Source organism: Arachis ipaensis, chromosome B6 (assembly GCF_059453495.1).
Source record: "Arachis ipaensis isolate K30076 ecotype BB chromosome B6, ASM5945349v1, whole genome shotgun sequence".
Taxonomy (NCBI): Eukaryota; Viridiplantae; Streptophyta; class Magnoliopsida; order Fabales; family Fabaceae; genus Arachis; species Arachis ipaensis.
Window position 1 is genome coordinate 7,010,581 of NC_142441.1, and position 123,717 is coordinate 7,134,297.

At 31.9% G+C, this 123,717-nt stretch overlaps 6 protein-coding genes and 2 pseudogenes across 6 annotated transcripts; all 8 read right to left on the reverse strand.

Annotated features, from left to right (window-relative positions):
- LOC148554502 (uncharacterized) overlaps positions 1 to 5,826 on the reverse strand; it is a 16,270-nt pseudogene extending 10,444 nt beyond the window's left edge.
- A 31,610-nt stretch (positions 5,827 to 37,436) lies between these two features.
- On the reverse strand, positions 37,437 to 38,738 carry LOC107646328 (putative F-box protein At1g60370). The gene is made up of 2 exons (XM_016350519.1): positions 38,686 to 38,738; positions 37,437 to 38,589 (listed from the first exon to the last, which is right to left on the reverse strand). The coding sequence occupies exons 1-2, from the start codon at positions 38,736 to 38,738 to the stop codon at positions 37,437 to 37,439; spliced, it is 1,206 nt and encodes a 401-aa protein (XP_016206005.1).
- A 20,936-nt stretch (positions 38,739 to 59,674) lies between these two features.
- On the reverse strand, positions 59,675 to 60,999 carry LOC148554503 (F-box protein At2g23160-like). Its single transcript, XM_088490350.1, has 2 exons — positions 60,947 to 60,999; positions 59,675 to 60,851 (listed from the first exon to the last, which is right to left on the reverse strand). Exons 1-2 carry the CDS (start codon positions 60,997 to 60,999, stop codon positions 59,675 to 59,677), a joined length of 1,230 nt encoding a protein of 409 aa, XP_088346476.1.
- Positions 61,000 to 66,919: 5,920 nt separating this feature from the next.
- LOC148554504 (uncharacterized) lies at positions 66,920 to 68,116 on the reverse strand. The gene has a single exon (XM_088490351.1). The coding sequence runs from the start codon at positions 68,114 to 68,116 to the stop codon at positions 66,920 to 66,922; it is 1,197 nt and encodes a 398-aa protein (XP_088346477.1).
- A 117-nt stretch (positions 68,117 to 68,233) lies between these two features.
- On the reverse strand, positions 68,234 to 68,926 carry LOC107646330 (uncharacterized). The gene is made up of 2 exons (XM_088490352.1): positions 68,614 to 68,926; positions 68,234 to 68,241 (listed from the first exon to the last, which is right to left on the reverse strand). Exons 1-2 carry the CDS (start codon positions 68,924 to 68,926, stop codon positions 68,234 to 68,236), a joined length of 321 nt encoding a protein of 106 aa, XP_088346478.1.
- A 6,705-nt stretch (positions 68,927 to 75,631) lies between these two features.
- LOC148554505 (large ribosomal subunit protein eL21z/eL21y-like) lies at positions 75,632 to 84,547 on the reverse strand. The gene is made up of 2 exons (XM_088491960.1): positions 84,442 to 84,547; positions 75,632 to 75,916 (listed from the first exon to the last, which is right to left on the reverse strand). The coding sequence occupies exons 1-2, from the start codon at positions 84,511 to 84,513 to the stop codon at positions 75,662 to 75,664; spliced, it is 327 nt and encodes a 108-aa protein (XP_088348086.1). The 5' UTR covers positions 84,514 to 84,547; the 3' UTR covers positions 75,632 to 75,661.
- Positions 77,886 to 79,182, reverse strand: LOC148554506 (putative F-box protein At1g60370). The gene is made up of 2 exons (XM_088491646.1): positions 79,130 to 79,182; positions 77,886 to 79,020 (listed from the first exon to the last, which is right to left on the reverse strand). The coding sequence occupies exons 1-2, from the start codon at positions 79,180 to 79,182 to the stop codon at positions 77,886 to 77,888; spliced, it is 1,188 nt and encodes a 395-aa protein (XP_088347772.1).
- Positions 84,548 to 97,197: 12,650 nt separating the features above from the next.
- LOC110263888 (F-box protein At2g23160-like) lies at positions 97,198 to 104,315 on the reverse strand (annotated as a pseudogene).
- Between the last annotated feature and the right edge of the window lie 19,402 nt (positions 104,316 to 123,717).

Here is a 123,717-nt window from a genome sequence, read left to right on the forward strand (position 1 = left end):
AATGATAAACAAGATAAGCAAATAATTAGAAAAATAGAATGTTAGTAATTACTTAAAATAGATAACAAAATAAGTTATAGGGTATTACTTTATTTAAATTATTAATAATTTAAAGAATAAAAGGTTAGTAATTATTTTTAAAATAGACATTAAATTTAGTTTTATGATACTAATTTATTTGAGTTGTTAATAAAATTTTATAATTTTTAGATTTATATCTACTCAATTTATGTATTTTATTTTATTCTACTTTAACAAAAATTGAGACGTGCATTTTTAATTATTTATTTAGATAGTATAGCGAAATGAGTTATATCAATTATAGTTAATTATCGATAATTGATATCAATTAATTGATTGTATTAATTTATAAGATGAATAACGTATAATAAATGTTGTGAAATTAATTATAATAAATTAATAATTCATAAATAAAAAACTAAAAGAGACTTTTTTATTACTTTTTAATGGCTATATATTTTTATAATTTCACTCTTCCTTTATCTCTTCCTTTCACATTTATTTCTTTTAATTTATTGAACTAAATCAATTATACTAATTATTTGTATTAACTAATTAAGTACTTTTTAATGGGTTATTATAATTGTGCCTTTAGACCATAGGTTAAAAATATTATAAAAAAATATTTTATAAAATTTATTGAAAAATAAATATTTTTACAATATGTCCTTAAGACACAAATTAACTAAATTATTTTTTAATTTAATGTGTTTAATTCATTCAATTGTATTAATTATAACTAATCAATTATGTAATTTGATTTGATTAGGATAAATATTTTATCATTTAATATTTTATTTGATTCATTAAATTACATTAATCATAACTTCAAATATTTAATTTACTTAGAGTACATATCAAATTATTTTAAATTTTTTTATTCATTAAATTAAATTAATTATAACTAATTTATTATTTAATTTAATCAAGATAAATATTAAATTATTTAATAAATAATATATAAAGTAATGAAATAAATGAACACAATTAATTCAATTTATTATCTTATTATTTTATATTAATTCTTTTTTTATTTGTTTTGATTAATAATTTTGAAGGGTATTATTATTTTATTTAAAGATAATTTATATTTTTTGTAATATTTTTATAAAAGTTGATTAATACGTTTTTTTTTATTATTGTTTTTGAAATTTTTTTAATAAGATCGTATTTTAATTTTTCTCTTTCATTCTTTGTAATAATTAATTATATTAATCTTCTATTACAATACATTTTTTATCTACTCTTCATACTATCTTTCTATCTTCTTTTACTTTTTTTAATTGCTCTTTTTATTTTACTTTTAATTATTTATTTATTTATTTTACTTTTACTTTGCATATATAGATTTATTATAATTCATCAAGGTTCTTTTTGAATTTAAGTGATTTTTTAGGTTATATTGTACCATTGATGCTTTTATTTTGTTTAGTATATTTTTTTTAGTCTGTGTTTAATATAATAATCTGTAAATATCTATTCTATTATATAAAAATTAAATTTTTGCGCTTAATGATAAAACTGTCGTGGCATGATTCTGATGGTGCTTTTTGATCTATTTCTTTTAACTCATTAAATTCAATTTATTATAATTTCTATCAATCAATTAATTATAATTCAAATTGAATTATTATTTTATTACGAAATTATTATTTTTTAATCTATTTATAGGAAATACATATATTAATTATAATCGTAAATTAAGCTATTTTACATTAAATAACTTATATAATGGTCATCTCATTTATTATTATAAATGCTGAATTAAATAAGTCATTATTATTTTTTATTTAAAATTAAATGAGAATAAAATCAGAGATACTATTTTATTTGACATTTCGGGGTTTAATGGGTGTCACACTCAAATATAAATAGTAACTTCCAGATTTTGGTCTCCAACACATCAAAGCCACCTCCATAACTCTTTTCCCATAAGAGAAATTATGATTCAACTCTATCAGGGATACAGAAGGTTTTCAAAGAATAAGGGAATGGTCTGAATTTACACGAATTCTAAATATTCGAACTTACGATGTTGTTTCAGTTGGTTGTCGTTACGAGAATGGCTCTAATCTATACGTGTCTAAGGACTAGAATGTAACACCCTAACTTTCAGCATGTCATGATCGTACAAAAAATGAGGCGTTATTGACCTGTCTTCCATATTTACTATTTAAATCTGAGCCTTTAGTTCGATTTCGCATTTCAATTTTTAAGAAAATGCCGAAAAATTTTGTTTCTATTAACTAAAATCATACATCAAAGATCTCCAAACAATACTAGTCACATAGTTAGTAAGAATAATAAATATCATACAAAAGAATTCAAATGAAACTCAGATACAACTCCTATCCCTCTGTATAAAATAAAATCTAAACTAACAAAGGCGAGGGAATTCTAGAAAAACGACTCAACACATAAACTTAACTCAAATAAGACTAATAATCGCCCGCAGTTTCAAACTGAGTCTTCGAACCTGTCACTGCAAGGGTGGAAGATTTTAGGGTGAGAACAAACCACGCGTTCTCAGTAGGGAATGGGAATGCTGTAAGAGTATTTCAAATGCAAATAATTAATTTTACTCAATAAAACTATATTTTTATCAAACATTTTGAAAATACTTTTTACTATTACTTTATATAATTAATTACCTTCTTTAAATTTTCGAACTTAAGACAAATCTCAATCACAACCTCAGTTCTCAGTCACCTAAATACACAAACTAATAGCACAGGAACAAGATCAACACACAAACAAATAGCAATAAGACAAACAGCACAATCACAGAGAGACAAGATAAGTAAATACAATCAAATGCAAATGTGCAAACAATGATGATGCATGTCTAGTCCTATCGCAGGTAATAAGCCCATTTGTCGGTTTCGACTCGCACTCGACGCAATCCGACTCGCAAGTCAGATAAGACATTCCAGCGGCATAATCTTTGTAAATTTCTACTTCTTGCAGGCGCTAATTCTCCAGTTGAAGTATACCGAACATGACTTCTGCAAGTACTTGTAGGCGCTGATTCTCTAGTTGAAGCATGTACCACTTTCTCCTGAAAGCCATTTCATATACACGGGCATCCCCGCACAATCATTTATACATAAAGTCCATGGCCTCTCGTGAGCATTATGTATTGCCGTCTCTATTGTGTCAAATGAGCATTTCGTATCGCTGTCTTCACTAAATACTTAGTATTAAGGTCCAACAACACTCAATATCTTTTTAGTCACTGTTGTCTCTCCTCTTCGATGGGGGTTACAGTCTCTCTTTCTCTCTCGGTCACTATTTCTCTCTATTGCTCACCGAATGAGCTTAGCTAGATGATGATGATGTTTAATGTGATGAAAATGGTCAGGTGGCATGCTTTAGTATGTTCCACGGTTTATGCTTTAAATATGCTTTTGTTTCCTTATGGCATTTGTGTATATATATATATATATATATATATATATATATATATATATATATATATATATATATATATATATATATATATATATATATATATCATTGCAAGTACAATCTCATAATATTTTTCTTGCTTTTCTTTGTTCCTTTAATGTACCGCCGGATGGACTAGGAATAATAATGATGATATAACAATGATAGTAATACTAATAGTAATAACACTAGCGATAATAATAACGTATTATTGATAATAATAATAATAATAATAATAATAATAATAATAATAATAATAATAATAATAATAATCAATTTAATTTTTGTTTTATCAAAATATTTTCTCTTGAATAATTTAAATTTAATAGAATAAATTATAATTAAATAAAACTTCAATATTCATAAAATTTTATTTAAATTATCTTTTATTAAAAATAGTTTTTTTTTAAAACTAATTCTCAATATAACATATTAGCTCATAAGTAGTTAATTATTTAATTTTTAAAAATTTGGGTCTTACATAAAATATATTAAATATTGATAAAATTGTGAAAGAATAGAAAAAGAATAGATAAATAAATTTTATTGATTGTTGATTGATTGAATTGAATTGAAGTGTGTTGTAAATTATGAGGATAAAACTAAATATATATAGAGCATTGTCTTATGAAAGATAAAAGCAAATAAAGATAAGATAAGAACAACTAAAGATAAGATAAAGATAAGATAATAAAGACTAAAATTGTAATTGAATTTATGTATTCTGTTGGGCTAAATTTGTGAGTTACGAGACTTTTTTATTGTTGTTATAGGTTAAGGTGGAAGAGTAGTTTAATAATATTATTTAAATAATTTATTTCTAATATTGGTGTTTGATTAAATTAGTTTTAGAGAAATTTAAATTGTTGACTCAATTTATATATTACGACTATTCTTTTTGAATATATTATTTTTACATTTTTTAATATAAATTTTTTTTTATTTTTAAGTTTCTTTTCTTTCTTGGATATATGTGTCACTTTTTTTTTTCTTTTTATATTTCATATTAGTAATGTAATTATTAAAAAAAATGTATTTAAAAAAATATTAAAACATCACTATTTAAAAAAAAAAGAAAGATACGTAAAAAAAGAAAAACACAAAATTAAAACATCACTATTAGAAAAAAACTGTTAATATGCGTATGAATGGGGCCGGAATTGAGGAATATATATGAATATAAAAAATAAAAAATTATTGCACGATTGTAGAATAAAAAATAATTATATATATAAAACGAAATAATTATAACAAAAAATTAATAATGTAATTTAAATATTTTTAATAACCAGTAACATAAAGTTTAACAAAATACAATTTATATATTTTTTTATTTATGTATATGTATTGAATTATTTATGTATATATATATATATATATTAAGAAAAACTAGCGTAATATATATATATATATATATATATATATATATATATATATATATATATATATATATATATAGAATTATTTAACAAAATTAATATATAAGATTATGAAAAATTCTATCCAAATTTGACAAGAACAAGATGACTTACATAGAAATGGTTCTCATGGATAATAAGGTAAGTTGATTATTTTTTATGATTCTTTCAAGTGATGCTAGATCCATTTTATAAATATTTTTCGTCATATTTTAAGTTTATTTGATAAGTAAACCTTTGCACGAATCAAAGACAGTGCGATTTTATAGATTTATAAGTGCTAATAGTCTTTATATTTAATTTGTTTTATAGTGTGATAATAGCCAATATATTTGGTGGTGGATTTAACTATTACTATATTATTTATGATCACATTTAGTATATATGTCTGATTTATTGAAGAAAGTAGATTATTAAAACCGATTAATAACTATTTTAGAGTTAATCCAATTAACACTAGATTAAAAAAAACAAACAATGCATAATATGTTACTTTTTTATTAATCAAATTATTATAATTTAAAATAATTTTTAAAAAATAATTTAAAATTATAATTTCAATCTTATCACGTGCATGGTACGGGTAATTACACTTGTTCATCCACACTACATATGATCCCTACACCCAAACCCTAGCAAAGCGTAACCCTCCATCTGCTGTCTACACCCATTCTGCGCCTCATAATCCCTCTCTCTCCTCATAGTCGGTGGCAACCATCTAGCGACCAGGTAACCCAAACCTCAGCATTGCCGTCCCCCTCCCGAAGCAGCGCCATCCTCCTTTCGCTGTCAGCGACGTTCCACCCTCCCGGAGCAGCGCCGCGCCGCCCCACTTTGCCGTCGGAGCCTCACCACGAATATAACTCCTTTCCTTCCCCTCACGTAACCGTGCCGCTGACGCTGCCGCAGACTCAGCCGATGCCGCCACGGGTTCTCGCATACGCCATCAAAAGCTCAACGACGCCGCTGTTCGAATTAACTATGTGAGTATGGTAGATATAGCGTACGCGTGTTTGAAAACAATATCAAATCAAACAATCAATTGCTTATTTTTTATTCTCATTCATGTCTCCTCATCTGTTCAAGTTTTTTTTTTTTAATTTTTGTTTCTCCACTTTTATGGTTAGATAAAATCATTGACTCATGTGTCAAATTATACATTTTTATTAATAAAAATTAAATTATTGGATGATTATAGTTGTTTCTTCTGTTTATTCATCTTTTTCTTCTATTTTAACAATCAATTTAGGATGGTCATTTTAGTAGGTATGCGAATGGTTATTTTAATTTTTATGTAGATGATTATTTTGATTGAATTGGGTTTAGTTATATATAATTAAAATATGTTAGATGTTCAATTCATTAGGTATGTAGATGATTATTTTTATCCTTAAGAGGATGGTCATTTTTACTAAGGGTGAGCGGCGTGTGGCAAGCCAAACAGCGACGGTGAAATGAAATGATTATTGATGAAGGTGGGGTGGCCGTCAGTTGAAAAAGAAGAGAGTATTAGAGTGAAATACTTTAGTAAATTAGGATTTCAGATGGTTATTTTTTTTAAATAAGTAACTGAATTTTTTTAAAATTTGAAACTTAAAATTGGGGATTTAAAATTTAAAATTTGATGTGAAATAAGTGAACAAGAGTTTTTGAATTTATGTAATCTGTGAAGTGATTTTTATTATTTATTTCTATTGAACTAAATAACCAAACCATTATACACATGGTTAAGATTCTTTTTGACTCCTTAGCAGAATAAATATAAAATATATATTAAAAATAAATTATATATATATATATATATAATAAATATATAATAACTGAGTAAAATATCATTTTTGTCCCCAACGTTTAGGGTAAGTCCCAAAGTTGTCCATAACGTTTCAAAAGTGACTCAATGTTGTCTTGCCGTTAGGAATCCGTTAACAAAATTAACGGCGGGACAAAATTGAGATGATTTTAAAACGTTAAGGACTTAAATAGGACGAAAACGTTAGGGACAAAAATGATACATAGAAATAAATTTTAATTTTATCTTTCAATAATATCAATTTTTTACTATACATAGTATTCAATTATTTTTTAATCACATCTAAGTAAATTACACTTAATCATATTACTTTCATTTAAAATAAATTTATTTTTTTTTATAATTTTACTCTTAAAGATTTTTAGTTATCATGAAATGTTTGTAGAATGACTAGTATATAAACTTGCAGAAAAGAAAAAAAATAATATATATACAATAAAATATAAATTATACCTTTTGTCTCTAATGTATCAAAATTCTTTAAAATTATAAAAAAAATAAATTTATTTAAAATGAAAGTAATGTGATTAAGTGTAATTTATTTAGATGTAAATAAAAAATAATTGAATACTATGTACAGTAAAAAATTAATATTATTGAAAGATAAAATTAAATTAAAATTTATTTTTATATATTGTTTTTGTCCCTAACGTTTTCGTCTTATTTAAGTCCCTAACATTTCAAAATTGTCTCAATTTTGTCCCGCCGTCAATTCTGTTAACGGATCCCTAACGGCAGGACAACATTGAGTCAATTTTGAAATGTTAGGGACTTAAATAGGACGATTGAAACGTTAGGGACAATTTTGGGACTTACCCCAAACGTTAGGAACAAAAATGATACTTTACTCATATAAATATATAATAACTTATTTTTTATATACAAATAATATTTTTTATTCTATAATATTATATACAGTTATTCTATTTTTATATTATTACGAAATAAAAAAATAAAACACATCAAAAATTGCAATATGAGAAAAAAACGGATTCTACCAAACAAAAATATCTGAATGTGATTTATATAATTTGTAAATAAACTTTTTAAAAAAACAAACAATAGCATCGTCCACGACATTATTTTCTATTTTCAATAATTAAATCTCATATTGAGAATAAGATTGGACTAACCTTAAGTTTAGAATATATACAATTCAAAATATCAAATAAAAAAATTAATTAAATCAAAATAATAATAAAATAAATTCGGATAAAAAAATCACTTTACCTCATTAAAAAATGACTCATTTAATTTTATTTATGCATTTTATACTCTGTCACAAATACTACAATAGTTTAATAAGTAGTATTTGTAGATTTCATTTTAGGTCGAAAAAAAATCTAATCATAAACTCATAATATAAAATCTAATCCTTTAACAAAACTAAAAATATATTAAATTAAATTAAATATCATAACAATTAAAATCATAAACTAACTTAAACTAAAATTAAATATTATAACAGGTAAAAATATAAACTAACCTAAACTGAGGCTGGCCGAAAAACATGTTGAATAGAAAGTATCACTTCAATTCAAACTTCAAATTACTTGATTTTAATTTGTTTGATTTTATTTTTAAATTTAATTTAAATTATATAAACCTTTTAAATTTTCAAATTTTCCTTAAAAAATTTATAAAACTAACATAAGTTAATACAAGACTAAATAAAAGTAAAAGAATCAAGTTTACTTATTTTATGTTCATATATATATATATATATATATATATATATATATATATAGTTTGTTTAGGTGAATTTTTAAGAAAAAATATTTTTTTGAGTTTTTTTTTTATAAGATTTTTTAAAAAGGTAAAAGTAATTTTATATTTAAATACTTCATATAAAAAGATCTTTTTATTTATTAATTATATTTGGATATAACAGTATAAAAATTTTTGTTTATTTATTATATAAAAAATATTTAAAAAAAGATTTTTAAAAAAATATAAATTATAATTTTTTTAAAAAGATATTTTTTAAATATTTTTATTTTTACTATTAAAAATTTATTAAATATATTAAAAAGATTATTTTTTATTAATTTTTTTTTATTAACTTAATGGGACTCAAACAAACATGTAAGGTATGAAATAAATGAAACAACATAACGATGACAACTTAGATATGTTATAAAGTAATAAGGGTATAATAGGTACTGCAAAATAGAAAAAAAAAAAAGATTAAGCGCTGTACCGATTGTTACCAGGCAGATATGAAGCTAGGGAGAGTTTCCTTATATTGCTGCATAGTTGGTTAATTATGCTCCTTCTCGGCCATGTATATCTTAATATCTACTATATGTATCATCAAGTGTAATAATCCTTCACGCAGTTCAGTTTATAATTGCTTTCACAATATTATAACAAAATTTATAGTATTATACGATTTAAATTAGATTGGATCATGGTGTTTTTTGGAAGACAAAAAAATAACAAGAGACTGCTCAAGAAGGATGTTAAGGAGGAAATTTACTTTATACCGTTATATCCATGTAAAATAAGATTACTGTGATAAAATTATGCACATTCTAAAGTTTTCAAATGATCCAAATCTTAAAAAAACACCCATAAAATAAAATTTGGTTAAATTTGTTCATTTGCAAAGCCAACTATAATATTGTTGAAATACGAGATAAATAAATATGAAGAATTTTTTTCTATGTTGAGTAATAATGAAAAAAAATTTATATTAATAGTATATATATATATATATATATAAGGTCATACAAAAAATTTATTTAATTCAACCTATTTTATCATGCATATCACGATATATAAATAACAAATATATAAAATATTTATAATATAGATACGGTGAGCTAACACATATTATAAAAATATTAATTTAACTCTGGTAAAAAACAAAAAAAAAAATCTCAAAATATGAATTGGATAACAAACTAAATATTTTTATTAGTTGTTATTTTTATTAGCTTTTATTTTATTGTAAAGTGTACAATAAATACATTTTGAGTTCTTTAATCTCTATTGTACTTTTTATTTCCTAATATTTAATTATATCTTTGGGAAAAGCTCAGTATACAAGCGATTAGGGCTTGTAACTATTACAAGTTCATTAACGCCTAATCCACTAAAACGCGTTGCAACTCCTATGTAAACCCCGGTTAAATTAGTAGATAATTAGTCAATAAATTAGTTTTTAATAAGGAGGATTAGAAATGTGAATGCTATATTAAATTAGGGTAGAGCTTATCGAAACGAGAATTTTGACACTAATTTCGAAGAAAACGGTCCAAAATTGGACCGAAAGGATCGAACCGGTTGAACCGAATCCGAACCGGGCTATCGGTCCAACCGGACCAGCCCAGGAAAAAGAGCCACCCTCATTTCCTCAAGGACGCAGCTGAGCTCCAGGGAGAGGAAAGGAACACCGAACCTTTACGACAAAGTTCCAAATCCCGTAATTCCTCCGTTCGAGCTCCAATCGTCGCACCGTTTGCGGCCACGCGTTCACCGCGTCGAGCTCTACGTTTCTACCGGAACAATTTCATAGGTAACTTGATATTCCACTTCAGCCTCTCATTTCCCCCAATTTTCGAATTTTAAGTGGGAATGTTGAATTTCTTTGATTTTTGATGTTTTAGGATCCAATTAGCTTGAGAAAAACGTTCACTCTTGCTTATGTGAAGCTTGGGTAAGGTGAGGATACGATAATTCTATTTTATTTTCATTAAATTTGAGCTTTGAGTATTAAATTGGGTATATATGTATTATGAATGTGTATTAGGTTGAAAATAAATAATTGGAGCTTAAAAATTGTGAATACTGGAACTTGGAGGAAGCGGATTAGTTGAGTTTTGAGAGGCTGTCTTGGTTTTGAATAAATAGCTTTGGTCGTTACGTGAAAATCGGCTAAGGTATGGTTTAGGTTTCTTGCATTTAATATATAATGTTCTGTGAAAACTTAGGCTAGATGACCATAGGATAAGCTGGAATGCAGGTGTATGTTTAATATTTAGTAATTTGTCGATGAATATAGTTGTTTGAAGTTTATTGGATAATTAGTTATTAATTTTGGATGGTGAATGTTGTTATGTTAATTTGGAACGAGTTATAGTTGAATGTTATTGTTGATGAACATAGTTGGTTTGGTGCTTGTTGATTAATTAATGATTCGGTGAATTATTGATTTGAGGTATTTTGTGTTAAAAGCCTAGGAATTGTGAACTATGATTCTTAGTTGAATTTTGGTTGTTGGATTTGAATATTGTATGAGTTTAATTGTTGATCTGAGGTAGATTTTTGTGGAGATTGTTATGATAATGAGGAAGAGAATGTTGGATTGAAAAGAATGCAGGTTTGGACCCAAAAAGGGTGGCAAAGTCCGAGTTTTAGAGGAAATGCTGCCGAAATTTTATAAAAATTAGAGATTTTGTTTATATGATTATTTAAAAAGATTTAGATTTAAAGCTTATGGTTTGATTTTGAGTTATTAAGAAAATGAGCATGTTTTAAGTTTGATTCATTTAGAAAAGAATGAATTATGTTTTGAATTAGAACTATTGATAGACGGAGTGTGAGGTGTGATAATGAAGGATAAGGATTGAATATGATTGATGTATGATGATGAATGAAATGTGATTGAGAATGATGTGGATATTGATGAATTATAATTAAATTATTTAAATGGCTTATGAATTTGAATAATCTGAGATACGAGATTCCCTGGATTAAGTGCCGTGGCTTGCCACCACGTGTACCAGGTTGAAAACTCGATACTCTGTTGACCCTACGACGTAAGTGTGACCGGGCACTATATAAATTCCCGGGAATGTTACCCCCATTGAGCAATATTGATTATTTGAGAAAAATCTATGCATAGACTCTTGGGGATGCACGTCGGGGGACTGTCTAAGGACAATTCAGACTTGTCGGGTTGGCTGGATAACCGACAGATGAGCCTCATCAGCCATAGGACAGGCATGCATCATATGCATATTACTTGCTTGTGCTCTAATTGGGTGTGCCTATCTGTATTTGCCATGTTAAATGTATATTTGTTATCTGCAGTACTTGTAACCTTCTTGTGTTTGCCTTTGTCTGTTTAGTTGTCTGTGAAAATGCATGATGGAGTTGGAGGTATGGAGGAATGGCAGTATGGGATTTAGATTTAAGGTTAAGTTAAGTTAGGATTAAATATTTTTAGAGAACCACCTTTTATGGCTTCTGTTTAATACTTTAAGCTCTATAATCTGAGTGTCGGTGTTCTAGGATTGCCTCTGGCATTCCCAGGACCTTATATATTATGTGTGTGGCACCTTTACCATACTGAGAACCTCCGGTTCTCATTCCATACTATGTTGTTGTTTTTCAGATGCAGGTCGAGAGGCATCTCGTTAGGCGTCTGGACTCTTGAAGCGGAGTGGTTACTGGGATATTTTGTTATGCTATGATGTATATATATGTACTTAGATTTCTCTCTGCATGACTTATTCTTTTTGATCCTCTTAGAGGTTTATGGAGAGGCAGGATTGTGTATATGTACTTTTGGGTTTGGATATGTATGTATATATGTGTAAATATTCTCCGGCCAGTCTTGACTTCGCAGGCTGAGTTAGGAGCTTGATATTTTGTATCTTTGACACTCTATTCCCACTTCTGTTATCTTGTGTTTAATAGTTATGGTTTTCTTAGCACGTAAGTTAACTCGTTCCTTGAGCGTTGCGCCTTTATTGTGCGATTTTTATTTCCCCCTTTTCTTCAAGGCTCCTAGCATATTATAATTCTTCTGCTATTATATGTACTTATTTTATTTTAGAGGTCGTAATACCACACCACCTTCGTTTAACGACTTAAGCGTAAAGCTTAGTGTGGTAGGGTGTTACATTATGGTATCAGAGCAGTTCGTTCCTATAGAGCCTGAAAGACGGACTGGTTGTGCTTCTGTGCATTCTCTGTATATGTGTTTATGTGCTATTAGGATATCTGACTGATATATATGGCATAAACGTTTGTGAGCATGCATTTGGAACTTAAAGCATTAGACCTGCGATATTGAGACTGATCAACTTAATATCACTTGTTTGGTGTGTATAGGGACCAGATGTCGACTCGCGGACGCGGTCGCGGGCGAGGTAGAGGTAGGACAGGCACCGTTACTCCTGCTCCCATAGGGACTGATCCAGTAGACTTTATGGCTGCCCTGGGAAATATGGCTGCAGCTATGCAGGCAACAGCTGAGGCATTGGGTAATCAGATAAATCAGGGTAATCATGGGAACAATAATGATGAGGACGGTCCTATGACGCTTGCTACATTTCTGAAAGTTCACCCTCCAACCTTTAGGGGAACCTCAAATCCCACTGATGCAGATAATTGGATTCAGGTTATGGAAAGGGCATTACAGGCACAACAGGTTCCTGAAGAGCAATGGGTTGAATTTGGAACTTATCAGTTGCAAGGTGAAGCTCAGTATTGGTGGCAGGGAACACGACGTATCCTGCAGCCTGATGGTGCTGCGATTCCTTGGGAGGTTTTTCGGACAGAGTTCTATAAGAAATACTTTTCTAATTCAGCCAGAAATACCAAGGAACTTGAATTAATGCAGTTAAAGCAGGGATAGATGACTGTTGCTGAGTATACCAGCAAATTTGAGGAGTTATGTCGCTTTTCTCGTATCTGTCAAGGTGCGCCTGAAGATTTTACCGAATGGAAATGTATGAAATATGAGGGAGGTCTTTGGAATGATATTCTGAGCTTCGTTGCCCCAATGGAGATCAGGGTATTTTCTGAATTGGTGAATAAGAGTAGGGTGGCTGAGGATTGTGTGAGGAAGGCGGCAGCAGAGAAAGGGAGTTTGAGGGTTCCTTTTCAAAGGCCTTCAGGGAGGAACTTTGCTCCGAGAGGTAGAAATTTCAAGCGTGGAGGCTTTGTTCCACAGCAGACTCAGGGTCAAGGTAATTACAGAAGGCCGAAAACTAATGCTGGTCAAGGAAAAAGGTTTGGGAAGCAGCCACAGCAGGATCTGAATTGTCAGAAGTGTGGAAAGTATCATCCTGGAGTTCCGTGCCGACTAGGACTTGGGGTGTGCTATTCCTGTGGACAGCCCGGGCATATAGCCAGTAATTGCCCTGAGAAGAAGAAGTATGAGACTGGTAGGGTGCAGCAGTCGGGGAGAGTATACACCACTTCTACCATAGGTGCTGAGGGATCTGAGACACTGATTAGAGGTAATTGTGAAATGGCTGGTAAAATCTTAAATGCTTTATTTGATTCAGGTGCAAGTCATTCATTTATTGCATTTGAAAAGGCCCATGAATTAGGATTGAGAATGGTGGTTTTAGGTTATGATTTGAAAGTATATAATGCTACTCATGAAGCTATGGTGACTAGGATAGGATGTCCACAAGTTCCCTTTCGAGTACAACAGCGTGAATTTGTGCATGATTTGATTTGTTTGCCTATGACTGGTCTTGATCTCATTTTGGGATTGGATTGGTTATCAAAGAATCATGTTTTACTTGATTGTTCTGAAAAGTCAGTACAGTTTATGCCGGAAGGGTCAGAAGCACCGGTTGTGGTGAATAGTTATTATTTGAATTCTATGATAGTAAACTGTTCTGGAACCGAATGTCAGGGTATTATGTTATTAACTGCGGGAGTATCAGGTGATGATCAGAGTTTAGAGCAAATTCCGGTTGTATGTGAATTTCCAGATGTGTTTCTGGATGATATTAATGAATTCCCACCTAACCGAGAGGTTGAATTTGCAATTGAGTTGGTACCTGGATCCGGTCCAATTTCAATTACTCCTTATAGGATGTCGCCTTTAGAAATGGCTGAACTGAAGGCTCAGCTGGAAGATCTGTTGGGTAAGCATTTTATCCGACCAAGTGTTTCTCCGTGGGGAGCGCCAGTGTTACTGGTAAAGAAGAAGGATGGGAGTATGCGGCTGTGTGTCGATTATCGGCAATTGAATAAGATCACTGTGAAGAATAAATATCCGTTGCCTAGAATCGATGATCTAATGGATCAGTTACAGGGTGCCGGTGTGTTTTCTAAGATTGACCTGCGATCAGGGTATCATCAGATAAGGGTTAGAGACGAGGATATTCCGAAAACTGCTTTCAGAACGCGTTATGGTCATTATGAGTATACAGTGATGTCTTTTGGGTTAACTAATGCCCCGGCAGTATTTATGGATTATATGAACAGAATTTTTCGACCGTATCTGGACAAGTTTCTTATTGTCTTCATTGATGACATTCTTGTTTATTCTAAGACTGAAGAGGAGCATGCTGATCACTTGCGAACTGTGCTGCAAATTCTGAGAGATAGGAAGTTATATGCTAAGTTATCTAAATGTGAGTTCTGGAAGAGTGAAGTGAAGTTTCTCGGCCACGTGGTGAGTAAGCAGGGGATAGCTGTGGATCCTGTTAAGGTGGAAGCAGTGATGAATTGGGAGCGACCAACTTCAGTGACAGAGATCAGGAGTTTCCTAGGTTTGGCGGGGTATTATCGCAGATTCATTAAGGGATTTTCACAGCTCGCCTTACCTTTAACTAAGTTGACTAGGAAGGATACGCCTTTTATCTGGACTCCGGAATGTGAAGAGAGTTTCCAGGCATTGAAGCACAAGTTGACTACTGCACCTGTATTGGTATTACCTGAACCAAGTGAACCGTTTGAAGTGTATTGTGATGCATCTCTGAAAGGTTTGGGGTGCGTCCTGATGCAGCACCAGAATGTTGTAGCATACGCCTCACGGCAATTAAGGCCGCATGAGATGAACTACCCGACACACGATTTAGAACTTGCTGCTGTTGTGTTTGCTTTAAAGATTTGGAGACACTACCTCTATGGTGTTAAGTTTCTTGTTTTCTCAGACCATAAGAGTTTGAAGTATCTTTTTGAGCAGAAAGAGTTGAATATGCGTCAGAGGAGGTGGATGGAGCTTCTGAAAGATTATGATTTTGAATTGAATTATCATCCAGGAAAAGCGAACGTTGTGGCGGACGCTTTGAGTCGGAAGTCTTTATATGCAGCTTGGATGATGCTACGGGAGGAAGAGTTACTGAAGGCATTCCAAGGTTTGAATTTGGGAGTTAGAGAAGAATCTGAAATCCTGTGTTTGAGTCAGTTTCAGATTTCAAGTGATTTTAAATCAGAACTTCTGAAGGCTCATCAAGATAGTGAAGTGTTACGTAAGGTATTACCAGCAGTTGAACAGGGAAAACAGTGGAGAGTGTCAGAAGGTCAGGATGGTTTATGGAGGTTCAAGAACCGGATTATTGTGCCTGATGTTGGAGACCTACGACAAAATATTTTGAAGGAAGCTCATAAGAGCGGGTTTTCAATTCACCCAGGGAGCACTAAAATGTATCAGGATCTGAAAGCGATGTTCTGGTGGCCAGGTATGAAGAATGATGTGGCATTGCATGTATCTAAATGTTTAACGTGTCAGAAGGTTAAGATTGAGCATCAGAGACCATCAGGGACCCTTCAGCCTTTGGAGATTCCACAATGGAAATGGGAGAGTATCGCAATGGATTTTGTGATAGGTTTGCCTAAAACCCGATCTGGTTATGACGCTATTTGGGTGGTTGTGGATCGACTGACAAAATCAGCTCACTTTCTTCCTATCCGAATAAGTTGCACAATGGAGGAATTGGCTCGAATGTGTATCAAAGAGATTGTCAGATTACATGGTGTGCCCTCTACTATTATATCTGATAGAGATCCCCGTTTTACATCAAGGTTCTGGGGAGCTTTTCAGCATGCATTTGGGACTCAGTTAAGCTTGAGTACTACGTATCACCCTCAGACAGATGGTCAGTCAGAAAGAACTATTCAGACCTTGGAGGATATGCTAAGGGCTTGTGTTTTGGACCAGCCTGCGAGCTGGGATCGGTATATGCCATTAATAGAATTTGCTTATAATAATAGCTATCATGCGAGCATCGGAATGGCTCCATATGAGGCTCTGTATGGAAGAAAATGTCAGTCTCCACTATGTTGGTATGAAACTGGAGAAAGGAGTTTATTAGGGCCTGAAATGATAGCTGAAACGACTGAGCAGATAAAGAAGATTCGTAGTCGAATGCTTATAGCCCAAAGCCGCCAGAAAAGTTATGCTGATCAGAGGCGAAAGCCTTTGGAATTTGAGGAAGGGGAACATGTTTTTCTGAAAGTAACACCAACCACTGGCGTGGGAAGAGCTATTAAGACCAAGAAACTGAATCCTCGTTATATTGGACCGTTTGAGATTCTGAAGAGAATTGGACCAGTGGCTTATAGAATTGCCTTACCACCGTACCTTTTGAATTTGCACGATGTATTTCATGTATCACAGCTTCGGAAGTATACTCCTGATGCAAGTCATGTTCTAGAACCAGAACCAATCCAAGTGAGAGAAGATCTAACACTCCCAGTAATTCCGGTGAGGATTGATGACACCAGTGTTAAACGATTACGAGGAAGGGAAGTATCATTGGTAAAAGTAGCTTGGAGTCGAGCTGGTATCGAGGAACATACCTGGGAACTCGAATCAGATATGCGAAAGGACTATCCAAATCTCTTTTCAGGTTACTAGATTTGAATTTTGAGGACAAAATTCTTTATTAGGTGGGTAGGATGTAAACCCCGGTTAAATTAGTAGATAATTAGTCAATAAATTAGTTTTTAATAAGGAGGATTAGAAATGTGAATGCTATATTAAATTAGGGTAGAGCTCATCGAAACGAGAATTTTGACACTAATTTCGAAGAAAACGGTCCAAAATTGGACTGAAAGGACCGAACCGGTTGAACCGAATCCGAACCGGGCTATCGGTCCAACCGGACCAGCCCATGAAAAAGAGCCACGGGCTCTTTTTCCCTCATTTCCTCAAGGACGCAGCTGAGCTCCAGGGAGAGGAAAGGAACACCGAACCTTTACGACAAAGTTCCAAATCCCGTAATTCCTCCGTTCGAGCTCCAATCGTCGCACCGTTTGCGGCCACGCGTTCACCGCGTCGAGCTCTACGTTTCTACCGGAACAATTTCATAGGTAACTTGATATTCCACTTCAGCCTCTCATTTCCCCCAATTTTCGAATTTTAAGTGGGAATGTTGAATTTCTTTGATTTTTGATGTTTTAGGATCCAATTAGCTTGAGAAAAACGTTCACTCTTGCTTATGTGAAGCTTGGGTAAGGTGAGGATACGATAATTCTATTTTATTTTCATTAAATTTGAGCTTTGAGTATTAAATTGGGTATATATGTATTATGAATGTGTATTAGGTTGAAAATAAATAATTGGAGCTTAAAAATTGTGAATACTGGAACTTGGAGGAAGCGGATTAGTTGAGTTTTGAGAGGCTGTCTTGGTTTTGAATAAATAGCTTTGGTCGTTACGTGAAAATCGGCTAAGGTATGGTTTAGGTTTCTTGCATTTAATATATAATGTTCTGTGAAAACTTAGGCTAGATGACCATAGGATAAGCTGGAATGCAGGTGTATGTTTAATATTTAGTAATTTGTCGATGAATATAGTTGTTTGAAGTTTATTGGATAATTAGTTATTAATTTTGGATGGTGAATGTTGTTATGTTAATTTGGAACGAGTTATAGTTGAATGTTATTGTTGATGAACATAGTTGGTTTGGTGCTTGTTGATTAATTAATGATTCGGTGAATTATTGATTTGAGGTATTTTGTGTTAAAAGCCTAGGAATTGTGAACTATGATTCTTAGTTGAATTTTGGTTGTTGGATTTGAATATTGTATGAGTTTAATTGTTGATCTGAGGTAGATTTTTGTGGAGATTGTTATGATAATGAGGAAGAGAATGTTGGATTGAAAAGAATGCAGGTTTGGACCCGAAAAGGGTGGCAAAGTCCGAGTTTTAGAGGAAATGCTGCCGAAATTTTATAAAAATTAGAGATTTTGTTTATATGATTATTTAAAAAGATTTAGATTTAAAGGTTATGGTTTGATTTTGAGTTATTAAGAAAATGAGCATGTTTTAAGTTTGATTCATTTAGAAAAGAATGAATTATGTTTTGAATTAGAACTATTGATAGACGGAGTGTGAGGTGTGATAATGAAGGATAAGGATTGAATATGATTGATGTATGATGATGAATGAAATGTGATTGAGAATGATGTGGATATTGATGAATTATAATTAAATTATTTAAATGGCTTATGAATTTGAATAATCTGAGATACGAGATTCCCTGGATTAAGTGCCGTGGCTTGCCACCACGTGTACCAGGTTGAAAACTCGATACTCTGTTGACCCTACGACGTAAGTGTGACCGGGCACTATATAAATTCCCGGGAATGTTACCCCCATTGAGCAATATTGATTATTTGAGAAAAATCTATGCATAGACTCTTGGGGATGCACGTCGGGGGACTGTCTAAGGACAATTCAGACTTGTCGGGTTGGCTGGATAACCAACAGATGAGCCTCATCAGCCATAGGACAGGCATGCATCATATGCATATTACTTGAATTACTTGCTTGTGCTCTAATTGGGTGTGCCTATCTGTATTTGCCATGTTAAATGTATATTTGTTATCTGCAGTACTTGTAACCTTCTTGTGTTTGCCTTTGTCTGTTTAGTTGTCTGTGAAAATGCATGATGGAGTTGGAGGTATGGAGGAATGGCAGTATGGGATTTAGATTTAAGGTTAAGTTAAGTTAGGATTAAATATTTTTAGAGAACCACCTTTTATGGCTTCTGTTTAATACTTTAAGCTCTATAATCTGAGTCTCGGTGTTCTAGGATTGCCTCTGGCATTCCCAGGACCTTATATATTATGTGTGTGGCACCTTTACCATACTGAGAACCTCCGGTTCTCATTCCATACTATGTTGTTGTTTTTCAGATGCAGGTCGAGAGGCATCTCGTTAGGCGTCTGGACTCTTGAAGCGGAGTGGTTACTGGGATATTTTGTTATGCTATGATGTATATATATGTACTTAGATTTCTCTCTGCATGACTTATTCTTTTTGATCCTCTTAGAGGTTTATGGAGAGGCAGGATTGTGTATATGTACTTTTGGGTTTGGATATGTATGTATATATGTGTAAATATTCTCCGGCCAGTCTTGACTTCGCAGGCTGAGTTAGGAGCTTGATATTTTGTATCTTTGACACTCTATTCCCACTTCTGTTATCTTGTGTTTAATAGTTATGGTTTTCTTAGCACGTAAGTTAACTCGTTCCTTGAGCGTTGCGCCTTTATTGTGCGATTTTTATTTCCCCCTTTTCTTCAAGGCTCCTAGCATATTATAATTCTTCTGCTATTATATGTACTTATTTTATTTTAGAGGTCGTAATACCACACCACCTTCGTTTAACGACTTAAGCGTAAAGCTTAGTGTGGTAGGGTGTTACATCCTACGTCACTTACACGCGCTATACAAAGATGCCGCGTTTGTATAACTACCAAATTTAAAAGATTTGTTTCCTTCTTTGTTTTCCTTCTTTCCAAATTTCATCGTTCTTCTTCTCGCGCGTCTTCCCCTGGTTTTTCGATCGTTCTTTTCTTCTCCTTTCTCATTGGTTTGTTCTTCGTCATTGACGTTAGTTCTTCTCTCTGTAACTCCAGCTTCGTTTTCTTTTCGATTTTCTGGTTTCTGAAATCAAAGTTTGAACTCGTTTTAAAGATAATAGATGATTCAACCTCAGATTGTCAGCTGAATCAGGGCGAAGTGGAGCACAAATAGGAAGGAAAACGAGATTAAGAATCAATTGATTACATGTAGCAAAGAGGAAAAATGAAACCCTCATAGCAAAGACTCATTTGATAGGAATTGGAATGATTTTCTGCTAAATTTTGGTCTTGTGGACAACAAGTGGCTTTCAGGTAGTGTTGGGTTAAAATCTGCAGCAGAGGTGTAAATTTAATTTTTTATCGGGTGTATTTATAGTCTGTGTTTGGGTGTATTATGCAGATCTCTATGCAGACCGTCATATATGGGTTCTAATCTATTTGGAATTCTGGATCACCACTTCATATTATAGTACCTGTAAATCAGACATTTTGAATACACCAGAGAGAGTTTAATTAATTTTGGTCTTGTGGACAACAAGTGGCTTTCAGGTAGTGTTGGGTTAAAATCTGCAGCAGAGGTGTAAATTTAATTTTTTATCGGGTGTATTTATAGTCTGTGTTTGGGTGTATTATGCAGATCTCTATGCAGACCATCATATATGGGTTCCAATCTATCTGGATCACCACTTCATATTATAGTACCTATAAATCAGACATTTTGAATACACCAGAGAGAGTTTAATTAATTTTGGTCTTGTGGACAACAAGTGGCTTTCTGGTAGTGTTGGGTTAAAATCTGCAGCAGAGGTGTAAATTTAATTTTTTATCGGGTGTATTTATAGTCTGTGTTTGGGTGTATTATGCAGATCTCTATGCAGACCGTCATATATGGGTTCCAATCTATCTGGATCACCACTTCATATTATAGTACCTGTAAATCAGACATTTTGAATACACCAGAGAGAGTTTAATTAATTTTGGTCTTGTGGACAACAAGTGGCTTTCAGGTAATGTTGGGTTAAAATCTGCAGTAGAGGTGTAAATTTAATTTTTTATCGGGTGTATTTATAGTCTGTGTTTGGGTGTATTATGCAGATCTATGCAGACCGTCATATATGGGTTCCAATCTATCTGGATCACCACTTCATATTATAGTACCTGTAAATCAGACATTTTGAATACACCAGAGAGAGTTTAATTATGGAAAAAAAAATTACTTATAATTGGATCAAATATATTTACACCATGTGTTCAATTTCTTACAAGAGTATATAACAGTTACATTAATCAGTGACAATATCATTAGAATCTATCTGACAAAATGGACTCAATAACAATGAGGATGGCCTGGACAGTCTTATTGCATCACTTCTCCTCGCTCATATTTCTGAATTTCTCACTCAACAGATGGGTTGCACACTTTAGGTCTTTGATTTGCTGTAAACAAAGCAAAATTAGAGTTAGATATATTTCTATTATGAAAAACTGATTTGATCGAAGACATATATTTGTTCTTACATTTTTTTCAGCTTGGTTTCTGCCTGCCATTTTTTCTGAAATGAAAAATACACCCATAGATATCAGTAAGATACACCCATAGATATGAGTCAGATACACCCATAGATATCAGTCAGATATCACTCAAATACACCCAAATGATTACAGAAATACACCCAAAAGATTACAGAAAATACACCCAAACGGTTACAAGAATTCACCCAAACCAAAATTCGTTGAAGTACATCTTATGCATAATTCAGAACTCTTTCTCTTTCTCCTCCTCATCTTCTGCTGCTTCTTCTTCTTCAAAAACGATTTTACCATGAAAAATCGAAAAAAAAGAGAAAACAGAGAGAAAAGACGTAAATAAAGAAGAAGAAAAAGAGGAAAACGAGGAAGAAGAACGTGCAGAAACGAAAGAAAAGGAGAAGAAGAATAAGAGGAAGAAGAACGTGCAGCAAGAAGAAGAAAAAGAATTTTAGAAACCATGAAAATCGAAAAAAAAAATGAAGAAGAAGAAGAAGAAGAAGAAGAAGAAGAAGAGGAAGAGGAAGAGGAAGAAGAAGAGGAAGAGGAAGAGGAAGAGGAAGAAGAAGAAGACGAAGACGAGGAAGAAGAAGAAGAGAAGAAGAAGAAGAAGAAGACGAAGAGGAACCGTTTGAGTGGGGCGCGTGTAGTTACGCTCCATTCAAAATGAGTTAATGCGCGTGTTAATGAAGTTTGGGCTGATAACTTGTAAAACTTGTACGGCCTTTTTACTTGTATGTGTAGCAGGCCCCTATATCTTTATCTTTATAATAACAGTAATGCAAACACAAATAGAATTGTGCCCAGCTAGAATTTTGTATTTGAGTGTGTTAACGTGGATGAGGACTTGGTGATATCGGAGGAAGAGGATGTTAAGGAGGGTTTGGAGGACTGCTCAAGAAGTTTGATAGGGCGAATTGTTGCGGATAGAGGTTTGGGCATTGGAACATTGGAAGGAGCCTTTACTGTAATTTGGAACCATCCTGAAGGTTTTCGGATCAAGCCACATGAGGTGGAGGAGTGATCTGAAGGCAACAAGCATGGACTCGAGAGTAGAAGAAGCCAAGGAGAACAACAATCCAAACTCTGAAAGAAGCAAGGGAAGAGCTTATCAATTTGGTAAGAGACCAACCGCAGTAAGTCTTTTACATAATTTTGCTAAACTATCAATCTCAGACAAGAATAAGATTCAGAGTTCGATACAAATGTAGAGAGTGTTGCTCTTCAAAACATTACTGACCTAAGCCAGCAATGAGATAAGACTACGCTGACTTCCACAGTAAACAAAAACAATGTCATGTCCACCCCTGAACGAGATGAAAAAGGAAAGATGGTAAAGTTTGATGGTTTCCAAATGGGTGCAACAGAAGAAAACTTTGGAAATAAAAAGAAGAAACCAAAGATTAAACACCTAGCAAGGAACCCTCAACTAGGTGAGAACAACAATAGTGTCATTGGAGTGAAAAGGAGGACTGAGGAGTGCGAGGGAGGAGGTTTTCTGGATGAACAAAAGGGGGCTGATCTGGTGAATGCTGATTGGGGACAGGGTGCCATTCCATCAAAGACACCCACAGAGCCATGAGAATGTTACTGTGGAACTGCTGGGATTGGGAAAATTTCTGGTAGTTCACAACATAAAAGAGATTCAGAAATCTAATTCTTCCGAGGTTATGTTCTTGTGTGAAACCAAACATCAAACCTCGTTTTTGGAGGAAAGATTGAGAAGGTGAAGGTTTAATGAGTATGATTGTATTGATCCTATTGGGTTATCCAAGGGTTTGGCGTTGGCATGGAAGGAAAGATGCAGGTGGAGGTCAAAAGTAAAGTAGATTTCTACATTTATTTTACAATAGAAGAGCAGGAGAATCAAACAGTCTAAAAAGTGCTAGGTGTTCATTTTCATAACTCAGATAGGATCTGGTCCAGTCAATATGAGGAGATTTTTCAGCTGATTTCACAACTAGGAAAAAGATACTTAGCTATTGGGGATTATAACGCTATCATGGCAGCACATGAGAAAGAGGAGGGGGGAGAGGGAGAGAGAAAAACCAGCTTAGTCAATTGAGAATTTCATCAATTTCTATAGTGAAGAAAACTTGATGACATGGGTTACATATGGGAGAAATTCACATGGTGGAATCGGAGTTGTAAAGAGAGATTAGTTAGAAAAAGGTTAGACTGGGCTCTAATATCTCCCAAAACCCGACATGAATACCCTATGACGACTGTTACACATATGGAAGACAAGGGCTCTGATCATCGACCTCTGCTCCTCTCTACTAATTCAGCACATACAAAATGTAAGAGAAGGTTCCGATTTCAAAAAAGGTGGTGTGGGGTAAAATCAGTTGATAGAATAGTTAAGGACACTTAGGCGATGACATTTGAAGGTACTATTATCTTTCAATTGTTCCAAAAATTTAAAAAGTGCAGGTCGGAGCTAGTCTCTTGGCAAGCAACTGGTGCTGGAAATGCTAGGAAGGCCATGGAAAGAATTGAAAACAGGTTGGAGATGCTGAAAAGTTCATCGAGGACAGCAGACAAAGAAGAAATATTAGTGCTGAAAGAGGATTTAACTGATGCTTATCTTCAAGAGGAACGCTTCTGGAAGGAAAAATCACGAGTGAGTTGGTTGAAATGGGGTGATCAAAATACCCCCTTTCTTTCACTCAAAAAACCAGCAGCGGAATAGGAAGAATAAAATATGGCAACTTGAAGATGAAGAAGGTAATTAGTGTACTACATCCGAGGCCATTGGAGAGAGAGCTAAACGGTATTTTAAGGAGCTCTTCACGATGGTTCTATCACGGGGCCCATCAGATGAGTTCGGAGCGCTTAAAAGAAAGGTTTCAGCCACCACCAATCAGAATTGGGCAAAACTGGTTAGTGAGGATGAAATCAAACGTGTAGTATTTGTTGGTTTATGGTATAACCAGAAATATTTAGAACAGAGATATAAGAAAAATACGTAGGTGAAAGGAATGGGAATCACACATTTTTACTTTACTGAAGCAGTACATTTATAGGATTTTAATCCATGACACTACCACATCTCCACTAAACTAGGAAGTGGGATGAACAGAAACTGCCACATACCCACTAGATAAGGAAGTGGAATAACAAAAACTACTTTTCTCCTAAAGTGCAGGAACCACTAATTGACTAAAACAACAAACTGAAACAATAATAAAAAAAACTTAATGCAGTCCAAAAGCAAATAATTAACACTCCTCCTTGCTTTAGGATCTGCAAACTCCAATTTTCTGCCTCAATAGCTCAAACTTGCTGACAGGAAGTGGCTTTGTAAACAAATCTGCCAATTGATCTTCTGACCTGCAATAAACCAAAGTTATTTCTCCATTTTGCTGCATCTCTCTTAAGAAGTAGAGCTTGATGTTAAAATGTTTAGTCTTGCCATGACACACTGGATCCTTTGAAATCGCAATTGCTGCCTGGTTGTCGATAAACACTTCTGTCTTGTGATTCTGTTGGAGATGTAAATCACATAAGATCTTTTTCAGCCACAAAACTTGATTTACAGCTGCTGTTGCTGCTATGAATTCAGATTCTGCAGTGGATTGTGCTACTGTCTCCTGCTTCTTTGTGCACCATGAAAAAACTCCTGAGCCTAAACTGAAACAATATCCGGAAGTGCTCTTCATGTCATCAATGGATCCAACCCAGTCACTATCAGAGAATCCACACAACTTGAAATTTTGACAGCTCTCAAACTTCACACCATAATCAACAGTACCTTTAATATATCTCAATACCCTTCTTGCTGCCTTTAAATGCATTTCACTAGCACAATGCATAAATCGAGAGAGAAGACTTACAGCAAACAAAATGTCCGGCCTTGTTGCAGTGAGATACATTAAACATCCAATCAAGCTCCTGTAATAGCCTTCATCAACTTTATCAGCACCATCTTCTTTGCTCAGCTTCTCCTTTTGGTTCATTGGTGTGCTAACCGCTTTGCACTCCTCCATCTGGAATTTTTTTAAGATTTCCTTAGCATATTTTTTTTGACATATGAACACATCATCCTCATTTTGTTTGATCTCAATTCCAAGAAAATAAGATATAAGACCAAGATCAGTCATTTCAAAAACTTGCATCATTTCTTGCTTGAATTCTTCAACCAAACTTGTATCATCTCCAGTTACTAAAAGATCATCAACATAGAGGGAAACTATGAGAAAATTTTTTCCCTTATGTTTTACATAAAGAGTGGCCTCAGACAAGCTTTTTACAAAGCCTATGCTCAATAGGTGTTCATTTATCCTACTGTACCAAGCTCTTGGTGCTTGTTTTAATCCATAAAGGGCTTTTTTTAGTAGATAGACTTTATCTTCTTCTCCATGCATAACAAATCCCTCTGGCTGCTCCACATATATCTCTTCTTGTAAAACTCCATTTAAAAAAGCTTATTTGACATCTAAATGGAATACTTTCCAGCCTTGTTGAGCAGCAACTGCTAACACCAATCTAATTGTATCTAATCTGGACACTGGTGCAAACGTGTCAGAATAATCAACACCAAAAATTTGTGCATACCCTTTTACTACAAGTCTGGCCTTGTATTTATTGATAGAGCAATCCGCATTAAGCTTTGTTCTGAACACCCATTTAACTCCAATAACTTTTCTGTCTTGAGGCTTGTCAACCTTTTCCCATGTGTTGTTTTTTTGAATCATTGAAATCTCATCCTCCATTGCCTTTTTCCATTTTGGATCCTTGAGTGCTTCTTCACAGCAACTAGGTTCGCATACTGCTACATTGCATCTTTGATAAATGTCTGACAGCAGTCTTGTGCCTCTGATGGGATGATCATCTTCTAATTCATTTTGACACAACTCTGTTGTTTGGTTTCCGCCATAATCATCTTCAATATTGTTACAAGGTTCAATTGTTTTTCGTGGGTTCTTCCAATCCCATTGTTGATCTTCATTGAAATGCACATCCCTAGACACAGTCAACTTTCCAGATTGAGGATGATACACTTTGTAGGCTTTTGAAACAGAACTATAACCCACAAAAATACCCGGAATTGCTTTCTTGTCAAGCTTGTCGCGCTTAACCTGTGGAACATGTGCAAAACAAACACAACCAAACACTTTAAGAAAGGTTAGTGAAGGCTTATATCCATACCAAGCTTCAAAAGGAGTTTTGTCTTTCAAAGCCTTGGATGGAAGTCGATTTTGAAGAAAAACGGCTGTGTTGGCCGCTTCAGCCCAAAATTCTTTAGGCAATTCCTTCTCATGCAGCATGCATCTGGCCATCTCCATTACTGATCTATTTCTCCTTTCACTAACTCCATTTTGCTCTGGAGTGTATGGGGTTGTGAGTTGATGTACAATACCAGCTTCTTCACAAAATTGATCAAATTGTGTTGAGGTGTACTCCTTCCCATTATCTGATCTTAGAAATTGTATCTTGCACCCACTTTGAGTTTCCACCATATTCTTGAACTTTACAAAGACTCCAGCCACTTCATGCTTGAATTTCAAGAAAAAAATCCAGCACATTCTTGTAAAATCATCTATGAAAAGAATAAAGTATAGACTACCTTGTAACGATGGAGTTCTTTGAGGTCCTGCCACATCAGTGTGGATGAGTTGCAGCTTTTAAGAGGCTCTCCAAACTGTTTTGGGAAATGACACTCTGTTTTGTTTACCAAATTGATAGGCATTACAATTTGGCAAATGATCAGAGAGTATTGGTAGACCTTCAATCATGTCTTTCCTCTTCATGTTCAGCATCCTTTGAATATGACAGTGACCAAGTCGCTTATGCCAGAGTTCAGTGGGACTGACTTGGGTGATGTAAGCTGTCTGCTCCTCCACAATTGGATCAAATGAGAAGCTTTTTCCTCTCATTTTAACCCTTAAAATCTCCCGACCGGTAGTGTCAAAGATAAGACAATGTAGATTTTCGAAAAAAACTTTAAATCCTTTTTCTAACAATTGACCCACACTAAGCAGATTTTGGTCAATGTCAGGCACATACAGAACATCTGAAATGGTTTTCATACCTGAGCTAGTTGAAATTACAATTGTTCCTTTTCCTTTTGTAGAAATATAGTCACCATTCCCAATTCTGACTTTTGAGAATTTAGCAGGCTTCAAATCCTTGAAAAGAGTTTTATCATATGTCATGTGGTTTGTACAACCACTATCAATCAGCCAGCATTCAGAACTACTCCTTGCTGAGAAGCATGTTGCCACAAAGATTTGATCTTCTTCATTTTGCTCTAGAACATTGGCATTAGCTTCATGTTGTTGAAATTTGCCTTTGCAAATTACAGCTTCATGTCCAAGGTGATTGCACTTGTTGCACTTTGCGTCTGGTCTTCTCCAACATCTGAAGGGTGGGTGACCCATTTTGCCACAATGCTCACAAGGTGGGTAATTTTTCTTTTTACCTTTGTCTTTGCTTTGGCTGCTTTGACTACTTCCAACTTCATGATGCTTGGCTGGTAAAGCACCTTCAACCACGTGATCTTGTCTCATAAGCCTTCGCTGCTCTTGGGCCTGCAAGGCATGTAACACTCCTGCTAAGGTGATTTTGGACAGATCCTTCGTATTCTCCAAAGTAGTTATTGATGCTTCATATCTCTCTGGCACTGTAACTAGAATTTTTTCCACAATTCTAGAATCAGTGAATTCAGTGCCGAGTAATCTAACTTTGTTTGCAATAGAAAGCAACCTGTCAGAGTATTCTTTGATTGTCTCAGAATCTTTCATTCTCTGCATCTCGAATTCCCTCATCAAGTTGAGCACTTGCATGCCTCGAATCCTCTCATCCCCTGCGTATTCTTCCTTTAAATAGTCCCAAATTGCTTTTGGTGTTTTGAGAGTCATGATTCTGGTGAAGATTATTGATGAAACACCAGTAAAGAGACATGATCTTGCCTTTGCCTTCCTTGTTTTTTTCTCCTTGTGCAATTTTATTTGAGCCATGGTAGGATTGTTTGGCAGCGGAGGAATTTCGTAATCCTCTTCCACGGCTTCCCAAAGGTCCAATGCCTCCAAATAAGACTCCATTTTAACTGCCCAAAGGTCATAGTTTTCTCCATCAAAGGTGGGCGGAGCAATTTGTGAGAGACTTGCTTCACCTTCCATTTTCACAGGCCCCGTAAGAAGAATGCTGTGATACCAATTTGTTGGTTTATGGTATAACCAGAAATATTTAGGACAGAGATATAAGAAAAATACGTAGGTGAAAGGAATGGGAATCACACATTTTTACTTTACTGAAGCAGTACATTTATAGGATTTTAATCCATGACACTACCACATCTCCACTAAACTAGGAAGTGGGATGAACAGAAACTGCCACATACCCACTAGATAAGGAAGTGGAATAACAAAAATTACTTTTCTCCTAAAGTGCAGGAACCACTAATTGACTAAAACAACAAACTGAAACAATAATAAAAAAAAACTTAATGCAGTCCAAAAGCAAATAATTAACAGTATTTTCAATAAAGAGTGCCACCAAATCGAAGGAATCGATTTTACACAAATCTATAGTCCTGCTATTAGACCCTCTACCATTAGGATTGTTCTAACCATGACTGTTTCTAAGGGTTGGCCTTTGCGCCAATTTGATTTTAACAATGCGTTTTTAAATGGTATTTTAGATAAGAATGTATACATGCTTCAACCCCCTGGCTTTGAGATTGGTAATTCAAATTCAATTTGCAAATTGCACAAAGCTATCTATGGTTTGAAGTAGGCTCCACGTGCATGATTTGCAAAACTCAGCTCTACTTTTTTTTATTTTTGGTTTTAAAAACACTAAAGCTGATACCTCTTTGTTCATTAGTGTTACTAATTCCTTTACCACTTACCTTCTTGCTTATGTAGATGATATTGTTATAACTGGAAATGATAAAAATGAAATTGAAAATCTAATTACTCAATTGCATTCCAAATTCTTTTTAAAGGATTTAGGTGGCTTGCGTTATTTCCTTGGTCTTGAATTTAACCAACTACCCTCTAGGGATCTTCATTTATCTCAATTGAAATACATCTTAGATATTCTAAAGCGTGCAGGCATGAACAGCTCCAAACCAGTTTCAACTCCCATGCTATCTTCACTCAAACTTGTTTCTCAAGGCAGTGATAACTTTGAAGATCCTAGTCTCTACAGATCATTAATAGGAGGATTGCAATATGCAATCCTGACTCATCCAAAAATTGCTTTTTCTGTGAAAGTTAGTCAATTTATGAAGGATCTTAAGCAACATCACTTCAAAGCTCTCAAACTCATACTTCGATACCTCTTCGGTGCTCACAGTCATGGTCTTCTCTTTACTAAATGAGTTTATTTTCGTGTTTATGTGTTTGCAGATGCTGATTGGGCCAATGACATTGAGAATCGTCACTCAACTAGTGGTTATTGCGTTCTTCTTGTAAACAATCCAGTTTTTTGGTGCAGCAGAAAAACAAATTGCTGTAAGCTGAATTTAGATGCTTGGCACTATGGCAGATGCAGAAGCAGAAGTTTTATGGATTCAAAAATTGCTGACTGAGCTAGGAATCTCTCAACCAGTAGCTCCCACTATTTTCTGTGACAATTTGAGTTCTATCATGGTTTTTGCCAAACGTAATTCTTCATAACCAAAGCAAGCATTTCAAAATTGACCTGCATTATGTCCAAGATCGAGTACACAAAGGACAGTTGCATGTTGTTTATATACCAGCAGATTCATAAATAGCTGACATTTTAACCAAGTCCCTCTCCTATATTCTATTTTACAATTTCAGATTCAAACTCAGAGTAGTTCCTCAAATCACCCTAAGTTTGAGAGAGAGAAGGGGGGGGGGGAGGTGTTAAGCATCACAATAAACTAGACAAAACGAAATGTGGTTAGACATAATTCAAGAAAATCAAGAAAGCCAAGTCTCAAGTTATTATACAATTCAATTATATTGTTAGGTGCTTTCTTGAGGATTAAGGCCTCCAAAACTCATGTATAAATATGCTTGCTCACACACTGCAAGTTAGAAAAGATAGATAGATATTTCAATTCTAATTACTGCATCTCTGATTATCTCAATATATACAAAGTACTCTTCTCTATACTTCTCTTTTTCTATTTCTATAGCAGAATTTCCACCTCTGCTACATTTTTTATAAGAGCTTGCATTCTTTCTAATAAAAAAGATAATATGTATGTACATTTTTCTAGCAATACATGTCATTTACGTGATTAATCAGTCGTATATAATGGTTTAATTAAGCAAAAACTAACTTGGCAAGGAAAAAAAGACAGAAGATCCTCTATTTAATTATTAATTCTGTGTATCATTTCATATTCCACTAATAACAATTTAACATTGCATGAACTTGAATATTTCTTTTTACAATTATTACCTAATAACCAGCCATATTGCAGCTAATAATATTTCTTTGTCATGCAATATAATGTAAATAGAATCATGCACACATACATACCCATATATATATATATATATAGGTGAAAAGAGATCCTTATCGAGGATTTTGAAACTAGCTATAATAATAAACAAATTAAAGAATTCTAATGCGTCTTAACTTATACAAAATCTAATGTTAAAGGTAGCGTTTGTTTTGGAGATACTGAGATCAAAATTGGAGAAATAAAATTTAATATCATATTTATTAGTTCAAAGATTAATATTAAATTTCAGTTTCTGTTTTTAAAATTTCAGTATTTTAATATCTCCAAAAAATAGGAACATATGATACTAAAATTTAATATGATAGAAACTAAAATTTTAATAATATTTTATTCCTAAAATGCCTTTAATTATCACACCTTTCACACTTTCTTCTTCTTTCACTCCCTCTTTCAACACACCGTCACTCATCATCATCATCATCATGGCTAGCCTCCATCTGCCACCTTTCCTTCATAGCCAACCACCCCTCCACTGAGAACCAGTGACGCACAAAACCAGCGTGGTGCAGCTCAGGAGTCTGTATCACCATCGAAGAGCCCTAGCGGAAGACGTTGTCTTGTCGCTGCCGTCAGGACCACCACAACCTCGTGGTTCGTGTGCTGCAACTTTTATGTCCTCATTGTCGCCAGCTCAGTCAAACAAAAGTAGCCAGCGACTCGCCCAGGTTCGTGCGTCATTGTCGTCTCTTCTTGCCCTTGCTATTGCTGTTGTTTGCTCGTCGACGTCGCCATCTCGCCTCCCGTGGCTGCTCCTCGATGTGGTTAGCGATTGTGAGTCTTTGTTCCCTCTTTTCCAATCTTCTCATTCACAGTTTCTTGCCAATTCTTCACCCAATTAATTAATTTGCCAGTTTGTTATAATTTTAATAATAAAGTTTATTTAGGTTTTGAAATTTTGATAAGCTAATTAATTTTCTATTTTGCTATAGTTGTGATTGTAATTATAAAGTTGATTTAGGTGTAGTTGTTGTTGTGATTGTTGCTGCTATTGTTGCTGGTTTGCTGTAATTATTACTGTTGCAGTTGATTTTTGGTGGGCTTCCTCATCGTCGGAGGTGAAGTCGACGCCAAGGAGGGGAGTGGTACCAACGAGATGGGGTGGCACGATGGAGAACTACTGGAATTCGAAAATGAGAAAGGTAAAAGTAGGGCTGACAATATATACCCTACCCGCGCGTATCCAATCCGGACTAACTCGTTCGGGTAGGGTTGTCTACCCTACCCGCTTTGGGTAGAGCAGGATATGGTGTAAATTTGCCTTAGGGTAGGGTAGGGTACGGGTTTAGGGAATACCTTATTCTATCCCATCCGAATTCTTAATATATTATATAATATATATGTAAAAGTTATGTATGCAGTGAAGAAATTGAGTCTTGTACTCACAATCTTATAAAAACTTGAAATAATCACTAAATTAGTTGATGATCATATTATTTGTAATTTTATGTTAAATTTTTTAAGATTTTATTGTTTTTAATTTGAACTTAGTTTTTTATTTTTTATTTTATTAATATGTATGAAATTTGGAACGGTTGAATTTTATATTTATTTGAATTTTTTTTTTTTGTTTCTGCGGGTAGGGTAAGGTTTAGAACTTTAGGATGCGGGTAGGGTTAGGGTTGAGAGATTCTGAATCCGCAGATAGAGTAAGATAGAGTTTTGAGAAAGTTTTCAACCCGCGGGTAAGATTAGGGTAAAATCTAAACCCTACCTTACCCTACCCATTGCCAACCCTAAGCGAAAAAGATGGGGAAGAAAAAAAGGGAGAGGGGAACTAGGATTCTATTCTCTTTTTTTTGTATATTTTTAATTTAAAATAATAAAGATAGTTTAGTCATTTTATGTATTTCAGTCTCTACTTTTATTTTAAGAATAATTCTCCACATACAAGCGTTTTTTTATACAAGTCTTTTACAAGTTATTTATATTAACGCGCTTCGAACTGTACTGCACGTTTTCACTACACATTCTTCTTCTTACTGTACGTTCTTCTTCCTCTTCTTCTTTTCTTTCGTTTCTTGCCTTCTCTTTCTCCTTCTTCATTTACGTGTTTTTCTCTCTGTTTTCTTTCTTCGTTATTCTCGATTTCCATTGTTTTTTTTATATCAAGCTCTGAAATCGTTTTTGAAGAAGAAGAAGCAGAAGATGGGGAGGAGAAAGAGAAAGAGTTCTAAATTATGCATAAGGTGTACTTCAACGAATTTTGGGTGTATTTCTTAAATCCTTTGGGTGTAGTTTTGTAATTCTTTGGGTGCATTTCTATAATCGTTTGGGTGAATTCCTGTAACCGTTTGGGTGTATTTCTGTAATTCTTTGGGTCTGTAATCGTTTGGATGTATTTCTGAAGTTCTATTATCTTCAAATTTGGCAAGAACCTCGTTTTCATGGAGGAAGAAAAAAAAGAGTCGTTCATAATACATGGCGAGTAGTGCGTTTTGGAAACAGGAAGTGGTTGAATAACGTGCGTTTATTTACTCTTGAATGTGGGAGTGTAATGCGTATGTTTTGTTGGACTTGTGCCAACTTGTAAGACTTGTAAGCCAAAAAAACTTAAATGTGTAGCAGTCCTCTTATTTTAAATCAAATAAAATATTAAAACATAACTCAATTCTGTTTATTTTACGTCAAATACAATACAAAAATTTATTTCAGTCTCAATCTCCTAAAACACTACTAAAGCGCTTTCCTTTTATTCATCCTTTTCATCTTCACTTGAGAGCCTTGGGCCTAGGTTGCGTGCCACATTCTCGTTAGTGATTAGTAATCCTTGTTTAACCAAAAAAAAAAAATTTAAATCATACTCAAATTATTTATAACACTAGCTTAATTAGCTGTTTCCTTAATTTTCAAGATTGTTAACAAAAAATGATTGACTTTAAGCCATCTCTTATTAGCACCGACCAGTACTATTATTCTGGTACTCAATTATCAAGATACATCTTCGTTAATTTCTTTTAATTATTTTGACTCGGTATAATGCAATTATTACAATAATATTATTAATATGTATCTAGCTATATAAATCAGATTATTATGGAGTATGTACTTAATATGGAAGGATAGTAGATTGATGCCTAGTTCTTGATTTAGTAATAAATCTCTTACTATTAATTTCTTGTACCTCATTCTTTATTAATTTGATGATTGAATTTTAATGTCCATGTAGTAAATGACAGTAATTAATATATAATTATTCAATCATGTTATAAATATATTAAAAATTAGTCTCTAATTAACTATTTTATATACAAATACATATTTTACATTTTATAAAACATTTTTTTATATTGCTGTAAACAAATATGATTATTCTAGTAACTTAATTATTTAGTTTTTTATTTTTTAAAATTTAAAATTTTATTTCATTCAAGATGATTAAACTAATAAAATTAAAATAGGATTACAAATTACAAATTACATTGAATTAATTTAAATTATATTTCAAATTATAATAATTTAGGAAAAAAAATTTTACTAACAGTTTTGCAAACACTATTGAATAACTAAAAACAATAATTAAGCAACCAAAATAAAATGTGAACATTATAGTGTGAATTTAAAACAATTAAGCATAAATTTGCTGTTAATAAAAAAAAAATCAAATATAAGAGTAGAACTCAATTTGAATTATCCAATGAGTAATTATTCTACACCTTCACATTATCTCCGATGATCATGTTTTTCAGTGGCATAAGGGTAGGAACATGGCCAACAACTTGAAACTTGCCATGAACCTTGAAATCATACCAAGGAGTCCCAAAAATCATAAATTCTTGATTTACACGATCAAGGTAGGCCATGCAACCAGGTAATTGAGATGTGGTTATGGAATATTGAAAAATGAGAGTCCAAGATTCTCCAACTCCATATCTTTTCATCATCCACGTTGAGATAAGCAGCTCATTAAAATACATGAAGTAAAGAGAACCCTTGAATTCTAATATGGCGCGTCAGAGAAGAATTGGAACTGCTCTGTGTCAAAATCGAAAGCCCATATTGAGTGATTTCTATCAACATTTCTACCAATCCAATGAAGTGCCCCATTAAAATAAGTAGGATGTTTGAACAAATATGTCAAATTCTTAGGATAATCTAGCTCAATATTTATCCATGTCGATGTTCCAACTGTGGGCATTTCAACAATCACATACGATGATCTTGTTTAAAGATATGGATTCTCATTGCTTTGTATTGGTTTGTTTTTGGGTGAAAACCAAAACTCTAATATATTTGCTCGCAGGGTGTCAAGATTGGAGGTTGTTTTGGAAGTCTTATGAACTCACTTGTTATTGGGTTGCAAACAAATAAAAAGTCACTTTCCTTTGAAGAAGTCATGAAAAAAAGACCATTACAAGAATGCACATGAAGAGGAACTCTTCTATTCTGAATTGATTTGGGATTAGAGAGAGAAATCTCAAATTTAGGATCAAGTTTTATGCTGCTACTATTATTGGGTTTCAGGACCTCAAATAAACTGAGGCAGAATAGATTGTTTCTCCTTTCATGCCATTCAATTCGGTCATATTCAACAAGATGAAAGACTCTTGAATTCCAGCGTCGGATCATGATAGCAGGAGGTGTATAAGTAAAGAGTAATTTGGCAAAATTTGGATTAGAAATGAATGTATTCCAATGCTTGCAAACACATCTACAAATGAGAACAAATTTTATGGGAAGTCTGACAAAGATGTCAGTAATTATATCGACCGGAAGACTGGCAAAATAAGACCTTCGTATTTGAGATTTCCTGACAATTAAGTATAAAATAATTTAGAGAAAGAGAAAGGAGAAATTCTCGGTGTTGTTTTGTGTTACCCCATGGAGAAACAAAATATAGGTTACCTCACCCGTCGTGCAAAGAAGCATTGGAAGAGAGATTTGATCATTTTTCCAATCACTCTCACGTGGCAATGATTGTTAGGAGAAGGCAGGCAGCACCTGATGATTGAAGCAAGTAAAGTTGATGCTTTCAAGGGGAGTGTATTGATTTTTATAACAACGTAACCATGCTAGTTAAATGTGAAAATCAGTTACGAATTCCGAATATAATTTGTAAAGAAACTTTTAAATAAACTTTTTAAAAAACCACAAACAATAGCATCGGCCACATTATTTTCTGTTTTCATTAATCAAATAAGAATAAGATTGGACTAACCTTAGATCAAGGATATATACAAATACCAAACACTAAAATAAAAATAATGAAGTAAATCAAAATAAAAATAAAATAAAATTGGATAGAAAAAAATTATTTTACCTCAAATAACATAATCTTCCCATATTTATATAGAAGTTGCATATTCGAATTTCATTCCTAATTTAAAAAAAAAAATTATTTGAGAGAAAATCTAATCATAAACCTAAACCTATAAATATAAAATTCAAAAAAGTATGTTAAATAGGATTCTTAGGCTGCTTGGATTTTTTAGGAAGTACCGGTCATGCCAAGAAGTGGTGCAATGGGTACTGGTAGCAATTTGGATAAAGGAATGTGCGCCAACAAAGAAAATTGAGGGCGGGTTACTGAAGCTAAAGAGTAGGGAACATGCGTGAAGGTAGGAAAAGTTGTTGAGGAATGTGTATGGATTTGTTGCAATTGGTTTTTGTTAGTTTGGTAATTAATTTGGTGATCAAATTTTATTGTGCATCTAACATTTTTATATTTTATATTTTAATCTTATAATAATGGCGGTCAACATATAATTATATAATCATGCTATCAATATACTAAAGATCAATCTCTAATTAACTATCTTATATTAAAATACAAATTTTACATTTTATAAAATAATTTCATCATAATGTTCGTAAATAAATTTGATTATTTTGATAACTGATTATTTAATAAAAAAAAATGTATCTACATATACAAATACATAAAAATTGATTTTTAGTGTAGAGAGTGCATTGTTGTAAAAAAATATTTTGTAAAAACATTAAATTGCTTTTTTTTAAAAAAATTAGTTTGTGAATTTAAATTAGTTCTTTATTTTTTTAATATTCAAAATTTTGTTTCGTGAAAGGTGATTAAACCAATAAAATTAGGACAGTGATTATAAATTAAATTGAATTAATTTAAATTATATTTTAAATTATAATAGTTTAGAAAAAAAATTTACTATTAAATAACTAGAAACAATAATTAAGCAACCAGATAAGATGTGAATATTATAATGTGAATCTAAAGCAATGAGGCAGAAATTTGCTATTAATAAAAAAAATCTACAACTAACAAACAGTAAAACTCCTCAATTTGGATTATCCAATGAGTAAATATTCTGCACCTCCACATTATCTCCGATAATATTTTTCAGTGGGATAAGGGTAGGAACATGGCCAAGCACTTGAAACTTGCCATGAACCTTGAAATCATGCCAAGGAGTCCCAAAAATCATAAACTCTTGATTTTCACGATCAAGGTACGCCATGCAACCAGGTAACTGAGCTGTGATTACGGAATACTGGAAAATGGGAATCCAAGATTCTCCAACTCCATATTTTTTCATCATCCACATTGAGATAAGCAGTTCATTAAAATCTATGAAGCAAAGAGAATCCCTGAATTTTAATATTGTGCCTTTGCTTTGACCCTTGGGCCTGTTAGAAAAGAATTGGAACTGTTCTGTGTCAAAATCGAAAGCCCATATTGAGGCATTTCTATCAGCATCTTTACAAATCCAATGAAGTGCCCCATTAAAATAAGTAGGATGTTTGAACACATGTGTCAAATACTTAGGATAATCTACCTCAATATTTATCCATGTCGATGTTCCAACTGTGTGCATTTCAATAACCATACGATGATCTTGTTTAAAAATATGGATTCTCATTGCCTTGTATTGGTTTGTTTTTGGGTGAAAACCAAAACTCCAATATATTTGCTCGCAGGGTGTCAAGATTGGAGGTTGTTTTGGAAGTCTTACGAACTCACCTGTTATTGGGTTGCAAACAAATGAAAAGTCACTTTCCTTTGAAGAACTCATGAAAAAAAGACCATTACAAGAACGCACATGAAGAGGAGGAACTCTTCTACTCTGAGTTGATTTGGGATTAGGGAGAAAAATCTCAAATTTAGGATCAAGTTTTATGCTGCTATTATTATTGGGTTCCAGGACTTCAAACAAACTGAGGCAGAATAGATTGTTTCTCCTTTCATGCCATTCAATTCGGTCATATTCAACAAGATGAAAGATTCTTGAATAACAGCGCCGTCGGATCATGATAGCAGGAGGTGTATAAGTAAAGAGTAACTTGGCAAAATTTGGATCAGAAATAAATGTGTTCCAATACTTGCAAACACATCTACAAATGAGAACAGATTTTATAGGAAGTCTGACAAAGATGTCAGTAATTACATCGACCGGAAGACTGGCAAAACAAGACTTTCGTATTTGAAATTTCCTGACAATTAAGTATAAAACAATTTTAAAAAATGAGAAAGGAAAAATTCTCGGTGCTATTTTGTGTTACTCCATAGAAAAACAAAATATAACTTACCTCACCCGTCGTGTAAAGAAACATTGGAAGAGAAATTTGATCAATTTTTCCATCACTCTCACGTGGCAATGATTGTTGGGAGAAGACAAACACCTGATGGCTGATGATTGAAGCAAATAAAGTTGATGCTTTCAAGGAGAGTTTATTGATTTTTATAATAACCATGCTAGTTGAATGTGAAAATCAATTACGAAGTACGAATATAATTTATAAAGAAACTTTTAAATAAACTTTTTAAAAAACCACAAACAATAGGGTTTTTAGGCTGCTTCAATTTTTTAGGAAGTAATTCAAACTTCAAATCAAATTACTTGGATTTTGATTTTATTTTTAAATTTAATTATTATATAAACCTTTTAAATTTTAAATTTTTTCTTTAAACAAAATTATAAAACTAACATGAGTTAATACAAGACTAAATAAAAGTAAAAAAAAATCAAGTTTACTCATTTTATGTTCATATATATAGATATATAATGCATTAAATAAATGAAACAGCTTAATGATAATAACTCAAATCTACTATAAAGTGATAAGGGTATAATAGGTACTGTATGCAATAATAAAAAAAAGGTTAAGAGTGATATCGGTTGTTACAAAATAGTTATGCATTTAGGAATAGTTTTCTTACCCTCCATTTCGACCTATATATATCATCATCATCAAGTCTAATATAAAATCTAATCTTTTAATTAAATTAAAGATATGTTAAATTAAATTAAATATCATAACGAGTAAAAAGTATAAACTAACCTAAACTAAAATTAAATACCATAGCAAGTAAAAAAATATATAGACTAACCTGAGGCTCACCAGAAAACATGTTAAATAGGGTTGTTATGCTTGCTTGGATTTTCAAGGAAGTACCGGTTATGCCAAGAAGTGGTGCAATGGGTAGTAATTTGGATAAAGAAAATTGAGGGCGGGTTACTGAAGCTAAATAATAGGGAACATGCGTGAAGGTGGGTGTAAAATAATAGGAAAAGTTGTTGAGGGATGTGTATGGATTTGTTGCAATTGGTTTTTGTTTATGGATAAATTATTATCTTTGTTTACAAATATTCAAAATGCTAGTAAAGATATTCATAATAAAAATAAAATTTATTTTATACCATTATATATATCCATGAAAAATAAGATTATTTTGATAAAATTGTGTATACTCTAAACAAATATTAAAAGTTTTCAAAGGATCCAAATCCTAAAACAGCCTAATAAAATAAAATTTGATTATTTTTTTTTATTTGCCGAGACAACTATAATCTTGGTGAGAATATGAAGATTTTTTTTTATTTGATGCGATGTTGAGTAATAATAATAAAAAAAATTTATATTGGTAATATATATAATATGAGGTCTTACAAAAAATTCATTTAATTCAACTTACTTTTACAATAAAAAATGCGCTAAATGTTATCGAATTTACTTTGAATTTAGTGTTGCACATTAACACCAGTTTTTAAGGGTGAAATCTACCTAACAGGATTGCTAATTTAATGTGAAAATTAGTTATGAATATAATTTATAAATAAACTTTTAAATAAACTTTATAAAAAACCACAACCAATAGGATCGGTCACATTATTTTCTGTTTTCAATAATCAAGACACATCTTGAAAATAAGATCGAACTAACCTTAGGTCATGGATATATATATATATATATATATATATATATATATATATATATAGTAGAATACCATAATAAAAAGAATGAAATAAACTAAAATAAACATAAGATAAAATTAGATAAAAAGAAATCAATTGATCTCATTAAAAAATGATTCATTTAATTTTATTTGTGCATTGTATACTTGGTCACAAATGCTAGTTTCCAGAGGCTTATACTGAGGTGCTGGCGCGCCTTCACTCTGATCATTGCCCATTATTCACTAGGTGCAAGATGGCAAAGAGGGCTACCAAGGGCCATCGTCCGTTCAGATTCCAGGCTGCGTGGATGACTCATCCTCTTTTTAGGAATGTTGTTGATACAGCTTGGAATAGAGGAGCTCCGGATGTAGTTAAATGTTTGTTGGAGGTTCAAAAAGATGCAACTAGCTTCAATAAAAAGGTTTTTGGCAATATTTTTGTTAAGAAATGGGAGTTGGAGAGGCTTTTGAATGACGTTCAGATTACTCTGGAAAGTCGGGAGGATCAACAGCTTAGGATCAAAGAGCAAGTTTTGCATCAGGAACTGAATGCTGTCCTTCTTCAAGAAGAGTTGTTGTGGTATCAAAAATCTAGAGAACAATGGGTGAGATGTGGAGACAGAAATACAAAATTTTTTCATCTGCAGACAGTTATCAGGAGAAAGAGGAACAAAATTCATGGGTTATTTTTGGAGGATGGGTCTTGGACCACGGAGACTACGACTCTAGAACTGGCGGCAAATTCTTTCTTTCAAAAGCTCTTTTCTACAAGGGAGGATATTGACCTGGACGCCATGGGGCCTTTTCCTTGCCCGTCTCTTAGTACTGAGGCTTGTCAAAAGTTAGTGGAACCGGTGACGTCTGAAGAGGTTAAAAGAGCTGTGATGACCATGAGTTCATTTAAAGCCCCAGGGCCAGATGGATTTCAAGCAATTTTTTACAAAGAGTTCTGGGACTCTCTTAGCAACGATGTGTGTAGACTGGTCAAGCGAGCCTTTGAGGGTGAGCCATTGAATGCGGCTATTTTCGATACTCTCATTGTTCTAATTCCTAAAGTGGAAGTTCCCTCTTCCTTACGGGAGTTTCGGCCTATTAGCTTATGTAATGTAATTTATAAAATTGTCACAAAGGTTCTAGTTAACAGGTTCAGACCTTTCCTGTCGGAGATCATTGGTCCTTTGCAAGGAGGGTTCATTCCAGGAAGAGGAACCACAGAGAATATTATCATTGCTCAAGAGATTATGCACTTCATGAGGAACACCAAGTCTCGAAAAGGGACCATGGCATTCAAGATTGATTTGGAAAAAGCTTATGACAGGGTAGACTGGCGTTTTCTGGAAGCTACTTTGGTCCGGTTTGGGTTTCCAAAGGCTACCATTAATCTTATATTGAATTGTGTGACTTCCTCTTCGTTGGCAGTTTTGTGGAATGGGAACAGGCTCCAAAATTTCAATCCGAAGAGAGGGTTGAGGCAAGGAGATCCTATGTCTCCTTATCTATTTGTACTCTGTATGGAAATGCTTGCCTGCTTTATCTCTCATAGAGTTTCCCAAGGTTTGTGGAACCCAGTTGCGGTTTCTAGGAATGGACCACGACTCTCTCATTTGATGTTTGCAGATGATCTTTTGCTTTTCTGTAAGGCATCAAAAGCTCAAGTAATAGAGGTCATGCATTGTTTGGACTTGTTTTCTAGAGCGTCAGGTTTAAAGGTAAATCTTCATAAGTCAAAGGCCCAGTGTTCCAAGAGGGTGTCGAAGAGGAGAAAAGAGGTTCTCTCAGGGGTCTCTAACATCCGGTTCTGCAATGATTTGGGTAAATACCTGGGAATTAACATCGGTCATGCCAGAGCTTCCAGGAAGACGGCTCAGGAGATTATTGAAAAAATTTCGAGAAAGCTCTCCAGTTGGAAAGGACGCCTACTGAATAAGGCAGGGAGGCTTTGTCTTGTTAAATCGGTTATGGCCTCTATCCCAGTTTATGAAATGCAAATTTCTCTTCTCCCGAAGTATGCATGTAATAAAATTGATTCCTTGATGAGACAATTCTTGTGGAAAGGCCAAGCGACTGGAAAAGGACTGCCTCTGGTCAGGTGGGAGGTCGCCATAACTCCTAAAAAGGCAGGAGGATTGGGTATTAGGGATACTTCCTGTGCTAACATGGCGCTTCTGGGAAAGTTGGTATGGGATTGTCTAAATAATAGTGAGAAGTTATGGGTGCAGGTTCTGAAGTATAAATATCTCAGGAATCAATTTGGTATGAACGGAAACAGTAGAAATTCTTCATCGGCTACCTGGAAGAACATTGTTAGTGCCTATGAGCATCTCAAGGAAGGGCTTCATTGGAATATTGGAGATGTCCACAAATCAGTTTGGTATGATGAGTGGACTCCTTTTGGTAAGCTTTGCAACCTTGTTCCTTATGTACATATTTCTGAATCAGATTTCATGGTGGCTGACTTGTGGAAAGGGGTGTCTTGGGAGGTTGATAGTCTTACCACGCCTATTCCGCATGAGATTAAGCAGTTTATTTATGGTCTGAGATATCCTAGTTTGACTGAGTTGGAGCCACAGTGGGAGTGGTGGCCTGCAGCAACAAAAAAGTATAGTGCAAGGGAGGGTTACAGATGGTTATTAAAGAAAACATTAAATTGGAATGCCAACAGTAATTGGAACTGGTTGTGGAACACAAACATTCCAGAGAAGTTCAAATTTACTATGTGGCTTAGCTTACATGATGCTCTACCAACTGAGACCTTTCGATTCAAGCGGCATTTAGCTTCTTCAGATATGTGTAAGAGATGTAACAAGGCGCAGGAGACTATGGAGCATTGCCTTAGAGACTGTGAACGATCAAAGGCAATCTGGTATATGTTGGATCCTAGTATCCTGGACTCGACGGCTGGTACTGCTCTTGAAGAGTGGTTTCGGAAGGCCTTGGCTAACAATGAGGCGTCCTTTGGTGCAGGGCTTTGGTGGGTATGGAGACATAGGTGCAATGACATATTCAACACTGACAACCCTTGGACAGACCATAAGGTTGTTGCCTTGGCCAGAATTACCGCCAAGGACTTACAGGTTTACAGGAATCGAAGCAATGCCTTTAGGTCTCTCCGAAATTGCCTGTGTTGGGAACCACCGGTAGGCAATAGTTTTAAAGTTAATTGTGATGCAAGCTTGTATATGGATTCAAATTTAGCGGGATTTGGGTGTATTATTAGAGATTCTAAGGGAGATTGGATCTCGGGCTGCTCTGGAAGCATTCCCCCTTGGTCTATAATCAGATGTGAATTATTTGCTGCTTGGAGGGGGCTGGTTTTAGCTTGGGATTGCGGTTTGAGGGATATTATATGTGAAACAGATTGCCTTGACATTCTTCCCATCATGCATGAGCTTACAAGTGGGTATCCATCTGAAGTAACAGATTTGGTTCACAAGATTCAGGAGCTTTTATCTCGTCCTTGGCTTGTTCACGTTGAATGGGTGTCCCGAGAAGCAAATAGAGCTGCGGATTGGATGGCTAAATATGGTGCCAAGAGTAACTCTAATCATGTTATTTGGTCTGAGCCTAGTGTTGATCTCCAACGAATCATCCGCTCGGATTTAGAATAGTTTTTGCTTTGTTTCTTTCCTTGTTTAGTCACCAAAAAAAAATGCTACAATAGTTTCATAAGTAGTATACTAGTATGTATAAATTTTAAAGAGTAATGTTACACATCTAAAATTTTTTTATGAACAAAGTCTAATTAAATTAAACAAAAAAAATTAAATGTGTAGCATTATTCGATTTTATACTAGATCGAAAAAAATTTAATCATAAACTCATAAATATAAAATTGAATCCTTTATCTAAATAAAAAATATACTAAATTAAATTAAATATCATAACAAGTAAAAATATAAACTAACATAAACTAAAATTAAATATTATAACAAGTAAAAATATAAACTAACTTGAGGCTCACCACAAAACATGTTAAATAGGGTTGTTAGTGATACCTGTTTAGGAAATACGTGTTTAGGAGAGCATTATCGTTATTTTAAAGACAAATGATAGAATAGTAATTTTATTACATTTGAAGATTTGAATACTAAAAGAATTATATCATATCAGTCTTGAACATTAAGGAGACCAAGAGTTCGTCTCAAAAAACAATAGTACTAAATGACAACAATTCATAAGGCCTATTGGAATAAGTCAGGACTTGGTCACAAATGCTACAATAGTTTCATAAGTAATATACTAGTATGTATAGATTTTAAAGAATAATATTACACATCTAAATTTTTTTTATGAATTAAACAAAAAAATTTAAATGTATAGCATTATTCGATTTTATACTTAGATCGAAAAAAAATCTACTCATAAACTCATAAATATAAAATCGAATCATTTATCTAAATAAAAAATATACTAAATTAAATTAAATATCATAACAAGTTAAAATATAAACTAACCTAAACTAAAATTAAATATTATAACAAGTTAAAATATAAACTAACTTGCGGCTCACCACAAAACATGTTAAATAGGGTTGTTAGTGATAGCTGTTCAGGAAATACGTGTTTAGGAGAACATTATCATTATTTTAGAGACAAATGATAGAATAGTAATTGATTCGTCCGTGCACTGGGGCGGCCGAGCTATAGCGACTCCGAGCAGGGTGCCGTGAGAGAGGGAGAGCTATACGTTGGCCAGAACTGAACACCGTGGTGGAAATACTTGCAAAAGATACTCCAACGCTCAAGTCAATAAGGAGTTTTAGTGAGTATATCAAGCGAATATAAAACTGAAAGTAGAACCTGATCCTTAGCCGAGGATATGTACTTGGTTTTATAGGTGTTGTTTCACTTGTTTGTTGCGGATAAGTTCGAAGTTGTAGGTTGGTTATTGTGTTCTATTTTAGGTGATCAGATTTTGTTGAACACGTTTCTTATATTCAAGTATGCGGGCCCGACCTTATCGTTTTCGTTCTGGGCTTTGTGGGTGGCCGAAGTATTGGTTACGTATCATAGCCCCAAGCTTGCCTTGGTTTGGACAGGACAAAGGCGAGCTTTTTTATTGGTAGTGTCATATACCTCGGCCATGGATTTGTTGTTGCGTCCGTGTCCTGCAGCCCCCAAACTCGACTTAGTTCTGTGCATCGATTTGAAATGTTTGCTGCATTTAATTTTTGCTTTGTTCTTCGCACTTTAATGAATGATTGATTTGATTTGCGCTGCGAATTTCAAGGTGCCCTTGACCGTGTGATTGAAGGGATTTTGATCGTGGGTCTCTTTGATGACTGAGATTGAAAAGTAACGCTTCATATGTAACTACTCTAGTCATTTGTAATAAACGTGCTTGCAACCTTTGGTTTTTGTTATTTGAGAATTCTTTGTTTATGAAAAAATGAGCAAAAAAGGTGAGTATTAATCTGTGCTTCTGCTTCTTCTTTCTTTCTTATTTGATTTTCTTGATTTCGTTGCATGGAAGAGGAAAAAGCTGGTGTCAGTGAAGGTGACCTCTATGGCTGGGTTGATGCTAGGGTTAGGGGTTATGCTTCGCAATTTAGTGACAGGGAAGCTGTTGAAATGTTGGGTTCTAATGTTTGGGTTAGAAGTGGTAGTGGTATTAGGATAGAAATACTTCCTTGTGAGTATAGTTGTCAGAACCGAACCGGTGATCGAACCGGTTAGGTCATTAGGTCACTAGGTCATTGGTTCAACCGGTGGGTCACTGGTTGAACCAATTGATCCGGTCCTATGTAAATAAAAAATAAAATATAGTCAAAAATTTAAAATTAAAATTTAAAATACATATTTTTACTAACATTTTAAAAATATATAGCTATTCTAAAACAAGATGAAATAGGAACAATAAGTATTTTGTTAATTTTACTCTATCATAAATATTTTTATTTTGTTTTTATATTAAAATAACTATTATTTTCAAATTTTAATAATTTATTAATTAGTTTATATCTATTATACTATTATATAATACAAGTATTTATTGAAAAATAATATTAATAGATATTATATAATTATAAAAAATAAGTGAATTTATAATTATTGTTAAATAAAAAATATAATTAATTTAAGAATGAATGAGTTAAATTAAAGTAAATTATTTACTGAAAGATATATATATATATATATATTGATAACAAACTTAACAACTTGGTGGTTGTGAGTATTATGTTTTTTCTTGATGAGGGGGTTCGAACCCCAACTTCAATTTTATTTATGTGTAATATACATTCTTATATATGTTATAGACATATGATTTGATCCCATTAACTTGTCAATTTTTAAAAAAAAAAAATCTAAAGCTAAAGTACAAAAATATATTTATGGATATTTTACTTTTTTAACTAAAAAATATAATATTTTTTGCCATATTTTTTTAAAATTCTAAGTTAAATATGAATATTGATTTTTGAAATAGAATAAATATATTTTAAATTTTTTGTATCTAAAAATAATATTCTATCAATGTTAGAATTATTTAGATGGATAAGTAATAGTGAATATAGAATTATTTTAGATAGAATTAAGTACATTTTTTTATTGAAAATATAAATTTAAAAATATTATATTCAATTTTCAATAGTCAACCTCTCATGGAACCATTGTATATTCAAAATATTTTTGAAAAAATGAAATAATTTTAGGTATATAATTTTTTGTAAAAATTTAATTAATTCAATATATTTATTGTCATTGATTAAAAAAAGTAAATTGAAATGACAATTTAATATTTTTAAACTCTTAAAATATTATTTATTTATTTTTTCTAGCATTCTTTATCATCCAATGATCACATTAATATAATATAATTTAATAAAAATTATTTATCATTATTTGATTGAATAAAAATTTTATTTTATCTGAAAATTTTAGGATTTTTCAACCTCAAGATCATCCATGTTAAATTATTAAGAAATATAACTGAGAGCGCAGAAGCGTCCCTTCATTTGAGAGCATGATTGAGATCAGAGAGCTTGACTCTTGCGTTTCTTTGATCTTCGTCAACCAAAACTTCTACATCTCTGGTAGGGCTGAATCACAACTCCATTGTGGAAAAAGAGTTACGGAGGTGAGTTTGATGTGTTAGAGACCAAAATCCTGAAGTCATTATTTATATTTGAGTGTGACACTCATTAAACCCTAAAACTCAAATAAAATAGTATCTTTGGTTATAATCTCATTTATCCAAATCAAAAATAATAATGACTTATTTAATTCAATATTTATGACAATAAATGAGATCACCGTTATATAAGTCATTTAATGTGAAATTACTTTATTTGCGATTATAATTAATATATGTATTGCCCATAAATATATTAAGAAACAAGTGTAATAACCCGTACCATGCACGTGATAAAACTGAAATTTTAATTTTAAATTATTCTATTAAAATTAATTTGAATTGTAATAATTTAATTAATAAATAAATAATATGATGTGCATTATTCGTGTTTCTTTAAATATAGTATTAAATGTATTAACTCGAATGTAGCTATTAAGTGTATAAAAATTATGTTTGAATTATGAATTCTCTAAATGAAATTATTCCATTTAAAATATTTAAATTATGATTTCAATCATAAATTACAATTATAATTTAAAATTTTTTTTGATATAATATTACATTTTTTTCTTCATTTTGCTATTAATATGTTGATATTGTAAGTCTAAATTACAGTATTTTACTTAATCTTGACTGAAAAAGAAAATAGTTACGTATTTTTATCATTTAATTTATTTAATACACAATGTGCTAACACTAACGATATTTTTAAAAAAAATATATTGATAAAAATAGATATAATATAATTACAAATATAACATAAATAAATAAAATATATAAATAAATGCGAAACCAATATGTTTACCAATGCCTTTGTTAAATTTTATAAATTAGAGAATAAATTATGTATTTGGTTGCTTGGTGATCACATAGATGATCAAGTAATTGGATTGTAAATTGATCTCATAGTGTATATCTTATTTTTTTCTCATTTTTGAATGAAAGCGAGAATTAAGGGAGTAAGTAGTAATATATAAAGAAAAAAAATTTGCATCACAACACATAATTATAACCTAAAGAAATATTCATATTAAAATTTTACATACTGCAAATCATGAAGATCAATCATAATGTACTGGTCACTTCTCTCTATTTTTGACCATGATATGCGTTTTTATTTTCTAATCAAGAATCTAATAACATCTAATTGAACAAAAAAATGAATTAAAAGTACCAAATTAAGGACAAATGAGTGAATAATATAAGAAATTATAACTTTAAACGTGTATAAAATAAAAAGAATCTACTGATTTATTTTATATTAAACGATAAAACTAACAATAGTATATTAATAAAAGGATATACCTTTAAAAAAAAGTCACAATACAATTTCAAATATTTTCATAAATAAACTGTTAAAATTTTTGTTATCGATAAAATGATGCTATTATACAATTTTTTGGCAAAACTTAAAATCAAAAGGAAAATAATTTTGTGTGGATTAATATAAATTAATTACGTATCAAATAAGTAGAATCGTTCATTTGTTTGTTTCAATATATCAGCATGAGCAAGCAAATTAAAATGATTATCCAGAATTTTACGATCATCGACCAAATGTACTATACCTGACTCCATCTTAAAAGATATTTTGCACGTGTGTACAATCAGAAGATATATTTCGCTTGATTTCTCGATCTCAAAATTTGAGAAGACGTAGACTTTCCTTTCTACCAATTCATTCTCAAATATTTTTGTCAAATAATTCTTGATTGAACATTGAATTTTATCGTATTGCAAAACAAATTAAATATAAAAGCTATTAGCATTTACAAAGCTATTAAAAAGAATTGTCTTTGACATGATTGAACAATGAATTTTATCGTATTGCAAAATAAATTAAATATAAAAACTATTAGCATTTACAAAGCTATTAAAAAGAATTGTCTTTGACTTGTGAAATGGTGTACTTATAAAATTAACTTAAAATATGAACTACAAATATTTATCAGAATTTAATTTTGATGCACTGACAGTGTAAAGTAGTTTTACACGTGTATTCAATTACGTAATGATACATCAATAAAAATAAATACATTTCACATTGACCGCGTGAATGGTCATCCAAAAGAACGGATGTGATTGCACGACTATGTAAAACGCTTTACACTGTCAGTGCATCAAAATTAAACTCTATTTATAAATTGAACTTAGCATTACTTGAAAAAATCTAGTAAATGAATCAATGAATCTTATCATCTATTAGAACTATTTCTATGTAAACCGTCTTATTCTTGTCAAACTTGAATGGAATTTTTTATAGCCTTATAATTCTTGTCTTTATTTTTCATACCTTCTCTTCGTATAATATACTATAAGTGATACTATTAATAGGATCGTAGTCAATAATCATTAGGTATGGGAAAAAATAGAATAAAGACTATGTAAAAATTATAAATTTTTTAAATAATAAACATGAAAGAAAATTTACTGCTTATTATATATACTAATAGTTTAAAGATAATTTTACTATAGTTATAATAAATTTAGTTATTACTCTAAATAAATAAAATAAATAATATATTTAAAAATTAAAGAAAAAAAGATTAGTGGTAGTCATGTTTAGAATGTTCCCATGTTTTTTTTTTTCATTTTATGTCATGTAATAATAAATATAATAATAAATATATCATGTAATGGAAAAATAACAAACTATATATATATATATATATATATATGAGTAATTCTTCGCATACAAGCGATTAAAGCTTGTAAACTTTACAAGTTCAATTAAAACAAACGCTCAAAACGCGCTTCGAACCATTCTTCTTCCTCTTCGTCTTCTCCTTCTTCTTTTCTTTCGTTTCTTGCCTTCTCTTTCTCCTTCTTCTTCTTCTTGTTGCACGTTCTTCTTCTTTTCTTTCATTTCTGCATGTTCTTCTTCCTCGTCTTCCTCTTCTTCTTCATTTACGTTCTTTTCTCTCTGTTTTCTCTTTTTTTTTTCGATTTTTCATGGTGAAATCGTTTTTGAAGAAGAAGAAGCATCAGAAGATAAGGAGGAGAAAGAGTTCTGAATTATGCATAAGATGTACTTCAACGAATTTTGGGTGTATTTCTTTAAATTCTTTGGATGTATTTTCTGTAATCGTTTGGGTATATTTCTATAATCGTTTGGGTGAATTCCTGTAACTGTTTGGGTGTATTTCTGTAATCCTTTGGGTGTATTTCTGTAATCATTTTGGGTGTACTTCTGTAATCGTTTGGGTATATTTCTGAAGTTTCATTATCTTCAAAAGGATTACAAAAATACACCCAAAGGATTACGAAAAATACACCCAAAATTCGTTGCATAATTCAGAACTCTTTCTCTTTCTCCTCATCTTCTGCTGTTTCTTCTTCTTCAAAACGATTTCAAAGCTTGATTTCAGAAACCATGAAAATTGAAAAAAAAAACGAAGAAGAAGAAGAAGAGGAAGAGGAAGAGGAAGAGGAAGAGGAAGAAGAAGAAGAAGAAGAAGAAGAAGAAGAAGACGAAGAGAAAGAGGAGAAGAAGACGAAAAGGAAGAGGAAGAAGAAGAAGAACCGTTCTGGTAGCGCCTTGAAAATAGAAACGTTGAATAACGCATTAAAAGGCCTAGTAACTTATAAGACTTGTAAGTCAAAAAGACTTGTATGTGTAGCACTCCTCATATATATATATTGCTATATAGGGAGTCAATGCACAAAGATATGTTATCGTAATAAAATATCATACTATGAATAATAATAAATATATTACTCTAAATTTGAAATATAATAATAAATATGTCATGTAATGGAAAAATAACAAACTATATATATATTTATTGCTATATAGGGAGTCAATGCACAAAGATATGTTATCGTAATAAAATATCATACTATGAATAATTATATTTGTCAAGTAAATTTATTCATACTCTATATCTATTATATTATTTTATGTAAAATTAAAATCTACTCTTCTAATTTAATATTATATATATATATTTGCTTCTTACATTGTCTAAAATTAAATTGGGATTATGTCTAAAGACTTAACATGGTAAATAGAATATAATTAATATCTAATATTTTAATAATTAAAAACCTAAAATAAGTTAATAGATAATAATAATTAATACCTAAAATATCATATATATATATATATATATATATTTATTTTTGATATTGTCCAAAATTAAATTGAAATTATGTTCAAAGTCTTAATACCGTAATTGATATATAATTAATACTTAAAATTTTAATAAGTAAATACCTAAAATAAGTTAATTAAATAACAATAATTAATACCTAAATTATTGAAAAAGAAATTTTAATAAATGTGAGGAATAAAAATAAAAAAATTAATAAATAATATTAGTGTTTAAATGAAAGAGTTGATAAAGAATAATAATTATAAGTAAAAATAGTATTTTTATTTTGAAAAAAAATATGAGAAATTGTTTAATAATCTGTGCCATGTATATGATAATAAATTGTTCAATAATTCATACTATGTACATGATAAGTTTGAAATTATAATTTTAAATTATTTTATTAAAATTAATTTAAATTGTAGTAATTGCGTTTATTTTTTCTTAATCTAGTGTTATGTGTATCAACTCTAATATAATTATTAATCGTTTTTGTTAATCTACTTTTTTTTCTCTAAATTTATGATTTAAAATAACAATTATAAATATTAATAATTAAACAAATTATTATATTATAATTATTTACGTTTTATTCCCAAAATTGAAAACATACTATTTCTTTTTTATTTATACTACCAGTATATATTAATCGATTAGTCAATGATTTTTTTATTCGTAGGATATATTTATTTATTTTGTTTAAATAATTTTAAATCTTTCCTTATTTAAGTACACATATATCAAGTCACATATATTAATTATTTTTTGATTTTTTGATTATAAATAATTTTTTTAGCCTACAATTAATACCATCGTATGCGTAATAATATTCATAAATCATACTAATTTCCATATTTATTTATATGTATATATATATCAATTGTTTAGTTAATAATTTTTTTATTTTTATAATATATTTATTATTTTAAATAATTCTAAATACTTCTTTATGTAGTATATATATATATATATATATATATTGTATGTAAATATATTTAAATCGTATATATTAATTAATTTTTTTATCATAATTAAATTTTTTTGAGTCTACAATCATTCAATAATTTTTTTATTTTTTATTATTAATGTCATCGTATGTGTACTTTTTATAAATTATAATAATTTCTTTATTTATCTATACATATATATTAATTTTGTTAAATAATTCTAAATATTTGTTTATATATATATATATATATTAATTATACATATAAAAATTTAAGTCACATGCTAATTATTTTTTTGTTATGATTATTTATATATATATATGATTATTTTTTATTCTACAATCAAGTAATAATTTTTTATTTTTTATATCCATGCATATTCCTCAATCCATTTTCATATGTATGATTAACAATTTTTTTTAAATGGTGATATTTTAATTTTTTCTTTCACGTATTTTTATATATTAGCAAGAAAGCAAAATCACGTATTGTGACTCTTTTTTCTTTTTCGTGCCTTAATTTTAATTAATCAATCTTGTGTCCAAAACAGATGTTAGTTAATCTTAATTAAACTTTTAATCATTCTAATTTATTGATGAATTACATTTCTCTTAATAATTGCATTACTAATCTGAAATACAAAAAAAAGGTGATACATATATCAAAAAAGAAAACAAACTTAAAAAAATCATATTAAAAATTTAAAAAATAACATATCCATAAAGAATAGTCATAATATATAAATGGAAACAACAATTTAAATTTCTCTAAAACTAATTTAATCAACTACCAATATTAGAATTAAATTATTTAAATAATATTTAATCTATTCTATTCTAATCCTTAGATACGTATAGATTAGAGTCATTCTCGTAACAACCAACCGAAATAACATCATAAGATTGAATACTTAGAATCGGTACAAATTTAGACTATCTTTTTGTTAAAATTGTCAAATTAAATTGACTTTTATTCTCTTCAATGGCATTGCATTAATGCACCAAAAGACCGGTAGTTTTTCAAAAAATACAATATGTTATAAAATTATTTTTAATACAAAAAGCTTAAGAGAAAAAAATTTAAATATAGTACCAATCTTTGAATTGCATCTTCAAGGTTGGCATGAATTTTTCAAAATTGAACTTAAATTGAGAAAATTAGATCTCATTATATGCTCCACTTCAAATATTTTTGGACAAACGTAGATGGGATATGACTTGAACTTGACTTACAAAGCTCCTTAGAAACAATTACCCAATCAAAAAAGAATAACAGATTAGAAAAAAAATGCTTTGATTCTTAGATTTAGACTCACTAACCACAAAGAAACACTATATGTAGCCTTTAGTAGTACAAAAATAATTATAAAAATTAATTATTGCAATATCAATTTACCACTATGAAGTTAGTATCATATTTATAGCAATTAGAATTATAAATTTATGTTTAACTTTTTATATAATTATAATTAAGATATTTTTTAAATCAGTATAATTATGCATTATTCATTAAATGCGAATTGTAATATAATTCTAATAAAGATATTTTTAAAATAAATTTAGAAGAGAGAATAGTGCCTTTATTTTGAAAAGAAAATAAATTCATGAGAAATTGACACCTTACTTTTATTAGTTGGGAAAAATCCAATTTTAGAATATTAAGTAGATTATTTTATATAATTATAATAAAGATATTTTTCTAAATTGGTATAATTATGCATTATTCGTTAAATGCTAATGTAATATAATTATAATAAAGATATTTTTCTAAAAATAATTTTAGAAGAGAGAATAGTGCTTTCATTACACGAGAATAGCACTTTTTAAAAATAAAGATATTTTTCTAAATTAGTATAATCATGCATTATTTATTAAATGCTAATTGTAATATAATTATAATAAAGATATTTTTCTAAAAATAAATTTAGAAGAGAGAAGAGTGCTTTAATTACATGAAAATAGTACTTTCTAAAAATAAAGATATGTTCATAAATTAGTATAATTATGTATTATTCATTAAATATTAATTATAATATAATTATAATAAATATATTTTTTATAAAATAATTTAGAATAGAGAATAGGAAAGTTCATTTTGGAGGGAAAATGGAGTCATGAGAGATCGACACGTCACCTTCATTAGTTGGGAGAAAACCCAGTTTTAGTATATTAAGTAGATAATAATTTCCTAACAATCTTCTACTTGGACTATACATATATATTTTCCTGAGATAATCAAATCTTATAAATTTTATGCACACATCTGAATGTTATTTTCCTTATTACTTTAATAATCTGGTCTGTCTCATATATTAGTTATGAAATTACCACAGCTTTTATCACATTAGTGTCGCAACGAAACTACAATGATCGCCATACTAAAATACTCAACCATATAGATCAAATTTATATGAGAAAATTCAAAAATTACATGCAAAAATGATCTCATGTATGCCTATTTTCAACTGGTCCAACTTGAATAAAAATTTTATTTTATCCGATGACAGACTCAGATGAAACTGCAACGGCAATGCTTGGGCTTATAGCGACGGCAACTAAGTGATAAGTCTGTAGAAGAAGAAGAGAAGAACTTAACAGACTCACAATGAGAGAGAGAGAGAGAGAGAGAGAGAGAGAGAGAGAGAGAGAGAGAGAGAGAGAGAGAGAGAGAGAGAGAGAGAGAGAGAGAGAGAAAAGGGACTCGACAGGAGAAAGATGGCGACGGACTCAACAGCAATGGTAACGGGATAAGCAGCGATGGCGACATGAGCTGTGAAAGAAGATGAGAGTTATGAAGGGGTAGACGCGATGGGCTCAGCAACGACGATGACGAGAGTTATGAGGTTTCTTTTCAATATAATTAAAAGACAATTAGTAAGACATTCATCTTTAATTTTGTTTCTGAGTTATTCTTCACAATATTCATAACTAAATAAATTCTCAGTTGAAACAGAAAAAATTAATACCAAACAAATCAAGAAGGACGGTCACAAGAAGAAAAAGAATCCACTTTATGAAATTTGAAAGATTTTATTTAAGTAAAAAGTATTAGTAATAATATCTTTTTAAAAAAATTTTAATATTATTACTTACTTTTTAGTTTTTAGATATTAGAAATCATTAATATTTAGGTTGGACTAGACTTTTATTTATACTAGACTAAATACTAAATAAATTTTTTAAAAAATTAAATCATACTTAATGACTTATTACTATTAATTTTTTTTTAAAAAAAGTTGGGGTCCGAGACCTCCACTCGCTCTCCGATATATTCGTGCTTGATTTTATGTATTATCCCGTATAGAGTACGGGAACATACACTAGTTAATGGTACAAAAACCAAATACGAGGTTACTATGGTAATATATAATGTTGTAATCTATAAGTAATAATTTTTCGTTTAGATCTATGTTTTGATTATTATACTTTTATTATTCTTAGTAGCTATGATTTATATAAAAAATTACTTTATTTTTTTGTAAAATTTAAAATATATTAATCTCATACTAATAATATATTACTTTTTAAACATTCTGATATTCATAACAATAGTAGAGCTGGTTCAAGTAACAAATAGAATGGTAATAACATTGGTGAATATAAACTATTATTTTTTAAAAGCTTTAATTCATATTTAGTAAAACTTCAATTATTTCTAATATAATATATTACATATATCTATAATGCAGTGTATTATGATTAAGAATTATTCACTTAATAAATTTATACTATTAATTTAATGTTTGAATTATTTTTATTATGATACTATTTTAATGTATTCTAAGTTTTTATCATGTATTTATAATTTTGATGATAATCATTTTTAGAAGAAATATTAATTTTATTTTTTAATTTTTTTGGCCCATATAATATTAAATTATTTATATTAAAAAATTTAAATAATTTAAAAAATATTATTTATATGTTAATAATATATTTTTTAGATATTTAAGTATTAGAATTGGTCTAAATAATATATCGAATGATAATAAGTTAATAACTGTAAGATCCCTAAATCTAATGTTAAAGGTAGCATTTGTTTTTGAGATACTGAGACGAAAATTGGAGAAGTAAAATTCAATATTATATTTACTGGTTTAAAGATTAGTATTAAAATTTCAGTCTTCGTCTCTAAAATTTCAGTATTTTAGGTAGCGTTTGGTGGAGAGACAGAGACGAAAAGACTGAGACTAAGAGATAGAAACTAAGAGATAGAGATTGAAATAAATCTCAGTATTCTGTTTGGTGCAAAATAGAAAACAGAAATTGAAATAAAAATGAAACTCTAATTTAATTTGCACAAAGGATAAAATTGAAATTAATTAATTAAAATGAGGGTATTTTAGGTATAAAATGTTATTAAAGTTTTAGTCTCCATCTCTAAAAATTTTAGTCCCCTGTGTCTTTACTTTTTGGAGGTACTGAAATACTGAAATTTTTGATATAGAGACAGAAATTTTAGTAAGTCTCTGAACTAACAAACATGATACTGAGTCTCAATCTCTCAGTCTCTGTCTCAGTACCTCAAAACAAACGCTACCTTAATATCTCCAAAAGATAGGAACATATGAGACTGAAATTTTATATGACAACAGAGACTAAAATTTTAATAACACATTTTATTCCTAAAATGCCTTTAATTATCACACCTCTCACACTTTCTTCTTCTTTCACTCCCTCTTTCAACACACGGTCACTCATCATCATCATCATCATCACCACCATCATCATCATCATCATCATCATCATCGCTAGCCTCCATCTAGCACCTTTCCTTCATAGCCAACCACCCCTCCACTGAGAACCAGGGACGCACAGAACCAGCGTGGTGTAGCTCAGGAGTCTGTATCACCATCAAAGAGCCCTAACGGAAGACACTGTCTTATCGCTGCCGTCAGGACCACCACAATCTCGTGGTCGTGTGTTGCAACTTTTGTGGCCTCATCGTCGACAGCTCAGTCAAGAAAAAGTAGCCAGCGACTTGCCCAGGTTCGTGCGTCATTGTCATCTCTTGCCCTTGCTATTGCTGTTTTTTCTTGTCGACGTCGCCATCTCGCCTCCTGTGGCTGCTCCTCGATGTGGTTAGTGATTGTGAGTCCTTGTTCCCTCTTTTCTAATTTTCTCATTCACAATTTCTTGCCTTCTTCATCCAATTAATTAATTTGCCAATTTGCTATAATTTTAATAATAAAGTTGATTTAGGTTTTAAAATTTTGATAAGCTAATTAATGTTCTATTTTGCTATTGTTGTGATTGTAATTATAAAGTTGATTTAGGTGTAGTTATTATTGTGATTGTTGCTGGTTTGCTGTAATTATTACTGTTGGTGTTGATTTTTTGTGGGCTTCCTCATCGTCGGAGGTGAAGTCGATGCCAAGGAGGAGAGTGGCACCGACGAGATGGGGTGATATGATGGAGAACCACTGAAATTCGAAAATGAGAAAGGCGAAAGTAGGGCTGACAATATATACCCTACCTGCGCGTACTCAATCCAGACCAACCCGTTCGGATAGGGTTGTCTATCCGACCCGTTCCGGGTAGGGTGATGCAAATTTGCCTGCGGGTAGGGTAGGGTACGGGTTTAGGAAATACCCTACCCTACCCCACCCGAACCCTTAATATATTATATAATATATATGTAAAAGTTATGTATGTAGTGAAGAAAGTGAGTCTTGTACTCACAATCTTCTTATAAAAACTTGAAATAATCACTAAGTTAGTTGATGATCATATTATTTGTAATTTTATGTTGGATTTTTTTAATATTTTATTATTTTTAATTTGAACTTAGTTTTTTATTTTCTATTTTATTAATATATATGAAATTCGGAATGGTTGAATTTTATATTTATTTAAAAAAAATTTTGTTTTTGCAAGTAGGGTAGGGTTTAGAACTTTAGGGTGCAGGTCGAGTAGGGTTAGGGTTGAGAGATTCTCAATCCGTAGGTAGGGTAGAGTAGAGTTTTAAGAAAGTTTTCAACTCGCGAGTAAGATTAGGATAGAATCTAAACCCTGCCTTATCCTACCCATTGCCAGCCCTAAACGAAAGAGATGGAGAAGGAAAAAAAAAAGAGAAACTAGGATTCTGTTCTTTTTTTTTTGTATTTTTTATTTAAAATAATAAAAGTAATTTAGTCATTTTATATATTTCGGTCTCTATTTTTATTTCAAATCAAATAGGATATTAAAACATAATTCAATTTTATCCATTTTACACCAAACGCAATACAAAAATTTATTTCAATTTCAATCTCCTAATTTTTATTTTTCAGTAAGAATTTCTCTTTCAAACACTACCAAAGGGCTTTCCTTTTATTCATCCTTTTCATCTTCACTTGAGAGCCTTAGGCCTAGGTTGCGTGCCACATTCTCGTTAGTGATTAGTAATCCTTGTTTAACAAAAAAAAAAAAAAATTTAACCATACTCAAATTATTTATAACACTAGCTTAATTAGCTGTTTCCTTAATTTTCAAGATTATTAACAAAAAATGATTGACTTTAAGCCATCTCTTATTAGCATCGACCAGTACTATTATTCTGGTACTCAATTATCAAGATACATCTTCGTTAATTTCTTTTAATTATTTTGACTCGGTATAATGCAATTATTACAATAATATGTATCTAGCTATATAAATCAGATTATTATGGAGTATGTACTTAATATGGAAGGATAGTAGATTGATGCCTAGTTCTTGATTTAGTAATGAATCTCTTACTCTTAATTTCTTGTACCTCATTCTTTATTAATTCGATGATTGAATTTTAATGTGCATGTAGTAAACGATAGTAGTTAATATATAATTATTCAATCAAATTATAAATATATTAAAAATTAGTCTCTAATTAACCATTTTATATACAAATACATATTTTGCATTTTATAAAACATTCTTTTATATTGCTGTAAATAAATTTGATTATCCTAGTAACTTAATTATTTAGTTTTTTATTTTTTAAAATTTAAAATTTAAAATTTTATTTCGTTAAAGATGATTAAACCAATAAATTAAAACAGAAATTACAAGTTACATTGAATTAATTTAAATTATATTTTAAATTATAATAGTTTAGAAAAAAGAATTTTACTAACAATTTTGCAAACACTATTGAGTAACTAGAAACAATAATTAAGCAACCAAAATAAGATGTGAGCGAATCTAAAACAATTAAACATAAATTTACTGTTAATAAAAAAAATCAAAATAAATTTCTTTTTTTTACAACTAACAAAAAATAGAACTCAATTTAAAAGATTTTTTTTTATCTAATGAGTAAATATTCTGCACCTCTACGTTATCTCCTATGATAATGTTTTTCAGTGGGATAAGGGTAGGAACATGGCCAAGCACTTGAAACTTGCCATGAACCTTGAAATCATACCAAGGAGTCCCAAAAATAATAAACTCTTGATTTTCACGATCAAGGTAGGCCATACAACTAGGTAACTGAGATATGGTTATGGAATACTGGAAGATGGGAGTCCAAGATTCTCCAACTTCATATCTTTTCATCATCCATATTGAGATAAGCAGTTCATCAAAATACATGAAGCAAAGAGAACCCCTAAATTTTAATATGGTGCCTTTACCTTGACTCTTGGGCGTGTAAGAGAAGAATTGGAACTGCTCTGTGTCAAAATCGAAAGCCCATATTGAGTAATTTCTATCAACATCTCTACAAATCCAATGAAGTGCCCCATTAAAATAGGTAGGATGTTTGAACACATGTGTCAAATACTTGGGATAATCTACCTCAATATTTATCCATGTCGATGTTCCAACTGTGTGCATTTCAACAACCATCCGATGATCATGTTTAAAGATATGGATTCTCATTACCTTGTATTGGTTTGTTTTTGGGTGAAAACCAAAACACCAAGATATTTGCTCGCAGGGTGTCAAGATTGGAGGTTGTTTTGGAAGTCTTATGAACACACCTGTTATTGGGTTGCAAACAAATGAAAAGTCACCTTCCTTTGAAGAACTCATGAAAAAAAGACCATTACAAGAACGCACATGAAGAGGAACTCTTCTACTCTGAATTGATTTGGGATTAGGGAGAAAAATCTCAAATTTAGGATCAAGTTTTATACTGCTACTATTATTGGGTTTCAGGACTTCAAACAAATTGAGGCAGAATAGATTATTTCTCTTTTCATGCCATTCAATTCGGTCATATTCAACAAGATGAAAGATTCTTGAATTCCAGCGTCGGATCATCATAGTAGGAGGTGTATAAGTAAAGAGTAACTTAGCAAAATTTGTATCAGAAATGAATGTGTTCCAATGCTTGCAAACACATCTACAAATAAGAACAGATTTTATGGGAAGTCTGACAAAGATGTCAGTAATTATATCGACCGGAAGATTGGCAAAACAAGACCTTCGTATTTGAGATTTCCTGACAATTAAGTATAAAATAATTTAGAGAAAGAGAAAGGAAAAATTCTCGGTATTATTTTGTGTTACTCCATAGAAAAACAAAATATAACTTACCTCACCCGTCGTGCAAAGAAGCATTGGAAGAGAGATTTGATCAATTTTTCCATCACTCTCACGTGGCAATGATTGTTGGGAGAAGACAAACACCTGATGATTGAAGCAAGTAAAGTTGATGCTTTCAAGGAGAGTTTATTGATTTCTATAACAACTATGCTAGTTGAATGTAAAAATCAGTTACAAAGTACGAATATAATTTATAAAAAAACTTTTAAATAAATTTTTAAAAAAACCACAAACAATACGATTCTTAGGCTGCTTCGATTTTTTAGGAAGTAATTCAAACTTCAAATCAAATTACTTAATTTTGACTTTATTTTTAGATTTAATTATTATATAAACCTTTTAAATTTTAAATTTTTTCTTTAAAATATAAAACTAACATGAGTTAATACAAGACTAAATAAAAGTAAAAAAAAAAAATTCAAGTTTACTCATTTTATGTTTTATAAATATAGATATATAATGCATGAAATAAATGAAACAGCTTAATGATAATAACTTAAATCTACTATAAAGTGATAAGGGTATAATAGATACTGTATGCAATAATTAAAAAAAAAAAAGGTTAAGAGTGATATGGGTTGTTACAAAATAGTTATGCATTTAGGTATAGTTTCCTTACGCTCCATCTCGACCTATATATATAATCATCATCAAGTCTAATATAAAATCCAATCTTTTAATTAAATTAAAAATATGTTAAATTAAATTAAATATCATAACGAGTAAAAACTAAAAAGTATAAACTAACCTAAACTAAAATTAAATACCATAGCAAGTGAAAAAATATATAGACTAACCTGAGGCTCACCAGAAAACATGTTAAATAGGGTTGTTATGCTTGCTTGGATTTTCAAGGAAGTACCGGTTATGCCAAGAAGTGGTGCAATGGGTAGTAATTTGGATAAAGAAAATTGAGGGCGGGTTACTGAAGCTAAATAATAGGGAATATGCGTGAAGGTGGGTGTAAAATAATAGGAAAAGTTGTTGAGGAATGTGTATGGATTTGTTGCAATTGGTTTTTGTTTATGGATAAATTATTATCTTTGTTTACAAATATTCAAAATGCTAGGAAAGATATTCATAATAAAAATGAAATTTATCTTATACCATTATATATACTCATGAAAAATAAGATTATTTTGATAAAATTATGTATACTCTAGAAAAATATTAAAATTTTTTAAAGGATCTAAATATTTTTGTTCATAGTTCAATTAAGTTCTATTTTGTCACAAAAAAAAAATTAAATTTTATTTTATAAACTTTACATATTTAATTTTAATTTGAGTTATTCTGATGCAATACTTTATTTAAACTTTTAGTATTTCTTTCGAAAAAATAAATTCATTTTTTTTTGAGTTTATCTGTTCTTTGTGAATGCTACCATTGACTTTTAGTATTCTTTTCAATTCAGTTCAGAATTTGTTCAAATGATTGCACCGTTCTTCCTCTTGTTATTCTTATCGAAGTTCTTAAATTCAAAATTCTTTCTTAGAATTACAACTTGATTCCCTACCAACCTTGCTGTTGTTTTTATTCAAATTCTTTTTATTATGTACTTAAAGTATCTTTTAAGGTTTTTGATAAAATATTTTATCCTTAGCCTAACTAATTTTTCATTTTATAAATCTTACATAATCTAGTTTGACTTGAATTTGTTTTAATATAACGCAATATTTACGTTTTTACTAATTCTTTTGAATTTTGTAACAATTTCTCGGTTCTCCTCTATGATTTTTATTGAAGTTCTTTGAAATCAAAATTCTTTTCTATTTGCATTTTAATTTTTTTTCTGGCACACTTTATGACTTTTGACCATCCTTATTAGTTGGTGACTCGAACCATTCCTTCATATTCTTGTAAACTTTGTGCTCCTCTGATTTGATTTCAGTTTATTTTAATCTAATTTATCACTATCCTTTTCTTGTCTCTTTTAGAGTTTTTAGATTCAATATTTCTCATTAAGATGCGAAATGATTCTTTCTAGAGCATTTCTTTGTGCCTGTACATTGTTGCCTAGCTGCGACCTTACGTCTCCTTCCAAATTTATGCGAATCTTATCTTTGTTGTTTATTTTTTTCCTTCTCAAAATTTGTATCGCTTTGAACATACTCGCGCTTATCCCAATGTCACGCGTGGTCCCTAGAGATAGAAGCTGATGCGTTAGCTCTTCAGGGAATGTCTGGTGAATAAGGAGGTGAACCTTATAAGTTTGAGAAGCCGTAAGTTAGGACACGAGTTCGGCAAAGAAATGCCATTAAGAGGATGCTCGATTTTTCAGTAGCTCAATGCTTGTAGGATGACGACTCGCGATAAATAATAAGATCGATTGATTAGACTGCTACTTGATGATGAGTGAGTTTAAAATCTTGATTGAGTTTGTTGGAAGTCAAAGTTAACAGTTGAACGTAGATAAATATGAGAATTCGAAAGGGATAGAAGTTGAGGAGCTTTTTCATGTAAGATAAAAGGTTGGAAATGATGTTGGATATTCGAATGATTTTAGAATAGAGTGATAAGCAAGTTTGGAAGCAGTAAAATTTTTTATTTGTTAAACGAATAAGAGTGAGTAACACCACCCATATTATCTTAACACAAATCCATTGAGCTTATTTTGAGATTTTTGTACCTCGTTATGTCCTCTTTTTTCTGTTTTACCATAAGTTAAAACTATGAAACTTTTTATATCTAAATAAATTTTTAGAACGAAAATCTTTATAAAGTGGAGAGAATGTATGACCCAGAACTTTTAAAAAATCTTATTAAGAGCTAATTTAAATTAATTATTCATTAAAAGACTTTATTTTTAAAAATTATTTTATTAAAAATAATTCAATCAAGTTTCGATAATTAAATTAAAAATTTTATTTAATTTTATAATTATTAGATAATTTTTTATATTTAAATTATAAAATTTAGTAGTTATAAAATAATAAAAATTTTATATAATTTAATTTAAATAATTAAAATAATTGATTGAAAATTAATTAATAAATTATTGATAAATAATAACATTTTAAAAATAATTTTAAAAATTAAATTAAATTTTAAATTAATACTTTATACCCTAATTTAATTAAAACAAGTGTAATTACCCGTGCCATGCACGTGATAAAATTGAAATTATAATTTTAAATTGTTGTGTTAAAATTAATTTCAATTATAATAATTTAACTAATAAAAAAATAACTTGTATGCATTGTTTTTCTTTTCTTAATATAGTGTTAATTTTTTTTTTACCAAAAATATGAAAATTCGAACTCGCAACCTCTTAGATGAATATGTGGAGTTTATGCCATTTGAGCTATTACTCATTGGCTTAATATAGTGTTAATTGTATTAACTATAAAATAGTTATTTAATCTACTTTTTTTAATAAATCAGACATATATACTCAATATGACCATAAATAATCTAGTAATACTTAAATCCACCAACAAAGTTTTATATGTTGGTTTACTGTGAAGTAAGAACATATCAAAATCAACTCAAAATGAAAAACAAATTAATAGAGAATACTAATGCAAAAAGTTCTGTAATAAACAATAAATAATTTAAACCTACTGAATAACAATTTCATGTTATTCCTTGATACTTGCAAAATATATACTTGAAACAACACTGTATCAATGTTAGTATATAAAATTATATGATTAACGTAATTATAAAATTGTTTATTAGGAGAATAAAATAATACGAATTTTTATGATAATTTTAATATTCTCAAACTATTAATGTACAATAAGAATTCATCAATTAGCGCCTAGAATTTCTAAATTTTTTTAATTGATAGTAATAAGTTTTAATAAATAAATAAATTTAGTAAGACATTTTGTTATTACCTTTTCATTATAGGCTCTCAAAAACTTCTCTATATACCACATTCATCGTGCAGTTATCTTCCAAGTGCCCATGATCTTGCAACAGCACTCACATACCATCTTTACTCGTTACCCTTGATAACGCAACATACAATTGACTATGGGTGAAAACTGGCTTTAGAAGGTAAATTCCAACTTTCGATAGAGTTTGTCTCTCGGACTTATTTATTGTCATTGCAAATGACATGATAATTGGGAATTGTCTTCTTTGAAACCTGACCGGTAATGTTTCATTATTTGGAATTAGATTCAGTCTTGGGATAAGAACAATACTCCCAACTTTGTTACCAGTTAAAATCTTGCATTCTATCACATGATTTCCCATTTTTCTAACTTGCATCCTCGTTCCATTGCACAAACCATTAGTCTGGTCTATATTCCGCAGCAACATAATAGGAGCGCCAACCTTCAGAACCAACTTGTGTGGTGGTAGACCTAAATAATTTATTCCATTTAGAATCTCCGGCGAGAAAGCATCTAACTCAAATTCCATATTTTTCTCCTCAACACACACAGAGTCTGAAGTTAAGTAGACTCTTTCTTGTCCAGGTAACTCTGCAGTCATCTTGTTGTTGACATCAGTGACACAATCCAGAGTTGGTGCAAGAATTGCTCTATCCTTGAAATAATTTTCAACGGATAAATTGGATAACATATCTGGATACACAAAATCAATGAGGTCATCCAAAGCTATCTCAGAGTTCTTAACCAAAATGTCAAATGGTATATGAACAATCGATTCATTATCTATTGTATCACCAGCCAAACCATCACCAATTTTGAGTAGCCATTCTGCAAAATCTCTGAGTTCTTGTATGTTGTTATTTTCACTTAGTGACAATCTCATGTTTTTTGTAAGTTTCAAAACCTTACAGTTATGCCATAAATATGAAGAATTAATAGAAAACTGAATTATATCTTGCCTTGAGCCTCTGGAAATCACAGGTAAAATTTGTCTAAAATCTCCTCCAAGAACAACAACTTTACCTCCAAATTGCAAATGAGCATTATACGAATCTGAGCACCTTAAGATGTCTCTGAGGCATTTGTCTAAAGTTTCGTAACAATACTTACTTATCATTGGAGCTTCATCCCATATGATTAATTTGGACTTGGATATTAACCTTGCAAGAGGACTTCCCTGTTTAATGCTACACAAAGAATCTTCATTTATTGTCAAATGAATTTTAAACCTTGAATGTGCAGTTCTTCCATTAGGCAACAGAAGTGCAGCAATCCCACTCGAAGCAACATTTAAAACTATACCTCCTTTAGACCTAATCGAGCATGATATAGTTAACCATAAGAATATTTTTCCACAACCACCTTGACCGTATAAGAAGAAAAGTCCACCTATATTACCGCTAACAGCACTAATTATTTGATCGTATGCAAATTTCTGCTCATCAGTTAGTCTTTCTAAATACCCACCTAGTTCATTCGCAAGAGCATTAACGTCAAAGTTCAACTCTTCCATTATAATTCTGTCTTCTAAGCTGGACACTAAATTTTCTGAAGGATATGGCATTCCACAATATTCTTTCAATGACTTGTCATTTGATTGGAGCAAATCTTCAATTTTTGCAAGTGCAATATCTTTTATTTGAACTTCTGACATGATCAAATCTATATTTTTTCAATTTAAAATAACACAATTATTTGAAAAATTATTAAATTAGTCTCTGGCAAAAAATGTTTGAAATGCATTGTTGAATGATAAATAACACTCCTTGTTTTTGGTTTAAAAAATGCTTCATTAGTAACATGTCCCTTTAAAAAATATTATTGTGATTAACATGGATATCAAAATCATTATAACATACAAAAAAAAGGCACAAACAACCGATACAAATGCAAGTATTGGAAGTATGTGGATTTAGTTACGGTTTCTTAGATGAAATAGATATGATTTACAACAATGAATCAAAATTTGTATTAAGAGGAGGGAGTAAAGAGAAAGAGAAAAAGTTAAAGTGAACACCAATAAACAATTTTCCATATGTATGATAATGTTACTCCCAAAAAAGACATTTTGTTAAAGAAAATCACTCTTAAAATTTCTTATCCAATATTTTTGTTATAATTATATGCTAATTTGAATTCTAACATGGAAAAAATTGTAATAGACTATATTTACCTTCCATTTGCAGTAATCTTCTTTGTTCATATAGTACATTATCAGAGAGAAAGTTTCAAGTCTTTTGCAAACAAAATCTGGTCTACTCATGTTATTTGATGTTAATAAAACAACAAAAAGTCTCCTTAAAAAAGTTGCAGAGTGCCATGTTCCTGCTTCAGAGATTGCATTAATGAATTCTCTGTCATCCTGCAACAATCCTAGAGCATAGCATGCATCTTTGAAGGAGTCATAAACGACACCATCAACTGTTCTTAGATTGCTGAAACTCGTGCATCCCTTTTGAATGTTCAAAAGTAGCCTTAGATAGTAATCTTCCTTATTCATTGGTGGTATATGAGATATCCTTCCTATGGCATATCCTTGCTTTCTCTGAGTCCACATATGATGCTCTCCATTCCAAACAAATTTTGTTGAAAACTCAGAATAAGTCAGATTTCTTGCATTATTATGGACTTCATTTGCTTTGAACCATCCAATCAACATAGATTTCTTGAAAAAATAAGTCTCAACAACCGACTGAATTGTATCGGTATCTTTGTAAACAATTGGCATATCATCAGGAAGATGGAATGGCAATCTTATTACTGCTGGTTCCTTCATTTGAATAGGATAACCAAACAATCTCCATGCAGCTTCACATGCTGATATATATCTACAATCATAATAATTACGTATTTCATCTACCTGAGATCCATTGTTTTGATAAAATACAGCTGTCACCCTGTCATTACCCTTGTGAAGATACTTGAACAGATATTTGATTGCTGAAGTTTGGCAAGTATACTCAACATTGATGTGACATCCAAATTTTAAAAGAAGACCGGCATTGTATGGAACTATGAAGGAGTTGTCAACCTCAACATTTTTCTTTGATACAGTTCGCCCATCATCTCTTCTTTGATATCTTGGAAAGCCTGCTTCGTCAATAATTGTCCTATCTCTGAATGCTTTGGGAAAAAACTTTGAGCATTTACCATTGATCATGCATTGGCTCTTACTATTTAAATGACCGCATGGACCATGAATCATATATTTCTCAACAGCAGCATACAATTTTGGATTTTCCCCCCTATTTGGAATCTCTGTCTTAATAACCTTGTCTATGTCATCAACAGTTCGTGGTTTTGATTTCGGATGCATGAACAAAAGAAGATGGGTGTGTGGTAGACCTCTCTTCTGAAACTCTATAGTTAGACAGTCTGCAAATTTAAAGATATGATATTACTAATAACTTGGACAAAGTAAATAAATATTTATTCAAAAATCTAAAGCATATAAGATCAAGTGCATTGCAAACAAATCAGATGGTGTGATTTAAAAAATAATTGATTCTAAACTAAACTATATAAACCCAAGCGTGTAGTGCGAATAAGCATGATAAAGTAAATAGGAAAAAATTATACTAAAATAAAATCATATAAAACTATATAAGTGTACCATACAATGAGCTTGAGGTAATACAAACAATATAGATGCACTGTAATACACTCAAGATAGTACACTATCGAATGATCATACCATGTATGTGCTATATACATAATTGTTTCTTAATAACGATAGTGTACTATACAATGAGTGTACTATAGATAATATAGATAGAGTAAATAAAAATTCGTAGGAAGATTAGTTATACTTACATCCAATAATCTTTCTAAAGAATGTTCCTTTCTTCAATTCCTTAATTAATTTATCAACCTTCAACTTGAATATTCTACATAAGATGTCTGGTATATCCTCTGCATGGAGTCCTTGAGATGTTACCTCTCTTTTTATCTCATTCCATTTTGGATTACATGTCATAGTGATAAAGTAACTTGGATATCCATCATATTTACATATTGCAAAAGCATCCTTGCAATTGTTAAACATGTACCTTGAACCACCGGTAAAGCTCTTTGGAAGAATAATTCTTTGTCCATTGTTAATGGCATTAGTTTCACCACGAACCATACACTCATGCAATTGCTTGAACTTGCCTAGCCTCAAGTTGTTTCGATCGTAAATATAAAAGCCGTTCTAACTCAACCATAGTGTAGGTATCTACTATAAATTGTTGCAGTAATCTTCTTGACCACAAAAGGATCTGAGACTCATTAGTCCTTCTTTAAAGTCTGTATGCGAAGAAGTCTCTCATGCTTATTGTTAGTCTTTTCTTAGTTTTTCTGACATTTGGTCGAGAAACAGTAGCTATATGTAATCTGTAACCATCCTCACCGTATGGAAACAACAAAGGATATTGAAGAGCAAGGTACATTGGATGTACTACTTCTATCCTCTGTAAGATTCTTGATTTTGTCTCAATTATTATATCCCTATTAACTCCGCTCTCATCAATATCTCCAACTATCAGTGCAGCAACTTCAGATGCTGTTGGCAAATTATATGTCCTTATATCAATATTTCTTCTGGTTATTAACCGTAACTTAACATCAGCAGAGCCATCAACTTGGTATCTATCCCGTGTTGAACGAAATGCCTTTGCTAGAACATTATTTTCATCCATCATGACTTTCAAGGATGAAACAATTTCAGTTTCCATCAATTATGCACTGATGTTTGACCTGTTAATAAATAAACAATATATGAGAACTTCAATTCATTTGTTAAGCATCGAGAAGATCGCATGAGAATTTAACTCCTCATAATATATTACTATAATTAGCGTCTTAGATAAAGTTAGGAAATAGAAGATTTACACGCGTGAGTCGAACAATTACCTAAATGTAATGGCCACTTTTTCCTACTTTTGACCATGATATAAGTTCTCTTTTTTTGGTTAAGAGTTCAATAACATCTAATTAAAAAAAAACGAATTAAAAGCATGAAATTAAAGACAAATAATAATAATAATAATAATAATAATAATAATAATAATAATAATAATAATAATAATAATAATATTGTTTAAGTAATTTGGTTTTAATATTAGTATTTGATTAAATTAGTATTAGAAAATTTTAAATTATTGTCTCAAATTATATATTATGAGTATTTTTCCTGAATGTGCTATTTTTAAATATTTTAATAAAATGAAGTACTGTAAGATATATTTAAGTTTATTTTTATCCTTTATTTCTTTAGTTGTATTTTCATTAAATTTGAAATAATAAATATGGAGGTGACATGCACACGTATATTAATACAGAAAGAATATATATTCAAAACACAAATTTATCCTTTATTTTCATTAAATATTTAGATTAATTAAGTTGAATGATAATACATTAATTGATAATTAGTTTAATAATATACTAAATAAAAAATATCATTAACTGATAATTAGTTTAATAATATATTAAATATTAATTTGATATAACTATAATGAGAATATTTTCTCAAAATAATATAATCATACATAATTTATGAGCTAATTATAATACAATTAAAGATATTATTATGACATAATATTTACTTTATTTCTATTACACTTTGTATATATCATCAAAAGATGCATGTTTCATTATTTTTTTTAGATAAAATCTGTTTTTTCAGCAAAAAAATTGTGTTTAGGTCAACGATTTACTATATGTTTAGGTAGAATTTTTTTTCGAATTTAATGAAAATACAACTAAAGAAATAAAGGATAAAAATAAACTTAAATATATCTTACAGTACTTTATTTTATTAAAATATTTAAAAATAGCACGTTCATGAAAAATACTCATAATATATAATTTGAGATAATAATTTAAAATTTTTTAATAATAATTTAATCAAATACTAATATTAAAACCAAATATTAATTATAGAGACTTACTATAATTATATCAATTTTAATTATGACTGTAAATAAATAAAATAGGAAACAATCAAAACTATTTTTTTTTCTTTTTATAGTCAAAATTTACTATAAATGTAAAATATAAAATCACTAATGATTAAAAATTTGATTTAAAAATAAAACTCCATAATCTAAATTTAATTAGTTAATTAATTAATTTTATGTCCATATAATATTATTATTATATACTTATTAGAACTATATCAATTATATCAATTATATGAAGTCGAAACTATTATTATTATTATTATTATTATTATTATTATTATTATTATTATTATTATTATTATTGCATAATAGGTTATTAGTCACATGAATTATTATTATGAAGTCACGTTAATTATGCTTGAAATTGATATAATTGCTATAATTGTCATATACTCTCAATCATATTGATTATATCAATTTAATTATATTAATTATATTCAAATTATTAGTCAATTATTTTAATAAAAATTGTTGCTATAATTAGGTTATTCTTATATTATTATCTTGTATCAGTTGTTATAATTAATTTAATAAAGATATTTATTTGATACATATGTTATCTATATTAATTATATGTCAATATTTATAAGAATGAGTTAAAAAAAGTAATATATAAATATATAATATAATTTTTATATAAAAAATAAAAATAAATGGACATAAACTGTATTATAAAAAAAATAAAGCATATATATAGGAATAACGAAAAACTCAAGTAATTATTTATTGGTTTTTTTGGTTTTATTATGCTTAATAAAAATTGACTGATCTAAAAAATAAATATGAAAGTGACATGCACACGTATATTAATACATAAAGAATATATATTCAAAATACAAATTTATCCTTTATCTTCATTAAATATTTAGATTAATTCAGTTAAATGATAATACATTAATTGATAATTAGTTTAATAATACATTAAATAAAAATATCATTAATTGATAATTAGTTTAATAATATATTAAATATTAATTTGATATAACTATAATAAGATATTTTCCCAAAATAATATAATCATACATTATTTATGAGCTAATTACAATGCAATTAAAGATATTATTATGATATAATATTTATTTTATTTCTATTACACTTTGTATATATCATCAAAAGATGCATGTTTCATTATTTTTTCTAGATAAAATTTGTTTTTTTTTTTTTTTTGACAAAGAAATTGTGTTTAGGTCAACGATTTACTATATGTTTAGGTTGAGATTTTTTTCGAATTTAATGAAAATACAACTAAAGAAATAAAGGATAAAATAAACTTAAATATATCTTACAGTACTTCATTTTATTAAAATATTTAAAAATAGCACATTCACGAAAAATACTCATAATATATAATTTGAGACAATAATTTAAAATTTTCTAATACTAATTTAATCAAATACTAATATTAAAACCAAATTATTTAAACAATATTGAACTTGCCCCATAAAGTTCCATGGAAACAATTCCTCAATCAAAAATTGAGCTCCTCCCAAGAAAGCTAACTTTAACCACGTTCCATTAGGTTGGTCATAATAGTTGAGTAGATCTAACCATCCTTCGGAGATTATTCCCCCTTCTTTGAACGCTTACATCCATGTAGTTGGAACCCAAATCAGTGAAGACAACTCGACGGGGTATTTCATGGATGTGATACATTGTAAACGATTGTGACAAAAGACAATCGAACTGAAACATTAGACGATAAGAATAACTTAGAGCAACAACAATTAATAAATTATCAAAAGAATAATATAATAGAATGAGTATATGAAAAATATTATAAAAAAAATTATAAATTGTACCTTAAAAGGATCAACTTCAATAAAAAACGAAGAATACATTCTTACTCTATGAAGTAGTTAAAAAAATATAAAATTATGAGTTGACTCTCAAATTTAGATTCATGTACTACAGAAAAACATTATATATAGACTTTAGTAAAACAAAAATAAATATGTAAATTATTTATTATTAAAGTAATTTTTTATTATATACAGTAATTTTGCATCATATATTAATTTTGTTAAAATTATATAATTTTATCATATCATAATTAGAATCATTATCTTCTATCTATCGTGATTAGAGAAATCTTGGACAATAAATAAAAATATTATACCTAATATACACAGATTGAAATAGAAAGGGGGTAAATATATATTATCATGGACGGTATAATAACTAAAAATGTTTGAAATAAATATCATAAGAAGATAGAATTATAACGGGTTAAAGTAATAAAAAAAATAACTTGTAGAATTATTATATGCTAATGCTAAAAATAGTTTTACGTAACCCTATTATAATTTTTACGATTACCAGTGATAAATTATTATAATTTTAAGATGTTACTTTACCTACGTGATAATTTCAATTTTATTATTACAATTTATTATTATTATTATTATTATTATTATTATTATTATTATTATTGAATAATGAATAAGAATTAAAATTATATCAATATTTTTATAATTAATATAATTAAAATAACTAAAAATATTTAAAATCAATGTGCGTTATTAATATTATAAGATTTGATCATTTTATGATTAGAATCAAATATTCTTATCATGATTACTACGACTGGTGCCATTATTATATCATTATCATATATTATTATTATTATTATTATTATTATTATTAAAAGTATTTTTAATTGATAATTAAAAAGTAATTTAATAGTGCATTAAATATTGATTTGATATAATAATAATAATGAAGATATGTTCCTAAATTGGTATAATTATATATTATTCATTAAATATTAATTATAATATCATTATAATAAAGATATTTTTTATAAAATAACTTAGAATAGATGGAAAATTTATAACATTTTGGAGGGAAAATGGACTCACGAAGGATCGACACGTCACCTTTATTAGTTGGGGAAAAACCCAGTTTTAATATATTAAGTAGATTATCAAATCCTAATTAATTTAAATATTCTCAAATTTAACGTTAACCCTAACATCTCAAAAAACACATGCACACTAACCCTAAACCCTCTCCAAGGTGCCATCTCTCGTTCAAAAAGAAAGAAAGAAAGAAACATAGAAAGAGAAAGGGAAAGATAAATGGAGAAGAAGGAGAAGAAGGAGAAGAGAAGAGGGAAAACGGCGCCGGCGGGCATCACTGCCGCTGCGCCGTCGTGTCGCTATCAGGGAGGAGGAGACGTCGAAAAAGATGAAGAAGTCACGCGGCAGAGGAGATGAAGAGGGGAGGTCGTCGCGTCCTAGCGCCGTGCTTTTCGCCGTCGCCGTCGAAGGGAAGAGGGAGTGAGAGCGTCGTTGAACAGAACGCGAGAAGGGAGAGGAGCTGTGTTCTGTCGTTGTCGTCGTACCACCATCACGCCGCCCTGCTGTGCGAAGCCACCACCGTCGCCTCGAGCCTCGCCGCCGTCGTCCTCGGCGCGAGCCTTTGCCATCGCTGGTGGGGTCGAATCCGCTGCTGATCTGAGCTGAGGGAGAGGAAAAGCGAAGGGAAGAGAGGACGAGGAGCCACTGCCGCTGTTGCTGAACCGTCGTGTGGAGCGGTAAGCCTCGTCGCCCTCAACCGAACCGTCGCCGTTGCTGTGCGAGCTTCCACCGTCATCGAGCTTGGTCGCGAATAGGAGAGAGAACAGGGAGCTTTGTGAGAGCTCCGTCACTACCCATCCGTCGCCGTCGTTGTGGGTTGCGTCGCCGGGATCCACTACCGGTAAGGGCGTTCTTCCCTCTAATTTCCATTTTCTTTAACTTCTGGAAATATTGTTGTCATTGACTTCCATTACAGCTGTGTCCTTGCGCCTCTGGTCATCGGAAATCCACCAACAGAGCTTTTGGTAGCCGCCGTCACTGGAGGTAGCTGCCGGTCAGATCGGTTTAGAGGTCGTTGCTATTCCGTTTCTTTGTTGCAGTAAGTTTTTCTGCTTAAAAACCCTTGTCGTTAGTATTCTGTTATGTTATTAAGAATTTCGTGGCATTGATGTTTTAGGATTGAGTTATCGAAATTGCATGTTGAAATAAAAATTGTTTCTGTTGTTGCGGAAGTAAACAGAGCTGTGGATGCAGCCGCCGCTGTTGCGGGCCGAGAGAGAAAGAGATTTATTGCGTTAAAGTCGCTGCCGATTTGATTTCTCTAGATAGGGGATTGTTTTAAAAATTAAAAATATTTTAAGATTGAATATTTGATGAGTTTAGTAAATTAATGCAAATGGATAAATGTCTGTAATATGAATGATTTTTTGCTATGGTTGAAAAATTATGTTTGTTGGTAAATTGGATGATTTCTGAATTTCTGGTGAAATGAATTGAATACCTAACTACATGTTTATAGAAAGATATCGGATACTCTAGGCACTTGGAATGACCAGAAAAGATAGTCCTGATGCATATGCATCCATTCCAAAATTATTACATTTTGCTTTTATGTCGCGTTTAAAAAATTAAAGCATTACAATTACGAAAACTAGAAATTAGCAACTGTGTTGATTTTGCTAGTAATTTAAAACAGCAGTATCATGTTGTAACAACAGCTTAAAACCAAGCTCGGAGGTCCACTTCAGGTTCATATAGAAGATTGCCATGCTTGACGATTGACGAATTTGGCATAAGAAACTTATAGGTTTTGTTATCAACAATTGTGAGGCTCTATTTATAATTTTATCTCTTAAATTTCATAATAGTAATTGAAGTTATATTACTTTTGACTATCAAGAACAGGTACTCCACTTGGCGCTCAGCATATGAAATAATTGAAAACAAAGCACATATTAAAGAGAATAAAAACACATAACCTTGCATTTAGAGTTAAATAAACAAGACAAAACTCAGAGTTTGATTGTTCATAAAAATATATGGCTTTCCAATGCAAAAAGGAAAGAGAACTCTATCCAAACCAAATAAGGAAATTCCAAAAAAATAAGAAACAACAACCTAATACCCTCCTTTAAGATCATTGACAACATCATATGGAATGGGAGTCACAGTCTCTAATGTGGCACCTTCAACCATGAATCCAGGTTTAGGCCCCTCAGGCTGTCTCTTGGTAATGATCTTTTGTCCATTAGCCTTTGCCTCAGCCTTAAATTTGTCATTGTTGATCTTCCTGAGGCAGAACTCAGTGCACCTCGAAGGCATAACGTGCTCTACATGCACATGAATTTTCTTCCTGATTATTCTATTTCTCACCTGGGGAACACAAAAACACAGACTATTAATAAGCTTTTATAAATGTATAATAGCAACATTTAACAAAAAAAAAAAAGTTATTACAATATAACGAGTCCCACAAACTGAAACAATGAATGAAATACAACAATTCATTGGATCAAGTTTGACCAACCACACGCCAACTTTTTTATATTCTCTCTAATCACTGTATTTCCACCAGGCAGGAAACTGAGCAACACACTAATAATTCATAACTCAAACCGTAAAAAACAATTTTTTTCTACAGAACACACTACTGGAACAAGTAAGCACGCTAACTCACATTTAGAAGATGCACTAATTAGCAACAATCATCAAAATAAATTGAAAAATACTAAAAGCATGTATAACCTGATCTGTGTCAACATTGAATTAATCGCCAACAAATTATAGATCAAATGGTATAATTACTCCATACTCACCTAGAGATCACAAAATATTTTTGATATTTTCGTTAAACACCAGTAAATCAATCTGTGTGTGCCAACAAATTAAACAACCTTTTTTTCTTTCTACGTCAAGATTATTACAAAAAAAAAAGTAGACTATAAGCCATCTCTTATTAGCACCAGGCCACCAGCACCAGTACCATTATACTGTTACTCAATTATCAACATACACCTTTGTTAATATGTACTTACACATGGAAGGACAGTAGATTGATGCCTAGTTCTTGGTAGGGTGTGCATGGCCCGGCCCGGTTCCGAAGACCCGACCCGGTCCCGAACACTTTAAGAATTAATTTGGTGTGATTTTATTGGGTTTAGGGCCGGGTATGGGTCTAAAAAATAGACCCGGTCATTATTTTGGGTCGGATCCGGGCCATAGCTCGGGTCACCCGAAATCGGCCCGGTGACCCGGTTATCATACATAATTAATGTTTTGTGTTATTAGTGATGGATGATGGCTATTATTATGTGAAATTTAAGTGTTGTAAACCTTAATATTTTGTGTTATTAGTCATTATATATAAGACTATAAGTTAATATTTTATGTTTAAAATGCATAAGACTTTAGACTAATGCATAATCTTGTGTTATTTGTATTGATTTAAATATTTGGTGTTATTAGGCAATATTAGTATTGATTATGGATACGCTTTAATTTTAGAGAAGAGTTGGTTCTTATTATATTTTTCTAAGTGGATTTTACCATGTCAAATAATGATTGGAGTCTTGAAAATTTGGATATTTTTACATGCTAACTTACAAGAAGGTATCAAGGTAATATAATGTTAACGGCCTGGTTTTCACCCGGTATAATCGTGGCCCGAAAGTGTATATATTTCATCGGATCTAGGGTCGGATTCGAATCTAACAAATAGGCCAGGTATATATTTCGGATCGGGTCTGGGTCACATCAAACCTGATTTCACCCGACCCATGCACACCCCTAGTTCTTGGTTTAGTAATGATCCTCTTATTCTTAATTTGTTGTAACTCATTCTTTATTAATTCTATGTTTGAATTTTAATGTGTACGTTACAAACGATGTCGTAGTCAATATATAATTCTTCAATCATGTTATAAATATACTAAAAATTAGTTCCTAATTAATCATTTTATATAAAAAAAAACATATTTTGCATTTCATAAAACAATTTTTTTTATATTGCTGTAAATAAATTTGACTATTCTAATAATTAATTATTTAATAGAAAAATATATATATATTAGTTCTTTAATTTATTTTTTAATATTTAAAATTTAAAATTTTATTTTGTCAAAGATGATTAAACCAATAAAATTAAAACAAGGATTACAAAATGAATTGAATTAATTTAAATTACATTTCAAACACTACTATATAGTTAGAGACAATAATTAAGCAACCAAATAAGATGTGAGTATCATACGTGAATCTAAAACAATTAAGCAAAAATTTGCTATTAATAAAAAAAATATCGAAATAAATATTTTTTTTTCTAAAACTAACAAATAGTAAAACTTCAATTTGAGTAAATATTCTGTACCCAAACATTATCTCCCATGATAATATCCTTCAATGGAATGAGAGAAGGAACATGGTGAACTATTTGAAAATTGCCATCATACCAAGGAGTCAACAAAATCCTAAACTCTTGATTTTCAGGATCATAGTAGGCAATGCAACCATGTAATTGAGATGTAGTTATGAAAGAATTAGTATTTTCGTTGAAACTTGCAGAATACTGAAAAATGGGAGTCCATGATTCTCGAACTCCATATCTTTCCATCCTCCACAATGTGACAAGTAGCTCATTAAAATATATCAAGCAAAGCGAACCCCTGAATTCGAATAAGGTGAGTCTTGTACCTTGATCTATGGGCGCCATAGAGAAGGATTGGAACTTCTCCGTGTCAAAATTGAAAGCCCATATTGAGACATTTCCATCAACATCCTTACCAGTCCAATGAAGTGCCCCATTTAAATAAGTACAATAATTATACAAATTTATCAAATTCTTGGGATAATCTACCTCAATATTTATCCATGTCGATGCTCCAAGTGTGTGCATTTCAACACCTATACTATGATCATGTTTAAAGATATATATTCTCATTACTTTGTATTGGTTTGTTTTTGGGTGGAAACCAAAACCCCAACTTATTTGCTTGCAGAGTCTCAGGATTGGAGGGTTTTCTGGAAGTCTTATGAACTCACCGCTTATTGGGTTGCAAACAAGTGAAATGTTTATATACACGGAATCACTCAAGTAAAAAAGACCATTACAAGAAAGCACATTACTCAGGATTGATTTAGGATGAGGGAGAGGAATCTCAAATTTAGGATCAAGTTTTATGCTGTTGCTATTATTGAGATTCAGAACCTCAAACACAAATGGATTATTTCTCTTTTCATGCCATTCAATTCGGTCATATTCAACCAGGTGAAAGATTCTTGAAAGGAAGGGTCGGATCATGGGAGCAGGAAGTGTATAAGTAAAGAGTAACTTGGCAAAGTTTGGATCAGAAATAAATGTGTTCCAATGCTTGCAAACACATCTGCAAATCAGAACAGACTTCATGGGAAGTCTAACAAAAATATCGGTAATTATATCGACTGGAAGGCTGACAAAACAAGACCTTCGTATTTGGTATTTCCTGGCATTAAGCACAATATAATTCAGAGAAAAAAAAATAAGAAATTCACGATATTGTTTTGTGTTAATCCATTTTGTGTTAATCCATGAAAAAATAAAACATGACTTACCTCATCCAGCGTGTAAAGAAGCATTGAAAGAAGAATTTGATCAATTTAGTCATCACTCTCACTTAGCAAGCAATGATTGTTGAGAGAAGGCAGCCACCGGTGATTGAAACAAGCGAAATTGATGCTTTTAAAGGTGAACTTTGCTGATTTTTACAAAATTTTTAATATTTTGAGAATCTATTATTGGTATCAGCTCTAATCCAATATATTATCGTATGATCGTATTGCTTATTGAATAATTGAGAACCCTATTGATCCAAAATTAAAGTCTCTTTGTGTTGTGAAATATCCTTAGAATAAAGGCTTTTTGAATCTGGAACGAATTATTCTTTAGCTCATTTCCACTACTACTATTGAAGGTCAATAACATTAAAATTTAAAAGTATGGAGAGAGAATTCTGTTAGAGTTTTTAGCTTTTGATTTTAATTTTTGAATGAATAATGGAATGTATCTTATCATTATTATTGCGTATTTAATTTGCGTTTTTATTATTTACTTTTAATATTTTTTATTTTTAAAATTTTGTAAAAAGAATAATAAAAATAATAAAATTCTACTTTTTATTTTTTCTTTTGTTTTTATAAAATTGTAAAACAAAATATTAAATGAAGTAGAAGAATAAAAGCCGAAACCAAACTGAGAATTTAATTTATAGGATATTTGATCTTTGATGTATTGTCTCTTCTTTAATTTCTATAAATGATAGTCAATATCATACTTTAGATATAAAAGGAGATTGAAAAACTCAAGCTTATCTATGAACACATAAAACGTGACAATAAGGAACAATTTTTTATATATATAAAATAATACAATAATAGAGTCAGTGATTAATTGTTGACACCAATAATCATAAATTAACAAATTGTACATGATAACTAAACATTCAATTCCCTCTACAAAGGCTAGTGTATACCGAGTCTATCTCAACAAATTTAACTCAATTCTAAATTTACTTAAAAACTAATTAGATAAACCAGGTTAATTTGAAATAAAAGTAGTGATATAATTTAATAAATTTTATATAATAAATTTTAATTTTATAAATTTTATATAATAAATTTTAAAAATTATATTTAATAAATATTATATTACATTTATATCAAAATAAATTATTTTAAATTAAAATAATAATATATCTTTATTTTTATCTTTATCTTTATAGTAATAGTAATAATAATAGTAATATAAATATAAATTGGAAGTCCTTATGCTGATATGGTGCTCAAATATTAAATTTGGAGATTATTCGTTTAGGTGTCATCATTAGAAATTTTTAAAACTTTATTTATAAATTATAAATTAAATTATTTGCTTAGGTGGTTGCTTTTTAATTTTTAAATAAACTTTTTTAATGGTTAGATATTTAATTTTTAAAATTATTGAATTAATTTGAAAAAGTTATTTATAAATTATAAATTATTTACTTAAGTTATTAATTTTTTATTTTTAAATTGTAGTTATATTTTATTTTTATTATTTTTAAATGCACTTTTTTAGGTTGTTAGATATTTAAATTTTAATATTGTTAAACTAATTTAAAAAAATTATTTATAAATTATAAGTTATTTGCTTAGATTATTATTTTTTAATTTTTAAATTAAATTATATTTTAATTTTATAATAACATTACTTTTTTATTTTAAAAAAGGGTAATAATAAGTTTTCGTATGTAGTTTAACAAGAATAATAATTTTATTTAAAAACTAAATAGAAAGATAATAAATATCCATGGTTTTTATAGTGTTAAGTTAGTTGTTACTTGTTAGGGTTTATAATTCAAATTTAAATTAAAGTTACAATTAATCTCTTTGATTTTTGAAAAATCTATAGTGTTAATTTAGTTAGTTGTTAGAGTTTATAATTTAAATTTAAATTAAATCTTTATTTTTATAGTAATATAAATAAAAAGTTCTTATACTGATATGGCGCTCGTATATTGAATTTGAAAATTATTTACTTATGTATTGTTATTAGAAATTTTAAAATTTTATTTATAAATTATAAATTAAATTATTTACTTAAGTTGTTACTTTTTAAATTTTTAAATATACTTTTTTAGGTTATTAGATATTTAGTTTATAAAATTATTGAATTAATTTAAAAAGGTTATTTATAAATTATAAATTATTTGCTTAGGTTCTTACTTTTTAATTTTTAAATTGTAGTTATATTTTATTTTTGTTATTTTTTAAATATACTTTTTTAGGTTATTAGATATTTAGATTTTAATATTATTGAACTAATTTAAAAAATTATTTATAAATTATAAATTATTTACTTAAGTTGTTATTTTTAATTTTTAAATTGTAGTTATATTTTAATTTTATTATAATAACATTACTCTTTTATTTTAAAAACTAAATAGAAAGATAATAAATATCCCATGGTTTTTATAGTGTAAAGTTAGTTATTTGTTAGGGTTTATAATTCAAATTTGAATCAAGGTTACAATTAATTTCTTTAATTTTTGAAAAATCTATAATGTTAAGTTAGTCGGTTGTTAGTGTTTATAATTCAAAATTAAATTAAATTTTTATTTTTATCTTTATCTTTATCTTTATCTTTATCTTTATCTTTATCTTTATAGTAATATAAATATAAATACAAATACAAATACAAATACATAAATATAAATATAAATATGAATATAAATATAAATATAAATAGTAATACAAATGAAAAGTTTTTATATAATATAAATATAAATATAAATATAAATATAAATAGTAATCCAAATGAGAAGCTTTTATGCTGACGTGGCGCTTATATATTAAATTTAGAAAAATTTTACTTAAGTATTACCACTAAAAAATTTTAAAATTTTATTTATAAATTATAACTTAAATGCTTAGGTTGTTATATATTTTAAAATTTTAAATACTTTTTAAATAAAATCATTCTTAATCTAATAATATTCCTAATCTAACAATATTCTTGCGTTTGAAACTTTAAATATTTGTATTTGTTAGAATTTATATTTAACTGCTATATTTAAAACTTTGAATATTTGTTATAATATATGTATATATATTCTCTACAAATTTAATTCAAATTAAAGTTAATCAAGTTTAGAAAATTCTAGCTACAAATAGAAAGCTCTTATACTGACGTGACGTTCATACATTAAGTTTGGGAAGAGTTTACTTAGATGTCGTCATTAGAAAATTTTAAAATTTTATTTATACATTATAACTTATTGTTTGTTTAGGTTGTTATATATTTTAAATTTTTAAATAAAATCATTCCTAATCTAACAATATTCTTGGGAAAATTTTGAATATTTGTGTGTTGCTAGGATTTATATTTATATATTTATTTTATCTACAAATTTAATTCAAATTCAACCTAGGTTTAAAATTTTGAATATTTGTGTTTATTAGGATTTATATTTTAAATATATTTATATATTTATTTTATTTACAAATTTAATTCAGATTCAAATTAAAGTCAATCAAATTTAGAAAACCTTAACTATAACTCAACTATAAAAATATAAGTTATAAGGTATGTATTTGGAGTTTCTTGGCATTAAACACAAAATAATTGAGAAGAAGAGAAATAAAAAATTTACGATGTTATTTTCTGTTACTCCATAAAAAAACAAAAAATGACTTTAGCATAGAAAGAAGCATGGAAAGAAAAATCAGAACAAACTTTATGGGAAGCCTAATAAAAATATCGGTAATTACATCGATTGAAAACTAACTGAATAAATCAGGTTAATTTAAAATAAAAGTAGTGGATATAATTTTATATAATAAATTTTAAAAATTAAATTTAATAAATATTATATTATATTATATTAAAACAAATTATTTTAAATTAAAATAATAACATATAATATAAAAATTATTATATATATATATATATTATAAAATACGTTTTGAGTCAAAATGAGTCCACAAAAAAAAATCTCGAATAAAAAAGTAAATCCAAACCAAATAAAACGTACTTCGAATTCATGTCAATTCAGATGGAGCCTTGAACACTTTTAATTTATAATTTCTTTATGGATTTTTGCACATGAACAACAATGCACTTTCGGCTTTTTTATTTAATCATGGGAATGAATCTTCTCAATTATTAAAAAAATTAAGAGTGTAAAGTATGATTTTTAATCTTTCATCATTCTCTCTCTCATATTTATTCTTGGTTCTACTTATAAAACTAATAGTGAGAAATCACACTTTACTATTTCATCTTATAAGATAATGCATATTTGAGATGACCAAATTTATGATGCTTTGGTTTGCATATTTATTTTATATTTTTATTTTTAGTGTTATATATTTTTAGAATTTTATGAAAAAGCATAAAAACATAAATATTAAAAATAAAAATACAAATTAAACATATATTTACTTTTTCTTGTTCATTTATTTTTGTCATTTTTGTCTGAGTTAGGGTTACAAATGCTCAAATACACTTTCATTGAGTATATGGTAACCACTTAGCATTAGAATTTTCAAAAATAAAATAAAATAAGATCAATTAAAATAATTTCTAAAATAATTAAACACTAATTAAATTTAGTTTGGTAATGACTCATGACAACTTATAGTTACTTTGTTCCACTTTTTTTTTTCAGTTAATTTGTAACGCCGGCAAATTATTTGGTGTGGAAGCAAATTTGGCCTAATAGCAATAGGAGTTCAATTTATTCATTTAGATAGTGTGTGTTTGGTAGAGACGGGAGAGAGAGACGGAAAGAGAGAGATTGAAATAAATCTTAATATTCTGTTTGGTATAAAGTGGGAGACAGAAATTGAAACAAGAATGAAACTCTAATTTAATTTGCACAAAAGGTAAAATTGGAATTAATTAATTGAAATGAGGATATTTTAGGTAAAAAATGTTATTAAAATTTCAGTCTTTATCTTTAAAAATTTTAGTCTCCTGTGTCCCTATTTTTTGGAAGTACTGAAATACTGAAATTTTGGGGACAGAGACAGAAATTTTAGTACTAGTCTCTGAACCAACAAATATGACACCGAATTTCAGTATCCCAACTTCTATCTCAATACCTCAAAACAAATACTACCTTACATAACAATGAAAATAGTAAAAAATGTGAAAATTAACCATTTTGAGTGATATAATAATAATATTATAATAAAAAAAAACTGAGAAATTAAATCCTAGCAATATATATAGCATTGCCATTGCTCATAATTATTTTTTGTTTAATTTGCATTGCTCATAAGACAGAAAATTGGTAAACCATGTAGTATTAAAAAGTTACATAGTAGGGGGAAGAAGCATAACTGCATAAGAAGGATTGGTAATTAGTAGAGTGGGGGATCTTTACAATAGTATGTGCAGAAGAAAGTGGCACCCTTGCAATCTCCACCGCCATATTGTTCTTTAGAGCACTCCTCATAACATTTCTGTGTCTCACATTTGTTTAAACGAATCATCTTGTGGCACCAGTGTTCTGGGATCCTTGCCCCATTGGCTCTAGCTCCTCCTTTTACTACATAATCACATGCTAATCCTGCCCAAAACAAAAAATGCACCAATCCTCATCAATGAAATTTAGCTAATTGGTTCTGTTATGTATAATATTATCTAGGTAGTTACTATGTCTTTGTAAGAAGATGACGGTTAAGATAATAACATGTATTATGTTAAGCAAGTTAGTCAAACATTTTAAATTATTTATTGGGATTCAGATATTATCTTTAGATGAATAATGTGAATAGTCTTAGTATTAAGAATGATTAATTACTCCATAAAAGTGTTGTTTATCACAAGGTCTAAATCTCTGGAGACCTTTAAAACAAAAACAAATCATACCTTGGGTAGTTAACATAAATTGATACAATTCAGTAAGAGTGAGAAACAACGGGAATTAGTAGATAATAGTGCATGCATGTAGTGAAAAAAATAAGCTAAAGAATTATAGAAGATGATTAGTACCTGAGAAGATAAGCATCAGGAGGAGATGGGGGAGTATGTAAGGTGATTTCATCTTGCAACATCCACAACTAAGTACTCCAATTATCTCAAAGGAATGGGTAAATATAGACAGTAATTGGTGCAGTTTTTAGTTCAATCAACAAAATCCAAAAAGCATAGACTAGTTATTTGAGAATTGACAGGTGTTGTCTAGAATTGAAATGGAGTCATGAACAAGGTATATATGATAGGTACCTCATGTTTGGCCAAATCTGAGTAAAACAGAACAACTTTACTTAAAAAAGAGAATGAACAAATCAAAGTATCTAATAACTCCAATATTGCTTTCTGTACCACTTGTGACAAGTTTCTTATCTTTGATCACTGATTCTTTCCTTTCAAATTACTCAATTACTGTTTATATGATATTCGAAGGTGATTTTGATTCATCCGAAAGCTTTGTTAGGTTCATAAGTTGTGTCCTAACTCCTAATGGAGATAAAAAGTTCTGATAATACTAATAGTGGTAAATTTGTTACCTATGGGAAAAAGAGTTTCCATGACATGTGGAAGCATTACAAATGGAAGCTTTTACAAAGTAGAATTTCGTATCAAATACATTCAATACAATAGTGGTCCTTGATTCATCAAGATTATTAATTTGGTTTTGTTTGGAAGGCCATGCCACCAAGAGTTTCTATAATAATTTGTAGAAGTCCTTATTAGGTCCTACAACTTGCATTCTCATTTTTCTTCCACAAAAATAATTACCAAATCATAAGTCCAAATGATGACAACGTTGTTAAATCAGCTTGTTCTTAAAGACAAGCGTAACTCTCCTGGGAATTAGTTATAGTGATGTCACAATGAAAAAGTGATACCTAACTACATGTTTATAGAAAGATATTGGATACTCTAGGCACTTGGAATGACCAGAAAACATAGTCCTGATGCATATGCATCCAGTCCAAAATTATTACATTTTGCTTTTATGTCACGTTTAAAAATTTAAGTTGCATTACAATTACGAAATTAGAAATTAGCAAACTGTGATGACTTTGCTAGTAATTGAAAACAGCAATATCAAGTTGTAACAACAGCTTAAAACCAAGCTCGGAAGTCCGCTTCAGGTTCCTATAGAAGATTGCCATGCTTGACGAATTTGGCATAAGAAACGTATGGGTTTTGTTATCAACAATTGTGACGCTCTGTTTATGAATTTATCTCTTCAATTTCATAATAGTAATTGATGTTATATTACTTTTGACTATCAAGAACATGTGATTAGGCTAGAAGTGAGCCGAGCTGAGTCTAGTTAGACCAAGCTCAAGTTCGGCTCACAAAAATTGAGCTTGGCTCACGACTCGACTCATTAACAATCAAGTCTATTTCTTAAGCTCAAGTTCGACTCACCGAAAGCTCACGAGCTGGATCGAACTCACGAGCTGGCTCAAATAATAGAAACATAAATACATAATCTATAATTTTATATCAATAAATTATAACTTATATATTTTTAAAAATATTTTAAAAGATCAATTTTATATATTGTTATCTATCAATAAATTATAAATTGTTTATTTATGTTCTACATCAAAATTATATGTAAAAAATAAATATAAATTTTTAAATAATTAAAATCATTAATATATATAATTATATATTACTATTTTGTATGTATATATATAATATTAACAGTATAAATTAAATGCATATAGGATATGTGTATCAATAATTATATATATATATAATCGAGTCAGCTCACGAGCTAATGAGCTGAGCTCATCCACGCTCAAGCTCGGCTTATTTAATTTATGAGCTCAATTTCAAGCTCAAGCTTTACTCACTAGCTCACGAGCTTAGCTTATCGAACTATTAACGAGTGGAGCTCGAGCTAGTTTATGAGCTGGCTTGACTCACTTCCAGCAGGTGATCCCACTTGGCGCTCAGCATATGAAATAATTGAAAACAAAGCACATATTAAAGAGAATAAAAACACATAACCTTGCATTTAGAGTTAAATAAACAAGACAAAACTCGAGTTAATGCAAAAAGGAAAGATGTAACAACCCTGATTTTAATGTAACAACCCTGATTTTCGAGTACGCGAGATCTTTTCTGAAAGTACGAATTTCTCCGGAAGATCAGTAAGGGAAAAACCTTTGATATATCATCAAGTATCTCAGTCCTCATTGTCATTATGTCATCTTTAAGCTAGAACCTTTTTTGAGGCAAGCTCGATAACGCAATCGCGAAGAACCTAGTTTTTGAACCGTATCGGTTAGGAGTTTTGATTCGGTTTTTCGTAAATAGTCTTAGTTTGACAAACCGGACTCAATTTGTGAGAGAAGAAAGATAATAGGATGATATTATTATTATATTAGTATTAGAAGCTTCTTGAATGATATTATAAGGTTACCTGGTCAGTTTTAGTTAAAAATAGAAAATCGGTTTAACCGGGTTCACAGTTTACTAGTGCAGCTTAGCACCAGCACTCTCTGATGACTTTAGCAATGCTAAGGCCTCATTATACATGTTTTATTCTCATAATAAATATGTTACTAGTGTCATTTATGCTAGTAGCTCGGAAAATAATTTTTAGAGATGTTTTTACAAGTGTTCCGATACATCTAGTTTTAGTAGTTGTACACCTGAGATATTTTAATATTATTTTAATCCAACTCCAAGCCAACCAATCATAACTCACCCTACACCCCCAAAACCCCCAAGGCTGGCTCATTTTCACTTTGTGGCCGAAAATAGGTAGAGAGAAAAAGAGAAAAAAGTTCTTAGTTCCAAATTTTCAAAGCTTGATTTCTGCTGAACTAAAACTCAAATCAAAATTTCAATCCGACCAAAATGATCCTCTCTTCTTTCTCTACATGATCATATGACTTATCAAGGCTGAAATCAAGGTGAGTTGGCTGCACCATCTCTCTTTTTATTCGGTTTCAAGGAAACATGTTTAAACATGTGTTTTCTTGATATTCTACCTTAGGAATCATGCTTAACTTGATTTGAGGGCCAAGAAACGTGAACTTCCAGCAAGTCTAAGGTTAGAAATCACTTCCTAATATGCTGAGTGAGATTTGGTTAGTTGAGAGTTTTTGGATTTAAATAGTTGTTCTTGATGTGATTTAGGAGGAAAAAGTGCTTAAGGACCACCTGAAAATCTAACTGAATTAGGAGCAGCAAAACCAGGTAGGGTGTCACAAAATTAATCTTGATTATTTGTGTTTGAGATGTGTGAATGTTGTATTATTTGGCTGTGCTAAAAATTGGTTGCATGTATGATTGATTCTTGGTGAAAATTTGGTGAAATTCTGATAAAATTTGATGAAATTTAAGCTTTAAAGTTCATGTTCTTGGGCAGCTGGAAAAACGAAATCCTAAGCCTAAATTGAAGTTCAATTTGTGTTGAAATCATGTAGAAAAGATGGGGTTTTAGTGGCTGCTAATTTATTATGAATTATAGCAAAAATCGGTTGCTGAAAAGACTGAAAAACGGGTAAAAACAGAGAAAGAATCTGAAGAATTTATGAAGAACATGAAGAACACTTTGAGTGTGATGAGGAACAATGAAGAACAGGCTTTAGATCCTTAAAAGGGCAAGGAAGTAAAAATTTTGGTGTTTAAGGGGTTATTTAGTAATTTCTGAAAGTTAGGGTGGTTAAAGTAGAAATATTAAAAGTTACGGGTGGTAAAAAGTAAATTTTAAAGGTTAAAAGTAAAAGATAAGTTAATTTTCGAAAATTCATGATAAAATAATAAATAATAACAAAATATTAAATAATAATATTTAATTAAAAATAATATTTTAATAAAAATAATAAAATAATGCGAAAAAGGCAGTTTTCTGTAAAAGCTTTAGAAAGACAACTTTAAGCACAGAATCTCATAATTACCTTCATAAAATACTTAGGGAGTGGTAATAACATGTTAGTGAGGCAAAGATAAAGAAAAGATAAAAAGTTAAAGAAAAGATAAAAATCGAAGAAAAAGTCTGTAAAATTTTAATAACAGAAAAACAGACAGAGACTAGTGAACGAACTAGGGCAACTTAGTTAGTACTTGAGTTGCGACTAAGGTTAGGTATTATATGAAAAGTTAAAATGTTTCAGTATAGACTTAATGAACCTATACTTGGGACAGGCTAACTATTCATTCGAAATTTACATAAGCCTTAAAAATAAACGTTAAACAGAGAAATCAGAGCAGAATAAAGTAACAGAGAGAACAGAGTAACAAGAGTAAAGTAAAGATATAAAGAAAAAAGAGTAACAGGGATATAGAGAAAAGAGTAACGAGAGCAGAGGAAACAGATACAGAGAAAAGAGTAATCAGAGCAGAGTAAACAGACAAAGAGAAAAGAGTAGTAAAACCCACGAACTGAATGATCATTGATCTCGGGAAAACCTACGAACTGTTAACTATTTTATATGCGGGAAAAATCCACGAATTGATAATCATTGATTACGGGAATAACTCACGAACTGTTGTATGTTGATCTCAGGTATAACCCACGAACTGAAGATTACTGTATTGTTGAGTATTGATCTCGGGTATAGCCCACGAACTGAGGATCGTGTTTGTTGTTGTATGTTGATCTCGGGAAAACCCACGAGCTGAGGATCATTGTTTTGTTTGTGAATTGATCTCGGGGACGCCCACGAATTGAGAATCACTGTTTCCCCTTGTGCGTATATTATGGGGTCGAGCTTTGCGCCGACTGCCGGTAGTCACGAAGGAGTGGTATTCTTACCACCGACACATATGCACTAAGGACACAAAGGGAAGCCATATCTGGGACTTGTTCCTAGGTAATGTCGGGCTACAGGGTGTAAACCGACACGTGAGCTCATGGCCTGCATAGGACAGACATGCATCATACTTGGTTGTGCATTTCCTCTGTTATGATTAATGAATGAATTTATGCTCTGCTTGTTTGTATTCTATTCTTTGTATTTGCATTTTATTTTCTTGTATTCTTTTGTTTGTGTTCTACTTTCTGTTTTCTCTATTTTCTCTATTTATCTGTATCTTCTGTTCACTACTTCTCGGTATTTTGCTATTCGTTTGCTAAACAACACAGAATTAATGAACTTAACTAATAACCCTGGCCCTACTAAGAACTCCCCAGTTCTTACCCCTTCTCTCTCCCTTCCCCCTTCAGATGGAAGTAAGAGTACCTTACCATAGTTCGCTGATGACCGTTCGCAAGAAGAGGATTCTACTCTAGATAGTCTTTTGAGTCTAGGGTGAATATCGTTCTCTGTTTATATGTATATACTGTGAGACCAGCCAACGTCTGCACCCCGTTTGTATGCGCACTTTAACCTAAATCTTGTGTACGAGACTCCTGTTGTGTGGCTACTTCATGAGGTACCAGAGAGACGTCCTGTGGAAAAGTCTGATCGTATAGAGGAGTAGCAGATGATGTTCTACCTTTTGATGACGTTCCACCAGACTTGAGTTTTGAAGACTTAGAACGTATTTTCCCTCGTTTTAGAAGTTTAGAGGGATGTGAGTATAGAGTCTAGGCTAGCCTAGGTGCCAGCTTAGGGACCTCTTGAACAGGTCAGGATCTGGGATGTTGTATGTATGTATATGTATATAGTTATTATCTAGCTATATCTAGGAGTGTTCTAACTAAAGGTCTATACTCTAATAAAGGTTGGATAATTGAATGTTGCTAGCTACTTGTGATGTATTTATATGTGGTTGCTTATAACTGTTTTATCTGTTATCAGTTGTGAGTTGATTATGAATGATTCCGTCTATTAATCCAAACGTTTTAAAAAAATATATATACCTCGCAAATTAACTACGCTTTTAACAACGAATCAGGCTCATATAATTAAATAATAGATAATAATTAGGAAGACAAATTGGTAGCACTCGATTTCCAGTATGATCTAGACATATTAAAAATTGGGTCGTTACAAAAGAGGACTCAATATTCAAACAAAACTAAGTAAATTCCAAAAAAACAAGAAACAACAACCTAATACCCTCCTTTAAGATCATTGACAACATCATATGGAATGGGAGTCACAGGCTCTAATGTGGCACCTTCAACCATGAATCCAGGTTTAGGCCCTCAGGCTGTCTCTTGGTACTGATCTTTTGTCCATTAGCCTTTGCCTCAGCCTTAAGTTTGTCATTGTTGATCTTCCTGAGGTGGAACAGTGCACCTCGAAGGCATAACGTGCTCTACATGCACATGAATTCTCTTCCTCATTATTCTATTCCCGTGCGTATTGTTAGGGAGACAAAAAAAACAGTCATAATTTATCTTATTTATCATTTATTAATTGTACATTTCCATCTATTCACCACCTGGGCAACACAAAAACACAGACTATTAATAAGCTTTTATAAATGTATAATAAATTACCGAAATCAGTTCCTAAGAATTTTAAAATTGGACATTTTAGTTCCCAAGAAAAATTAATACACAGATTAATCCCTAAGGTTTTACTCCGAAGACAAATCAGTCCCCAGTTTATTTTCTGGCAGAGTAATTATCCAGATCAGTCTCCAAAGATTTTAAAAATAGACATTTTAGTCCAAAAAAAATTAATGTACAAATCAATCCCCAACGTTTCTCTCTATTAGACATAATAGTCTTCCGTCCAAAAATAAAATAAAATAAAATTATTATTATTATTAATTGCCCAATAATATTGTACTATATTTTTTGTATTTTTGGACAAAAATAATGATAAATTTATTCATTAAATTCTTATATATATATATATATATATATATATATATATATTATAATAATAATAATAATAATAAAATTATTAGAGATTATTTTATAAGAAATTCAAAGTTAAAACCATTTGATATTTTTGTATTTAATATAATCAAAAGATGTCCTATATATATATATTTGTATTAAAAAATATGTATTAAAAAAATATTTTAATTTGGATTTATATTAAATACATATATTTTTTTAATATAAACATATTTTTTAAAATAGTACATCTTTTGATTATATAAAATACAAAAATATCAAATGATTTTAACCTTAAATTTCTTTGTAAAATAATCTCTAATAATTTTATTTATTATTATTATTATTATTATTATTATTATTATTATTATTATTATTATTATTATTATATTATACCATAATTTTTTGTATTTTTTAGATAAAAATAATGATAAATTTATTCATTAGATTCTTTTATATATATATATATATATTCACTCAATAATAATAATAATAATAATAATAATAATAATAATAATTATTTTATTTTATTTTTGGACAGAAGACTGTTATTTTTGGGGATTGATCTGTGTATTAATTTTTCTTGGGGACTAAAATGTTTAATTCTAAAATTCTTGGGGACTGATTTGGGTAATTACTCCAAAAATTATTACAATATAACGAGTTCCACAAACTGGGCACTGGATTCGATGGTCCCAGAACGTTTAGATCATTAAATGGTCCCATAACAAAACATATTTTTTAAGTTTTTTAATAATTGTTAAATAGTCCTTATTTAATTTTAATTACAAATTAATCTTTTATATATTATTTAAGAGGAATGCTAGGGGCCAGCAACTTTTGTGATTTGTAACCATCAAATAGCCATCAATGATGGTTTTAATGGTGTGAGATTGGTTTGAGATTTCATCTAATGACTCACTTTTCTTTGCTGGTTATATGGTGGCCAGAATTTAACAAAGTTGCTGCCCCTAGACTTTTCCATTATTTTATTATAAAATCTATTTTTTATTTTATAAATTATTATTTTATCATTCATCTATCATGTTTATTAATAATAAAAAACTAAAACAATAACGAATTAGATCTTCCATTAATCTTAATAAATATTTTGTAATCTTAATCGATCGTAATTTTATCATTGATCCGTTACATACATATTAGATTGGAAAAATCGTGTTTGTTAGGATGCACAAACCAATGGATTGAAATTCAAATTTCCTAAACTTCAATCGATTGGAATTGATACACAATCAATTGAATTTTTCACGGCATGTGGGGTTTCTTTATTCAATCGATTGAAATCATCAAAGCAATTTGAGAAATACATAGATACACGGGAATAAACCGTATTTAACAAGAATTTTTTTCATTATAAATTAAAAAAAATTATTATTTTTCCAATAAAAATAAGACTTATTCATGTGTACTCTTGTGTACTCCTATAATAGTTGCTATTGTCTATTGTGAAGATTAATAATTTGAGTTAGTCATTTTTTTAGGATTTGAAGTGGAGTTGGCGCCTTGCTCTGCATAAAAAAAATTCGTATTTGAAAAATTAAAGTTGAAAATTTGAGTTTTGAAAAATAATAATTTTTTTATTTTATTTCAGAAAAAAAATTCGTTACTAAAAGATAAAAAAAATATTTTTTCATTACATAATCAATTGCATGAATAAAGAATCGAAACAAATAATTGCAAAATTAGAGACTAATCTCGATTTATTGTTTTCTAAACACTACAGTGAAAAAATCGATTGGATCTCTATCGCCAACCGTGATTATCAATTAATGATGAACAAATATTGGATATTAAAGAGATGAATAAACAATAAAGAAAAATTGGATATTAAGTAGATGGATAAACAATGAACAAAAACAATGAAAAAATTGATAATCAATCAGATTGATAAACGATTCTAATGATAGGATTGAGTAATTGTTGATAGATTATTCACCAATTTATAATCTTAATATTAAAGAAAAGATAAGATTAGAGTATTTAAATTAAAATAAAAACTTAAAAATTGAAGATAGAATTTTAAAGATAAGATAAATGAATAATAAAATAATAATTTATAATCACGAGCAGAAAAATTTAGAAAAGCTTAACATATAACGTATTGTACAATTCAATCGATTGGGTAATTGTGGAGTATTCACAGGAGGTACTGCAGAACACGTGTGAGCTCCGTCTAATGGAAAAATAAGATTCAATCAAGATTTGGTTTATCCCACCCTTTCTTTTATTTCATTTCTTCGACAATAATAAAAAAAACTTTTTGAATTATGGGGACAAGAAAAAGAATTCAATACATAAATCTCTTATATTAAAACTTTCCAAGATCCGCCTCATGGCATCCAAGTTGAAAGAGATAAATTAAACAAGTATGGTCGCTTTTGGTGTCCCCTCCAGTCAAGAATTAGGGCTAAGAGGAATGTATAAACCAATGCTTCCATAGATTTTATCCTGGTTTACAATTATAGCTTTAATCGATTAAATTGTGAAAATCTATATTACTTTGAAGACTTAAATGGATGGGGTAATATGACCAATCGATTGAATAAGAAAAATCTCATATGCCTTGCAAAATTCAATCGATTATGTATCAATTCCAATCGATTGAAGTTTGAAAAACCTGAATTTCAATCGATTGATTTGTGCATTCAATTGATTGAATTTCTAACAAACACGATTTTTCCAATTCAATATGTAATGGATCAATGATAAAATTATGATCGATTAAAATTGCAAAATATTTATTATGATTAATAGAAGATATAATTTGTTATTGTTTTAATTTTTTATTATTAATAAACAGATAAATGAATAATAAAATAATAATTTATAAAATAAAAAATAAATTTTATAATTAAATAATATATAAAAAATTAATTTATAATTAAAATTAAATAAAAACTATTTAATAATTATTAAAAAATTTAAAAAACATATTTTATTATGCGACCACTTAATGGTCCAAACTTCTAGAACCATCCAATCCTTTGACCACAAACTGAAACAATGAATGAAATACAACAATTCATTTGCTCAAGTTTGACAAACCACACACCACAACTTTTTTTATATTCTCTTTAATCATTGTATTTCCACCAGGCAGGACACTGAGGAACACAATAATAATTCATAACTCAGAAACCGTAAAAAACAATTTTTTTCTACAGAACACACTACTAGAACAAGTAAGCACGCTAACTCACATTTAGAAGATGCACTAATTAGCAACAATCATCAAAATAAATTGAAAAATACTAAAAGCATGTATAACCTGATCTGTGTCAATATTAAATTAATTATCAATGAGTTATAGATCAAATGATATAGTCATTCCATATTCATCTAAAAATTGCGGGTTCGAGTCTTACTATCTTTTAAAAAAAAACATTATTATTAAAAAATATTTTTGATATTTTCGTTAAACACCAGTAAATCAATCTGTTTGTGCTAACAAATTAAACAACCATTTTTTCTTTCTACGTCAAGATTATTTTAAAAAAAAAATTGCCTATAAGCCATCTCTTAATAGCACCAGCACCAGTACTATTATACTGGTACTGAATTATCAACTTACACCTTTGTTAATTCCCTTTAATTATTTTGATTTATTTTAATGCAATTGTTACAATAATATGTATCTAGCTATATAGATTATTATGGAATATGTACTTACATATGGAAGGACAGTAGATTGATGCCAGTTCTTGATTTAGTAATAATCCTCTTATTCTTAATTTATTGTACCTCATTCTTTATTAATTTATTGTACCTCACAGTCAATATATAATTTTTTAATCATGTTATAAATATACTAAAAATTAGTTCCTAATTAACCATTTTATATCAAAAAAATATATTTTGCATTTCATAAAACAATTTTTTTATATTACTGTAAATAAATTTGACTATTCTAATAATTAATTATTTAATAGAAACAAAAAAATATATACACACAAATTAGTTCTTTAATTTATTTTTTAATATTTAAAATTTAAAATTTTATTTTGTCAAAGATGATTAAACCAATAAAATTAAAACAGGGATTACAAAATGAATTGAATTAATTTAAATTACATTTCAAATTATAATAGTTTAGAAAAAGGAATTTTGCTAACATTGCAAACACTATTGCTAATTTTGCTAACATTGCAAACTTGATTTTGATAAAAAGTAAGTTTGTGTTAAAGTGATTTATGTTTGGTAATTTTTGTATCAAAATTGATTATAGTAAAATAAATGTTGTTTGGCTTATACAATTCAAAATCACTTTTAGATAACAAAATTATTAAAATAGACCTCAACTTAAATAATTTTTTTTTTATATTATCCTATCATTCTAATTTAGATATTTAAATAGATCTTATTAATTAATTTTATAATAAAATTAATATTTATTTACTAAAATAAAAATAACATATAAAAATAGATAAAATATATTTTTAAATAAAAATAAAACAATATAAATTTTAGATATATATATATATATATATATATATATAATCAAATATGTTATATTTTTTTACATCGTACTCTTATTCTAGTACTCTCAATAATCTTATTCTTAATATTAATTTGGAATCCAACGTTTATGATTTTATTATTATCTATGATTAATTTTTTATTTAATTTATTTTTTTAATAGAATCATAATCTATGTTATAAAAAATTACATTAAAACATAGTATATGAGAATTACAATTATAACAGAGAGAGTACTAATAATAATAAAAAAATTAAATATTTACTTCATAGTAATTGAAACAAATCTGAAAATTTTTTATGATCTTTTTATATAGTATATTTTTAGTATTTTTAGTACTCTTTTTTTAGTATGCTATAATTTTTTACTATTATTATTATTTATAGTTAATTTTTTGTTTAATTTACTTTACCTAATAGAATCAATAAATCATATTATAAAAAAATAATAACAAACATAATACACAAAAATCACAATTATAAAAGTGTATAATATCAAACAAACAGTTGAAAAAAATAAAAATAATAAATAATAGAAAGATAGAGCTTATATAAATAAAAATAACAAAAATTTTATAAATAATATAATAATATACATGAAGGATAAAGTTGGTAAAAGATAAATAAATGGTTAGTATCCATGGCTAAAAGCTCGTTAGGAAAACGCAGACGCTAAAAATAGTTGCTTCTTGTAAACGTTGATTTTGGTAGCAAAATCACTTCTGGGTTCATGAAAAAAAATTTGCCAAACCAAAAGTTGAAGCTTTCAAGAAGTCTAAACGTGCTTCTTCTTCTTCTCTTCCAACGAGTTTTCCAAACACACCCTGAGTAATTAGAGACAATAATTACGTAACTAAATAAGATGCGAGTATTATATGTGAATCTAAAATAATTAAGCATAAATTTGCTATTAATAAAAAAATATTAAAATAAATATTTTTTTCCTAAAATTAACAAATAGTAGAACCTCAATTTGAATTATGAGTAAATATTCTGCACCCAAACATTATCTCCGATGATAATATCCTTCAATGGAATGAGAGAAGGAACATGGTGAACTATTTGAAAATGGTCATCATACCAAGGAGTGAACAAAATCCTAAACTCTTGATTTTCAGGATCATGGTAGACAATATAACCATGTAATTGGGATGTAATTATGGAAGAATTAATATTACGGTCGAAGCTTGCAGAATACTGAAAAATGGAAGTCCAAGATTCTCCAACACCATATCTTTCCATCCTCCACATTGTGATAAACAGCTCATTAAAATATAAGAGAACCCCTGAATTCAAATAAGGTGAGTTTTGTATCTCGATCTCTGGGCGCTATAGAGAAGGATTGGAACCTCTCCGTGTCAAAATTGAAAGCCCATATTGAGACATTTTCATCAACATCTTTGCCAGTCCAGTGAAGTGCCCCATTTAAATAAGTACAATAATTATACAAATTTATCAAATATTTGGGATAATCTACCTCAATATTTATCCATGTCGATGTTCCAACTGTGTGCATTTCAACAACCATACTATGATCATGTTCAAAAATATGTATTCTCATTACCTTGTATTGGTTTGTTTTTGGGTGAAAACCAAAACCCCAACATATTTTCTTGCAAAGTTTTAGGATTGAAGGGTTTTTTGGAAGTTTTATGAACTCACCTGTTATTGGGTTACAAACAAGTGAAATGTTTCTATACTTTGCACCACTCAAGTAAAAAAGACCATTACAAGAAAGCACGTCAACATAAACTCTTGTACCCTGGATTGATTTAGAATTAGGAAGAGGAATCTCAAATTTAGGATCAAGTTTTATGCTGCTATTACTATTGGGATCCAAGACCTCAAAAACAAATGGATTATTTCTCCTTTTACGCCATTCAATTTGATCATATTCAACAAGGTGAAAGATTCTTGAATGAAAGGGTCGGATCATGATAGCAGGAAATGTATAAGTAAAGAGTAACTTGGCAAAGTTTGGATTAGAAATAAATGTGTTCCAATGCTTGCAAACACATCTGCAAATTAGAACCGACTTTATGGGAAGTCTAACAAAAATATTGGTAATTATATCGACTGAAAGGCTGGCAAAATAAAACCTTCGTATTTGGGATTTCCTGACATTAAGTACAATATAATTCAGAAAAAATAAATAAAAAATTCACAGTATTGTTTTGTGTTAATCCATAAAAAAATAAAATTTGACTTACCTCACCGAGAGTGTAAAGAAGCATTGGAAGAAGAATTTGATAATTTTAGTCATCACTCTCACTTAACAATGATTGTTAAGAGAAAGTAGCCACCCAATAATTAAAACAAGTAAAGTCGATGGTTTTGAGTATCTATGATTGGTATCAGCTCTAATCCAATATATTATCGTATGAACGTATTGCTTATTTATAATTAAGAACCCTAAGTAAGGGGAGAAAATTTAGTTAGAGTTTTTAGGTTTTGATTTTAATTTTTGAATGAATAACGGAAATGTATCTTATCATTATCATTGCGCGTTTAATTTGCGTTTTTATTATTTACTTTTATTATTTTTTATTTTTAAAATTTTGTAAAAAAAATAATAAAAGTAATAAAATTCTACTTTTTAGTTTTTCTTTTGTTTTTATAAAATTGTAAAACAAAATATTAAATGAAGTAGAAAAATAAAAGCCGAAACCAAACTGATAATTTAATTTATAGGATATTTGATCTTTGATGTATTGTATCTTCTTTAATTTCTATAAATGATAGTCAATATCATATTTTAGATATAAAAGGAGAATGAAAAACTCAAGCTTATCTATGAACACATAAAACGTGACAATAAGGAACATTCAATTCCCTCTACAAAGGCTAATGTGTATATAAAACAACCCCCCGCCCCTTCCCTTCCCTTCCAAAAGAATAAAATTGTATATGTTATGAATATTTAGTGTGTATCGAGTCTATCTCAATAAATTTAACCTAAGAGAAAGCATTGATTTACTAGCGGGATTCTTAACTTAATTCTAAATTTACTTAAAAATTAATTAGATAAACCAGCTTAATTTGACATAAAAGTAGTGATATAATTTTATAAATTTTATATAATACATTTTAATTTTATATAATAAATTATAAAAATTATATTTAATAAATATTATATTACATTTATATCAAAACAAATTATTTTAAATTAAAATAATAACATATCTTTATTTTTATCTTTATATATATTAATATAGTAATATAAATATAAATTAAAAGTTCTTATGTTGATATGGTGCTCAAATATTAAATTTGGAGATTATTTGTTTAGGTGTTGTCATTAGAAATTTTTAAAATTTTATTTATAAATTATAAATTAAATTATTTACTTAGGTGGTTGCTTTTTAAATTTTTAAATACACTTTCTTAGATTGTTAGATATTTAATTTTTAAAATTGTTGAATTAATTTAAAAAATTATTTATAAATTATAAACTATTTGCTTAAGTTATTAATTTTTAATTTTAAATTATAGTTATATTTTATTTTTATTATTTTTAAATACACTTTTTTTAGGTTGTTAGATATTTAAATTTTAATATTATTGAACTAATTTTAAAAAATTTTATAAATTATAAATTATTTGTTTCGATTATTATTTTTTAATTTTTAAATCATAGTTATATTTTAATTTTATAATAACATTACTCTTTTATTTTAAAATTGGGTAATAATAAGTTTTCGTAGCTTAATAACAATAATAATTTTATTTAAAAACTAAATAGAAAGATAATAAATATCCCATGATTTTTATAGTGTTAAGTTAGTTAGTTGTTTGGGTTTATAATTCAAATTTAAATTAAAGTTACAATTAATCTCTTTGATTTTTGAAAAATCTATAGTTTTAATTTAGTTAGTTGTTAGGCTTTATAATTCAAATTTAAATTAAAATTTTATTTTTATAGTAATATAAATAGAAAACTTTTATACTAATATGGCGCACATATATTAAATTTGGGGATTATTTGCTTATATATTATTATTAGAAATTTAAAATTTTATTTATAAATTATAAATTAAATTATTTACTTAAGTTATTATTTTTTAAATTTTTAAATATACTTTTTTTAGGTTATTAGTTATTTAGTTTTAAAAATTATTGAATTAATTTAAAAAAATTGTTTATAAATTATAAATTATTTGTTTAGGTTGTTACTTTTTATTTTTAAATTGTAGTTATATTTTATTTTTGTTATTTTTAAATACACATTTTTAGGTTGTTAGATATTTAGATTTTAATATTATTGAAATAATTAAAAAATATTTATAAATTATAAATTATTTGCTTAAGTTGTTATTTTTAATTTTTAAATTGTAGTTATATTTTAATTTTATTATAATAACATTACTCTTTTATTTAAAAAAAAAGTAATAATAAGCTTCCGTAGCTTAATAACAAATTAACAATAATAATTTTATTTAAAAAACTAAATAGAAAGATAATAAATATTCCATGGTTTTTTATAGTGTTAAGTTAGGTGGTTGTTAGGGTTTATAATTTAAATTTATATTAAAGTTACAATTAATTTCTTTAATTTTTGAAAAATCTATAATGTTAAGTTAGTCGGTTGTTAGTGTTTATAATTCAAATTTAAATTAAATCTTTATCTTTGTAGTAATACAAATAGAAAATTCTTATGCTAATATGATGCTCATAAATTGAATTTGAAATTATTTACTTAGGTATCGTGATTAAAAATTTTTATAATTTTATTTATAAATTACAAATTAAATTATTTATTTAAGTTGTTATTTTTTTAAATTTTTAAAATTTTATTCTATAAATTTGTATTTATATATTTTAGCATTTTTTATTTAAATTATTATTTTAACTTTATTTCGTTATAAATATTTTTATAATATCAATTTTTTTTGTGTTTGAAAAATTTTAATTTGTTGAACAAAAATAATTCGATCACACGTCGCTGGCTTTGCAGATATATCACACCAAATAATTCAAACTCCACTCAAATTTTTTAAAATCTACATCTTTAATCCATTATCATCGTCCCAAATAATATATAGATCTCTACGTAATATATAAAAGTACACAAAAATACATAAAAAACATAATTTTTTAAAGAATTTTTTTAATTATAAATTAAAATAACTAAGCTATATTTAAAATGACAACTATTATCACCATCTCCAGAAATATACAGGTACACAGGAATAAGTTATATTTAACCAAAATTTTTTAATTACAAATTAAAAAAATACGACTTATTCCTATGTACTTTTGTGTACTCCTATGTATCGTGGAGACGATAATAATGGTTACCATTGTTAACCATCTAAACTCAATCTGATATAAATGAAGTGAAGTTCGCGGGGTGCGACGAACTTGCCTAACTTCAAAAAAATTATATTTGGAGAATTAAAGTTCAAAAATCGTGTTTGGGAAAATAATAATTTTTTTTTTATTTTATTGTAGTGAAAAAACCAAGATTAAGCATCTGGTGTCCAAATTGATAATTAATATGAAAAACTTTTACAATACCGAAGATGGTTAACAGTCAAATCCATCTCTAAAAGATCATTCATTCTTTAAATTAGTTTTCAAATGATTTTTTAGTCATATTAGTCCTTGAAAGATAAAACGTAAATCAAATTGGTCATTGCATTACTTAGATGATAACGTATCACGTTAAGTGTCACATAGTATGATAACTAGGTAGGTTAATTAGGGATGTCAATGGAGCAGGGCGGGTGATGGATATTTTTGGAAAATGAATTCCAACACCCAAAACTCACCGGCAAGTGTACCGGGTCGCATCAAGTAATAATAACTCACATGAGTGAGGTCGATCCCACAGGGATTGAAGGATTGAGCAATCTTAGTTTAGTGGTTAATTTAGTCAAGCGAATCAAGTATTGGTTTGAGTGGTTTGTAATTGGCAGAAGCTAAATTGCATGAATTGTAAGGGGAGAAAGAAGAATTGCAGTAAATTAAAGAGAACAGAAAGTAAAAGTGCAGAATCTTAAAGAACAAGTAAATTTAATTGCAGAAGCTTAGATTGCAAGAAATGTAAATGACTGAAATTTAAAGTGTAAGAAATGTAAATTGCTTGAATAATAAAAGGATCCGGGAGCTGGGAATACAAAAATTAAACAAGAGAAAGTAAAATGGCATTAAACAGATAAGTAAAGGGTGAATTAGAATGCAACAGATCTAAACAAGAAAAGAACAATTGCTTAAAAATCCAAACAGAGAACAAAATATAGCTCAATTGCAATGGTTCAAGAGAAATCAAAGATCTCAGGGTTAGAAGAGACTAGAGAACAAGTCTAGATCTCAATCCTTCCTTGATCCAACCAAGAACAATTGCAAGAGAAGTAGAAAAGTAAATTGCAGGAGAAGTAGAGAAGAAAGCAGTAAAGAGAATTTGGATTCAAATCTCAGTTGCTGAAATTTTGCAGAAAAATAAACAAAGAGATCTCAAGGTAAGATTGAAACAGAATTTCTTCAATTCTTCACCCAAGATCCAAGACAAGAAGTAGAGAATGCAAAGGCAAGAATAAGGAAGAAGAGAGATCAATTCTCCTTCCCAATTCTCCAAAATAAACTCAGAGATCCAAAGTAAAGCTCTCAAAATTACAAGTTAAAATTCTAAAAGAAAGTAAAAGTCTCCAAGTCTAAAAAATCAAACTAGCTTCTATTTATACACTTCCTATTTTTGGATTTTTGAATTTGGAGTGGGCTTTTTAATTTGGTGAAGAATTGAATTTAAGTTGAATTTTGGTTCAATTTTTGGCCCATGGGTATTTGCTCCCAGTAGTGTGCTCTGCTCCTGGTGAGAGCGCAGCATCATGGCTTGTGTCCTTGGCCCTTTGTAGCGTGCCAAACTTGGAGAGCACCAGGGTAGTGCTTAGCTCTTGGGGAGAGCGCAGCATTGCCTTGTCATGGTGTGTCTTATGCACACCAATGCTCCCTGGGCCGTGTCAATTTCGCTAGCAAGCAAGGAAGGTAGCGCTCAGCTCTCCTTGAGAGCGCAGCTCTCTTTGCTTGGTGAATGAGGTTCCAAGTTCGAACCATGGTGGAGACATTTGGACCAATTTCTTTTGTGAAGCAAAGAGAGGTAGTGCCTAGCTTTGAGTGGAAGGCCTCAAGTTCGAATCCTAGTGAAGCCATGTTGGCTTATTTTCCTTGCAAGTAGTGTAAGTAGCGCTCCTTGTTGTTTGAGTGAGGCTCCCACTTCGATTCCCAGTGAATGCATTTTGAGGAGCCAATTTTCCTTATGCCCATCAATATAAGGTAGTGCTCAGTTATGTAAAACAACTGAGCGCCCTTTGCCCCCTTGGAGTAGTGCCTTCTTGTTATCCTTTAGGTGCAAGGATCAAGTCTTGGGGGATGCATTTTGGCCAATTTTGGCTTATTTTTCTTTGTGAGTAGCTATGAAGCACAGCTCTCAAGGAGAGAGAGCGTAGCATCCAAGCCTTGCTTCCTTGGTTCATTATAATGCTCCCTTGGAGAGCATTGAGCTCTTGGAGAGAGCATTGTGGCTTTCCTCCTTCATTGTGCCACGCTTCCTTGTTTCTTTTGCCACACTTTTCTCTTCCTTGGGCCACGCTTCTTAGGCTACACTTTCTTGTTTTCTTCTTTTCTTCACCTACAAATAATCAAAACAACCAATCAAAGTATCTCCAAATTCACAAGGTTTATAAATCATTCAAAAACCAATTAAATTTAGCTTAAACCTCATGATTTAGTATCAATTAAAGGGTGGTTGATTGATTCAACAAAACCATACAATTCCACTCCAAACCACTTACTTACAATGCAAGAAAGTGCATAAAACCTAATGAAACAAGTGAAAAATGCTTGAAAAGTTAGCATAAGATGACTTGTCATCAGCGGGGCCGGGGGATGCCTCCCTGCTCCCCATCTCCGCCCTCAGATTTGCTCCCCATCTCCGTCCTCAGATTTGTTCCACATCCCCGCCCCCGTTTCCCGCCGTGGGGAATATTGCTCCCCATCCACATTCCCCACAGGGCCCCATTCTCCGCGGGAACTCCATTCTCCATCTACATAATAGTTCTAACTAATTATTAATTTCCATATGAATAGAGCTGCAAGTATATATCTTATACAAAAACTGCAAGATTTTATACAAAAAGTCTAAATGAAACGATGGTGACTTCTTTCGAAATAACGCAATGGGGGGACGCAACGACGAGCCAAAGGAAAAAGCAGTGGACGAGGTGGGAGATACGGCAATAGAGAGGAGAATGGACACGACGGCAGAGTTACAAAAAGGAATGCCGCAAATAGAAATTACGACGCGGTAAAGGTGATGGCATGGTGAGGTGTGACGATGTGGTGAGAAGGGTGACGAGGGGGTGGCTGCAGAGAGGTTGGATGGAGTATGGACAGCCTTAGGGATCTCTGAATTGAAGAAGGGTCATGCAAATAAAGATTAGGAGTTTTGGGTTTCTATATATGTGTGTGTGTGTGAGAGAGAGAGAAATGACTAAAAAACATATATGAGAAATAAACTATTAAGGATAATTCAAGGAATTCATAAATTTCGGGGAATAGCGGGGACGGGGCGGGGATCCCTGCTCGGGTCCCTGCACCTGCTTCGGGGGAATTTTGTCTCCCATCCCATCCCCACGGAAAAAATTCCCCACAATCGGATCCCCATTCGGGGCAGTCCCCGCAGGGATCCCCGCGTCTCGGGGAATTTTGCCATCCCTAAGGTTAATACCACATGTCACAAGATAATTGGTTGACGTGTCAGGTCAATGACACCTAGCATGTAACAACCCAATTTTCCGACGGGTCCGGATCACTGCCAGTCATTAGGTGTCACCTCCCAGTAATCCTATAAAATTCTAAACTCGATAATATTTACTACCTACGAGCCTTTCGTACTAACGAAGTCGCGTATGTTAGCTTATTTTTATCATATGCTTTTCTTAACAAACCTGTTAGCAATCTTCAGAGATATACAATATAAAATAAACACCAAACTAACAACAAAATTAAAATAGCAATAAGATTACAGAAAAGCTTCCATACATACATACGTCTTAAGTTAGTTCATACAAACTTGACATGCTATATATATATATATATATATATATATATATATATATATACAATTGATAACTTTTCAGAGTACTTGGTTCATATAGAAAACCCCTAAACTGGTACCCGTACTAAAAGAAAAGAAATATCAAGTCCTATCCCTCAAAAATACTACAGAAGTGAGGGAAGCAAAGTCTAAGGAATGAATACCATCTATCGTACATTCTTCTACCATCGAGGCACAAGTTTGCAACCATCAGCTCAGGCATCTCCTGTAGGGTCCGACAACACGTGCTCCTCTGGTACCTCTCTGAATATAACTCCAGTGGTGGCAGACAAGTCGAGATCATCCATCTTGGGGGAAAAGGAAAAAGAAGGAGTGAGAATCTATATGGTTCCCAGTAAGGCGACACCGTAAAAATACGTCTCTCTCGTGAAACCTAAGGTTCTAGCTCTATCGTTATAACTCGCTTGCTAAGCGCATTTCTGACATAACTCTATCTTGGCATCTTCCATTGGAGTTAATGCCGCTCTTTATGCTATTCTCTATGGCTACTGTTCCTAGTTTTATTATCTTAATCTAAGCTTTGGGAAACTTGTGATTATACAATTTTAAATACAAATAGGAATCAGAGAATAGAAGATTAACAAGAAGCAAATAGCATGTAGCAAAAAGAATGAACAGTAAACAATCACAATCAAATGCGCAAACAATTTATGATGCATGCCTGTTCCTAGCACAGGTCATGAGCTCATGCGTCGGTTGTCTACCCGCAACCCGACGTTACTCGGAGCAAACCCCGAATATGGTTTTTTTACTGTGTCAGTTAGACACATTGGCATCATGGTTACCCGTGTCAATTAGGCCTCATCATATAATGTGCATCACAGTAAGAAACAATGCTATCAGTTAGGCGAACATTCCCGCATTAGCAACCTTAGGCTATCCGTTAGGCGGACACTTTCGCATTAGCAGTTTGGCACAAAGGCCCATTTAAACATACAATATGCTATCAGTTAGGGGGACATTCCCGTATTAGCAATCTTAGGCTATCAGTTAGGAGGGCGCTTCCGCATTAGCACTCGGCATAAAGGCCCATTCGAACATACAATATCAATTATCCTTTCTTTCCTAGTTTCTCATTCCTTTTATTTCCCTTTAAGTATATTTTCCATCCTTTATTTCTCACCTTCTTTCCTTTCCATTATGCCTCTGCATCACCTTACAGCTAAGCACACCTCCGCATCACCAAGTAGCTAAATGTACCTCTACATCACCATGAAACTAGGCGTACCTCCGCATCACCGTTTAACTTTAAATCTTCCTAGGGACAACTTACCTTCTTATTCATTTTCCAGACTTGTTTAGCCTAATACCTACTTGGCGATCAGTTTTCTATTTAACAATTAATATAACAACCAGACTCAGATTCGCACAAACTTTATGTCCATGGGTTCGTATCAAACTTAAGTTTCATTTGGTTCAAGATTCAGAGAATTTCCATTTCCAGAACAAAAGTTATGCCTATTCTATTTTGAGAGATTTCTATTTGGTTAATCGGTGAACCGATTAACTTCCAAAGTGTATAACTAATTTTCTAGGATAGCCATAGCTCTGAAATTTGAACTGAATAAAGTAGACACCATAGGATTTCATTTGGCTTTGGTTTTATCACAAAAGCTTTTCTACATCAGGAGGTATTCATTCTAGAAGTCACTGCTCTAAATTTGTAAATCCTGTTTAGCCAGTAGTGAGCAGTAAAATGTTAAAGCCTATAACTTTTAATCCATAACTTCTAAAATTCTGAACTTTTGAGCGAAAAAAATATACATCATGAGGGTTCTATAAAAACTGATTGTACCCAATTTGGAGTTTAGGATCAATACCAATAACTCAAACAAGTCACAAGAATTACCAAACGAGTTTCAGAATTGCATGTTAATAAAACAATGAACCTTCCATTTTGTAAATGCCGTATTTAATTCTATAAAAATGGGATTATCCCAAAATTTGGACATACTATTCTTCACATGCCAATATTTTAACTCTTTTTTGTTTCAACCCAAAAACTGATCAGAATCAAAAGTTGTGTAAGTTGGAAGTTGCTACTAGATTATTTTGAAAACAGATTTTTCAACAGAATCCATTTATTTTCAAACATTTGTATCTTGCAACGTACTCATCAGAAAATTCTGAAATTTTGAGAGGATGATCTAACCTCATCAAGAATTACCAGGGAATTATTACATGATTTTTGAGTGTCTAGATTTTTCCCAGAAATTAGCGCAATCCGCTGCCTAATTTTCAGTAACCATATCGACAGAATTTGGCTTAGATTCTAACTAACCATTTTGGTTTCCTAAGCTTCCTATCATCTCTTAATCATCTTCATCATTATCAAACACAAACCAACATCATAGCTAGCAGCAATTACTCATTTCAACATCAACAAGAATCATTCACATAATCACAAATATACAATTATACTAGCCTAACCCCTACCTCAATGGAGTCCACTCTTTAATCACCAATTTGGCTTAGGCTCTCTCTTCCTTTTTTCGTCAGCTTCACTCCAAGCTTTGGCCAGCTTCTTTTCTTTACCATCCCTTGTTCTTCTTGCTTAGCTTGATTATCTCCATGAAGTGGTGTGGCTAGAGGCTTGAGGAATCATGTGGATGTGGTGAAGATTGGAAGAACTCCCTTTTCTTCCTCGGTCACTCTCACTCTCGGACTCCTCTCTTCCCCTAACTCCCTTCTCATCTCTCCTTCTTTGTTTTTTGTTTACACTTAATACTTAACATGACTTATATGAAGAATGATCTGATGATAAAAGGATGGATGATTAAAAAGAGGTGTGGTTCGGTGACAACAATCAAGGAAAGACACTTGTCTAAGTGCATGTGTTCCATCATTAGTTACATCCTATGATTCATAACCCTTGGCTAATATATGGAGGAGGTTAAGCCAGCAAAAAAAGAAGAGAGAGAGTGTGGTTTAATTGTGATTATGTGGCTTAATCTAGAGAGTGGTTTGGTTAAGAAAAATTTGGTTCGATTTTAATTAAGCTAGATATTTTGGTTCTTTATTTTTCTTCTAGATAATCTTTCTAGTGGCTTCACGAATTTAGATTGAAGATAGATTTCATGATGTTTTGGCCGAATTCCCAAAGAGAGGAAAGGGAACGGTTTAATAACTAAACCGTAAGATTACCGTTTTCAAACGTATCAGTTTAAACAACCGGCAATTGAGAAATTAGCAGCAGAGAGTATCTTGACTCTGAATCAAATTTAGAATATTCTACTAAGCTAAAATTATAAAGAATAGCCAATAGTAAATATTCCATATATGAATTTAACTCGTCAGTCAAATTCCGCCTTATTATTTTATGATGAGGTGATTCTCAGATATTTATTGAATTTCTCATTACAGAATTTCTGAGAAAAACTCTGTAGAGAATCGGGGTGTTATATCCCACCCACCTTATAAAAAGTTTCGCCGTCTAAACTTCGAGTATATCTTAATGGTTATAAAACCACAAAAGATCGTGCCTTAACCATCCCAAGAACTATCTTACGCAAGGAAAGGTTTGATCCTAAAGGTATTCGCAAGCGAAGTCGATGGAAACTCTCCAAATTCGTACCTCGTGTCACCACACTTCCACTGTGCATTACTCACATCCGACCGTTTTGGATTCATCGTTATGATTCTCATACTATTCCTATCCCAATGTCTAACAGTCAACTATACTCCTAAGTACAGCAACTGCGTCCCACACAAATGTGGTCATCGGCATTTAAAAGTTTTATGATGGCGATCTATCTGACAATCGAACGTGTTGCGAGAAGTCCTATATCGATAAATTCGTCTACTCACAGTCATTAAGGTCTTATTCATTCCCAACAATCAACATCAAGGTGATCAGCCTTAATATATTAGGTCAAGTGTGAATAATTCCTGAACAAGTGCTTACAGACGATCATGCTAAATATATCAATCAAGATACCCTAACAGCATGAGAAAACAAAAAGCAGAGTATGCAATGAAGCATAGTTAGTCCATTCCCAGGCTCTATTAGGAACGAACTGCTCTGATACCAAGTTGTAACAACCTAATTTTTCGACAGGTCTGGATCACTGCCAGTCATCAGGTGTCACCTCCCAGTAATCCTATAAAATTCTAGACTCGATAATATTTACTACCTACGAGCCTTTCGTACTAACAAAATCACGTATGTTAGCTTATTTTTATCATATGCTTTTCTTAACAAACTGATAAACGAAATTTGTCATGCCGATATAGAATTCAATAATGGATATAATCGTGAGTATAGTCTAATCAACATTCAAACTTCGCATCAAACAATCCTACAATCTATAACCGAGAGTACTAGTCCCCCGAGTCGTCCTCCCTTGGAATTGCTAGAGCATGCATCTTATTGATTAGGAAGCCTTGTTGTGGTTTTTTTGAAGGTTTAGCAAAATCAATGACAAACAAGCAATCAATTTTTAGAAGACTTGGCCTAGGGTTGGCATTAGAAATTATATCCTTATAGTCCCTTCAATGATGACAACAATTAGGCCTTGCTTCATTTAGTCAACCCCTAGGTATAGAGGAAAGTCAAATGAGAATAACTAACTTGAGTCACAAGTCCTAGTTTTCACCTTAGAGAAATCTAGCTTTAGTGCACTCCAAGTCAATTAGCAATTTCTAATTCCAAATCAACAATTGACATAAACTATTCAACTCTTTCTAATGACCCAAACCCTATGCCAAGTAAGAAACTTTTACTCCATAACTAATGTTGGTATTTTATCAAACAATTGATGAGCAAGGATAAAAGGCATAGTAAAAATGAGAAGGAAGTAGAATTGAAAGTGCTTCAACACAAGGAACTAACAACAATTAACAAAGAACAACAATGGAAATGAACTTCTCAAGAAATTGAAAAAAATCCAAAACTACAAAGTTGAATCTAGGATCTATGAGGATGGAGCAATTACAAGCACTAATTGAAATTGGAGAAAAAGATCTATAACATGAACAAGTAAATTGAGAATTGCAATGGATCTCACCAATGTGATGGAAAATTCAGAAAATGGATGAAGATGAACCCTCATGAGAGCTTAGAATCTCCCTCTCTCTCTCTCTCTACCCAAGAGTGTAACTAAAAAAATGCCAAAAAAAAATCTAGAACCATCTAAAAATGAGCCAAAAGTCCTTAACCCTTCAACCCTTGGTCTTCTTAAGCTCTTCCCGCCAAGGCACTTCCCCCAAGATGAGATCTCCAACTGTCTCCACGCCTAGGTCACGTGACGTCTAAAAAAATCATGTTCGAGCATCGGCGCGCACACGCAAAGCACGCGTGCGCGCCACTGGGGCATCTTGCAATGTGAGCGGAGGCGCAGCGTACGCGTGCGCGCCCATGGGGGTTGTGGCCTAGCCGCTACACAAGCCGGCTCGTGGCTTGGCTCCTAGCTGCGCAATCTACGCGGGTGCGCCAAGTACGCGCACGCGCCCTTGCTGAAGTTTCCAAAGCTCAATTTCTCATGATCCTTTCCTTCGCGCCCATTCTCCTTCCCTCTTCCGGTTCATCCCTGCCCTATATTCTGAAACCACTTAACACACAGGTCACGGCATCGAATGGCACCAAGAGAAGATTAGAAATGTATCTAATTTAGTGCAAAATAAGCATGTTTTCATCCATGAGGCAAAAGTTAGGAAAGGAACACAAAGTCTTGTATTTTCATATGAAAAGCGTGTGGAATCATTGATAAAACCCCTGAAATCGATACAAGATAAACCCTCAAAATGGGGTTTATCAACCTCCCCACACTTAGATTCTAGCATGTCCTCATGCTTAGAGAAATGCAAGAGAAACGCAAAAGACCGAAGGATCATAAAGGCATAAGACTCCTGAGGTGCAGCCTACTTACGTGAATGCAACTACGACTAGTAATACCATTTACTTGGTTAGGAACAAATCAACCTTCCTAAGATATATGCAAGCATATAGGGCATGGTGGCAGTCAATATATGGGATTCACCAATTTTTTTTTTTTGAGCATCAAGTGCAATATATGCAACTTTGCATGAAGCATGCTTGTGAGAGCCGGGAATCATGAATTAGAGCCATCAAACCCTCACCGGAAGTGTTTACACTCTATTCGCTCGAGTGTCTAGGGTTGATTCTCTCAATTTTCTCCTAATCATGCTTTCCAAGATTTGTTCCTCATCTAATCAATCAACATATATTTCCTGCATGCATACATCTATCACGAGGTCTTTTCTTTGGTTGTAATGGGGCTAGGGTTAAGGTAGGATGCATATATGGTTAAGTGAGCTTGAAATATGAATCTTTGATAAGCTTTAAGCTTTCCACCTAACCTATGACATCCTATACAATTGAGTTATATTCTAACTACCCATTCTTCACCTTTTCACATACTCATGTATTTTCTTTTTTTTTTTTCACAATATTTATGCATTGATCTTATTAAGTTGCATTTTGCTTTAGGGCATTTTGTCCCCTTTTTATTTCTTTCTTTTCTTTTCCTTCTTCTCCTTTTTTTTTATCTACAAGAGCATCAATGCATAAGGTTTTACATCTGACCAATACATGAGTATGTACCCACTTCCCAATATTTTCAATAGCAATACAAAACTACCCCTTGTATTCCCCCAATGTCCCAAGGTTCCCACACTTGAGTGCTACTCACACACACACTAGCCTATGCTAATCAAAGATCCAAATGAGGACAATTATGGTTTTCCATTTTAGGCTTGTAATGTGCTAATTTAAAGAACAAGTGGGTTAAGCGTAGGCTCAATTTTGGCTAACAAGGGAAGATAGAGGGTAAGGCTATTTGGTAGGTGGGCTAATGAAATGATGGCCTCAATCATATAAATACATGAATACACGGAATAATGGACATATAGACTCAAACAAAGCAAGGATTACACTCATAGAGAGGAAAAAATTGCACACAAGAAGGAAAATAAGTGACTATACGATGTAGCCACAAAACAAGGCTCAAAGCTCACTAGCTTGTGTTCTTAACTCAAAATTCATGTTCCAAAATACAGTTCTTCAAGCAAGTTTGGCATCAAGATATTCAAAATTGGCAATGTCAAGGTTGCCCCAAAGTATTAGTTTCCTAAGAGAGAGTTTCATTGTTCCAACCAAGTAAACTTATCATGCAAATGATATCATGGAAAACCTAATCATGCAACCTATCCTACTACAAAGGAGTTCAGAAAACGAAAATTTATTTGGGTGTTACCTATGGAGATCGGTCGGCCGACCTCCCCACACTTAAAACTTAGCACGATCCTCCGTGCTAGAGGTGATGCGCAATGGTTGGCAATGGCCGACCCCCGAGTGTCCTTCATCTCCGTTGTCATCGCTACTTTCGCTTGAGGTCGCGGTGGATGTGGAGATATCTGGTTCCTCCATAGGTGGGGTGACAATGCTCAGAAGTTTCTTCACGTGAGCATATCGGCGTTGGTTACGCCTCTCATAACGGTCCAGCTTCTTGTGAAGGTCTTCAAGGCGTTGGGTGGCTGATTTTTGTGGCGTGGAGGATGTAGTGGTGTTGCGAGTAGGAGTGGGTAGTCCAATGTCCTTGGTGACTTCCGGAGGCTTGAGGCACCTCTTGGTCGGAATAATATCACCCTCGACCGGGATTGAGGTCCTCCTATCCTTAGTCTCTCGGTGGACGCCGGCTACCGCCACTAATTCGGTCACCATAGCGGGGAATGGTAGATTTCCCTTGGCATGAATGCGCCCCATGGATTGGTGAATGGCATGCGAAATGTCGATCGGTTTCTCGGTTAAGATGCACCATATCAATAAGGCAAGCTCGGCGGTAATGGATGACCCATGAGTGCTTGGGAGCACGTAGTGGGCTAGTATTTGGGCCCACGCCGTGGCTTCTTGAGTGAGGTAGCGTGCATCTAAACCTTTTGGTCTTCGCTTTATGGTCCCCCGAATCCAACATGCTTCGGGTGAAGCAATTACGCGGAGGACGGCGTTCCAATCGAACTCACGGTCGGCGCATGCTGTCAAGACTTCTTGATAGGCATCATATCCATCTGCTAATGGCCCAATCCCAAGGACTCCTTGGATGGCTTCCACTGTGATTGACACTTGCTTCCGGTGCACAAAGATTGATGTGAGAAGGGGTGAGTGGTAATTGGTGTAGAATTCCACCACCCACGATAAGTTGACCTCCTTGGGTTGCCTCAAGAGGAACCTCCATTGCCTCCGGTCAATGTGTGGCATCACTATCGGAGTGAGGTGAGCCGGTAGGACCAGAAGGGGCTCCGAGTGATAATTCCTTTCAATCATCCTTGAGTAAACAAGTTCGCAGTAGCGGTTAGGGAACTTGTTCGGATCCTTCGGAGGGTTGTCCTTCTCTAGAACATCAACGGGGCCCTTAGCCTTCTTTAGGAGTGGCTTGGCCGTTAGTTCCTGGCGTGCGCTATTGGATGCTGGCTTCTTCGGGGCCTTCCCGTTGCTCTTTTTGACGACCATCCTGTGATAGTAAGGAAAGGAGATAACATCAAACCCAAAGAAGCGTAATTGAATGTGATTATGAAAATGAGAAATTGTGCCTTAAGAATATGGGTATCCTTATTACATGACAGCTGCAACATGTAACGAAGATAACATGTGATGAGCAAGGCAAATCATTGGCATGTGGTATAGGGGTAGTGTAGGCATGCACAGAGAAGGCATGAGAAGCATACACCCTCAAATACCAAAAGTGGGAAGCAGTTTATGAAATGGTGAGTGGGTGGATTGTAGAATGTGAAGGTGCACCCAAAAGTGACTAGTTAAGAAGCAATGAGTCATAATGAGTTCAAAAAGTGTCATGTATGCATTTCTTTAAACACTTGGGGTGCATCCTTTAGTAGTATGTAAATAGATGGGGGGAAGCAATGTAACAGTCCACAAACCAACATTAATCACTACAATGCACAGTGGTTATAAGAAAATTATGCAACACATCTCATCCATCAATGCAAGAGAAGTTATGACACAAGTGCCCATGAAGAGTTAAATGGAAAAGGAGCTAAAAACACACCCCAAAGAAATGAGGGGCTCAAAAGAGGGGGGAAGAAAAGACTACCTAGAAGAGAATAAAATTAACTGACTAAGAAGCAAAAGAGAGAAGTAGAGTAAGAGGGGAGCCTAGTATAGTACCTCGAGAGAGATGGAAAAGGGGTATGGGGGAAAGGTTGTGGATTGGAATGATGGAGAATGGAGGGGGGCAATGTAGGGGCCACCGGAGGTAGTGGTCGCCGGAGGTGGTTGTTTGTGATGGTAGGGGGTGATTTGGGAGGAAAGGTAGTAGTAGGTAAATGGGTAGTAGAGGAGGTAAGAAGAAAAAAGGGGAAGAAGAATGAAGGGGGCAAGTGTGCTCCCCATTATATTGATGTCGGTCATCCACGCGGGCGCGAACGGGGTGCGCTAGCGCAAGGAAGCGGGGCGGAGCGATGGCGTGCACGCGCACGGTGCGCGCGGGCGGCACTGTGATTATGCCCCAGGCTTGAGGTGGGCTTGGGGTTGGCTTAACTCTCTGGAATATGTACCAGGAGTGCACAGGGGGTGATCGGCGCGCGCGCGGCATGGGCGCGTGCGCGTGCCTCGCGTTGTGGGCATGTGGGCGCGTTGGCGCCTAGTGCGCGCACGCGTCAGAGGTGGTGGGCTGGTGGCTTAGTGCAGGCGCGAGAGTGGCCTAACTCTCTGGAATATGTACCAGGAGTGCACAGGGGCGATCGGCGCGCGCGCGAGGTGTGCTAGCGCGTCGATCTGAGGATTTGTCAGGGGGTGCGTACGCGCCCTGTGCGCGCACGCGTAAGCGGCCTGTGCCTCAGGCATGGTGCGGGCGTGAGAGTGGCACTCTCTGGAATATGTATGGAGGGGTACTTCGTACAATCCGCGCACATCGCGCGTCCGCGTGGGTTGTCGAAAATGCTTCATGGGCGCGTGCGCGTGAGGTGCGCGCTCGCGCAAAAGGGTGCCTTCTTCAAATTTGCATGTTCTCGCACTACCTTCAGCATTCCAACCCTCCAAACAACCATTTTAGGCACTATAGAAGGATGTATTGACATGATAAAGGACCAAATGAACTCTACAAATGAAACAAAATTTGAAACGAAATCTAACTACAACTTCACCGATCACCTAGCTACCAAACATGAAGTCAAGTAGTAAACAAGTATCAATCAAAGAAGAATTCGATGGTTATGTACAAATGGTAGATCTTACCATGGTGGGGTATCTCCCACCTAGCACTTTTGTTTACCGTCCTTAAGTTGGACGTCCATTAGCTTAAAGTTCTTGTTCAAGAGATGCATCCCTCAAGAGGAACACTTCAAATTCCTTGGAGTTCTTTCTTTGCTCACCATGGTACAATTTGAGACGGTGCCCATTCACCTTGAAAATGTCCAGACTTGATGGGTGGCACAAGTGATAGACCCCGTAAGGTTCTACTTTCTCTATTTGGTAAGGTCCGTCCCATCTTGATCTAAGCTTTCCGGGTAGTAATCTCAACCTCGAGTTGTAAAGGAGCACTAGGTCACCGGGTCCAAATTCCCTTCTCCTAATGTTCTTGTCATGAATGGCTTTCATCTTCTCCTTGTAGAGTCTAGAATTGTCATAGGCTTCTAATCTCAAGCATTCAAATTCCGCCTTTGAAGCTTTCTCTCTACTCCGGCTCCACCCAAATTCATATTGCATTCCTTTATGGCCCAATAAGCTTTGTGTTCGATTTCTACCGGTAGATGGCATACTTTACCATATACAAGTCTAAAAGGGCTCATGCCAATGGGTGTTTTATAAGCCGTTCGATATGCCCAAAGTGCATCGGAGAGTTTGGTGCTCCAATCTTTCCTATTCGGCTTCACAATCCTTTCCAACACATGTTTAATTTCCCGGTTAGACACCTCGGCTTGGCCGTTTGTCTGAGGGTGGTAGGCCGTGGCGACTTTGTGTATGATGCCATACTTTCTCATGAGGCCGTCCATTTTTTTGTTGCAAAAATGGGATCCTTGATCACTTATGATTGCTCTTGGGGAGCCAAAACGACAAATGATATTATTCCTCACAAAAGAATAAACAACATGGGCATCATCCGTTCGGGTGGGGATTGCCTCCACCCATTTTGACACATAATCGACGGCTAACAAGATGTAGAAAAAGCCATTAGAATTTGGAAATGGTCCCATGAAGTCGATTCCCCATACATCAAAGATTTCACAAAAAAGCATATTTTGTTGAGGGATTTCGTCCTTTTTAGAAATATTTCCAAACCGAATGCATTGGGAACAAGAATTGCAATAGAGGGAAGAATCTTTGAGAAGGGTTGGCCACCAAAATCCGCAATCAAGGACCTTTCTTGCCGTTCTTTGGGGGCCGTAGTGGCCACCTCCTTCGGAAGAATGGCAAGCGTCTAAGATTGCTTAGAATTCGGTTTGAGGTATGCACCGTCGCACTATTTGGTCCGCTCCACACCTCCACAAATAGGGATCGTCCCAAACATAGTATTTGGATTCGCTTTTCAGCTTGTCCTTTTGATGTTTGTTGAGATTGGGAGGGAAGGTGCGTGAAACCAAGTAGTTTGCTATCGGGGCATACCAAGGGACCACTTCCGAGATTGCGTGCAAACTATCTAGAGGGAAGGAGTCATTGATAGGAGTGGTGTCACTTTTTGTGTGTTCAAGGCGACTCAGATGGTCCGCCACTAAGTTTTGCGAACCACTCCTATCCTTGATTTCCAAGTCAAATTCTTGTAATAAAAGCACCCAACGAATTAATCTCGGTTTTGATTCCTTTTTGGCCAACAAATACTTTAGTGCCGCGTGATCCGAGAACACTACTACCTTAGAACCAAGAAGATAGGCTCGAAACTTGTCCAGAGCAAAAACAATAGCTAGGAGTTCCTTCTCGGTAGTAGTGTAGTTGGATTGGGCTCCGTCTAATGTTTTTGAAGCATAAGCTATGACATAGGGAGTCTTACCCTCGCGTTGTGCTAACGCGGCCCCTATCGCATAATTCGAAGCATCACACATGATTTCAAATGGTTGAGCCCAATTCGGTCCTCGCACAATAGGAGCTTGTGTCAATGCCACTTTAAGTTTGTCATATGCTTCCATACATTCCTTGCTTAGCTCAAATTCAGTGTCCTTTTGCAGTAGCCGAGAGAGAGGTAGGGCTACCTTGCTAAAGTCTTTGATGAATCTCCGGTAGAATCCTGCATGTCCAAGAAAAGAGCAGACTTCCCTCTCGGAGGAGGGGTAAGGTAAACTAGATATGACATTTATTTTTGCCAGATCTACGGAGATGCCTTCTTTTGAAACTATGTGCCCCAAAACAATGCCTTGTTTGACCATGAAATGACACTTTTCAAAATTTAGGACAAGGTTTGTTTTGGTGCATCTCTCTAAGACTTTTTCAAGGTTACCTAAGCAATGATCAAATGAATCACCGTACACGCTAAAGTCGTCCATGAAGACTTCCATACATTGCTCTAGAAAGTCCGCAAATAGGCTCATCATGCATCTTTGAAACGTTGCCGGCGCGTTGCATAGGCCAAATGGCATACGTTTGTAAGCATACGTTCCAAAGGGGCAAGTAAATGTTGTTTTTTCTTGGTCCTCTAGAGCAATGTGTATTTGGAAGTATCCGGAGTAACCATCAAGAAAGCAATAATATGATTTACCGGCTAGTCGATCAAGCATTTGATCGATGAACGGTAGTGGAAAGTGGTCCTTCCTTGTGGCCGCATTCAACCTCCGGTAGTCTATACATACTCTCCAAGAATTTTGCACTCTTGTTGCTATAAGTTCACCGCTTTCATTTTTGATTGTGGTCACCCCGGATTTCTTTGGCACCACTTGGACCGGGCTTACCCACTCGCTATCCGAGATAGGATAGATGATGTTCGCTTCAAGTAGCCGAGTGACCTCTTTTTTTACCACCTCAAGAATGGTTGGACTAAGTCTCCTTTGAGGTTGTCGGACCGGTCTTGCTCCTTCTTCAAGGAATATGCGGTGCTCACATACTTGGGGGCTTATTCCCACTAGATCCGCCAAACTCCACCCGATTGCCCTTTTATTTTTTCTCAATACCTCTAGCAACTTTTCTTCTTGTTGAGGAGTTAGCTCTTGTGCGATTATCACGGGGAGCTTTTGGGCTTCATCAAGATATGAGTACCTTAGGTGGGGGGGGGTAATGGCTTCAATTCCATCTTTTTGTCATGATTTGATGTTTGAGTTTCCGGATGGTTTGTATGGTGTGTGGTGTTTAATTTGCTTGGATCTTCATTTGCTTCTCCAATCATGTACTTCTCATCTAACTTTGCAAGGTGCACTTCGGCAACAATGTTGTCAATTGGGTCACACCGGAATAGAGAGTGATTTTCCGGTGGATGCTTCATTGCTTCTTCTAGGATAAAACTTACGACTCTCCCATCTATCTCAAATGAGTATGTTCCCGAGTAAGCATCTAGCTTAAATCTAGAAGTTCTCAAAAATGGTCTTCCAAGTAAGATGGATGATGCTCTCTCGGTTTCACTTGATGGCATTTCAAGGACGTAGAAGTCAATCGGAAATACCAACCCTTTGATATTCACCAATACATCTTCCGCGACACCCGTCATGGTTATTATGCTTTTATCCGCTAGGACAAATCTCGCCGTTGACCTTTTTAGTGGTGGTAACTTCAATACCCGGTAGACGGAGAGAGGCATGATGCTAACACATGCTCCGAGGTCACACATACAATCTACGAATTGAACTCCATTGACGGTGCAAGTGACCATGCAAGGGCCCGGATCATCACATTTCTCGGGCAATGCTCCCATTAAAGCGGAAATATAACTCCCCAATGGGATGGTTTCCAATTCAAGAATTCTATCCTTGTTCATGCATAGATCTTTAAGGAATTTTGCATATCTAGGAACTTGATGGATAGCGTCAAAGAGGGGGATGGTTACCTCGACTTTCTTGAAAATTTCTACCATTTTGGGGTCGAGTTCTATGCGCTTCCTAGCTTTCTTCGCAAGTGTTGGAAATGGGAGTGGTTGAGCAATTTCTTCTTCCAAGGTTCTCTTGGTCTTGGGAGTCTCTTTTGTTGGTTGAGTTTCATCCTCAACTATGACTTGTGGTGTCTCCTCTTCCACTACCTCTTCTATATCTATTCTCTCCTCCTCTTGGGTGATTGTGATGGGCTTTGAATCCTTTTCTCCCTTCTCTTTTAATTGTGTTCCGGATCTCAAGGTGATGGCATTGATGCCCCCCTTAGGATTGGGTTGAGGTTGAGAGGGAATGACGCTTTGGATTGGGGGTTGAGGAGTGGGATTTGATGATGTGTCCATTCGTGCAAGAAGAGCTTGTAGTGTAGAGGTGAGGCCGGTGAGACCGGAAGCAAGTGTGTTTTGTAGTTCTTTTTGGCCTTGGATGATGGTCCGGAGTGTTTCATCTTGGTTGGAGGGGGCGGTTGGATATGTGAGTTGAGGAGCTTGTGATTGGTTGGGTGGTGGTCTTTGATGTGGTGGTTGGTATGTTTGGTAGTTTCTTTGTGGGTTTTGTTGGTTGTATGGTGGCCGGTTTTGTGAATTGTTGTTCCATCTTTGACCTCCTCCATTGTTGTTGTTGTCCCTATTTCCTTGTTGATGATTGTCTCTCCAATTTTGATTGTGGTACCCACTCCCTTGATTGTAGCTTCCTCCTTGAAAGGTTGCCCTTGGTTAGGATTACCGCCTTGGTTGTACCCTTGATATGGGCGGTCATAGAAATTGTGGGTAGCCGCCAAAGTGTTGTCCTCTTGAAGGCTTGGGCACTCGTCCGTGTAGTGGGAATAGCAAGAACAAATACCACACACTTTTTGAGGGACCAATTGTTGGTTGTGTTGTTGAGGGGATGGAGAATGTTGTTGATATGGTTGAGGTTGAGGTTGTTGTAGTTGTTATTGGCTCAATTGGAGTTGCCTCAAGACGGATGTCATTTCGCTCAAGGATTTGGTTAGAGCGGTGGTTTCACTACTAGTGGATACCTCATTCACGGTTCTTGGGCGGTTGACTCTTTGTCTCATATGTTGATTGGATTCGGCTAAATCAATGATGAGTTGCCATGCCTCTTCTGCTGTTTTATATTTAGACAAAGAACCATTGCTAGAGGTGTCTAAGAGGGTTCTATCTTGTTCTCGCATCCCTTGACATATGTATCCAAGCAATACTTGAGTGTCAAGCATGTGATTAGGGCATGCGTCTAGTAGCTTACGAAACCGTTCCCAATACTCGTACAGTGGTTCCGTTTCACCTTGTACAATACAAGACATTTCCTTCCTTAGCCTATCCATCTTCTCCGGGGGCCAAGAATTTATCCAAGAATCCTCGTCTAAGCAAGTCCCAATCGGAGGTGACTTCACTAGATAAAGTGTAGAACCATTCTTTAGCCTTGTCCTCAAGAGAAAAAGGGAAAGCGAACAACCATATAGCGACTTCATCGGACCCTTCCCGTCTAGTTGTTGAGCATATACGATGGAAGTCTTTGAGATGTCGGATAGGGTCTTGTGCGGGAAGCCCATAAAATTTGGGTAGGAGGTTGATCAAAGCGGTCTTGAGTTCAAAGTTTGCATTCAAATTGGGGTGAGTTACATGAAGGGGTTGAAGGACATAATCCGGTGCACCCGCTTCCTTGATAGTAACTCTCCTTGGAGCATCCATGGCGTTAGCACCTAAAACAAAAAGAGAATTATTAGTGATTTTGATGGGAGAATGATTATTGCCTTCGTTGAGTGACGGTTCAATGTTCACTTTTAGTAAGGTGGTTGAGGTGGTGAAAACCTCTTCACCTTGTCCAAACCTTAACCGCTTCCGAGCTTGTCTAATGTGAAACAAACTTCGTTCTATTTCCGGATCAAAGGGGACTAAGATCGGATTCGGTTGTGAACGCGTCATGCAATGAAGGGGAAGTGAAATTCATGGTGACAATGAAGGGTTGGTCACTTGGACAAAGAATCACAAAAAGATGCAACTATATGCATGCACACATAACTACTCTAAGCAATAACATGGCACACTAAGCAAAATTCCCCGGCAACGGCGCCATTTTGATAAACGAAATTTGTCATGCCGATATAGAATTCAATAATGGATATAATCGTGAGTATAGTCTAATCAACATTCAAACTTCGCATCAAACAATCCTACAATCTATAACCGAGAGTACTAGTCCCCCGAGTCGTCCTCCCTTGGAATTGCTAGAGCATGCATCTTATTGATTAGGAAGCCTTGTTGTGGTTCTTTTGAAGGTTTAGCAAAATCAATGACAAACAAGCAATCAATTTTTAGAAGACTTGGCCTAGGGTTGGCATTAGAAATTCTATCATTATAGTCCCTTCAATGATGACAACAATTAGGCCTTGCTTCATTTAGTCAACCCCTAGGTATAGAGGAAAGTCAAATGAGAATAACTAACTTGAGTCACAAGTCCTAGTTTTCACCTTAGAGAAATCTAGCTTTAGTGCACTCCAAGTCAATTAGCAATTTCTAATTCCAAATCAACAATTGACATAAACTATTCAACTCTTTCTAATGACCCAAACCCTATGCCAAGTAAGAAACTTTTACTCCATAACTAATGTTGGCATTTTATCAAACAATTGATGAGCAAGGATAAAAGGCATAGTAAAAATGAGAAGGAAGTAGAATTGAAAGTGCTTCAACATAAGGAACTAACAACAATTAACAAAGAACAACAATGGAAATGAACTTCTCAAGAAATTGGAAAAAATTCAAAACTACAAAGTTGAATCTAGGATCTATGAGGATGGAGCAATTACAAGCACTAATAGAAATTGGAGAAGAAGATCTATAACATGAACAAGTAAATTAAGAATTGCAATGGATCTCACCAATGTGATGGAAAATTCAGAAAATGGATGAAGATGAACCCTCATGAGAGCTTAGAATCTCCCTCTCTCTCTCTACCCAAGAGTGTAACTAAAAAAATGCAAAAAAAAAATCTAGAACCATCTAAAAATGAGCCAAAAGTCCTTAACCCTTCAACCCTTGGTCTTCTTAAGCTCTTCCCGCCAAGGCACTTCCCCCAAGATGAGATCTCCAACTGTCTCCACGCCTAGGTCACGTGACGTCTAAAAAAATCATGTTCGAGCATCGGCGCGCACACGCAAAGCACGCGTGCGCGCCACTGGGGCATCTTGCAATGTGAGCGGAGGCGCAGCGTACGCGTGCGCGCCCATGGGGGTTGTGGCCTAGCCGCTACACAAGCCGGCTCGTGGCTTGGCTCCTAGCTGCGCAATCCACGCGGGTGCGCCAAGTACGCGCACGCGCCCTTGCTGAAGTTTCCAAAGCTCAATTTCTCATGCTCCTTTCCTTCGCGCCCATTCTCCTTCCCTCTTCCGGTTCATCCCTGCCCTATATTCTGAAACCACTTAACACACAGGTCACGGCATCGAATGGCACCAAGAGAAGATTAGAAATGTATCTAATTTAGTGCAAAATAAGCATGTTTTCATCCATGAGGCAAAAGTTAGGAAAGGAACACAAAGTATTGTATTTTCATATGAAAAGCGTGTGGAATCATTGATAAAACCCCTGAAATCGATACAAGATAAACCCTCAAAATGGGGTTTATCACAAACCTGTATAAGATGTCTCTGGTAAAGGTTGTGAGATGGATTGGAGACTTGCGAGTCGAGGCAGACGTCGGATTATCTGACTGGAGCAATGGGGAGTGGGTACCTACAAAGACACTTCGACGCTCAAGTCAGAATGGAGCTAAGAGGTATAGGGTGTGAGGAATGAATGAGTACCTGAGGGGGCCTAGGGATCCCCTTTATATAGGCGATGGTAATTATCTTATCTTGTCTTATTTGGTTAAGATAAGGGAGGTATTTGAATTTGATTGTTGGTTAGAAGCTCTAGTGGGCCGGTTTTGGGCCTTCTAAAAGGGCGAAGCGGGTCGGACCCGGGTAACCGGGTTCGGGGACCATTCCGGGTGTAGGATCCGTGGGCTAGATCCGTAACAGTTGCCCCCGGAGTGAGAGAGTGAGGGTGCTCGGTCTCATCACTGGAGAAACCTTTTCCTCGCCGTTGTGGTTTGGCAAGGAGATCGTTATTTGGTTTTTCCAGTCAAGGTCGAGGATTTGGGGAGTTCCTAGTCGTTTCATGCTCAGGCGAGGAGCGCGTTGTTTGGGCGTCTCATCACATACCGGGTTTGATGACCGTTCCGAAGAAGGGCCCGGAGATCGGGTCTAGAACAATTGCCCGCAGAGCATGAGAGTATGCTTTCTTGGTCTCAATGCTAAGTCATTAGAGAGTCTGATTCTCTGTAGTTCAGAAAACTGTGAGGGACCTGGAAAAGGC

Coding starts and splice junctions, on each gene's coding strand:
- LOC148554504 (XM_088490351.1), bottom strand. CDS start 68,116: ATGCATCCGAAATCAAAACCACGAACTGTTGATGACATAGACAAGGTT.
- LOC107646330 (XM_088490352.1), bottom strand. CDS start 68,926: ATGGTTCGTGGTGAAACTAATGCCATTAACAATGGACAAAGAATTATT.
- LOC107646328 (XM_016350519.1), bottom strand. CDS start 38,738: ATGGAAAAATTGATCAAATTTCTCTTCCAATGTTTCTTTACACGACGG. Junction 38,590..38,685: donor TTCTTTACACGACGGGTGAG/GTAAGTTATATT, acceptor CTTAATTGTCAG/GAAATTTCAAATACGAAAGT.
- LOC148554503 (XM_088490350.1), bottom strand. CDS start 60,999: ATGGAAAAATTGATCAAATCTCTCTTCCAATGCTTCTTTGCACGACGG. Junction 60,852..60,946: donor TTCTTTGCACGACGGGTGAG/GTAAGTTATATT, acceptor CTTAATTGTCAG/GAAATCTCAAATACGAAGGT.
- LOC148554506 (XM_088491646.1), bottom strand. CDS start 79,182: ATGACTAAATTGATCAAATTCTTCTTTCAATGCTTCTTTACACGCTGG. Junction 79,021..79,129: donor TTCTTTACACGCTGGATGAG/GTAAGTCATGTT, acceptor GCTTAATGCCAG/GAAATACCAAATACGAAGGT.
- LOC148554505 (XM_088491960.1), bottom strand. CDS start 84,513: ATGAGGAGTGCTCTAAAGAACAATATGGCGGTGGAGATTGCAAGGGTG. Junction 75,917..84,441: donor TTTCTTCTGCACATACTATT/GTAAAGATCCCC, acceptor TGTGTTCCCCAG/GTGAGAAATAGAATAATCAG.